This window comes from Balaenoptera musculus, chromosome 16 (assembly GCF_009873245.2).
Source record: "Balaenoptera musculus isolate JJ_BM4_2016_0621 chromosome 16, mBalMus1.pri.v3, whole genome shotgun sequence".
Classification (NCBI taxonomy): Eukaryota; Metazoa; Chordata; class Mammalia; order Artiodactyla; family Balaenopteridae; genus Balaenoptera; species Balaenoptera musculus.
Window position 1 is genome coordinate 31,511,700 of NC_045800.1, and position 114,650 is coordinate 31,626,349.

Sequence of the window (114,650 nt, forward strand, 5' to 3'; positions counted from 1 at the left end):
GGACGCACGAAGCCCCCTGCCTCCTACCTACACTGAGTGAGCGATGGGGGGAGCGGGGGCCGCGCGGGGAGCTGGCCGACGGCCGGTCGGTGGCGGGGCGCGGGGGGTGGACGGTGTTCTCACTTCCCCTCCCCAACGGCCTGGGGTGCAGGTGCCGCGGGCCGAGCCCCGCCGGCGGGGCGGGCCCTGTGGACACGCCCTCGCGGCGAGTCCTCGCTGCCCGGCGAGAGGAAGCGCCAGAGAGGCGGCTGGTGCTGCGCGGAGCCGGGTGCCCCTCCCGTTCCGCGCCAGGGACGCCGCCGGGCCCGCTCCGGCCCCGGGCCCCGCGCGCAGCGAGCCGGGCACGGAGGACTGCGGCCGGCGGCATGGCAGCCTCAGGTGCGTAGGCCGGGCCCGGGTCCCTCTGCTCCGCCTCTCCTCCGCCTCCCCTCCGCGCGCCCTCTCGCCCGCCGCCTCTTGCCGTGCGCTGTACCCTCTCGAATCCGGCTGCTTCCTCGGCGCAGCATCTGTGTTCTTTCTGTTCTTTTCTCTGTTCCTTGTCGCAAACTTCCCACCCCAGCTTTCTCACGTTTCCCTTCCCAGCCTGTTGCGGGATTTTCTTCAGCCCCTGCCGACCTTCCCCTGTCCCCCGTCTTCTAAGTCTCCTTTTCTCCCTCCAGCACTGGCCCGAGCTTCTGAGGGTCGTTCTCCCTGTTGTCGTAACTCTGTGAGCCGAGAGTCAAGTTTAAAGTAGGTGGAGAGCCGACTTGTCTCTCGGCCGGTGAAATGCTTCTCTTCGGGTCCCATCGGGCCAATAGGGGGAGCTCAGACAGTCCGAGGTTGGAGATGGGCCCTTGGGCCACCTTCCTAAGCCCGCTTCCTCTACCCTCCTGGGCTTTGTTTTTGCCTAGAATTTCCATAGGACTCTGGGAACACCATTCCTTTAGCTTTACTTTTCTTATGTCCTTTGCAGAACTTTGGGGACTGGGGAGAGGTGGAGGTGACTGGGTAATCGACCCATGGAAAGGTGCTAAGAGTCTCTTCCGATTAGCCTTGGGTTCCCTTCTGGTTCATGGGCGTGTACACTTGGCAAGTCACTCACTCACTGAGATACAGGACAAACACGGCAATGATGATGAGAATAGAGACAATTAATGAGCACTAACTATACAATTTAATGGACAATGTGCACCTAAATATATCCTCAGTGGTGACCAGGACACCCTAATCTGTGCTCTCAAGGAGTTTATAGTCTGTGAAGGCAAGCAATAAGTAAACAGGGAATTACTAGATGAGAAGATTAGAGTTACCATGTTTGCAAATTGGTTTACTTGTATTTCCCCATCCCATCTTATGATGTTATAGTAGAGATAACATGTGGAAACAGGATGTAAAAGCTTCTTGAAAAATAAAATCTAGTTGGCTGGGAGAAGGTGCTGTTCTTGGAGAAATTATGGGCAGATGCTAGAATGAAGAGCCAGCTCTCCCCAGATCCCCTGAGCCTTCTAATGGTGCTTTGGAAAAAAAGGCCAATGGAGACAGTTGTTAGATTTGGTGATGCAGGCTCATTATTTACGGGAAGTGGGAAGGTAGCTAACCTTAGCCTCCTGGCTCTCTAGCTGGGCTCTCTCCAGGTTTAGAAGAACCTGTACTGTGAATAAGGTAATAGTAGGTTCATAGTCCACACATTCCATTCGGAAGCCCATGCGGAGTTATCTAGAGGGAATCAATTCATTCAGTAAATACAGGGCTTCCCTGGTGGCGCAGTGGTTAAGAATCCGCCTGCCAATGCAGGGGACATGGGTTCAAGCCCTGGTTCGGGAAGATCCCACATGCCACGAAACAACTAAGCCTGAGCGCCACAACTACTGAGCCTGCGCTCTAGAGCCCGCGAGCCACAACTACTGAGCCTGCATGCCACAACTACTGAAGCCCGCATGCCTAGAGCCCGTGCTCCGCAACAAGAGAGGCCACCGCAATGAGAAGCCTGTGCACCACAACGAAGAGTAGCCCCTGCTCGCCGCAACTAGAGAAAAGCCCGTGTGCAGCAACGAAGACCCGACGGAGCCAAAAATAAATAAATTAAAAACCAGAAACAAACCGAATACAGTCACAGTTCTAGGTGTCAGGTGTATATTTAGTAAGTAAAACAGACATAAGCCATGACCCCATGGAGCTTATGGAGCAGTGGGGGAAGGCAGGCAATACAGTTAATAAGGAACGTACATGATAAGATAAGTGCAGTGGAAAAACAGTAGAGAGGTAAAGTGGGTTGGGGTTATACTTTTAAAGGAGGCAGCCAGATTAGGCCTCACAGAGAAAGGGGAATTGAGCAAAGACCTGAAGGAGGGCGGGGGAGGAGTCATGTCGGGGAAGAGTGCTCTAGTCAGGGGAACAATAAATGGGTGCACGTGATGTATTTATGGAACGGGGAGCAGGCCACAGTGGCCACAGTAGGTGGGTGACTGGGGAGAAGTAGGAGATAAGGTCAGTGAAACTCCCACCACGTCCCATTGCTAGGAACAGGCCCTGGGCTGTTAAGTCCAGGAAACAGCACACTTTGGGCAGAGGAGGCAGAGAAAACCACCTTCGTCCAGTGTCCTATGTGCATCGCCCCCCCAGTGGGCGTGGCCAAAGGGGCTAGAAGGGTGTGCTCCTATTCAGAAGGGGACTCACGCCCGGTGGCCAAATCTGGGGCTCTTTATGGGTTCTGTAGTGGCTTTGCAGATGTCTGTAACGGGTTAGAGCTGTCAAACCGTCTTGCCATAAACGTCCTCAGTGGTGAGTCGCCACTCCAGGGGCTGCAAGTGGGAGTTGGGCCTCTGGAGTCCCCGGGACTCCCTGAGGTCTGGAAGTACCAGGACCCACGGTGGCAGGTCACAGTGGTGACAGTGGTGAGAGCGTCTCTTGCCAAAATGCTGTAGGCTCTGGAGTCATCCAGGCCACTCTTCTTTGTGGTTTTCCTCTTCTTCTCCTCTTCCTTTGCTTCTTTTTTCCCTTCCTCCTCCCCCTCCCCCTCTCCCTCCTTCCCCTCCTTCATCTTCTTTTAAATAGTTTTATTGAGATGTATTTCGCATACCATACAATTCATCCATTAAAGTATACAATTCAATGGTTTTTAGTATCCTCACAGATATATGCAACCATCATCACAGTCAATTTTAGAACATTTTCATCACCTCAAAAAGAAACTCCGTACGCTTTAGCCCCTTGTTCCCTCCTTCTCCCTAGCCCTAAGTTCTACTTTCTGTCTCTGTAGATTTCCCTACTCTGGACTTTCATATAAATGGGATCATATAGTATGTGACTAACTTCTTTTGTAGCATAACGTTTTCAGGGTTCATCCAAGTTGTAGCATGTGTCAGTACTTCATTCCTTCTTATGGCTCAATCATGTGGTCTTCTTCAGTTCCCTTCCACTGAAGGGTAAGCGTTAGTCTTTTGTTTTTTGAAAGGCGTATTTGCTTGTGGAAATCAAGGAGAATCTTGGCTCCCTGTCTTTGAAAGAACTTGGGAAGCAAGGTAAAATGAAATGGAATCAGCCTATCCTGGAATAGTCTCTAGGCTCCTGATGACGTCTATTGTACTTACTCTTGAGAGAGAAGAGAGAGAAGCCATAAGTGATTTTCCCAAGTGGCCAAGCCTAGTTGAGTGAAAACCAGAATCCTTTCCTCCATGTGTCAGCCTCCAGGTATTTGAAGAAAGCTCTCATACCTTTTTCTGCCCCCTTTCTCCAAGGCTTCTCTTATCTCCAGATCCTTCTACCATTCCTGGATTTATTAGGATGAAAGGGCTTGAAGGGACCTTTAATTTTTTGTCATCTTAACTTCTATGTGATCCTTGAGGTTCCTCAGTACTCCTGCCAAGTCTCTAAACTTGAAACCTTCGGAGTCTGGAAGCTCCTCACATTAATTGTTTCCAGATCTCTCCCTATCCAAGTCACCTTCCCTATCTCACACCCCTCTTCAGTACAGTGCCCAGATTCAAACACAGGCTCTAAGATGGATGAACGGAGTGCCAGACTAAAAAGTGGTCTGGGCTGGTTAGATTGAGAAGCTCCCAAGCTCTTCTTCTCAGTTCTCTTCTCGGGTGGATTTTGAATATTTTAAAGGAACTTCTCTTTTGGTCACTGTGTTTCTTACCACCACCATCACTCCCTGTTGCCACCAGACAGCTCCTGCTTCTACTGTTATCCATTACTTTCTCCTTCTATAGCCAAACCTGGTCTTTAAGCTCCACAAGGACAAAGACCCTTCCTTATTTCTCTCTAGGATTTATGGACTCCTTGTTGATTCATGTACTTCATTTCTGTAAATAAACAAACAAACAACAGTGGGAGGAATGATTTGGCACATGTGAAGAAGTGACTTATGGTTAAAGGAAGGGAATTCTCCTTGAAGAAAGGGGTGTCCCCACATATGAGAGAGAGTCCCCGACAAAGCATTTAGTCCTGTGTTGTTACCCAAAAGGTTGTGGAGGGACTTCAACTTACACTTTGGACTTTTCTACAACTTCCCCAGCTTTCAGTTTCAGCAGCAGAGCAAAGTTCAGGGAGGTGATAGATTTTGTTGTCCTCATTTACATTGAGGAAAAATTTGTTTAGATATAGTATATTGGTCTGAAGTCACACCATGAGTTGGTGACCAAGTAGGTTGTGATATTAACTAGTCTGAGGTACTAACCACTTCCTTCTCAAGTACTGGCATACCTCGTTTTATTGCACTTGGCTTTATTGCGCTTCGCAGATACCACATTTTTTACAAATTGAAGGTTTGTGGCAACCCTGCATCGAGCAAGTCTATTGGCACCATTTTTCCAACAGCATTTCCTCACTTCCTGTCTCTGTGTCACATTTTGGTAATTCTTGCAATATTTCAGACTTTTTCATTATTATTATATTTGTTATGGTGATTTGTGATCAGTGACTTTTGACTATTGCAGAAGGGTTACGACTTGCTGAAGGCTCAGATGGTGGTTAGCATTTTTTTAGCAATAAAGTGTTTTTTAATTAAGATATGTACAATTGTTTTTTAAGACATAAGGCTCTCACACAGTTAATAGACTACAGTATAGTGTAAACATAACTTTTATATGCACTGGGAAACCGGAAAATTTGGGCGACTTGCTTTTTTGTGATATTCACTTTGCTGGGGTGGTCTGGAACTGAACCTGCAATATCTCTGACGTATGCCTGTACTTTTGCTCAAAGGCGGGTTGAATTTAACACTGGAACCTCAGGAATGAGACATTTTAAATAGGTTTTCCATTTAGAAGAGGTTAAACCCTTAAGCGCTTTTTATTTAAATTGTATTTTTAAACTTTTATTTTAGAAGTTTTAGATTTAAAGAAAAATTGAGAAGGTAATACAGAGAATTCTCATATATTGCACACCGGTTTCCCCTATTATTAACCTTTAAACTTTCCTTGATGACTAGAGGTCTTTAATGAGCAGCAGGTATTGCAGTGTGCTGTTAACAGAAGCCTACTGGAAGCCTATTGCGTTTTATATTAGTACTGAATTAGGGGCTCCAAAAAGAGAGAAACTCCACATTTTTGTTTTATTTACTGTTTTAAAAGATTTGGTACTGTCATCCTGGGGGATATCAGAACTATGTTGAGTTTACATTTTGTATGTCATTATTTTAACTTTGAATATGGTGATGGATGGGGGCAGGAAAGGGGGTTCCTTTCATGATGTTTTCAGAACTGAGAAGCTCAGGTCTTGCCCCACTCCTGCCTCTGACCTTTTGGCCAGGAACCATTCAGCTAAATGTGGCCCAGGGATGGCATGTAATTGTGATAATCCACAACTTAGATGACTCCTGTTTGACAAAATTCCCAGCTTCCTTCTCTAAGTGGGAGGAGGGATCCCTATTGCATTGTAGATGTATGGCTACTTCTCTGTGCTCACCTCTTCCAAATCCCTTAGAATAATTCATTGAATTAGTGGGAGATGAGGACCCACAACAGTGGTAACCGTTATAAGAGCCAAGCATCTTTGAACTTTGATAATGGGAAGATAAGAGTTATTGCTCATAAGATTCTTGACAGAATTCCTGATGGGCGGCAGCAGGTAGATTGGCAAGAGGACTGGATAGGGAACCAGGGGACAACCTGAGTTTCAGTCCTGGCTCTGAACTAATTTGCTGAGTGTGAATTTAAGCAAATTCCTTTATCTTCCCAGATGAAGTATTTCTTTTATCTGTAAATGAGGAGTTTGGGCCAAGTGATCCCCAAAAGACCTTTTTAATTCAGCACTTCTCTGAGGCTTTGGACTCTGTTTCTGGCATTTGTGCTTTATTAGAGGAAGAAGAAAGCCTATGTGACAGACCATATATGGCGAGAAACACCTTATAAATGGTATTGTGTAAGTCCACATGTTAATTCAACCATGGTTACTTTTACATTAACGCATTGTTTATATTAATGTGAGGATAATGACACCAGCTACCAATCATTGAGGGTTTACTACACATCAAGCACTATGCTTAGCACCTTACATGAAATATCTAACTTAATTTTCACAAAACATTGATAAATATTGCCTTTATATTTCCATTTACAGATGAATAAATGAGGTTTAGAAAATCTAAGCAACTTGCCCAAGGTTGCCCAGCTAATACTTCAGAGAGCCAAGATGCTAAGTCTGGCTGCCTGATTCCAGACCTGTGCTTGTAACCACTGTATTTGGGAAAGAACTAGGTTCTGGGATCAAACTGCCTGAGTTCAAATTCTGACTCTGCCACTGGGGCTCTTGAGTAAATTACTTAACTTGCCATACCTCAATTTTCTCATCTTCAAAATCAGGCTAATAGTAGTACCTACCTTAGAAAGTTGCTGTGATGATAGAATGAGTTTGCGAGGCAACAAGGTTGCCAACGAGTGTCTGGAACATAGTAAGCTCTATATAAGTGCTTGCAGTTGCTGTCATCATCTTCATCATCATCATCCTATACTGCATCAGCTCTGTGGAGAAGAGCATGCAGCAGAAGCAATAGCTTATGCAAAGATCTGAAATGGCATGGTATGTTTGGGCAAAAGCAGGGAGTCTGGAACGGTTGGAACACAGACTGCAAGTGAGAAAGAAGTTAGACAGGTAGGCTGGAGGCAGACGGTGAAATATTGTGGGTGCCAGGCTCCTCGTCTGGATGGTATATCTTGCAGGTCATGGGAAGCCCTAGTAGGAGCAGGCGTGTTAACATGCTTCTGTGCCTCCTTCTTGCTCAGGGATGCTTGTAGGATGCGACATCCTCATCGTTTACAGCTCGGATGCTGAGGAATGGTGCCAGTACCTCCAGGACCTTTTCCTGTCCAGTCGGCAGGTCCATAACCAGAAGATGCTGACTTATAGGCTGGGCCCCAAGACCTCCTTCTCAGCCGAGGACCTGAGCTTCTTTCTCCGCACACGCTGCATCGTGGTGCTGCTGTCTGCAGAGCTGGTGCAGTGCTTCTGCCAGCCGGCCCTGCTGCCCCTGCTGCAGAGAGCCTTCCATCCTCCACACCGCGTGGTGCGCCTGCTCTGCGGGGTGCCCGACAGCGAGGAGTTTCTGGACTTCTTTCCAGACTGGGCACACTGGCAGGAGCTCACCTGTGACGATGAACCTGAGACTTACGTGGCAGCTGTGAGGAAGGCCATTTCTGAAGGTAAGGGTCTCTCCTGAAGTACAGATATGCAAGTCCTGGAAAGAAAGACCCATCCAAGTCCTAGACATTTCAGGTGAGACATTGTCGCGTTAACACTAGTCATTCCTATTACAAGCTGAACCTGGACCTCACTATGCTAAGAGCCCCAGTCATACTTACTGGTTTAGAGCAGCCTACTTCTGGGATGGGATAAGGATAGAGTAGGTCTCCTTGACCACAGGAAAGAAAGATGACACTTTCCCATGGGTTCTGTGCTAGGATAAGCAAGCCCTCTTTCTAGAATTTTCTACACCTTGGGAGACATTGGACACAGGTTCCAGCCTAGAGGGCAGTGTGGGTGGGAGGCTGAGACTTAGTCTGGTGGGGTGTGAGGAATACAACTGCCAACCTTCCTGCTTGCAAGCCATTTCCATTTTATCATCAGGTCACCTGAAGATTTTGGTTGAAGAGATGTCGCTTTTGGATAACATTTTTATAGAGAAATACCTCCCTTCTCTATTTCCTGCCAGCCTAGTTTCTGTCTTTTGCCCTGTTTCTCCTTTTAAAGTGGGAAAATTCCGATCCTCTCTGGCGGGGCTAATGACTTCAGTGGCCCCAGGAAGTGTGACATATGCTCTGATTAGCAGTAACGGAAGATGTGCTCTGGGATGGATGCGTGTCATGGCTTTTCTTCCTCTTCTTGTTTTCTATTTTTGCCTCACTGTGGGCTATGAGCAGGCTATGTGTTTATCTTCTATTCTCTTGCCTTTGAGCTCTTATATACCTGATACCAGCAAAGAAGCCTGGAAAATTATGGGGCAATGTAACTATGCTCAGTTATCCCTCGTTTGACTTGGGTATTAATTTGGTTCATCTGCCCCTGTCTCATTTAATGAACTGAATCAAGAATTTACAAATTCTTAGCTCCCTAGATGCTTTTATGCCAGGAATGGCCTGCTCTAAACCAATAAATATGACCAGGTCACCTAACATAGTAGCATCCCAGGTCATTTTGTAATATAAATGACTAGTGTGAGCATGGAAGATGTCTCACCTGAAATACCTGGGACCTGTATTAGTAATTTTTCCAGGGTTTGCTTATCTTTACTTCGGAAGGACACGAGGATAGAAAAAGCACATAATTCATATTTGTATGATTGATTGCCCTTCATTGCCTTGAGGGGTCTGCTGAAACTTACAGAGAAGCGAGATGCAACTAGTTGTTTCTGAGGATGAGCTTCTGTCACTGCTTAGGATGAGCTTATGATCTGGTGGGCAGGCTGCCGTGACCCACCTGCCAGTCATTCAGAGTACCATGGATGTATTGTCACTGTACCGGCATCTCATGCCGTGTGCGCTACCGGATTGTTCTTTAAAATACTACAGTGGTATTATTTTTAAAAATAGATGGTAAAAGGAATTCTTTGAATATCGTTTGGATGAGTCCAATGTTCAGATGCCTAGGTAAGTTGGTCGCTTATAATATTTTACTCTTCACTAATGACTCTGGCTCAGTGTGCTATGAGCCTTTAGCTTCAAGTGTTTCGGAAGGAATGAAGCGTTTCACAGTGGTGTTTCTGTTTTGAGAGCAAATAACCTCTCATCAGAAAGAGATTATTTTCATGGGAGATTAAAATAAGCTGCTTAGTGGAAAATCTCTGTTGTTCAGAATCAATGGATATGTAGGGACAAGTGGAATTATAGGAAAAAGAGTAGGAGGAAGGATGGCTTATGCCTCCAATATCATTTTCTTACCTGGTATTAGACTTGCGAATTTGGGGATTAGAGGTCTCTGTGTGTGCCAGGATGGCTTGGGTTTGCTTTGGCAGTGTCCTGTTGGCCCAGTAATGTGGTGCTATATCTCTGATTTTTGTGCTGAACAAGCTTTCTTAACAAACCCAAGACTCAAAGTCTGGCGTTGTAGCAAAAATGAGTAGCGACACTCTATTGCCTGGCTCTGCTGCTTACTAGGTGCCCAATATTAGGCAATTTATGTAGCCTCTTTGAATTTCAGTTTCCTTCTCTGTAAGAGGTGGGATTAGGCTTGATCTAAGACACTTTCCACGGCTGATAACCTAGTGTCCCCTAGGCCAGAGAGTCTCAAACATTTTTGAAGCACCACCTTCTTGCCCTATTTCATACCTGCTTTGACTCCCAGGAAGTTTAGGGCTAAAACAATGTTTAAGGACAGTATTATCCCTACACTAGGCTTCTGGTATGCTTATGTCCTTGGTTACAGTCTCTACAACTTGCGATTATTCATTTTAATATCCCTCTTGTACACATGAGGTTTTCCTAAGACACTACAAAATAAAAGCAAAAAATAAAATTTTCATACACCCCACTATACAAGCTGCTCCAGTCCTATGAGAAATAAATACATGAAACTTGTTTCTTTGACTTTCTCTGTTAAAAAGAATTCCACTGGGAAATGTAATGGAAAATTGATAATGGGAATGAGCTAATGGTAGGGACAGTAATTGTGGAGTTACTGATTGCGGGGCTATCGAAAGCTACAGGGAGACAAATTTCAGGCATCTTTCTAACAATTAGAGCATGCAAAGATAGGATGGGTAGCCTTTGGAGGTGATGAGTTCCACATCACTGGGAGTGTGCAAGCAGAGACTGCATGTGTGGTGTAAAAGGAATTCAGCTTTGGAACCATGGTTGGACCATGTGACCTTCATAACCTTTTGATCATAAAATTCCCTTACCTGAAGCTTCTCTTTTTTCTGCTAGGAAAACATTTCTATTCTGAATTCAGTCTTCCTCCTTCACCAGATCTCCCTGGGGTTTCTAACTCCCAACTGAAGAAATATTGGTCATGTTTCTACTATGACTCCAGCAGACAATAGCAGGAAAAAAGACTTCAATTCATAATCTATGTAACCCTTGAAAATAGTAAAGTGCCCAGAATATTTATATTTTTTTTTCTTAATTTTAAGATAGTTTGTGAGAAAACATGATGAAATAAAATTTATATTTTAAGGCAGGATAAGAAAAAATTAAACATAAAATTCTCTCTTTGTGTTTGTTTGGACCTCATCCCTGCCTCCCTAATGTGCAGTGTGCATCCGCATTACACATTAACCAGAGCTCCTCAAAGATGGGAGTGCTTGCTCAACCATAAAGATCAATTTTTTTTCTTTCTTCTGACACTAGCAGTGTAACTTCTTAAAAGAATAGTGTTCTTTCCCAGCCCTGTAGGGGGTCATGGTGACTTGCTGCTCGCTTTGTATGTGCCTACCTGGACCATTTATCCTTGGTGAACTTTATGTAAAATATCAGTATGTCATTTTGATGTATGATCCTTTGTTTCAGAAATGTATATGACTGTGCCTTCAACTTCTAACAGGCAGAACAGTTCTCAGAGTTTTCTGAGAATCTGCTTCCTGGGATATAATCCTCAGTATGGCTCAGATAAAATTCCCTTTTTGTCTTCTTAACTTGATAATTAATTGAATTTTTGTCAACAAATATTACTATTTAATAAGATATTCATTGAGACCATTTAAAACTTAGGCTAAATTTTAGACCATTTAAAATTTAAAATAAGGCTTGAAGATCAAAAGCTTTAGAAAGTAGAGCTGGTGATGGAGGTAATTATTCCAGAAACTTGGATTGAATGTGGTTACAGGCAGTTAATTACACTTTCTCTTGCTGCTCTGTTATCTAAATAAGTATCAATACTTATCAAACTTTATTGTGGGCAGGAGGACCTGGGATTCTTGTCAATATGCAGATTCTGCCTCCATAGGTCTGGTTAGGACCCAAGATTCTGCATTTCTAACAAGCAACCAGGTGATACTGATGCTGCTGGTCAGGGGTCCACTGAAAACTGAGCTAAGGTCTAAGCCACCCTTCCTTTGTCACGTCAATTGTCATGTATCTCTGTTATACCTGGACCGTTTTCTCAAATCTCTACTTTTTCTGGAAATGAAGGCACCATCACATAAGGGTGACTCCTGGACCAGTGTTTAGGTATAAAATTAGACCAGCGTTTGATGCTTAGACCAGTAGACTTCAGGGTAGGGATCCTGAGTTTTCTTCCTGGTCCCCATCCCATAGATTCAATGTGTTCACTCTGACAGCTTTAAACCTCTCAGTTTTCCAGATGTAAGTGGTCCTGACATTGGAGTGGGGGTATACTTCCGTCACGATCCTCACTGCTTCTTCATTTAATAGGACCGTTGATCATAATTACTATGCCACTAAAAAATGTTTTGGAGGTTTTATTTTATTTCCCATCCCCTTTCTCCAAATTTGTCAGCCACCTTAAAATTGAGCAGATGTTTTAATTAGAGTCTTCAGTGTGTTGGAGCAGCCAGTTTATTTCCCAGGATCTTCATCTGTAAAATGATGGGGTTGGACCAGATGATTTGGAAGGTTTCTTCCAGCCCCCCAGCACTGTAATATATCATTATAAGTTTTCTAAATAGATGGCAAATTACCCAGAATCTTTTAAGTGGTTCAGTTTAGTTCCAAAATGTCTGCAGGGATATATACCCAGTGCATATAAGACTGTACTATTGTTCTGAATTTTTTGGACTTGTTAGGTGATTATTTTAAAATAAGGAAGTGAGAAAAACCCAGGTACAGCACAGAAATTATTTCCTCTTTTTATTGGTGCTCTATTCTTTGCTGCAAATCTCACTGGAATATAAAAATAGATTCTGTTAGTCTGTGTGGGAGAGGACTTGGTGGGTAACATTGAGTTTTATTTCAAAAGTTCTCATAATTTTGTGTGTCCACGCATGTGTGTGTGTATGTTTGTTGTGTTGAGGGCGAAGGGAAGCAGTGAACCCAATTCTTCTAGTATTTTTCGGGATTACATTGGAGATCTTGTCTGCTTCTTTATACGTGTTTTCTCTTTACGCACCCCCAGTCCTTCCTCATGCCCTTTGTGCTTCAGAAGTGTTGATGGTACCCACAATTATAATGTATTTTGCCTTCTGTTTACATGGGGAAAATTTAGAGGCCTTCCTTTCTTGATATTAATGTTCTAATCTGAATGTTAAACTGGAGTTTAAAAGGAAAACAGTTGGGATACAGGTGCTTTTAGCTGGTCAAATGGATTCCAAAATCTTCATCCAGATTTAAAAAGGAACATTTTTTTCTGAAATAAAGTACTGTTGACCCTTGAACCACGTGTTGGTTAGGGGCGCCGACTCCCCGGCCCCCACCTGTGCAGGCAAAAATCTTCGACTCATCCCTCGGTATTGGCAGGGGATTGGTGCCAGGACCCAAGTAGAACACCAAAATCTATGGATGCTCAAGTCCCACACAGGCCCTCGGTATCCGCGGTTCTGCATTCGCAGATTCAGCCAACTGCGGATCATGTACTTGATCGTTTTTACTGAAAAAAATCTGCGTATAGCTTGTCGGCACAGTTAAACCCATTTTGTTCAAAGGTCAACTGTAATACATGTTTATCATAATGTTAAAAAAAAGAAAATGAAAAAATGCCTGTAGGCTATTTCCAATTAAAAAAAATAATGTTGCAGTAAATCTTCACACAGCTTTGTGCCTAAATCTTTGTGAATCTCTGTTGATTTCCTCCCAGCCAACCTCTGTAGAGCTCCCAGAGACCGTGTTGCATGCCTGCTCTGTGCATCTCCCCACCCTCCCCATGTAACCTGAATTCATGGCCCCTTACTGTGTTTTTTTTGTTTTTGCAGTTTATTTACTTATTTTTCTTTCCCTTTATGCCTAAGTCAGTTATTTACATTTACATTTTCTCTTGCAAAGATACTCATATGGGAAACTGCCCTGCACCCCTCCTTCCCCTAATGGAAAGAGCTAATACTAAGGTGAATGCTCTGACAGTTACCATGGTGTCATGCACTGGGCACTTCATGGATGTTTATTCCCCCCACAACCCTGAGTGGGTAGATGGTTTTACCCCCACTTCACAGATGAGAAAACTGAGGTTCAGAAAGTTTAAATGACTTGCATGAGGACTGGGAATAGCTCACATTGGAACGTAGGGCCTTCAGACTCCTCTGCTTTGCCTTGCTTACATCTAAGCCTCTTTCCCACACCCTCCTCTTCCACGTGGGGACAAGAAGCATGAAGAAAGCCTGTGAAAGAGAAAGGATTAAGGACAATGAAGCTTCCCTGAGTTCTCTAGACCACAGGTTCCCAAGTCAGACTGGGCATTGGCATTGCCCCTGCACTTTGTTTAAAATGCAGGTGCCTCAGCCCCACCCTAGACGTACTGAACCAGAATCTTGGCAGCTGGTTTGGGGAATATGAATTTCAAAAAGCCTCCATTGTGGTTTATGCTCTGCAGCCATGTTCTGGAAGCTCTGCTCCATGCCTGCTGCCCTGTCCCTTGGTTTTCCAGTTAGAGGAGCTGACAACAACTCAGACCTTGTGGGCTGTCACAGGGCAGGTCACGGGGCAGTGTTCCCAGGGGCTCAGGGCTTGGCCATGTCACAGCTCACTTCCACGTCACAGGCAGCAGCTCTTAGAGGGGAAGAGTGACAGACCTTCCCAGCAAAGGGGAAGTCACCGTGCCCTCCTTGCTCTCCTTGGTGTGGCGGCCTCGCCGGTGGTAAGTCATTGATGGCTTCTGGGCTTCTGTGGTGTCTTGCAGAGACTGAGGGGAGAATCTGACCTTGGGCCTCTTGAAATTGACTATTTTTGTTCTGCTGTCATCCTGCCTCGTGGCCTTGGGTTGTCGGGTCTGCTATCTCTCCGCTGTGGGTTAGTCCACACGTAAGGCTCCTCCTTAAATGCCCCTTGCAGAAGAATGCTTTCTTCATACAGTCTTCCTTTTGAAATAATCTTTGATTTGGAGAAGAAGATGCCCAGCTGGGATGGTAAAATCTGTCCCAGTGTCACTAAAAGCTACAGCATGTCCAAGGGTCCTTTGGATATCCCTTGCCAGGTACCCTGACCGCCTTGTAGAACAAGATACTTTCTCCTAGCTGCACCTGAAACACTTAACGAGGACTAATGCCCATGATAGATGTTTGTGCCCACGGAACTTTTCCCCTGAGGCCTCAGAGTCCCCCTAGGATTATGAATCTCCCACAAAGCTGTGAACCCAGGTTGTTCACACAGCTGTGAACCTCGTCAGCCACCCAGAGGCAGCCTTCTGCGTCCAGTTGTTAGACTTTCTGTGGTGCCTCAAGGAAAATATCTGCAAGTCACCTTGTCAGCTGTGGTTGGTGAGATGCGGTGAAAAGGGAGTGATGAATGTTGAAGTTTCCACTAGTGTGAGAATCTCAAGTTTGCACCTGTTTTTGTCTAAACTTTCTAACACAAGCTGGCATGGAAATATCAGATATAGGAATTTTATCAGTTAGTTTCTTACCCTGCTGTTTCTGTAGTTTTTGCATCTCACTTCTGGGACTATGCTAGAGGAGGATACTAGAGCTTAGGAGCGACCTGACATCTGTTTTACCCCTTCAAAGCCCTTTTGTAAACATTATCTCATTTGGTCCATGCTATTTTCCTATAACGCAGACATTATTATTATCATCACCATTTTAAAGATGAGGAAAACAAGGCCTGGCAGGTTCACACAGCTGCTTTTCCATTAGAGCTGGGACTGAGGGAAGGGCCTCTTGCCTTGTTGTTCAAGACCTGCTATTGCCTTATCTAGATATCACAGTGAGCCTTCCATTCTCAAGGCCCTGTGCTGGGTGCTGCAATAGAGCAGGGAGGACAGATTTAGTCACTGCTATAATAGTATCTATGTTCTAGACCAGCACTATCCAAAAAATGTATAATGTGAGCCGCATGTGAAATTTAAAGTTTTCTAGTAGCTGCAGTAAATAAAATAAAATAAAATAAAAAGAAACAGGTGAATTAATAATCTGGTTTACTTAACCCAATATATCTAAAATTTTAACATATAATCAATGTAAAATTATTAATGAAATATTTTATATCCTTTTCCTCATGCTAAGTCTTTGAAATCTGGTGTGTATTTTACACATAGAGCACACATTTTAAATGTTCAATAGCCACGTGTGGCCAGTGGCTACAACATTGGACAGTATAGATCAGGAAGGATGCTTACTTCTCAGAGAATTGGGGCCATATCTGTTAAAAGTTTAATACATTAAATGTCATATGTGTTTTAAAAAAATGCCTGTCCTGGTTTTTTATTCATTTATTCACTCAGTCATTCAGAAAGTATTGAATGAGTATCTGCCAGGTGCTGGTCTGTAGGGAATACCTCTTCATCTTTTTCTTTCCTTTCCTCACTGATCTCCTCTTTCTTGCTTTTATTCCTCATTCCTCCCCTTTCTTTGTCTCTTTCTATATTTTGTCAGCTGTTTAGCTATGTTCCCAGGCTCCAGAAATAGTGTCAGGTAAGACAAAATCAGCTTTGATTAACAACAGGGTTTTAAAAGTATGTATATAGCAGCATTTACATATATTTACTTATATTTATGCTGGTGTATATGTGTATATATATATTTTTTATACTGGTTTATGAATTCTTTTCCTGGAAGGATACACAAGAAATTGTTGATAGTGGTTGCCTTTGGGTGGATGGTGGACATTTTGAACTTTTTGTTTTAGACATTTCTCCAGTGTTTTAATTTTTCTACGATGTTAATTTTTGTTCTCAGGGATTTTAGAAGAGAAAACTGATGGGGTCATGGGGATTTTATGGATCTAGAGGAAGGAGTTGGGCTTACACCAGCTAATCCAAGTAGTTTGAGCTTCGGGTTAAGTTCCTTTGTACAAACTCCTTGGCCTTTTTCTCAGCTTCATTAGATTGATTTTCTGGGTAAGGGGAAGTGACGTTGGTTTGTGTTATTGCTGTAATGTCTGTACCATCACTCACTCCGTGTGGGCTATGCCTGAAAAGAGGGAACAGCTACTTATCATTGAGTCATATTCTTACTCTTGTCAAATGGAATTTGACTCTTGTGGAATTTAGATTGATGTCTTCTTAGGTTACTACAGTCTTTATTACAAGAAGTAAGAGAATGTGGGTGTATTTCACAGACTCTGACACTAACGGGCTGTGCTACCTTGGGCAAGTCACCTGGCCACCCTGGACCTATTCTTATCTTCATTAAAATGCTTGGAGGAGGACAAGTTGACATCTCAGACCTTTGCAGCCATGAAAGTCCATGATTCCAGCCACGTGTGATTTTAAATATCTTACATTTCATTGCTGGTTCTCAATCTGATATTTTTCAAAATCCCATCAAGGTATAGTGTATTATTTCAGCTAAAAAAGTTATCCTTTGCAACAGAATTTTAAACAGAACCTGAAATGACATAATAATAGCTTTCTGTTTATGGACATTAGCCCAAGTTCAGTCTTAGGAGAACATAACAATATGCCATTATCTGTGTGGGAATGAAAGAATGCATGTATTTAACATTTATATATATATATATATTGTTTATTATGGTCTACGTGTAGATATATGAATGTGGGCTCATAGGAAGATAATGGGGGCAAGGGAAATGGGAGCAAATGTGCATGACAGAATGGGTCTGTTAATTTCCCTATTTTTGCAGGATGTTTTGACAGCTTTTCAATTTAGTTTCCACCGCCATTCACATGACTGAGAGTGTGTCTGAGATGGCTGGGGAAATAGGATGATTTATGCTGTAAATGACTCTTTATCTGCTCATTGGAGAAGTTACTGAAACCATGGTAGCCTTGTCATATAGACGGCTGGGCAGAAAACTTCCTAATTTAGCCAGTTTGGTAAAATGTAGATGTAAACAGTGGTAAGTTGGTTTTCCACGACACAGAAAAATGAACAAAATCAATAATTGATAAACTTGCCTTTTCTGTAGGGGAAAAAGCATTTGGAGACTACTTTATTTTCACTGTGTTTATGTTTTTAAAGAAAATACTGGTTTCTACTGACAGTGTTTTGTGCCCAGTAAATGGTGGATGGATGGATGACTGGATGGGTGGGTGCAACCATGGATTGTTGTCCATTTTCCTTACTCTTGAGCCCATTCTGAATGTCCTAGTTGGAGAAAAAGATATCCTTCCCATGAGTATACTTAGGGAGCCTGTGCTGCTGGTGCCTTTTGGATCATCAACTGTTACCATGGAGCAGGTTTGTCTTGTGGTCACATAGTCAGGATGTGTCTAAACAGAAACTGACTGATTCAGAGCAAGACAGGGTCTATTGAGTGCATCTTTTTTGCTCTGTTCATACTTAAAAATGTACCAGATGTGACAACCCATCCCAGAAAAGAGCCAGGTATGCCATTACAGAGGCTAGTTAATAATTTGAATGGTTAACTCCATGGGGTGCATGTGGATCGTTAGTAGCAGAAATTAAATTGGGTGTGTCCTTTTGAAGGAGAGCATTAAAGTGAAGAAATCTGAAATGATCAGAGGAGACCTCTAGAATTGGCTTAGTGGTTTTGGGAATTCCTTGGTAGGTTTTTTTTCTGGGTTTGTATCTTCTGCATATGTGTATCTTCCTTATCACTCTTACAAGGTTAGACCCATACTAGCCTTTAATTTAAAAGAATACTGGTTGAATGTGCATATTTTATCTGCCAAGTCGCCAGTTTCACAACAGATTGTTGGCTCACTGTCTAACATCTGATAACACAGGAAATAGAGGGGAGACTGATGATGAAATGAAAATGCTCTACTTTTAAATTGGACGAAAATAAGTTTTCTTTTACGTATACAGCTCATGTTTGAGGCTGTAGCTATTGTTAAGGCTTGCAGTGGGATAGACATTCATCAAAACTAGCAGATAGGAGAATATTAACGTTAGCTGTTGACTCTCTTTTTTTTTTTTTTTTGAGCGTGTAAAATGTGGGAAAACATTTCTGTTGCAGGATATGGCATTTAGCATCCCAAGTGGAGTTGTAACCTGAAAAGAAAACTGGGTTCACCCCTTGGTGGGTGTTGAGCCAGAAGACACAACCTAGCCAAAGATCGAGAGAAGGATTGATTATTACTTGCAGCAAGTAAGGAGAACTCCGGGCGCTTTCCCGAAGCAGTGTCTTCCTGAACAGCAAAATTGGGGAAGTTTTAAGCTAAGGGTATATGCATATTCATGAAGGGGCTAGAGCAGAGGAGAATTAAGCATAGAATTGGGGCAGAGGTGGACAGAGTCCAAGCTTTAGTTGATTGAAGTCGGGAGAGTCAACTTCATCATTCCATCCTTCACCTGGGCGGGGGCCTTAGTTCCTGTAGAACTCAAAGATATATTATTATGTATATCCCTTGAGGAGGAACTAGGACTCTGCTTTATCATTGCACTATTGTTGGACTGCCTTCTCTCTGTTTCTGCATTGGTTTGTTCCCTTAAGATGTAGATTACTGGGAATTCCCTGGCGGTCCAGTGGTCCCACTTTCACTGCCGTGGCCTCGGGTTCAACCCCTGGTTGGGGAACTAAGATCCTGTAAGCCACGCAGCCGGCCAAAAAAAAAAGATCATCAATTACTGAGACCTGTTCAAGGGCAAGCATTGCGGCCAGCCTTAGATCACAAAATGGCTTAGGCCAAAATGGCTTCTCTTAAATCAAGAAAGTCATTTCTGTTTCTCTTTCCAGGGACCCTCTAACCTATCTGCTTACAGAGTCAACCTGTTACTTGTTCTGAAACAGATCCCCCTTTTCATTTTCTAAAACTTTCTGAATATCATCTCCCAAACCCTTGGTTTCTTGCTAGAGAAGGTCTCCAACTGTGATTATAAAGCATTTTCATGTTAGAAGTTTTTCAGGAAAAATGTAATGCTGAAATAATCATACAGTAATTGGGCAGCCTAAATGTTATTTTTAATAACAATCCCTTCCATGGTCCAGGGTGTTCATTCGATTAAAACTTGCCCATACTCTGGAAACAAGCTAGCTTTAGAGTCTCTAATGGGAAAAGAGATACAGGGAACCATTGAGTCAACAACATGGAAATATAGAATATTAACATTAGAAAAGGAAACTCTGGGATCATCTGGCGCAGTCTCTGTAGTTTAAAATGAACAAAGTAGGACTCAGAGGGGTAGAGGAATTGCCCAATGTTACACAGTTAGTGGCAGAGATGAGTGTTAATTTATGTTTATATTCAACAAATATTTATTGAGCTTATGGAGTGCCTGCCATGGGGGCGGCACTCTGCAAGGCCCGGGGAAGACCTGATGAAAAAGTCATACTCAAGTCCTGCTCTTGCAGAGTTTATGTGTCCTGGAGGTAGACGGCCACTAAACAGCCAGTTGTCCTGTTAATTACTCAATGCCAGGAGTGTCCAGCGTTATGAAGCAGAAGTCAGGGAGCTCCCTATGAATAATAAAGGGGACCTGTGATTTCCTGAGGGCCCCTTTGATAGTTCCTTATTATCATCCATTAAGGAAAGAACGAGTTTCCTGAGCATCCATCTTGGAAAAAAGAAGAAAAGGCATGGCTTGTAGTTATGGCAAGTATTATGCACCTGTTTATCTAATGGTAACGTATTGTCCAAGTTAACCATGGCTTTCAGGCAGGACTGTCATTTTCTCAGAGTAGTGATTAGGACTGTCTAAAATTTTACGTAGTTTTACTTAATTTTAAAATGAACATTTTGATTGTTCCCTTAAGTTTGTATATGGCAGTGATATTGAGGTATATATATTACTATGTTCCCACAATTTGGAAGTTTCACATTCTAGTTCACCTAAATGTGAGTTGGTTGGAAGGACAGGCTAAAGATAAGTTGAAAATTAATAAGAATCAATATAAAATTCTGCTCAGGGTTCAAGAAAATAATTGAGCAGTTGTACAAGAGCAGGATGAAGGGATATATATTTAAGAGTTGCACTTGTAAGATCTGGTGGTTTTAGTTGAAGGCAAGCTAAGCATGGTCAACAGAGCACTGTCACCTCCAAAAAAAGTAAATGCCACTTGAGGATTTATGAACAGAAGTATTGGTGTCCTAGAAGAGGCTCCTCCTCTACCCTTATAGGTCAGTTTACCTGAGAGGTGTTCTCTATGTCAATGGGAAGCACATACAGATATCCATCCATCCATCCATCCATCCATCCATCCATCCATCCATCCATCCATTCATCCATCTATACACTCATCCATCCATTCAATTATTTTGTTTATTGTCCCCTGAATAGAATGTAAGCCTCAGGAAAGTGGAGATTTTGTTCACTGCTGTATTCCCAGTGCCTAGAACAATGCTTCACACGTAGTAGGCCCTCAATAAGTTGTCAAATGACTGATTGTAGTGAATGGGGTAATTTCAAATTCTGTCAGATAAACAGTTGAAGGAAATAAATCTGTTATAAGGAAGTTTCACTGGAACTGTGGAAACTGTCTATGGAGTTTTGAAGGCCTTTCACATGGAAAAGCAGAGGAGCAGGACTTTTCTGTATTTCTGAGGTGGACAGGGCAAGGAGCAATGGATGAAAGTTGGAACAATGGCAAGCATGCAGGTTTAGGAGGCCCTCGTAATCCAAAGACAACTGATCCTAGGAAAAGGTCAGGTTAAAGTGGATACACTTAAGCAGGGACCAAAATTTCACAGTAAATGTTACAAAAATTTTTTTATTGGGACTTTATCTTGAAAAGTAACTCTAAAAGTTAAGAAAATAAATTTATTTGATCATATTAACACAGGTTTTAGTATAATTTCAGCTCTATACTAAGTCTTAAGCCACACAAAGACTGAATCAACTCTTGTTGGCTTTTATGGAAGAGGAATTGAGTACAGTTTTCTGACACAGTTTTATGCCAGCACAAAATAACATTCCTTAGTTTGCATTTGACTTTTCAAAAAAACAGTTGTATTGAAATAAGATTCACAACAAGTTGGAGGGATGGGGAGGCACATGAGCCAGAGCTCTCTCTTTTTGGGGCCTGCTTAGAAAGGTGAGTGTATTACTGTGGACTTTTTTGTTTGTAGGGAGAGAACCCCAGCCTGGGCCAAAGAGAAATTAATTAAACTATGGGAAAGATAGGAATGTAGTTGGTCCTCAGAGATAACATGGAATCAAGAACTTGAACTCCAGGGTTACCTCTCCACCTCTTCTTCTATGTCTGTCCACAAATTGTCATCGTTCTCTGATGAGTCATTTCCAAGAAGGAGTATTACAACCCGTAGGAGCTGCCACTTCTTACTCCTTCCAGTTCCAACTCCAGAGAGGAAGTGATACTTGTTCCCTCTGGTCCAAAATTTTAAAATCCCAGGGTAAGATCTAACTAATTGAACTTGGGTCAGGTGCCTAACTGTAGGCCAAGGGGATTGGAGAACTATGACTGGCCCATGTTGATAGCCTGGGGAGTGGGATTTCCCAAAACTTGGCAGCTTCCACTCAAGCCACTTGGTGAGAGTGGAGGGATGCAGAATTTTCCCGAAGAGGATCTGATAGTCCGTCCTTGTCAAGCAATGCAAAAGACAGTTGCTGCAATGAGGGATCTGGAAACATGCCTGTGCCTGAGGAATAGAGGAACGAACCAAGGGGTGTTTAATCATAGAATTATAGAATTGGGGCTAGAGTGAAACTGAGGCTCAGTATTGTCAAATGACTTGCCCAAGGATACCCAGCTGGGTAGAGACAGAAGCCCAGGCCTCGAATTCTGAACTCAGAGTTTCATCCACTACACTTGATTGTCTTCCTAAAGAAGAAAATATCAAGGAGAGGCAAGAAAATTACCTTCAAACATTTGAAGGACTGGTATGTGGAAATAAGAATGGTGTTATTTGATGATGCTTCAAAGGTCAGGTTAGGATTCATGGGCAGTGGTAACCGAAAAGCAGAATTCTACTAGATTTAAGGAAGAATGTCAACACCTGGAATGGCCAAGCAATGGAGCAGGCTGCCTCAGGAGGTGGTGGCCAGAAGCCCCATCATCAGAAGCCTTCAGACTAAAGACTGCATCCTAGAGCAGTCGTGCTACCTTGCTGATCCCTATTGAGCATGTGGTCACCTCAAACCCCCAGATAAAGATGTTTATCCAAACATCTGCCAACAATGCTGAAGAAGGAATCCCTCAAATTCCTTCCAACCCAGAGACACCGTAGATTAAAAACCTGGGCGATGTTGCTTTTCACTCTTTTCCTCTACAGCTTCCACCAGTTGTACAGCATTTACAGTGCTAACTGCTGTGCTGATCATTTTACAATGATTATCTCACTGAAACTTAACCTATAATATAGATACTATTATTATCTCCATTTCACAGATGAGACACAGAAACATTAAGTTACTTTCCCAATGGCATGTGGGAGCTTCATTTTTGCTCCCAAGGCCCTAGACTTAACCACTACATTCAATGGCTTCTCAAAAACTGTTTGTTTCCAGTTCCATTTTTACAGTGTCTTTCTCAGGTGTTCTCAAAATGTGATCTTCAGAACACCTGTGTGAGAACCATATATTTTTGGTTTTGATGCAGAACCAAATATTTTGAAACTCATATTTTTATAAATATTCATGTTCCCCATATGTTTGAACCCCACATTTTTGGTAAATATTTATGTTCCTGGGCCCTACCTCTTACCTAAGGAACCAGAATGTATGTCTGTGTGGAATGGACTGGGAATACGCATTTTTTTACAAGCACCCAGTATGATTCTGATGGGCATTAAAGTTTGAGAACCACTGGTCTAGAGCTTTCTAGGGAAAGCTGGAGGGGAGACCAGATCCTGAAAACCTCATAATTCTCTGAACAGCTTAAACTTTGCTCTGAAGGCCGTGGGGAGACCTTGAAGGGCTGAAAGTCAAGTCTGACGTGATCAGGATTGCTTTTCAGTAAGTTCGGTCTGGTGGCTGTGTGGGCAGCGCTGGAGGCTGGAGCCTGAGCAGGAGGCTCTCGTATCCTTTAGGGGAGAGGTGATAATGGGCCTGAGCTGAAAAGCAGCAGTAGGGACAGGGCCCTGTTTTTAAGGCAGCCTTTTCTCCAGTGTCAGTTGGGTGTAGAGCTAAACGTATATAGACCCTACTTAAATGAGAAATGGAACCCATGTTACGTACAGATTTTCTGATGAAATATTACAGTCAATTTACATAGGCTCATGTATTTTTTTGAGATAACATCAAGTGCTAAATTCCTCTGACATCTTATTCTTGCCCTTTGATTCTTATCACCAGCTCCCCTTTACTCTCAGTGGTATGTGCTCTGGAGCGCTCAGGTGGTGTGTTTACGCAAGGCCTCATCTCCGGTGTGGGTGGGGAATGATGGTTGCCTGGAAGGAGCAGAGACCCAGTGTTGCCTATTGAATAAACAGGGGAAGTGCCATGGCATGTCGGGGGGTGGGGTGGGGTTATCTGTTCCTAAATCTGCACATAAACAACCGAGGGTGGTCAAGGCATTAAATAGTTCTGGCAAAGCAGCCGCTCCATATGGAGGGTGAATAACCTGAGAGCTATGGGTGCTTTTATGGATATTATGAAATGCCATTATGCTCCTAAGAGGCTGGGGAAAGCCCTAGTTTTTGTCTGATACTATCCTTTACCCCACTGCCCACGTCTGTCTTCTTTAGATTGTGGTATGCATGGTCTCTCCTCTCTCTGGACTCCTTTGGACTCTTTTGCAGGACATCCACAGGTAACACTCATTTATCTAATCGTTTCTTGAATTTCAGTTGGGTTCCCCAGCTAGAGTTTAAATTCCTTAGGAATAGGGCCCATGTATTATTCCATGGGATTCTCCACTGTGCCTAGCACAGTGTGGTCACCCAGAGATCTTAGTAAATGCTGTAAGGTTGGTTGGCTGCTTGGCTGAAGTCTTGGAGCGCAGATATTATAGTTACTTTGCAGCTAAAGCAGCTTCGACAGAGTGATTAAATTACTCTCTCAGTAGGGTCACAGTCATTATCTGTCACAAATGTGCATTGACTGCCTACATCCTGAATTGTTCAGAAAAAAAAATGCTTTCAGAACACTCATGATCTAAATAAGGAATCAAATGCAGTTTCATATTTGCTTCAGGTGATCCTGCTGCCCTCCCATTAATATGTATTTATCAAACACCCACTCAGTGAATTTAGTGAGGACTTGGTACTGTAATAGATGCTGTAGAGTCATTAGAGATTCTGTAGAAAACATAGGCTGTGCTCTCAAGAATCCTCATGAGCTAAGCTGGCATGTGGGCATTCCTCTGTTCAAGGCCAGTTTCAGCATACGGGACTTGCTACCCAACAGGGAGGATGGGAACACATCTCGGCCTTGGCAGTCTCCCCATGTCCCAGCCTGTGTTGTCAGAACTAGCTCCCTTATTCCCTACTGCCTCATGGGATCAGAACTTGAGCACGGAAAAGTCAGTTAAGAGGGCCCTGGATAGGAAGGAAATCAGTTGGCCAAGGCAGTTAAGTCTAAGACGTGGAGTCAGGAGGGCCAGGGTTCTAGTCCTGGCTTTGGTATCCAATTCTGGGTTAAGGGGCAAAATACTCCGTGACTCCATTTCGTTATCTGTAAAATGAGGTGAAAATGCCCACCTCACAGGGCTATCGGCAAATGTAACTGAGAAGATAAATGGAAACACATCGCCCCTCACTTCCCCACAGCCACCTCCTTCCCCTGGGCTCTTATCTGCTCTTTGATCAGCATCTGTCTGCTGGGTTTTCTCCCCGCTTTCTATCCTCATGACTACTGGTTTGGTTTTAAGCCCTGATCATTTCTTGTCACAGAAACTATATCTTTTTACTTTATGGTAATCCTTTTTTTAAGTTTTGGAAATCTCAAAAATTGTAAAGGTAATGCATGTTTGTTATATTAAAAAATTTTAACCATCAGAAATCTGTAGAGGAAAAAATGAAAATATTTGTCTGCTTCCCCAAATCCTCATTCTCTTAGAGGTAACTCCCATAAACAGTTTGGTGTGTCTTTCCACACCATCTTTATGAATTTATAAAATACACACAGACATTTTTTTCTCTATAAATAGAATCATGGTATACATATTATTCTGTAACTTGATTTTTTCAATTAATTGATTTTTTGTGTGTGAATTTATACACATGTGGACTTTTTTTATAAAGTAGATTACTGTATACATTTTATTGCACAGTTTGCTTTTTATCTGAGCTCATAGACAGCTGTCTTTCAGTTGGTCTTCTTGTTTCCATCTCATACCTCTCCAGCCCATCCTCCACCAACCTGCCAGAATGATTTTCCTAAAACCCAAATGGGGAACCATTGATCATAGGATAAAGTCCAGACTTCTTGATATGACAGTTCAAAGCTCTCTACCATCTGTCCCCTGCTGACTTCTGCAACTTTATTGGAGTATTTCTTAGATTTTGTTGTTGTTGTTAGCAGCAGAAACTTTTTGTCCTCTGAACAAAACCTATGTGTACCCCCAATGTATTAAACAGGTAAACATGGAGCTCTTGGGGTTAATGTGTACGTAGGTGGGGCCTCTAGACCCCAGCTGCTCAGGCACCCTTCCCTGTACCCTAAGCCCCATTCTCTATCCTGCTTTATATTCTCTCTTAGGGCGTGTTGGTCCTTCTTGAGATCAGCCTCAAAAGATCAGAGATGTAGACAAACCTTCCCAACTTCTCTTTTTTCATTATAGGCCTGCAACTCAATTCTTAAAAAACAAACTTGGAAGCTTCTTGTTAACCTTCTTACCCGGAGGAAATGAATTTCATGTTTATTAACTTTTTGGTGACATATCCTGAATGATTCCTCTTGGATTCTAAGGTGTCCTCCCTTAGACATGGAGATTTAGAGAGCCAGTTTTGGAGACTCATTCTTGTCGCTTTTCTGTCCTTTTTTACGGTGAACATATTAGGCCTTCTCCTATTGTTGACCTTTTCTCTTTGCTCTGGAGTTACTATTATGTTTAGATCTCTATGATCCAAAGACTGTGAGGTCTTTTATGATTGAAGCAAGAAGACCAATTAGAGGACAGCTGTCCATGAGCCAAGATAGAAAGAAAGCTGCAAAACAAAATGAATCCAGCTGGATGGTCCCAGTACCTAGCTCAGTGCCTGGCACGTAGCAAACGCTCAATAAACTTTTCATCCCCAGAAAGCATGTCGGGTATGACAGTTCCCTCTGCAACAAGGGTGAGGAAGAGATAACAGTTACTCCCATTGCTGGGTGTGTGAGGCCCATAGTTTGCTGTCGATACAGCTTTGGAAGTGGTCCCTGGGGCTGCAGGCAGGTACGGAGGGTCAGCATCCCTTCTTGCCCAACCACAACCTGGCTGCCTCTGCTCCTCCCATCTGCATGGGCCTAAACAGAAAGGGGAGACTTGGGGGTGCTCTCTCTTTGCTTAATTCACACCAGTGATAGGTTTGTGCATCTTGAGTTTGATAACCACTGAATGACCACCCGAAAACCATGCTGGGACCGTTTTAGATTCGACACCAGTCATAAGAAACTCTGAAGAAAAATCAAGACATAAATAACTCACAGGCTGAATTTTGTGGCTTTTGTGGATCTATTTATTTATATTTTTCAAAAGCAGTAGGTCTACAGACTTAAGATACTCAAAATGACATTCTTTGCTTCCTTTGACCACAAAAGCCACACGTCTGCTTCATTACCAGGAGACTGTGTTGGGGGATATTGCAATCTTCCTACTTACCTTTAAAAAAAGCAAAAACAAACAAAAGCCAGGAACTCCTGTGTTGGTTGCAATGCATATGTTGGTTAGGCTCTTCAACTGTTAGAAAAGGATTTGAACTTTATCCTCAGCCTGTCTGGTTAATTGGCAACATGGCATATCTGTCAGAGGGTGTCATCTCAGATGTTCTGGTCTCTGATTCCTGTGATCATATTTAGGTTTTCCATTTTTTAACCTTTCTTGGTACATTTTTTTCTAATATGGAATGTGTTCAGTTGGCTCTTACCTTTTTTTTTTTTTATTTATGGCTGTGCTCGGTCTTCGTTTCTGTGCGAGGGCTTTCTCTAGTTGCGGCAAGCGGGGGCCACTCTTCATCGCAGCGCGCGGGCCTCTCACTATCGCGGCCTCTCTTGTTGCGGAGCACAAGCTCCAGATGCGCAGGCTCAGTAGTTGTGGCTCACGGGCCCAGTTGCTCCGCGGCATGTGGGATCTTCCCAGACCAGGGCTCAAACCCGTGTCCCCTGCATTGGCAGGCGGATTCTCAACCACTGCGCCACCAGGGAAGCCCGGCTCTTACCTTTTCCAGCTATTTGGAAGGTACCCATTGTGTCTTAAATTCTGCCAATTGTGCCTCAACTTTTTTCTTAAGATTGCTGACACAGGTTCATTGGTCTTTGAATGCATTGGGATCTTCTTTTTAATTATTTCCCTACACTTTCCTAGGTAACTCAGTGGCATGCATCTCCTCATTCCTCCTCCAGCACGGCCCGGGTCCCCCTCCCATGGTCTTATACAGTGGGACATATTGTACAGTGCAGCCTGCCTGCTCATAGATCAGACTTAATAGATCAAGCCATCTTTTCTCACTGGTCTGGTATTGGCCTCAGCATTGGTCTCACTCAGGGGTCTAGACATGCATCCCCATCCACTGGAGCTGGCACTTGATGTGAATGAAACCAGCATCCCATTCCTGGTCTTGCACTTTTCCCACATATCTCACTTAATATGTAATATTTCTCACTTTTAGGCATATAAGGTATTTTGACCACTATTTGGAAATAGCCCCACCCCCTGCTCATGTTGCCTAACCAGCTATGCTAATGCTCTTGAATGGAAAAGAACGACTGAGAACCTTCATGAGCTGCCTTGCTTTCCGCAATGCCCGACTGTTAGAAGTGTTTGGGGGAGGCTTCTTTATCATTTAGGGTAGAATTCAGCCACATCTCCTGTGTGGCAGAGCTGCACTGGGAGCAAGTCGCAACATTTTCAGAAATCTCAAAATGAATGTCCTCTGGTGAGGTCTGCTAGGTCTTAGTAGTAAAAGTGAGCCATTGGTCTAGTTTCTGCTGTCCAGACTGTGGTCATGGGCACAGCCATGGGATGGGCATCACCTTCTGTATACAGATACAACCTTTAGTATTCATTCAGAGAAAATACATTAAGATTTCTGTGACATTTTGGTATAAAACATCTGCCATATGATGGAATTAGAAAAGTAAAGCTCTTGAAGTCTTGGATGAAGTCTCACTCATCTTTGTGAGATGTAGCTCTCAGCATATGTTAGCATCTAGTGCTCAATAAATATTTGATGAACGATTGGAGTATCACATTATAGTTTGGCTTTAAATAAACAAGATCAAATTATTTGGCTTATGAAAAATGAGTTAATTTTGTTGTCTCAATTTTCAGTACAACTGAATTGCCAATTTCTGGGGCTGTAAGTAGCAAGGGAATGAGATGGAGTAATGAGATAGGTGCACATTAATTTGTTACTGGGGTTAGTGTCATAAGTAGATCTTTTTTTGGTCTTAGTAAAATTTAGAAAGGTATCTTTTCTTACCTTTTTCTAAATCTGAAATATATTTCCAACAGCTGCAAATACTCAGGGCTCTTGTGGCATTTTACTCTAGAATAAGAAAAAAAGTAGACCTCTTGGGTGGGGATATTTTATCCTTTTATCTCTAGTTTACATTCCATTACCTTTGCATATTTCCACATGGCCTTGAGCCACGTTCACAATTGAATATCTCCTCTTCAGTCAACAGGTGAATCCTGAAAATTTCAGGAGATTTGCCAATTTCACATTGAATAGTCAAACCAAAATGTTGTTTTATTAAAAAAAATTTTTGTTTAAACATGATGCAAATCCATTTTGAAATTAGCAGAATTTTCTGCCCTAGCTCAGGGTCATTATCTTGGGGCACCTTTCAAGGGATGGTTGTCACAATTATGAGCGAAGGCTTGATTTGATTTTAACAATTTCCAGTGCAGAGGCGAATCCTTGAGACTTCAGCAATGTACAGCCACCAACTGAGGGAGAAAGTGTATGGTGCTAAGTGTCTAGAAACCACTTCAAATGCCCGTTTTTAGAACCTCGTTACAATCTGTTTAAATGCAGTTTTTCAAAATAGATTTTTAATGGTTATCTTCTGAATAGCTCAGATTAGCAACTGAAAAGAAAAACAGCTCTTAAAAAAAAGTAGATGATATCAGAGGGGGGAAAAGTTGTATTTAATTCTGTGTGATGGTTGCTATGGTGACGGTTGAATGTAAATTTCAGTTTATGTAAAACCCTGCTAAGGTTTTGATTAGAGACCAGAGGCAAGGCTTGGTGTCAGTTGGTAAAGTGGCTAAAAATCATCTATTAATGGGGCAAAAGAAAAAAAAAGAATGGGGTCACACAACTCTCTCCCCACCCAGATATCATGTCAGCACATACTAACCACATAATGTTGACCAAGGCAGTACAAATTAGAGCAGGGAATGAAAAATGGTGCTTCTCTTCTCCCTTGACAATTTCTTCCTTGAGGAAATTGAAGACAACAGGGCTTCCTTGGGGAGGAGGCAGCTCTTGCAAAGATGAACTCCCATGTGCCAGTTTTATTGGTTTGAAATAGGCATTTGGTTGTGGGAAAGGAGATTCAAGCATCAGATGTCCTTTGCAGACCCTCTAGCCACTCTTCCCCATCTTTTGAGTACTTGCCCAAACCAGCAAGAAGGAAAAACAAACACCTGGCTAGAGGGGTTAATAACATCATGTTACCCTAAAGCTTCAGGCACTAGAATTGTAAATCCACCTGGAGAGTAGGCTTTTGCCTCTTAAATTAAGGAATTTAATCTAAGAAGGAACAGTTAAGGATCAGGTAGTAACTGAGCTAATTACAAACAGGTGTTTGTTTAACTATTGCTACCTACTTAATTCTTTAGTATTTATATGTAGTTGCTCTAATAGCACACCCCTATATACTTATTTATTATTTATATTTGTGTTTATGTTTCTTAAAGAGGGTATGAGTGAGAAAGCATAGCAATTGCTTTCCATTCATCATGTCTATAAAACATGGGTCTTCAAGTCCCTGGGCAAAATGCCAAGTGGTCACTGCCCACCTGGCTAATTGCAGACCAAAGAAGTGAAGACAGGCGTGGCCAATCTATGCTATGGGCACTCAGGGTAATTGTCAGTGTCTCAATTTCAGTTGCCGCTACTCATGTCCTAAGTAAAATTGGGAAGTAACTGAATTTGCCTTTTGATAACCTTCTAGCTCTTTTTCCTCCCATCTCCAGACAGCTCACTGCTCAGCAGCTCCCTGATTCAGCACCTTCGTGTCCAAAGTCACGCACTCTGACTGTGGAAACACCCTAGTAGAGTCCTCCTCTTTTTACTCAACTTAGAAATGCCCCAGTTTCCAGAATGATCTTTCTCTTCAACACTCTCCCACATTTAGTCAAAATCTCCTCTCCAAAGTGACTGATCTCAGCATAATGTGAGAAGGTAATTGGATTATTTATGGTCCTCCTTGAAGGATTATCTAGCGGAGTGCCAGACTCTGGTCTTAGATTTCCTTTCCAGAAACCAGACCTGCTGATATCTTGATCTTGGAGTTAGCCTCCAGAGCTGTGAGAAAATAGATTTCTGTTGTTTAAGCCACCCCGTCTGTGTTATTTTGTTATGGCAGCCCTAGAAAACTAATACAGATTTACAGATGGATAACATTTGTAGGTGGCTGGGTAGTTATTACACTGAGTGGCAGAAGCATTATTCATAATTATCTTGATCTAGTTCAATGGGGTTGATCCTAAGTTCTGCTCTGAGGTCCATAAAAGCAACTCAACTAGTGCAGCAAGTTAGATGTCCAGCGTGGCAATTAACTTGTAAAGATGAACTACCGGTTAAGGTTGACTACTTGATTGATAAGGAGCCAACAGTATGATGTTGCTGCTGAAAGCTGTTACAACATTAAGCTACATTAATAAAAAGATAGCTCCCCAGTCGTGGAATATTATAATTTCACTATATCTACCTAGAATGGTGTTTCATTCTGGGTGACACCTTTTTAGGAGGAAACTGACCAACTAGATTATATCCAGAGAAGGGCAACCAGAGAGTTTGGAAACATGTTGTATGAGCCGTCATGTTGTGGCAAGGGTTGTGGCTGTGTTCTGAGTTGTGGGCGAAGGAAGAACTCTATCTGAGGTGGATGTTCCTGGGAGGCAGGAGTGGTGGACGTTACAGTGGAAGTTCCGACATTCCTTCCACCCTGGATGATTAGTGGAGTCAGTGAGTGCCTGGCATCCCCCTGGTGACAGTTATCGTGCATGTGACATAAGTTGAAACAGTCAGAGTGAAGGGAAGAGTTTATATTCCACGCTCGGGGGGAATATTTTCCTCTTTTTCCTCTGGTCCAAAGTGAACCTGCACCTGCCATAACCATCATGCTACCAACCTGAGAATGAAGCTCCTGCTGAAGATGACAGAATAGAGAAATGGAGAGAACCAGGGCCGTGACGATGTTTCTGAATCCTTATGTCAGCCACCCCCAAACCTCCCAGCTGCTGGACTTGCTATTCTGAGAGATAAATGTCCTTATTGTTGAAGGCATCCTAAGTTGGAATTTCCTTTACTTGTAGCAGAACCATCTTAACAGATTCTACAGGGTTGGGCTGAAGATAAGGATGAGCTTTCACAGATAATTCCAAATACCCATCAGTGGAGTTAGACCCTTTCAAGAAGGGAGCTTTTGTTACTGTAAGTATTCAAATAGAGTTTGACTATGATTTTTTTAAAATCCTTTATTGAGTGGAATTTTGCTCTAAATGATTTTCAAGTGTCATTCAAACCCTGATGATGTAAGATTCAAAAATAATTCTTACTAAGGTGTGAGTGACCATGAAGCTGAACTTTTCCCCAGGGCATTTGCATTACCTCCAGCGTAACTCAAATGAAGCTTTTATTAGTAGGATGTGGAGGTGGGGGGAGGTTTTGTGCATGAGAGCCTTCCAGGTGCTCCTTGCCTACTTCATATGAGTGGGTCACTGTCCTCTTTGCCTATAGGGGTCTGTGTCTGGGGTCCCCACTTTTAGAAGGCTGCTGAACCCTAACCAAAAGGGAAATAAACCATATTGTGACTGCTGGATTGCAAAAGACAACATACAAAGGGCCTACAATATCATGGAGAGGAAAAGTGAGCAAGAGCAAGGTTTTGTGGATTGTGGGCTCTTAGTGGGAGGGGCACAGAGGCTGAGGGGAGGGGCGAGAGGTAGACTAAACCTTGCAAGGATTACAGGGAAGCAATTTTCCACCTGCTTTTTTTTTAAAATAAATTTATTTATTTTATTTATTTATATTTGGCTGTGTTGGGTCTTTGTTGCTGCGCGCGGGCTTTCTCTAGTTGTGGTGAGCGGGGGTTACTCTTCGTTGCGGTGTGCGGGCTTCTCATTGTGGTGGCTTCTCTTGCTGTGGAACATGGGCTCTAGGTGCGCGGGCTTCAGAGGTGGGACGTGCGGGCTCAGTAGTTGTGGCTCGCGGGCTCTAGAGCGCAGGCTCAGTAGTTGTGGCGCACGGTCTTAGTTGCTCCACGGCATGTGGGATCTTCCTGACCAGGGCTCGAACCCGTGTCCCCTGCATTGGCAGACGGATTCTTAACCACTGCGCCACCAGGGAAGTCCCTTTCCACCTGTTTTAACCCATGCTCCCTTTTGAAAAATGTCCCCCTTCCATAGTTCATATCATAAAATTATAGTTAAAAAATGTTAAACATAATAGAACATTGACTGTGCTTTAAAAGCTACACAGTTTGTCCATTCTAATTCATCACTGACAGGACATTTGCAAACACTCCTGCCTCCCCTCTGAGAAATTTTGAGTCACTGGGATAGATTTTTCTTGATACTGGTCCCAATGTTGATTAGGTTTCTAGTGGTTTCTGTAATTAAATATAAAATAGTAGTGAGAACTGTATTTTGCCCTCATGCTCATGACTCTGAACCAGAAAGTATGATCTCACACTCTGTATCTTGTATGATACATAACCAGACTGGGGTGGTTGGGGAGAAATGTTCACAGAAGCTGAGAATGGCGTTGGCGAGGCTGGTGTGGTGTCACTCACAGAGTGTCAGGGCTGGACAGGGGCTCCGAAATACAATTGTATTGTGCACTCTATCTTAACGCCAGGGAGGCCATCTGTGAGCAGGGATGTGGCTCACTGGGGGCCCAATGGTTAATGAATCACTGACCTGAGGGTAGGAGTGTGAGCATGCCCAGATTTTACTTCAGGGGATCATTTTTAAAGAATTTGGATTTGCAAGGAAATCAAATCTGATTGATTTTTCAGTTAGTGAGAGGGATCAATGCAAACAGGAGGCCAAGGTGGTGTGAAGAGGCTAATTACTAAGCTTGTAAATATTTTCATGTGTAATGGGGCCAGAAGACTGTCCAACCAGTGTTTCTCCCTGGTGGTGGGAATTCTCAGTCTCAGGCACTGGGCATTTCTGGTGTCAGGGTGGCCAGCGCTTTCTTAGCTCTGGCTGGGGAACCAGAGGAGAAAAAGAAGCCAAGTTCGGAGATGGGCTCAGTGCTCACGTTGGCCGTATGTGTAAGTGGCCAGCCTGTTCACTGCTCTGAGGCTTTACCTCCACTTCCGAGAGACCTCATCCTCTCTCAGGTGGGAAAGCCTAGTCGGCTTCACTGGGGGGCACTCAACCAGTTGCTTTCCTTCCTGCCCTTGGCTTTCCAACGTCAGGCTAAAACAAGGCAGCTCAAGTGTTGGGTTCCAGCTCCAACACAGAAACTTAAAATTCCCTAGAAAAGTCCCTCTAAAATGGAGAGTATCATTCTGGAAGAAACAGTTTGATCAGCTTTGTTAAGATGTTAATTATTAAATAAAATCAATAATTTTTAGTCTGATTTTGACTCTTTTCAGTTAAAAAAAAACTGAAGGTCATTCCTTCAAAGATTTAAAAAAAAAAAACAAAAAAACAACCAAAACCCAGAAATCCCAGCGTGTTTTCGGTGACCCTCTGGGAAATGGGGGTTAGAGAAAAAGCCTCTGAGGTAGTGGTAGAAGGGGTAAGAGTGTGGTTTCCAGTTTGGGGGCTTCTTTTTTTTTTTTTTTTTTTTTTTTTAAAGATTTATTTATTGATTGATTGATTGCTATGTTGGGTCTTCGTTTCTGTGCTAGGGCTTTCTCTAGTTGCGGCAAGCGGGGGCCACTCTTCATTGCGGTGCGCGGGCCTCTCACTATCGTGGCCTCTCTTGCTGCGGAGCACAGGCTCCAGACGTGCAGGCTCAGTAGTTGTGGCTCACAGGCCCAGCTGCTCCGCGGCATGTGGGATCTTCCCAGACCAGGGCGCGAACCCGTGTCCCCTGCATTAGCAGGCAGATTCTCAACCACTGCGCCACCAGGGAAGCCCCTGGGGGCTTCTTTTTTGTGGGTTCTTAGTTGTTACTGCCACCAAGGCACAAGTGTCAGCAAGGCTGGGAGAGGCCCAAGCCCGCTGAACTGGGGCCATGAAAGCTGTGATTGCCCTAGGTCATAGCCAGCCCAACAAAGGGACACTGGATTCCAGTCAGATGGAGTGGCCAGAAGCCAGCAGCAGCCAGCAGTGACCACTACCAGGAAGTTGGCCAAGGTTTTAAAGAAAGAATTAAGGTCACAGAGACAAAGGCAAGCAAGGAGTCCCAAACAGGTGCTCAGAACACATACAGCATAGCAGGGTCGTGTCTCTCTGAGCCTGTTCTTGGGGGGAAGGTGTGCTGACTGCGCTTTCATTCAAAGGTGGACAGCTGGCAGGGGACAGGCCAAGGACATTGCAGACGAAGTGCAGCAAGTGGAAGGGAACAGAGGGAGCTGTGGCTGTAGATGGATTCTGGCACAATACAACCCACCTTTCCCTTTCAGGAAATAGCCGAACTAGGAAAGTCCCTAAGACCTTTCATTTGTAGACAAACTGGTTTGGTTGTTTGAATTGTGATACTGCCAAGCCATGGTTTTAGACTCATAAAACTCAAATCCAAGTATGTAACAGTGGGGGCTGTTCTCTTGTCCTAATTGTTAATAGAAGTACTTCATTATTAATAATAATAATGGTCAGGGGAATGGCAGCTGCCTTTTTATTGAGCACTTAATATGTGTCAGGCACAGTGCCCAACAATAACAATCCTAAGAGGTTGAAATTATAAGTTTCATTTAACAAATAAGGAAAATGAGGCATGGAGAGGTTGAGTAACTTGCCTAAGGTAACCAGCTATAAGAGCTGGGATTCACCTTAGATTGGTAAGAGCACCAAATCCCACGCTCTTAAGGACTACCATATATGTGGCAGCCATGAGAATGCATCTTGCAGACCTCCAGCTGCCAGGAGTGCAACTGACCAAGGGCCCCAGGCCTGTGCTCTGAATCCATCATGGCATTCTCCCACAGGCTGCTCCCAGCCAATGACAGCATGGCGGGGATGCTATAGCAGCAGGTCAGCTCCCAGAAGACACAGGACTCCTCCCATAGCCAACTTCAGCTTGCGGAACTGTCTTTAGACTACTCAGTGGTCTAGGTTGCTTCCAGCCATCCTTCCTTCATGCTGTTCTTCATTCAGGCTCAGTCCATCTGATGGTTTTCCCAGCTCCCCTCCCCATTTTCTGCTGCAGGCACTTTCCCTAATAAAATTCTTGCATGTTTAATCCCATTTTAGTGTTTGCTTCTCAGAAGACCTGGACTAACACAGTGTACCACACCAAATTTCAGGACAGCTTGGTTCGGCCTGCCAACATAAATTGGGGATTAGTCAGTTTCCTGCTTCTCTTCAGATTCCACACTAAGAGGCTCAAGGCCCAAGGCCTTGCAATGATCCTCCCTGTGTTGTATTTTTCTCCCCAGCTGGCAACTTAGGTGGTTGGTCTTATTCGATTCATCCATTCATGCAAGAAGCATTTATTGATTTCTCACGGTGATTTCCAGACCCCAGGGATCCAAAGATGAATGTCAGGGAATCTGCCCTCAAAGAAATCACAGACTAGTGGAAGAACAATTTGGTCGACAGATAAACGACTGTAATTGCTAATGACCCTTCTGTGCTTACTCTTTGTCAGGTACTCTTTTAAGTGTTTTATATGAATCAGCTCATTCTATACTTACAACTATTGAATGAGGTAGGTGGTATTATCATCTCCATTTGCACACGGGGAAACTGAGGCACAGAGAGGTAAGTGGCAGAGTTGTGATTTGAACACATGCAGAGCCCCCTCACTCACTGCTGTGCTACACTGCCCCTTGCCATGCCACCTCTTCTAAGAGTGTGACTGTGCCTGGGGAATGCAGGCTTCCACTGCGATGGAAACCCTGAGCCCAGAGCAGTTCAGTTCCCACTTTAAAAATCCCTATCATCTGCCATAGTGATCTGCTGGGCAATCTGGTGGGTGCAGATGCCTGCTTGTTGTGGATAATCAAGACTTGTTACTCCTGCCTGCCTGGAGGTAGCAGGATCTCTGCGGGTGTCTGTCTCCATGGCTACCCAGAGCACCCCTGGGTTACCTGACACTCACTTCCTGGGTCACGTTTGACTGGCTAGCCCTGGACTACCGAATGCAGAGGTATGCGCCTGCCCATTCCCACAGGGAGAATCATTTCATAGGAACTCTCATTCGTTACATGAATAATAACAAAAATAACAAATACTTAACTTTGTCTAGTACTTTTCAGTTTTCAAAGGGCTTCTAAGTGTTTATCACTTAATCCCCATAAGCCTGTGCAGCAGGCCAGGCAGGTGTGAATATTCTCATTTTAAAGGAAAAGATACTGAAGCTTTGAAAAGTCGTGATACCCCGTGACTTGGGAGATGGGACTTAAATCCAGGCCTTCTGTGGCTTCCTTGACTGTACTCTTCCAGAGCCCCTTGGTAGCTGCATTTATGTTGCTAGGAAATACTACACCATATCTTTAGAGCCTTGCCCTTAGTAGCCAGGTTTTAATTATTGGGGGCAGTCAGCAGCTCCTGGGTTAAAGGGATTTTTATTTTGACCCACAATTATTGAAGCAGATTTGGATGCCATCTTGTTGTTTTGTATTTTTTTTAAGCAGATCACTGAGGAGAGCATGCTCCCACCCCAACTTGATCGTACATGAAAGCCAGATACAGCATTTCAGGGGGAGGAGTGAGAGAAAGTTACCCATTCCAAAGATGAAAAGTGAAACTGACCAGTCCAGTTTCATAGTTTCAGCTGGTTAGAATGCTAAAGGTCAGCAAAAGTGGGGGCAGATAAACACCCTCTTGGCCTTTCCTGGAAGTGTGATGACTGAGTGGTAGAGAGACAAAAGGAGAGGAGTTTTCTTTACAATTTCTTAAGCTTGGTTCTACTATCAAGAGTTGCCTTCATCCTGTCAGTTCTTGGCTGGGTGAAAATAAACTGCATTTTTGTGGTCTGCTCCAAACAAAGCCCATTTGTCTGTCCTCACACCAGTAAATCCAGATATCATTGTCTACTTAGATTAGAATTGATTCCTGAACCAGGAACCAAGAAGAAGCAGTTTAAAGACTAGTTATTAATGGCCTCATTACAAGTCTGTGTCATGCCATTTGAGCGAAATTTACATACAGAGAGGAAGCACATTTATAAGTGTCGGAAAGAGATGAAGAAAGAGGAAGCTTTCATGGGGGGCTGTAGTAGCCCCTGCTTTGTTAGCAACAATGGGGTTTCCTGAACAATGAAACAGGGACCTGCTGGCCTCCAGCCCTGAGAGTCCTGGTGGAGAACTTTCTCCCCAGTGGTGGCCTTTGGAATGTAGGTATGGACAGTGTGTCTTAAAGCTCTTGATAAACTTGGGCAGTGAAGCTGTGCTTGGTTGGAGCAGCCCCAGAGATGATGGGTCCAGGATAGAAATGGGTTTCTGTGGCACCTGGATCCCATGATGCGGCAGCAGATTTTTCCCCAGCCCTTCCCAGATTTATCGCAGAGACTGGTTGAGGGAACTTCAGCCTGTGGCCAGGAAGCATCTCACACAGGGAAATTATTTCCCCACTGGGGTCATGTTTCCCAAGAGCAGCTGCTCCTTTGGTCTGGGAACTGGATAGGAGATGGGAATCTTGAGTTCTTAATGTGGTTCAACCCTTAAACCAGCAGCTAATGACCTAGGGCCAGTCAGTTCATGTCCCCATGCCTCCAGTTCTCCCATCTGCAAAAGGGAGGTGGTCACATCTGTCACATGTGCCTGGGAACACTGAAAAGAGCAAATGAAAACACATTAAAAAGTTCTGAGGCACTGGGTGGTGCAAGAGCTCCAAATATCCCTCAGCTTCTGGGGTGAGGATAGAGTGACTTGGCTCTGGTACTCAGGAAAGTTTCCTGAAGGTTGAACTTGGGAGGAGGGGGTTGGAGGGCCCCGGCCCCAGCTGGGCGGGTGGGAGAGCTGGAGGCAGATTTTATCATCGGTGGACAAGGGTGAGCCCACACTTTCATCGGTTGTCATGGCAGCCTCAGCTGTGGGGCTATTTTTATTCAAGCTGAAGAGCAAGTAGGGTGAGTTGGGGAGGGGACGGGAAGAACCATCATCCTTTGCTTTAAAACAAAACTCAACTAAACTGACACTTTGAATAGCTCATTTAGAGCAACTAGGTGGGGCCTGGATAAAGGTCTTAGGGGCCTGAGCTCTCCTCTCCTCTTGTCCTACCGCCTTATCCTGAACTTTGAGTACCTTGAGGAGGGCCAGGGGAATTACCTGGTGAATGAAGGAAAAACGATTCCTTGTCTATGTGAGCTGGAAAAGACTGGGGTTGATGTACAGTAGATTCCTGATCCAGAACCCTCTACCAAGTGCTGCAAATCCATCGATGTTTAGTGAAACCGGGCAGCCTCAGGAATCTGCAGCTGACACAGACCATCTGGATGGCAAAGCAGGTCAGATGTGACAGGTGAGTCAGCCTGTGTGGGGAAAGTCAGCAGCATCGACTGCCTCAGGAAGTCAGTGTGGGCTTATGGGAGGAGCGGATCCATTCTTCCTTCTCCTTTCTACTCCGTTCTCCTTATTTCCAGGGAGGCAGAGTGGCCACCATGAGTTTATTTAAAGTCTGAATTGGGGATGTGTCCACAGGGCTCTGCCTTACCTTTTTGGCATCATGAGGATGATGATGATGAATGTGACAAGGACAATGATTGATGTCACTGTAGTGAACTCACACTAACACCACTAAATAATCATCACCTCCTTCCTCCCCTGACTTTAGTGCCAGTAAGACATGTGGCGGGTAAGAGTCTGGCATTCCACTGACCCTCTTAACATCGTTCTGATTGATGATTGTACATGACTTCAGGGGGTAGCTGGTGACTTGCGGATTGGGTATACTTGTCACTGTGTTGGGAGTTTTTTAAGTGAAAGGGGTTAGGTGGATGGGAAATTCAATACCCATTAACCAAGGTGGGTGAAAAAGGGGGGAAGAAAGACCCATGGGTGATGACTAAAATGAAAAAGCAATCTTGATGTTTGCCAGGAAGCTGCAAGAAGGTGGGGTTGTTGAAACTCAAGATCTGAGTCCCACCACTGCCAGCCTCTCACCTCCCCCCGCGAACCCACATGCTTTTGCAGTGGAGCAGAAGCTCCTTCACTGGGATCCACACGTTTGGAATCTGGGGACAAGGCCAGGACTGAGGTCTCCCTTTGTGCTTTCTAAGGACATAACAATAGCTATGACACTGATTTTCTAAGCTTATAGCTAGTGTAAACAAGATACACGGTAGGAGAAATGTTTCGTCTACTTAAGAACCATTTTTCTAAGCATTTTGTGAACCATGCTTGTGGTATGCTTTCAGACATTGGGTTAATTATAGCATCTTATTTGCTCATGAAAGCAGATAGAGCAGGATGTTGGCTTGGTAACACTTTGTTAGCCACTAGTTCATGTTATTTTACAGACTTAAAGACACTGCTTGCTCAGGGTGTGATGGGTGGTCAGCCCCTCTGCTTCTCGATTCTGACGAAGATTTAGAAAAGAGCTGACACATTCTACTTGTGTGTCTGGAATTATTTCAAAAACAAGCAAATTCAAGAAAATTCTTCAACTTTCAGAAAAACAAAACTACGGTTTTGGGAATTCCCTAGTGGTCCAGTTAGCGCTCTGCACTTCCACTGCAGAGGGCACGGGTTTGATCTGGTCGGGGAACTAAAATCCTGCAAGCCGCCGTGGTGTGGCCAAAAACAAACAAACAAACAAACAAATAAACTAGGGTTTTAATCTATATTTTACAGAATTTCCTTTTCTCATGAATACTGTTTGGTGACAGGTCTTCTATGTGTAAACCAAACTCCTAGCATGGCATTTGGGGTGCCCTCCCTGTCCCTCTCCCTTCACCCTCCCTCCCTGCTTCATTTAGAAGGTGCCCCCCTTGCTTCCTGTGGCCCACACACATCATTTGCTCTCTTGCCTTTTTGTCCGTAATCATGCCTTTACCTCTGCCAGGAAAGTCCTTCCAACCCCATGCCCGCATTCTCTGTGCCTTTCAAGGCCCTACTTGTCACGTCTTTGGGGATGTCCTTCCTTCTTTGATCCTCTAGTGGCCATAAACTGTGTTTTATAAATCCCTGCTTATCCATTGTAATGTTTTGTTTTTTGTTTTTTTTTTTTTTAAAGAAATTCACGTTCTTTTATTTTATTTATTTATTTATTTATGACTGTGTTGAGTCTTCGTTTCTGTGTGAGGGCTTTCTCCAGTTGCGGCAAGTGGGGACCACTCTTCATCGCGGTGCGCGGGCCTCTCACCATCGCGGCCTCTCTTGTTGCGGAGCACAGGCTCCAGACGCGCAGGCTCAGTAGTTGTGGCTCACGGGCCCAGTTGCTCCGTGGCATGTGGGATCTTCCCAGACCAGGGCTCGAACCCGTGTCCCCTGCATTGGCAGGCAGATTCTTAACCACTGCGCCACCAGGGAAGCCCATGTTTTGTTTTGAAGTTATTCCTGTTATCATTTGTCTGTGGAAGTTGGAGAGAAGCTGTTTCTCTCCTGTGCAGTCCCTCCACTGTCAGCGGGGACAGAAATATTCTCACCCTGACATTTCTTAGGGGGCCTAGGATAGGCTTTGAATATTTGTTATTCATTGATAGGCATTGGATGTTTGTTGAAGGAATAAAGGAATGAATTACTAATTATTTTATTAATTTAAATGGAAAATATGCTTTTTTCACAAGAATGGTAATCTCAGCACCTAAATGCTATTTGCCTTAGTTAAAGTAAATTAACCTGTCTTCTTCATCCTTCAGGAAGTTTTTCTCAACTTTCTAAACTTCTGTTACATTTTTCATGTGCCGGCACTTTTATAAACACTTAGAAACATAACTCACTTTATTTAGCTCTATTTATGGTCTCATAATGCTTGCTGGTATCACATAGTTCTCTCAATTGTTTCACATGGAACCTCACCTTCCCAGTTCAGTTGTAAGCTCCTTAAGGCCGACACTCTCTAGGCACACTCTTGGGAACCCCCGTGGGATCCTTGTCATGCATATTCAGTAGATACTTGCTCAGTGATTAGGAAGCTCAGGCTTCAGAACATTTTATGTCGGGCTTTGAGAAATAGTTGTTTTATGATTTCATCATCATGGCTTAGATAGGCTGGATGAGCTTTATAATAGCTGAGAAATTTCATCCTGAGTGGAAAAGCCTCCGGAAGTTTCTCCAGACCTCAGGCAACTCTCTATACTCCTGCCCCATCTGTGTGGTGGTTAAATTTGGGTCTCAATCCGGGATGCAAATGCAGGGGGAACATGGCCCCTTTCCTTCGTGGACCACGCTGCCTAGGTTGTTTTGCTATTCATTTCTACTTTCTTCCAAGAAACCTTTGAATCTTCTTCACTCTTTCTTTCATCAGCCACACTGGAAATCCCGGATGCAAATTGATGATATCCTCCTACGTCATATCAGCCCAGAGACACATGTGGGCCCCTGCCTGGCTCCAGTGGCCACTTCTATTTCATTCCATTTTTGGCTAGATTGGTGGAAGGCTCTTAATTCTTAGTCGAAATTTATCTCCTTAATTTCCTTCTCTGTTCACTTTCTTTTTCCTTGTTATCTAAAAGTCAGATAAAATAATTCGACATGTTTATGCGACAGGCCTTCTTCCTGCCTTCCCACCTTTGCTTTACCTTATTTTAAAAAAATCACTAATACATTTAGCTTGAAAAAAGGAAAGCATTATAGGGACTTCCCTGGTGGCGCAGTGGTTGAGAATCTGCCTGCCAGTGCAGGGGACACGGATTTGATCCCTGGTCCAGGAAGATCCCACATGCCGCGGAGCAACTAAGCCCGTGTGCCACAATTACTGAGCCTGTGCTCTAGAGCCTGCGAGCCACAACTACTGAGCCTGTGCGCCACAACTACTGAAGCCCGCCCGCCTAGAGCCTGTGCCCCGCAACAAGAGAAACATATGCACCGCAATGAAGACCCAACGCAGCCAAAAATTTTTTTAAAAATAAATTAATTAATTAAATGAGTGATTAAAAAAAAAAACGAAAGCAGTATAGCATAATTCAGCTTTTCCCAAACTTCAGTCGTTTGAGGATCATCAACATGGGTTTTGGTTTATCTTTTTTAACAGCTTTTTTGAGATATAATTTATATGCCATGCAATTTACCCATATAGAGTGTACAATTCAATGGTTTTGGGGGGTATATTACATTATCCATTTTTAAAAATTGTGAATATATATATACATATACACATATACGTATATACATGTTAACATAATATTTGCCATTTTAACCAATCTTAAGTATACAGTTTGGCATTAAATACATTCACAATGTTGTGCAACTATTAACACTATCTGTTTCCAAACTTTTCCTTGTACTCTTAACAACATTTTCTTCAAGTCAATTCCCGTTTTTTTATTTAAATAAATTTATTTTAAAAGGAAACTTTGCTGCTATAAATGAAAAACCAGTATCTCTTGATAGAAACAAGGTAACTATAAAAATAAAGACAATAAAAACAAAACAGTGGTATTAAATTCTACTAGACACTCATGCCTGCAGAAGCCTGTGGGCTTAGGGCCTTGTTCCCTCCCTGGTTCAGAGAGAGAGGTAAGCATGTTAAGGAGAAGTTAAAGGCATCCTCTTACCAAACTGAGCCTTTCTTCTTGATATGAGTGGGATTGAAAGGGGCTGCTTTCTTACTATGTGGCTCAGTGTCACTGCATGTCTGCTGTACACTTTGGAATCATCTCCTGTGTACCAGTCACCTGCTTCCCAGTGTGGGAAACTATCAGAGTGCACAAGAGCATGGATTTGGGGGTTAACTTTCTATACGGCGTGCACTGTGTGACTTTGACAATTTATTTAAATTTCGGTGCCCTATTTTTTTCACCTGTGAAATGGGCAGAATTATTCCAATCTCTTAGTTGTGATAAAATAGAATCACATATGTCAAGGGTTTTGCATGGTTCCTGGCCTATAGTAAATGCTCAACAATGGCAGTTGTGGTCATTTTAAAGAATGATACCTGTTTATAGTACTTTCCTCAAAGCTTAGCATTACCTTACAGGAGAAGTTAGCTTGTATATTCTGGAAAACAAAACACACAAACAAAAAAACGCTTCAAGATCAGAAAACATCATTCTCTGGCCATCCTTACCCTACCCCTCCCTCAGACTACCAAAAAACAATCTTGACTGAACACCAATGTACAGGAAAGAAGCAGTAAGTGCTGTGGTCTGAAAACTTATTTGGAAAGTGAGACAGTTGTAGCTTTGGGGCAGAGGCCCCTGGAGCACGTGGGACCCTGGCTGGTTCAGTTGGAATTCAGTGTCTTTTGACTTAAACCCCATCCTTGGAATGTGCCTGTTGGCCGTGGTGGCAGGTCATGGCATACCTAACCAAGGCAGTATTGCTCAGAACAAGGCAGGACCACCAGGTGTTGGTGAGCAAAAGCCTATGTCATGTCTCATGAGCTACAGTTACTACCCCAGACCGGGAATAGCAAGTGATGCTGCTTCCTGCCCTGGTCCACATCCTCAAAGGAGGCACAGACCCCTGGGGGCGAATTCCCGTTCTGCCTCTTGCTTGCTTGCTGCACGACCTGGGCTGGGTTACTTCAATCCTTCAGGCACCGCGTTTCCATCTATCAAATAGGAATAGGATATTGATTTCTATCTCACAGGGTTGATGTGAGAACTAAATGAGATTGACTATTAAAGCAGTCACCATGATGTTCAATAAATGGTAACTTTAAAAAAAATTTTTTTTTTATTTTTGGCTGTGTTGGGTCTTCGTTGCTGCGCGCGGGCTTTCTCTAGTTGCAGTGAGCGGGGGCTACTCTTCGTTGCGGTGCGCGGGCTTCTCATTGTCGTGGCTTCTCTTGTTGCGGAGCACGGGCTCTAGGTGCGCAGGCTTCAGTAGTTGTGGCACGTGGGCTCAGTAGTTGTGGCTCGCGGGCTCTAGAGTGTAGGCTCAGTAGTTGTGGCGCACGGGCTTAGTTGCTCCGCGGCATGTGGGATCTTCCCGGGCCAGGGCTTGAACCCGTGTTCCTTGCATTGGCAGGCGGATTCTTAACCACTGTGCCACCAGGGAAGTCCCCAATAAATGGTAACTTTTATTGTTGTCAATATTAGTAGTAATCAGGAGTCTGTCACCAGCCCTCTTAACCTAGTATGAGCTTGTCCATGTGGCTTGTTGTGTGTCCAAGTGCATACACACACTCAATTCATTTAAAATTCATAGTTTCTTTAGACCCAAATAATGTTAAATAACTTTTTAGACTCCCTTGTAAAGGAAAAAAAATTATGAGCCTTTAGTGTTGGTAGAATATTTTGATGCTGTTGAAATATGTATAAACATATTCAACTTCTTATGCTTAGTGTTCTTTCCCAACTCCAAAAGCAAAACAAATGAACCCGATACAAATACATGCATAAAATAAATACAGGGCAAACTGACTACATTTGTTTTGTCATAGATGATGGTCATTTACTGAAGCAGCATCATGAATGTGGCACAAAGCTCTGGTGCTCGCTGATTCTGTCACAGGGGCTTGCTACAGCTCCCCAGTGTTATTGTGGGACTTGGATCTCCCACCACATTTCTCTATGTGAAGTAGTGTATGGGGAAACCTTCTTGTGCTCACTTGGCCCAAATGCCTCATTTACATATCATCCTGCCCCCTGTCTTCTTTCCTCATTAGCCCCTGACAGCTTAGTATGACCTAGTTGCAAAATGATACACACACACAGGCACCACAGTCCTGTGGCTGGACCCAGTTATAATGTGGTCATCCAGATAATCTGGAATGTCTTTTCATCCCATTTTAAAGACACTGTCATCTAAATGAAAAGCCCAAGCACTGATTCTCATAAGACTACATCTGAGGACTTTTGGCAGATACCAGTTTTGAGAAAGATTGATTCACATCCTGCCTAGATCCCCAAAGTTTTGAAGCAGCCTCCAAAATCAAACACAATATAAAAAAGAGAAATAGGAAACACCAAGACCTGGATGAAAGTGTTAACAGTGGTTAAGAACCGAAATTGAAAAAGTGAGCTACCTGGCAGCAAGGGCAGAAGGTGAAACACACCATGTTAGCTTGTTCTTATTGTCTAATGAGAGAAAGCAGCCAAGTTCTCTGGGGTGACAAACTTCCTGCCACTGAATTCAAGGAGTGTTTTCCACAAGGGTCCTTTATAGATGAGCTGGATGCACAAAGAAAGTCTTCTTCTGTAATTTCTCCAGAGTTTCTCCAGGCCTTATAAAAGCTGAGAGGATATTGTTAAATTTTAAAGCAGTGAGGATACTATTGGTGTCTTAATAAGACTTTAACTGGTGAGGATCCTTGGGGTTTTCAGTGTGCCTTCACTCAAACTTTTATTTATTTGAGTCGCAGGATAAAGCTGGTGTTTATCTTCAAGGTGGGGAGGGGGCGAGAGGAATCTACACGTTTAAGTGGGAAACTTTGGGGCCATCTCACTCTTTCAGGTGGGTTTCAGTGGTACTTTTGTCTGGGTTGCTATGTCCTTCAAAGGAAACTCTGCATCTGCTCAATGGTTGGACCCTGGCTCTGTCTGTAGTGCACTGTGGAAGAGGCCGATGTGGCTGAAGAAACTTAAGTGATGGTGCTGTCAATCAGAGCCACCAGAATCTCCCTGCAGAGTGAATGACATCCTGCCTGACTTCTTGAAATGAATTAGCTGCCAGTAGCTAATTCATTTCAGGTGACTAAATGAATAGACCTACTGGAAGGGATTGTTTATAGGACCCATCTGAATGCTGGGGAAATCTGCCAAGTGCTGTACTATTAGGACCAATCTCATAAATGATACCAAGCTGATGAAGTGATTAGCCAAAAGATTCAGCTGTTACTTCTCTCTTCACGCATCCCCGTTATCAAAGTGCTTTCTCATTGTGGAGAATATGAAAATACATGAACAGTTAGAAGGTAGGAAAGAAGGAAGAAAAGAGGGAGGGAGGGAAGGATCAGGCAGTTTATCCATACATTTTCTTCTGACCTTCTAAAATGCATTTTCCGGGCTTCCCTGGTGGCGCAGTGGTTTAGAGTCTGCCTGCCAATGCAGGGGACACGGGTTCGAGCCCTGGTCTGGGAAGATCCCACATACCGTGGAGCAACTAGGCCCACGAGCCACAACTACTGAGCCTGCGCGTCTGGAGCTTGTGCTCCGCAACAAGAGAGGCCGCGACAGTGAGAGGCCCGCGCACGCGATGAAGAGTGGCCCCCACTTACCGCAACTAGAGAAAGCCCTCGCACAGAAACGAAGACCCAACACAGCCAAAAATAGATAAATAAATAAATTTAAAATGCATTTTCCTTTATATAATTGATATACTACATTATAAGATATATGATTTTATATTCTGCTTTTTTGCTTAACATGTCAAGCTTTTACTTAAAGCTCTTTGAAAATAATATTTTTAATATTCTTTTATCAGATTGTTTTTAGTTTCTCAGCAATGCAAAAAGAATGATTTAGCAGACCTCTTGGTTCACTATCTTTGTCTACATTTTGAACAGTTATTTTTCTCCTTAAGAGAGATTTCTAGAAGTAGAATTATGTGGCCAGATAGGAACATTTTAAAGACTTGCTCTTTCTCTGTATATGGTCACATGGCTTTCCAGAAAGGGTGTACCAGTTTATACTTTCTTCAGCAACAAATGAGAGTATCTGTCCTACCTCACCTTCAAATATTTCCTAATTGGAAAAGGTGAAATAGTAATATATTATTTTTATTTGCATTTCCATGATGATTAGAGATAATGAATGATTTTTAATTTTTTTGAATGGGGAGGTAAGTTTTATTTCTTCCTTTGTGAATTATCTACTTATTGGGCTTTGGGTATTTTTAAAGAGATTTCTATGACCTCCTCATATATTAAGGAGATCAGCCCCTTGGCATATTTATGTCAAATTTTTTAACCAATTTGTGGTTTGCCATTGAATTTTTTGGTAACAGTTTTATTGAGATATAATTCACATAACAAACAATTTACCCATTTAAAGTATACAATTCAATGATGTTTTTGTATATTCACAGACTTGTGCAACTATCACTACAATCAATTCTAGAATATTTTCATCACCTCAAAAGGAAACCTCACACCCTTTAGCTATCATCTCCCAACCTCCCCCAGCTTCCCAAGAACCCCAGCCCTAGGCAATAACTAATCTACTTTCTGTTTCTATAGATGTGCCTATTCCAGACATATCGTATATTTGGAATCATATAATATGTGGTCTTTTGTGGCTGGTTTCTTTCACTCAGCATAATGTTTTCAACGTTCATCTATGTTGTAGCATATATTGGTATTTTATTCCTTTTTATGGCTGAATAATTTGTCAATCCATTCATCAAAGAATGGACAATTGGGTTGTTTCCACCTGTGGCTATTATGACTAATGCTGCCAAAGCATTACAATTTAGTTTTTAGGTTTTTATAAACTTGTTTACTAAAATTTTAAATTCATGTCACAACTCTATTGCTTTTTAGATTGTATTTCTTCAGTTGTTTTTAAGGTAAACAAATCTTTTCCCAAAACAATGATAAAATTTTCAACCATATTTTTATCTTAATTTTTAAAATTTGTTTTCATTGTTCATTTCAATCTATAATCCATCTAAATTTTATTTTGGAGTGTATAAGAATTAGGAAGATTCTAAACAGTCTCTCTGTCCCTCCATGCCTACCCCAAATAGCTAAATTTTTTCAGTACCATCTGCTGAGTCATCCTCACCAACCATTTTCTTTATTCTGTACTGATTTTTAGTGCTTTCTTTACCACATATTAAGTATTTATGAGAATGAAACTTGATTTGGGGGTTGTCTATTGTATTTAATTGCTCGGTTTAATTTTTTTTATAAATTTAATATAAAATAAGACTATCCTTTATTGTTTTTTAAACTTTAGTAGGAGACACAAAACCTATATAAATGGAATTTTCCTAGATAGGAAAATTAAATGTTGTAAAGAAAAACATCATGGCAACTACAATTTAAAATTCAATGCAGCAGTGGGTGTGTGACCTGTACTTTACATTTTATTTGAAAAGTGAGAAAAATTTTCTGTGTGATTATTGTTTTAGTCAGATTTTCTACTTATTTTGAGACAATTTTGGTAATTTATATTTTTCTATAAAAATTGTATTGAAATTTAAAAAAAAACTCTTAGCAATGAGTTTTCACATCAGTATGTTTCTAAAATTCTTCTCCATATCTGTTGTTATCGTCTCTTTCTTATTTGGCTTATTTCTATTTCTCTGTTCTTTTCTTGATTATATTTACTAGAGGTTTGACTCTTTGGCCAGCCAACTAATTGGGTCAGTAATTTGGGAGAAATGAAGAGATTTTCTTTTTTTAAATTAATTAATTAATTCATTTATGGCTGCATTGCGTTGCTGCGCACGGGCTTTCTTTAGTTGTGGCGAGCGGGGGCTACTGTTCATTGTGGTGCACGGGCTTCTCATTGTGGTGGCTTCTCTTGTTGCGAAGCATGGGCTCTAGGCGCACGGGCTTCAGTAGTTGTGGTATGCGGGCTCAGTAGTTGTGGCTTGTGGGCTCTAGAGCGCAGGCTCAGTAGTTGTGGTGCACGGGCTTTGTTGTCCTGTGGCATGTGGGATCTTCCTGGACCAGGACTTGAACCCGTGTCCCCTGCATTGGTAGGCAGATTCTTAACCACTGCGCCACCAGGGAAGTCCTTGAAGAAATTTCTTTTTTGGAACAACAGACTGTACTGTGGGTCTATCCCAATGATACCTGTACAGTAAATTATAATAGGTTGGTACCCACCACGCTAGCCACACAGGATAGTGTCTAAACAATTCTAGAACGATAAGTAGTTCCAGGGAGCTTCTTGCAGCTTTAAGAAACTGACTGAATGTTTTAAGTCAATGGGGTTATTTTCTCATCCAGGAAGAACCTCAGAAATGAAAAAATGGCATGTTCAGGCATCAAATAATACAAAATTAAAGCTTGATGTGGTGTTATATAATTATTAAGAAGAAGAATATCAATTATCCCTGATTTTTTGGCTCTTTCTTTCACAGATTCCCGTGGTGGGTGGGAGTTGCTTGGATGGCATGTACAGCTCTGTCCATGGAGATGGTCCCTGGCCATTTTAGTAGTAACCAGTCAAGGAGAAAAGGAGGTGGGGAAGGGCAGATCCAATGGAGAAAATGGCAGCCTTCGGTTAATTTGGCTTGGACAGCAGAGAGGTGGGAAGACTACTGCACTTAGCCTTTGCAGGGGGATAATTAGCACTGAGTAAGTGGGGAGTCAGTAGGACTGAAAGGAAAGGAAAGATAGAGGAGATTGATGGTTCTGATGCCTAGTAATAAACAGTTCCTCCTTGAAACTCCCAGGGTTCTTTGCCCGCTCTCTTAGCACTAAGATCTGCCTGGATTCCTGCTGTGTGAACAAGGTCAGAGACCAAGCTGCACTCAGCCCGGCCTTCTGGAATAGTGCGTCTTGGCAGAAATCACAGAGAGGGGACAAGCAGCAGGAGTATGTGCCTCACTGCCCATCACACTTTGGGGCCTTGTGTAGACATCTGTCAGCACACATGTCAGGCTCTAGGACAAGACCCCTGTCCAAGGCTGTGGGGCTTTTAAATTGCGTATCCGGGAAGCCTCAGCCCCTCCCCCCGCCTGAGAAGGTCCCCGGAGGCCCTTGCCTCACAGTTATAGCCCTAGGACACGGTGGTGCTTGGTTCCCCATCCCTGCTCTGCCACCTCAGCCTTCATGGCTGTGGGAGCACAGCCCTCCCCTGGCATGACCTGGGATCTAGAGTGCAAGCTTGTGTTACAGCTTTCTGTGGGGACCTATCAGTGGCCTGGTCTGCCACCCCAGCTTTCTCCCAGGAAGGATTGCACTCCTTCCGTGGGAGGCCAGCCTGCAGGAATCAGCCAAGTTAACCCCTACCTCTCACCAGCCCTTTTAGATTGCGGGCTCTCTGAAGGTAGGATGGATGTCTGGTTCACCTTCATGTCCTCGCAGTACCTAGTATGTTTGTCTGGCTCTGTCAGTGGTTTAGGAATGGAGAAGAGCAAGCCCAACGAAGGGACTAGATGAACCTTCCCTCTCCTTGTAGCCATTCTTAACCATTTTGTTCCTCTTTGAGGAACACACACACACACGCACACACACATGCACACACACACACAATCTTGCACACAGGTACCCTATCAATCAATGAGCCCTGGTTAAGAGCCCCCGCCCTAGAACTCTGGTAGGTTCCACTTACCCCATCTCAGCATTATCTCATTCGGTGCCACACCCTATCTGCACACCCCTGCTCGCCTTCACTGAATCTGTGCACGCTCTAATCTTCCCACAGCAGAGGTGTTGGCTGTGATACTGATTTGGAACCCAGTTATACTCTAAGATTTGTTGAAACTGATTGCTTTTTACCCTTGCTCCAGAGGGAGAACGTTAGCTAGCCATGACCCTGAGGAATAATCGCTTCCTGGAAAGCGCAGGTTTTACTTGATGTTCAAAAGATGACCTTTAAGTGGACAGTCCGTTCTTGATCCCCCCTGAGGAGAAGGGGCCTCTTTCCTCACAATCACTGAAGCCAGCCCTGCAAGAAGTCCAGAGGTAAAGCTTCCAGAAGTCTGTTGTTTGCGACTAGACCTGTCAGCCTCAGACAGCAGCCCGCCTCAGATTTTTTGGCTTTTCTCCACACCATCGTCCTCTTGCTTTCACCCTACCCTCATGGCCTCCGTGGTGGCTGACTTTTCCCCATGAGGTCCTCTTTCATGATTTCCTGAGTCACTACCTTCAGCCTGTATTTGTTTGACGGTCGGAGCCATTTCCTATTTGGTAACTTTTGGGGTTTTAATGGGGGTGGAACATGCCCAGCACTGCTTCCTTCTCTTTCCATTCAGCCGTGTTCTCTGTGCCATAGATTCTGGCTGCGACTCAGTCACTGACACCGAGACCGAGGACGAGAAGATCCTTCCCTACTCGGAGCAGCAGAGCCTGCCACCGAAGACTTCACCTGGGAACCTGATGGTGGTGCAGCCGGACCGCATCCGCTGTGGGGTAGGAACTGCTGGGGCTGGTGGGTGGATGTTGGAGCATGGGCTTTGGGGCTTTTCAGTGGAAGTTTGTTGTAGTAAAGGGAGCGGGGTTCTCCTGTTGCACCTTACTGTAATCCCAGCCTTCCCGTGGGGTTTCCCTGTGCACTAGCTACCCTGAGACCCCCCAGTACCTGGGCCCTGGGCACACCTCACTCCTTTAAGTCAAAGGGAGACGAGCCCAGGGATGTATGTGTCATCAATCTAAGACATTAAGTTTATGATCAAAAACTTAGAACATGTTGAAGACCAGCAGACATGAACATTACAGAACACTTAAATGCCAACCCTGGAGTTAGAGGCCTGGGTCTGTTCCTTCCAGCCTAGCGCTGGGCATTTTGAGAGCTTGTTTCTCCATCAACTGGCCCCCTTTACGGCCCAAATGAGTGCCTTGAAGCTCGATGGCTGAAACTTGCTGCCCAGCATTGCTTGCAAAAGGGAGAAAATTAATGCCTGAGCATGTGACTAACGTTTTCAGGGGTAGGACCTATGTTAAGAGGTGACCTGAATGTGGTGGCCAACTGATGGGCCACTGTCATTTGAATCCTACCATAGTATTGATAGTTTTTCATTATCTTTCTTTTCCTGGTGAGAAATGTGTGATATTGGTTCAGAGCAGTGAAACACTTTTTTGTGGGTAGGAGCCCTGTGCTAAGTTTGCCACTGTGGGCTCCTGTAGGCAAGAGGGCATGATGGCCATGGAAATGGGAAGTCCTAGCTTCCCTGCACTTGTGAGTGGTTTTCTGCGCAGCCTGAGGCCACGAAGCATTGGGCAAGGACTCCCTCCATGAGGGCTGCAAACTGCTGCCTCGGGCTGGATTGAACTCATAGACATGTTTGGTTCCAGCTGCACAGTGTTTTAAAGAGTTAGGCATGAAAACCTGTTTCTAGCCTCCTTTGAATCAGAATCTGGTAATACCAGGCCTGAGATGAGCAGCTGGGCCAAGTGACCCTTTAGATGGGGCTGTGCATCCCCAGGTCACTGGTTCTCATCACTCCCCTTTCTTTGTACCCACTTCACTCCTTTTCCTTACTGTCCAGGCCTTTGTAGTGGGCATTTCAGTTTCTAGTCCTCTCGTACTCCTTCCTGCCTGCCCCACGCCCCTTTCATCCTGAGACCACGCTGGTGGGTGCCTGTGGGGAGGGGGTTTAGAACTAAAGGATGATGCCCCTCCCATGCCGCCTGGTTTTCCAGGCTTTGGCTCCTTCTTCTGTGCTGGTTGCCGCTGACCCAGGATTCTCACTGTTGCCTGCTCCAGGTCCCTGGCTCCTGGGGCGGCTGGGCTGGGGTTGCGTCATGACTGTCAACAGGAGAGACACACTCGTCTTCTCTGGCTCCCCATGCTCCCTGGGAGAAGGGGCAGGTGGGAGAGGGCCGGACCTGCAGTGGGAGTCAGGTCAACCACAAACACACGCACATTCACCCTAAGCAGTCTCCGTGAGCCGGGACCACATCCCCCTCCCACCTGTTCTGGAATCATGGCCCTTGTCACGATGGCCTACTATAAGGGCTTGAGAGCAGAATCTTACAATGAACATTTGGGGGTTAGCTATGGCCAGAAATTTCTCCTTTTCCCCTGCTTTTTGGAGGGCCTGTTCTTTCCAGTTCAATGTCTTAAGAGCTTAACTGCGTAGCCAGCCCAGTAAAACAGATAATTCCATTTAGCAGGTTTGGCAGGAGGTCTCAAAGCAATGTAAAGTAGCTACTTAGGTTGCTCAGTGCCTTGGGAAAATTAATCCTCCAGTAAGTTATTTTTGTCCATCTAAGAACAGCATAAATTGCAGAACCCAAGAGGGCTTCTCTAAATCAGTACCTCTCACTCTGTAAGGTGCATGAGTCACCCAGGGGTCTTGGTAAAATGCAGACTCTGGTGTGGTCGGTCCAGGCAGGCTTGAGATTCTGCATTTCTAACAACCTTTCAGGGACGCCAATGCTGCTGGTCCCTTGGCCTCGCTTTGAGTAGCAAGGCTGATCTAGAATAGTGCTTCTCAAACTATCTGTGGTGAAGAACTTTAAAAAATTTTTGTTGTTTTAAATTTCCAATTCTGCCATGGGCCAATACTTTTATAATATACAACAAAAAAGAAATGCTATAAAAATTAAATACAAGCCCCAGGTTTTAAAATTATTATTAGGTTTGACAGACATAAAATTACTCTATCAAATTGCTATTTAGGTTTATAAATGTTCACTCTTGGTTTTTGTAACTTGTCTTGTTGGGACCCATGGCAAGCAGTCACTGACCGCCACTGGACTGCAGACCCCACCCTGCTCTGGAACAGCCTCACTAGGTAGAGCTGCGGCTGCAGAAGCTGGGGAGGCCCTCTGGCTCAGCACCCTAACAGGAGGGAGAAGGGACAATTACTGGTTTCCTGTTCCAGGCAGAAACCACTGTCTACGTCATTGTGAGATGTAAGCTGGATGAGAGGGTGACAACAGAAGCCGAATTTTCTCCTGAGGATTCTCCCTCGATAAGGGTGGAAGCCAAGCTGGAGAATGAGTACACCGTTTCCATGAAAGCTCCCAGTAAGTAGCCCCCATTTACCTCCAGAAATTAGGCATCATGTGACGAGACCCCCTCTTACTTTCTTTTACTTGCCGACAGCTGTCTTCATCAGCCACTGAGAAAAGTGACAGCCAAGATTTGGATTTGGTTGCCATGTTCTATTTAAAGGAAAAGGAAGTTATATAAACATGCACATGTGATTGGGGCGGGGGGAGATGGATATACTAAAATATATAAAATATAAAAATGTTTATAAAGTTCATATATTAACATTTTTTGAAATTAGAGAAAAATAGGAAAAGTAGGGAAAAAAGTCATCTGACACCCTACCACTCAGTCTTTTTTGCCTTTTTTCATAATTTTTATAAACATAGTTGTTCTAATAGTATCTATTACCTTATATTCCGTTTTTCTTTATGTAATCTTAATTTATTCTCTCTTCATCCCTTTACCCCTGTACTATTATAGGGAGTTTGTAACTTTCCATTTTATAACATATTTTTTCTATTACAAAAGTAATGTGTGCTCAATACAGCAAACTTGGAGAATACAGTAACCATAAAAGAAAGTAGATAGAAAATTACCCATATGTCCACCCTGCCAAGGAAATCACTGGTTTCTGTATTTTCCCACATCTGTGTACATAGCTTTATGTCTTGTAGCCAACTTTTGTTACCTGGAAATACACTATGAATATTTTCCCATGTTAATAAATGGTCTTTTACAAAATGATGCTTAATGGTTGCAAGGTAATCCATTGTATAGATGTACCATAATTTATAAAACCAGTCCCTTGTGTTGGATCTATATCTTAAAACCATAATGTTTAAAGCTGTATAATACTCAGTTGAATAGAAGTATCATCTTTTAATTTTTCATTTCCTCATTGTTGCATATTTATGTAATTTCTGATTTCTTATTGTCATTTATTTATTTAGTTAGTTTTTTTTTTAACATCTTTATTGGAGTATAATTGCTTTACAATGGTGTGTTAGTTTCTGCTGTATAGCAAAGTGAATCAGCTATATGTATACATATATCCCCATATCCCCTCCCTCTTACGTCTCCCACCCACCCTCCCTATCCCACCCCTCTAGGTGGTCACAAAGCACTGAGCTGATCTCCCTGTGCTATGCGGCTGCTTCCCACTAGCTATCTATTTTACATTTGGTAGTGTATATATGTCAGTGCCACTCTCTCACTTCGTCCCAGCTTACCCTTCCCCTGCCCCGTGTCCTCAAGTCCATTCTCTATGTCTGGTTTTATTGTCTTATTGTTTTAAATGATGATATATTGAGTGTCTTTATGCAGGCAGGGTTTTTTTCTTTTGTGTTTAGGATTATGTCCTTGAGATGGAATCCCTGAAACAATGGGCATTTTTAAGGGTCCTGGAAGATAGTGCTTAATTGCTTTATGAAATATTACTTTTCTCGTTTATTTGCTATACTGTCACCAATGCTAGGCATTATCACTTTGAATATTTTTGCTAATTTGATATGTTTCTAAAAAGTAGTCCATTGTTTTAATTTGCATTCCTTTGATTTCTAGTGAGGTTAAATATTTTTTCCATGTTCTCTACTTGTCGCATTTCCTCTTTTGTGAATCGAATCTTTGTGGTTGGCGTATTTTTAATTTTTTCTTTCCCCCTCAAAACCCCTTCCTGTGGTGTAGAAGAGAGAGAGCACCCAAGGAGAGCACATAGTAATGACAGCAGCAGAGCAAGTGAATCAATTCTACTTGCCCAATGGGGCGGAAGCTCGGAGTCCCACCGCCAGGTCCCACCTCTGGCGACCACTGGCCTTTGTATAAAGTGCTTTAAATACAACTCTTCTTCCTGTCTGTTGTGGCACTGGGCCTACAGTAATGAGCAAAACAGGTGAAAATCTTCCGAAAGTTAAATTGCAGACCCAGTGAGGATAATTCCTCTGATTCAGAGCCCTCCCGTGTGTTAGTGTGCCCACCGCTACTTCTCCTGTTTCCCTCACTTCCCAATCCTGCAGCTCACCTCCAAGGTCTTTCTTCCAGTCCCCAATTAATTTCTTCACCATTTAAGTAATCCATGAACGCTTTTCCCTGTACTCTTGTACTACAAAAAAAAGAGCAGTTTTATAGTATCTTTTCTTCTGTTCAGACCTTTCATCTGGGAATGTTTCTCTGAAGATATATTCTGGGGATTTAGTGGTGTGCGAAACCATTATCAGCTATTATACTGACATGGAGGAAATTGGGAATTTATTGTCCAATGCTGCAAATCCCGTGGAGTTCATGTGTCAGGTAAGGATGGTGAAAGGACACTGGAGTTTTCTGAACCTGTAGTTTCTGCTCATGGTTCACCAGTCTCCAATCTGCTGGATGGGAGATAGCTGGATTTAAAATCTGACCATCTTCACTTTTGTATTTAGGCCTTTAAAATTGTGCCCTACAACACAGAGACCCTTGATAAACTGCTAACAGAGTCCCTAAAGAACAACATCCCTGCAAGTGGGCTGCACCTCTTTGGAATCAACCAGCTGGAAGAGGAAGATATGATGACAAGTAAGTCAACAGTCAAACCTCAGGAAACCAGCAGTGGGTTGATTCCAGTTTGTCGGTTTCAGTGTGCAGTCAGCCCGTGCTCGTGTTTTCTGCTGGCTCCTGCTCTACAGCTCATCCTCTGAGAAGCAGTCATTCTTCTCTGGCTAGCCCGGGATTCCTCCAAATTGTAAATCTGAATATGTCATCCCCTTACTAAAAACCCTTTGTGTTTCCCACTTGTCTTCTAGATAAAGTCCAAACTCCTCAACCTTTATACAAGGCCTTCCTAAGGGGCTCCTGCTGCATTTCTGCTCTCACCTCTCTCTACTCTCTCCCTTGGCTTCTGTGCTCTGCTCTGTGGAAGGTATGAACTTCTTTTACCTAATGAAAATCCCGCCCTGCCTCTTGCCACCTCGACCCATGGGAACACAGTTTCTTCCTCCCCTCCTCCTGCAGCACTTCCTCAGGTAGGTTCCATCTATGTGCTGCAGCTCCCCTAGCATGTTGGGTTCTTGTACTCTTCAGCTGTGTCTGTCTTTTTTGCTAGTCTGTCAGCTGGATGACGACAGGGACAGTGCCTGGTGGCTCACTGTAGGCTCAAAACAAATATTTGTTTGATGAGGGAGGAGCAGTCTCATGGGCATATATGACATGCCGGGAGCTGGGAGAAACACTTGCATGGGGATGGTGCCTGGCGCGCTGGACAGGATGCCTGGTATGGTTCTTTTGTAGTCACCACTCTTCCTTCACATCTCAGCTGCACTACACAAATGGGACCCAAGCCCCTGGTTACCCAGTGCCTGCGTTCCATCCTTCCACAGCCTCCGAGAACCATAAGGATGAGGTTATATTACCTTCATGTCCTTCTCCTGGGCGCATTCTCTTGTTGCCTCTCTCCATTTTCCTACTGTGGAATGTTCTTACGTCACTTCCAACAGGTGTTAATATTCTCTATTCTTGAACTTGAGGCTCAGGAGAGAGTATTTCATAGTTTGACAATCATGGGGGATCCTGGGGACATTTTCAGACCTTCATTCCAAGGATCATATCCTGGTGAATAGGAAGCTGGGTTTGTCTTATTAAAAAAAATACATATGTATGTGTGTGTATATATATATATATATATATATATATATATATATATATATATGCACATAAAAAATTTATGTATATATACATCTATCTATCACTCTTGGGTTTAGAAATCAACTTTTATGAAAATTTTAAAAAAAGGTTTGTACCCCAACTCCACAACACAAACACGTCTATTTCCTTGGTTGAGTTTAACTTGCTGTATCCAGATATTAGTAGGTGGAGGGTGTCATGGGGATCCAATGACTCTCAGGAGTACTTTGTTTCCCACAAATCAGAGGGTTAATGGGCATCCTGGGGTTCCCACGCATTAATACCATCATTCAAAACCTGTCCTAAACAAAGAGCTCATTGAAAACAATCTTGTTAATCCTTCCAGGTCCCTTTGAGATAGTCTGGAAATATTTTCTAGTTCAAAACTAAGGGCCACAGAAAGGCTAAGTAACCGCCCCAGGATTACTTGGCATACTTTATGAAATTGGGTGTAAGAGCTAAGAAGATGGATTTTTTTTTTTTTTTTTTGGCTGCACCACATGGCTTGCGGGATCTTAGTTCCCCGACCAGGGATAAAACCCGTGCCCCCGCCAGAGAAAACGCTGAGTTCTAACCACTGGACCGCCAGGGAAGTCCCAGGATTTCTTTCTTTTAATCAGCATAAAGCAATTGTTTTAAAGTGCTCTGAAATTTTAAGAGAAGGTCAAAACATGATCCCTGTTGTACTTTGTGGCTGCCGTTTAAGCCCTTAGAACATCGGCACATTTTGAACTAGTATTATTTCTCAGGATTCCCCAATCCTTTTAAAGAAAGAAGGTAGGATATTAATGATTAGATTTGCTAATTAATTGACATATCATTTCTTCTGTCATCTTCAGTGGTGCCACAGAGGAAGCTGTTAGATGTTAGGTCAATCAACCAAGAAGTAATGATTGAGCACCTGCTGGATACCATACTAGGCTTCTAGCTTCATCTCCATGAGCAAGGTGCCCCGTGCCTTGCTTTTTTTTTTTTTTAAATCTTTTGGCCGTGCCATGCGGCAAGTGGGATCTTAGTTCCCTGACCAGGGATCGAACCTGCGACCCCTGCAGTGGAAGTGCAGAGTCTTAACCACTGGACCTCCAGGGAAGTCCCCCCACCACCCCATGCCTTCCTTTTTATCTGACCATTAAGTTTTCCTTGACAATTTTTCAGATCAGAGGGATGAAGAGCTGCCCACTTTGTTGCACTTTGCTGCCAAGTATGGACTGAAGAATCTCACTGCCTTGTTGCTCACCTGCCCAGGAGCCCTACAGGCCTACAGTGTGGCCAACAAGCACGGCCACTACCCCAACACCATTGCCGAGAAGCACGGCTTCCGGGACCTGCGGCAGTTCATCGACGAGTATGTGGTAAGGTCAAGGCAGGAGAGGCTCTAGGATTGGAAATGCACCATGTGGTCCCAGGGCTGCCTTTTCACTGAAGACCGGGGTGGATTTCATCTCTAGCAGGTCCTCACGTGCCTCTTCTGGCAGGGCCAGTATACGTGGGCTTAAGAGATGAGTTCTGGAGTCACATGGACCTGGATCCAAATTCCTCACCAATACTTGTCAGCCATGTGCCTTTGGGCAAATCATGTATCTGTCCTCTGTCTCCCTCAGTTTCGTGATATGCGGGAGAAAGTTTATAATAATTCTACCCTTAGGGTTGTTTTGAGAATAAGAAGAAATAATATGTATAAAGCACTGAGATCCACCCTCGAAGAATTTACAGAGCATTGATAGAGTGAATCTGCTGAAGGTAGATGCTGAGCCCTCTTTCTCAGTCACCTCCCCACCCACCTCCAAGGTACTTGGCAGGATGCTCCCAGCTCCCTCGCCCACCGTCAGGCCCAGGTGAACTGTTAGGCTTGGTTCCTTCCTTAGCAGAGACCACAGTAAAGCTCTGCACCTGAGGCTTCAGGGAGGCCAACCGTGAGGCCCCACCTTCTGCTGACAGCCTCTCTCTCTTTCTGAGCCCCTGCCCGTCTTAAGGTTTATCTGCTCCCCTGGTTTGGGACCCACAGATCCTCCTTGATCACTGACTTCTGAGTCTTTCTTTAAGTGTAAGCTCATCCCATGCCTAGGCCTTGTTCCATGCCCCAACATTGCTTCCATTGCTTTGGAGGCAGCTGCCCTTCCTGTCTCGACCCTTTTCTGGTTTTCCTCCATTTTCACAATTCACAGCAGTGACGTGGGAATAGCTTATCCTCTCACATGGGGCTGTGACCTCAAAAGGAACAATAAACGCTACCTCCAGACAGGAGTGAGCCTGACACCTCCCCAGAAACTTAGCTTTCTGCTCTGTGCTTGACAATCTACAAGGCAACGACTCACTGAGACATACAGAGGAGGCCTCCCAAAATCTGGGGGGTGATTAAATGTATTGAATAAACAGAATAGCATGAGTGCCTGTTTGGGGCATTATTGACATAAATGAGGCTAAAAGGTACTTACAGTCCAGGAGTATTTACTTCACTTTACTCTGGAGTCACAAATGTATAAAATGCAGTGTTTCATTTCCCTGCCAATAGTTTTTATTAAGAACATACTGTATTCATATTAATCACTACTGTCTATTGAATTTAGTTGATTGGCAAATGCATTGTCTCCTTTAATCCTCACCCCAGTCCTTTGAGGTTGACAGTATTGTTCTCTCTCTTCAACAAAGGAGGAAAAGGGCCTAGAAAGGCCGAGTCATTGTGCCAAGGGTCCCACACTAGTCAGGGTGGAGGTAGGATTGGAACGTAGCTGATGCTAAAGCTGGGGAGCATTACCCTACTTTCTGGCACAGGGACGTGGAAAGATGCACTTCCAGTTTGCACTGAAGTTAATCTGGTTCACATTTGTCACATCATCTTTGTTTTCTAACTACAATCACTTCAACTGATGCATCTCCAGCGTTGCCCCCAAAAGGTTGCTCCTCCGTGTTGTCCATGACCTCTAAGAACCGTCCCATTTCCTCTTTCCACCATATCAGAACCAAATGCCAGACCTTGAGTCTCCAACACTCCACAGCTGTCACCTGGTCCACTCCTTGGGGCTCATCAGGAAACCAACACAGAGTGTCAGATAGCAGATTAGCTCTCTCGGGGTAGTGATGATGAAAATGAGGATTTTTGTGGGTTGATGCTGAAATAAGGATTGTGAAACACCAAAGTTTCTTACGAGGAAAAGTTGTGCAGGGGTTTCAGAGAAGCCACCTCTCTGGCTTCACAACCACCTGGAGGCAGAATGACAAAGGGGGCCTCTCTGACTTCAGGGCATTTCACCCAAGACCGTCTCTCCTCTTGGGCACAGGATGTAAAACTGAGGCGGGCACTTTGGAGCAGTGTGCTGTCAGGCACTTTGAAGCAGCCTAATGGAAGGAACAGGTGGAAGGAACAGGAAGGAACTAGTGGACCAAGTCCCCAAGGGACTTCTGACTACACACAAGCGCAAGAGCACCTTGGCTGCAGCCCTGTTTAGCCCATTTGAATTTCCATTTGGCTAATCAGCAAGGGTTATACCATTTGTTCCCATTTGAGGAACCACTAGGGTATAGTAGAAAGGTCAGAAGCCAGGATTGCAGACCCGTGAATAAGGCACTAGATTTTTCTGAGCTTTGGTTTTCTCATCTTTTGACCAGGGAACAGGAGACACTCTCAAGCAGTGGTGGAAAGGATGCCATGAGATAATGTATAGGCACATCCATAGCACCGTCCCTGACACGTAATAGGTACCCACGAGAAAGTTTTAAATTTGTATCCTCTGGGCACTGGACATTTAACAGGTGTCTCCTCTGTTCTTAGTGTTGGAGGAAGATACAAAGATTAAAACAAAGAACATAAAACAAAGAAAAAGACTAGGAGCCTGGCCTCAAGGGGCTTTCAGTGTGGTGGGAAATACAGACGTGCACACATAGTTGCAACCCTGATGCGTGTGAGGCTTTACTTTGCTGTCACAAGCCCACTCAAGGGCCTGACTCTACCCAGAGAGCCCGGCTGTGTCAGTGCGCCTGTGGGGTCCCACCTTCTCTTTCAGGAAACTGTGGACATGCTGAAGAGTCACATTAAAGAGGAACTGATGCAAGGGGAGGAGGCTGACGCTGTGTATGAGTCCATGGCCCACCTTTCCACAGACCTGCTCATGAAGTGCTCCCTCAACCCCGGCTGTGACGAGGACCTGTATGAGTCCATGGTGGCCTTTGTCCCAGCTGCCACCGAGGACCTCTGTAAGTAGCACAGCGCAGTTCTGCTTCCATCTTTCTGCTGAGAAATGCATTTCTTCCTTCTTCTGGGTGTGGGGAAATTCCCTTGCTTACCCCTGCCCCACTCCGGAGTGATGAAGATCCCATTTTACACAAAGTTAGACAGGTCATCATGTGCTGTGACAAGCAGAATCATTCTCCAAACTTCCTCTGCTATGACTGCTTTGTGACTGGAAAGTTTAAGCAAGGGCCTGGAAGTCAGAGTCGATGAAGGCGTTGCCTTGTGATCCAGAAGCGAAATCAGTGGCTTTTGACTCCGTCAGTTCCAACGGGCCTTTTTATAGCAAACATCTTGTAATGCCCCCGCTACTACCCTGACATGAGATACATATAATATAACCTACCTACATATGAAATTTTTAGAAATCAGATATATGTCCCAATTGAAATATAGAAGAGAACTCATAGGAGAGGAAATGCTCAGATGTGCCTCCATACAAGGACATAGTGCATTAGTCAGTTGCAGTCACCTACATTCAGAATCACTGCCAATGTCACAGCCTCAAGTGCTGACCGACATGTTTCTTGTATCAGTGACTTGGATACCGCCAGCAGCGCTGGCACCAATGCCTGGATTTTCCTAAATGGTGAATGATTCCTCACATTCTCTTCTCCATTTTCATAGTAATTGAATTCCTGGAAAATTTGGTGTATATCAAAACCATGCAGAAATACAAGTTGTATTTTATAAATGAAGCAGTTTAGCTTCTAGGCTCAGAAAATTATAAGCAGGGTTTTCTTGATAACCTGATTTTACTGGATGAATATATAATAAACTTATTTCCAAAATATCATATCTCCAGGATATGATTTTTTTGTAAATTGCTTAACAAATTTTGCCCAATTTTTTTAATCTTAATTCTTTTTAATAGCAAAAATAATACATTCTTCCAAAAATTGGAAACAAAAAAGAAATGTATAACTGAGTTATTAAAAGTTCATGACTCCACTCAACCAACCAATATAGCACTTGTAATAGTTTGGTGGGGATTTTTGCCCATATTTTTCCTTATACCTGCTGATATTAAATTTAAAAATATACACATACACATATATATATAAACAGATATGTACAAATATACACATATGTATAAATATGTATCATAAGCAGTTATTTTTTTAACCCATATGTGTATCTAGTGAAATATTTAGAAGTCATGAGGGACACAAAACAAGGCTGTCCCCCACACTGAAGTTTGTCTAGCATCTTTCTCCCTTCTGCTAAAGCCAATAGTGTCCCTGCATCATGGTGACAGCCCAAAATACCCTCATAGATTTTCCAAACACCCTCTAGAGGGCAGTGCCACTCCCCTTGAGAACTTGTCTAAATAAACATTGGCTTTCGATGCACATATCAGGGTTGAAGCAGGAGGACCACACAACCGGCCCTCGAAGGGCCTTCTTTATATGTTACCACCATTTGCTACGAGATGCTAAGAGCTCTGAAACACTGCCTACAACTTCTCCCTCCTTCCCTCTGGTCTAATTAATAGATTCAAGAAAGACAAGACAAATACCTATCAACGCATCCATCAGCTTTATTGATAGAGGAATTTCTGGAATGGGCTAGATTGAGTATTGCCAATTTTCAGCCTGAGGAGAAGACCGCGGGGACCTGGGCCCACAAGGAGTTGGGCCTGATTTTCCCATCCATGAACGGAAAAGCAGGCATTAAGAGGGTGCTTTGGAGCAGGAAATGTGGGCGGGTAAGGGGGCCAGAGGTGAACCCTGACACCAGCAGAGCCTTTGACACTGCAACCCTAACACCTGGAAGATGTGGTCCAGTGGTTGTTAGGTGCTTGCTAGTCAGATTGGCTGCTCCTCTGGGGGAGGAGAAGAAAGAGGGAAAGAGCGGTAGAAGCTCTCTCCCAGCACCTAACTGGAAGGACTTGAAGTACTTGTGGAAGCTCTTCCCGAATGAGCCGTGACCCAGCAGGAAGGTGAGGGGGGAAGGCGTCATCCTCACCATCCACACCCTCTACCTCACTGAATCCTCAAAGCAGCCATACAGGGGTGCTTTTATTAACCCGCGCTTTACAAATGAGGAAACTGAGGCACAGAGAGGTTAAGCAACTCCGCCAAAGTCTCACAGCTAATAAGTGATAGAATCCAGGTTTGAACCCAGGTCTCGCTGTCTTTAGGACCATATTCCTTATTCTGTGGCAGAAGTTTCCATCTAACACCACAAATTGTAGTCGTGGTTTCTTTTAGAAAAACCATCTAGCGGCTCCAGCCACGCTTCCTCTTTTTGCGGCCCAGGTGTTAGCTCACAAAACAGCCTCTGGCGCCCCCTACCCTTGCACATCCATCCGTCTCTCCATGTACCCAACAGGCATTCTGGAGCATCTGTGTTTCTGCTACTTGCCGCTCCTGCTCCTGGTTTTTGGTGAGACAACGGGGTGGAGGGAAGACACAGTCCTTTTCAGTCTGGAACAGAGACTCATTCACAAAAGAACATTTGGAGAAAAGCTGGTACCCCTCTGGGAAGCCAGAGACCATGCAGCATCATTTCTGCCCTGTGTCCCTACGGTGGGGCAGTTGAACAGTTGAAGGATCCCGCACTTTACTGGCAGTTGGTTTAGTGTTGACAGAGAGCCTTAACACCTGTTATCCCTCTGGGTGCTCCAACACAGGAAACCCCCCACCACAGCAGTGCAAAGCGGTAGGGAATGCTAACAGCAGCCATCCCACTACTCCTGTCTGCTGGGCCTCTCGCAGCAGGAGCACTGAGCCTCTCCAGCACTTCCCAAGGCGGTGGAGTGCTATGGAGCTTGCCTGGTTTGCGGCCAGTTGGCATCTTGTAAAGTTCCAGGGGGTGGGGATGGGGGGAATTCTGGTTGCCGTGGAGCTAGAAGGAGGCCACCAACAGGCAGGCTGTAGAATTCCGCTGTTTGGGGAATGGGCAGAGGAAACCCACCACAGTTTTCACTTGCCAGATCATATAAACTCTGAATTTTCTGAATCTAGATATGATTTATGTTTCTGTCTCTGTGGTTTAATCTTGAGAATGACCACTTACCTACTGGCCCAGAAGCAGCAGCAACTTGTACCTGGGGAGGAACCATTCATCTTACTACCAGTGACTCTCTAGGGGAGAAGGCAGTTTAGGTCATAAATAAGTAGGACAGACTGATAAATCTAAGATGCATATTTGTAACACCAGCCCGCACAATCATCTTCTGGCCCTTTCAAGTCAACACACTGCTTTCATCTCTGTGATCTCATCTGAGCGTCCTGGGGCTTGGTGGATAAAGTTATCTTCATTTTATAGAGGAGACCGCTAAGGCTCCAAGATTTAGTAACTTACTTAAGTCTAATCGAGGGAGAACTAGGTCAGGAATCTGGGTCTGCATATTCCCAGGGGTCAAGTCTGTCAGCTGCCCACTGAGCTAGAGGACCCTCCTGGCCTGCCCTTCTTCTAGGGCCAGAACTTGCCAGCCCTGGGACGGATACTTACAGGGGAGCTATTTCCTAAATCTAAATAACGGAGGTTATCAGTGCCCCACCTTTGTTACCATTCAACCTTAGAGGCTGAAAATAGGAAGGAAACTAGGCCATGTTTATTCACTAGCTGACTCACTCGCTCACTCATTCATTCATTCACTCACAGGACAAACATTATGGAGTGCAGGCTCTATGCCATCTCTTTACCACTGCTTTGGAGGTCATCTGATTGTGTTGGGACAAATCTGCCTCTTTCTGACTTGAGTTTTGGAAAGGGGATAGTAGTAATGAGGTCCCCAAAGGGAATCCAAACAACCACTAAGTAGGAAGATTGTCAGGGAAACTCCCAGTGTTGAATGAAGGGGCTGGGCAGCGATGTTGGGTTCTGATCCTGAGATTTTATGATCCTTCCCCTGAACTTGCGTGCGTGGGTGCGTGTGCACACGCGCGCATGCACACACACACACAGGCACACACACACTCCTCATACTGTCTTTAGTTTAGATATGCTGCCACCAGGTGGTAACTACGTCTTTGTTATCAGGCTTTCAACGTTGCTCCCAATTCTCTTGAGAATTTTGTGTTCAAACGCCCACAGATTTAAACCATCATTTTCCACACCGCACTATATAAGAAATAAATGTTCTTAGGGTAAGCTTCTGCAAACACTAACTAAAAATCACAGCACACCTCTCTTTAGGTGTCTTCACTATCTCCTGATTTTTTTCTCATTTACTTTGTTTGTTTCTATCCCTGCCTTCAGAGAATGATATGGTGGTCCTGGTGGTCCTTTGACTTAGGTAATACGTTTTGTGTGGAAAGCCTCACCCAGTGACTGGGCACTTTGATGAGGCTCTGGGTACTAAGGCCTCGGGAGCCATTTCTGGGAGGCCCTTGTCCAGCTGTTTCAAAGGTAATCCGCTTGTGGATTTAGTGCTGAGGTAATCCGCTTGTGGATTTAGTGCTGCTTGACAATCTCAGAGGTCTGTCTTTCTGCATCAGGAGAGAGGAGTAAAAGGAGAAAGATGCGATGTCTCGCTACTAGAAACTAAACACACACGTGTCACTCTAATCCATCCCAGAGGGCTGTTCTTCTTCTTGTGACTCTTGCGTTGAACGTTTCTTTTGCGCCCCTGCTCCCTCCACCTGGGTCTGTGGCTCAAGTTTGTGTGCAGTGGAGAGCCGACTAAGCCCCAGCTAACTTGCTGACTTCCCTTAGCAACCTCCTTGGTAACTGCCGTCTTTGTAACAGATCAGCTCCAGCAGTGTTTTCTTTACTGGAGCTCTCTGGTTACAGTCTCTGTGAGCGGGGTCCCCTCTGATCTGGGGGCATAACTGGGCCCAGTGAACAGCCTCATAGCCCAGCCATGTAAGGTCTGAGCCCACCTGAAGGACCATTTGTAAGTAAAATTAAGTTACTGGAACATGCTGCCTTCCCCATCTGCACACTTTTCTCTCAAGAGTCTTCCTTCCTGCAGCCGCGGAGTCTCTGCCATCCTCCTGCTATTCATCTTGGGAAGACCCTCGCTAGTAGAGCCAAGAAGTGCCTTAGAGGCAGTGGGGCTGGGTGCAAGGCATGAGGTCTTACCAGCAAGGAACTCCCTCTGAGGCAGGGTTGGCTGTTCCTGTCTTGTCTGGGGCTGAAACTGACCTGGTGAAGCAGAGGGATCCTCAAGGCACTTCCTGACTTCTGTAGCTTTTCCCTCCTCTAGATGTACAAGAATTGTGTTGTGGAGATAGGCACTTAGTGAAAGCATGCTGGATTGAATGTTTTTAAATTAATAAGATAAAATCCTCACCATCAGCAGCGACCTTGCTCCCCTCTGCACCTGCACAGCTGTGGGTCACACCTTCCTCGGGGCACGTCATACAGATCAGTTTGCACTCTGGTTATGTACATGCTTCTCTGCTTACCTGCTCCTACTTCAGTTAGGAAGCGTGTATCATCCACAGGCTGTACACAACAGATGCTCAATTATTTCTTGAATTTGAGAGTTACCAGAAAATAAGAAGTCATCCTAGATGTTGTGGTGTGGAATTGTTTGTTGACGTTCCAATGCAAGGACTTCACTTCCCCGATAGGTGGTAGTGAGATATCTGTTAGATGTCCCCGAAGGTGGGACATCTTTGGCCACTCCCAGCTGCCTTTTCTTTCTTGTCTCCATACATTTGCTTGTGCTGTTCCTGCTGCCTGAATTGCCCTTCTCTTTTCTCAGCTTGGGAAATGCCCAGATTCCTTAACAAAGCCCAAAGATCTCCATATCCATGTATTCATTTGCTTATTACTCATTAGTTTGTCCATTCTCACATTCATTCATTCAACAACATTTATCGACCCCCTTGAGTGTTTAAGTCACTGTGCCAGGTGATAAGGAGTCAGTAAATAAGCTGGCATGATCCCTGCCTTCCAGAGCTTCCCTTCTAGCGGGAGAGTTGGATATTAAACAAAGGTACTGCATAACTGAACATATAACTACAAACTGTGACAGTACGATTGAGGAAAAAGACACGGTGCCCTCGAGAGGGCAGCTAGTAGAGAATGGATCGGGGGAGGGGTGCCTGTGACTTAGCAAGTCATAGTACTCACTGCACCCCATCAGGAACTCGTCCCGTGGACTCATTCCTGCAGGACAGAGGGCCTGTGTGCTTACCAGGAGCACCGCACTAAGGTACTTGCTGTCTGCTAAGAAATCCACAAAACTTAGCATGCTGCTTCTCCTAACCCTTTCCTGCTTAGCTTCTTTTTCAATGTCATTCACTCCTTAGCACCTCTAATTTCAGACTGCCATTTCTCCTCTCTCTGTCTCTGTTTCTCTTTCTCTGTTTCTGTCTCTGTCTCTCCCCTCCCCCAACTCCCTCTTTCTTTGCGTCTCATTGTCTCGTTGTCTCTCTCCCTTTCTCTCCCTCTCCTTCCTCGCCCCCCCCACCTCTGCATGTGTGTGACTATCTCTTTCTCTCTGTCCCTGTCTCTTCCTCTCTGTCTCTGTCTATCTCTCTCCTTCCCCTCACTTCTCCATGAGGGTATGGGAAGGTTGGACTTTCTTATTGACATGGTCAATCACAGCAGTCCATTCCACCTGCGTGCAAATGGCACCAATCGGGTTTCAGGTTTTCTTCAAATGTTTTACCATGCTGATCCTTGTTCTAAGCCTTTTTTCTGGCCACAAAAGCACTTGCTGAAAAAAAATTCTTTTGGCCTGCTTTCAGGGTTTGAGAGCCTTTCCAGAAGAATAGTCTCTCAGTATCTGACATTTTACTGTATTACATACTCAGATTAGGTTTTCTGTTAAATTAACAACACATAATCTGGATGGAGTTTCCGCTGCAGCCGAGTGATCTAGATTTATGTCCCATGAGGAGTATCACACGAGCTTCTTTGAAAATTCGTTATTGCTCTTGACTCATTCCTTAATTGCTTGCCTGCCTGCCTTCTCTTCATCTGTTCAAGCTTCTTTCTTCCCAGGAATGGTTTCTTTGGGATTGACTCCCTTGAAAAAGTACAGTGTAACACTGCAGCTGGCTTTTCCCAGAAGGAGAGTGTGGCCCCAGAGTTTCCTTGTTATTGTTTTGGGGTTTTTTCCCAATGAAATGAAAGAACTTTGCACTTTTTCCTTAGACCAGCAGGTTTCAGCACATTTCAGTTTATTCTTACCTAAGTGGTGAAGGTTAAATGCTTAGAATCTGAAGTACAAACCCTGAGCATCCAGGGACACAGGGATCTGTTGCTGTGCTTTCCTTTTCAAAATGTCCTTTGTCTGGAAACGGACTCCCTTCACCTTCAGAATTTTCTATTTCAGTCGCTCATGTGTTACTGTGTGCCTGGGTTGTATGTACACATGGGTCGTCAAATTTACAGTTTGAGGGTTTTATCTCTCATTAACTCCAAACCACCAGGTACTTTTTCTTTTCTCTTCTTTATTATTACAAAAGTAGTATCTGCTACTACTGGGACTTACTGCCTACTATAGCTATGGCAAATAGTGTTTTAAAAGTAATTTCATGTGCCAGTGTCAGTTAGCTGGTGTTGAGTGCCTGGGGAGCTGTGTTCAGAAGGATTCTGAGGCCACAAAGAATGCTATGATTGAATAGGGATGTTTGCCTTGAGTACACAATAGGGACATGGAGGCCAATGTGTGTATCCACCGTTCCTGATCTAATTCAAAGATACTTATGTTGAACTCAGTATAAAAATAATCATTTTATTTAAAATATAAATGGAAAGAAAAGTATTTTTCTTCATTTAAGGCAGTGCACCTCCAGAGACTCAATAGAGGCCTGTGCCCACCTCAGGCCAGGGCTACTGAGTCCATATGTGGACATGACATGATGGACTTGCTTGAGTGCACCCTGGTCCCTGTGCCCACTCCCGTCGCGAGTCCCACATGGGAAGGAAATTCATGACAGGTTGACTGTGCTCACGTTTGGTCTTACCTGTGGTAGGCAGAATAATGCCCCTGAACCTATGAATATGCTAGATTACATAGCAAAGGGGAATGAAAGTTGCAGATGGAATTAAGGTTGCTAATCAGCTGGCCTTAAAATAATGGGAATATCCTGGATTATCAGGTTGGGCACAGTATAATCACAAGGGTCCTTAAAAGTAGAAGAAAGATGGGAATTTCCTGGCGATCCACTGGTTAGGACTCAGCACTTTCACTGCAGTGGTCTGGGTTCAATCCCTGGCCCTGGTTGTAAAGAAGGAATCAGGTTAGACCAGAGATGGCACCATGAGAAGGACTCAATTCAGCTGAGCTTTCTGCCCAACATTACTGGCTTTGAAGATGGAAGAAGAGGGCCTTGTGCTGAGGAGTGCAGGGCCTCCAGAAGCTGGAAAGGGCAAGAAGACCGAACCTTCCCTAGATCTCCCAGAAAGGAATGCAGTCCTGCTGAAACCTTGATTTAGCCCAGTGAGACCCATTTCAGACCTCTGAACTACAGAACTAGATGTTGTTTTAAGTCTCTAAGTTTGTGGTAATTTGTTACAGCAACAATAGAAAGCTAATAAACTGTATAGGTTGCCTCAATATAATGATAACCATTAATATTTAGTGCCTAGTACTGTTGCTAAACATTTTATAAGCATCGTCTCAATTGGTTCATACAGTCTTCCTATGAGGTAGGTACTGTTCTCCATACCCACTTTATAGATGGAGATATGAAAGCTTAGTGATATCAAGTAACTTGTCCAAGGACACAGAGCTACTAAGAATCAGAGCCAGGGCTTGAACCCAGGTCTGAAGGATATCAAAGTCCACGCTGGTAATCACCACCTCTGATTGTGATCTTGACCTGCTTTAATAATAAACATAATGGTAATAATAGTAATAATAGCAGCTAACATTCATTTAGCACTTCCTATGTGCTAGGCACAGTGCTTCTCATTTAATACTCATGACAAACCTATGAGATACGTACTATTATCATCACCATTTTACAGACATTATCGGCCAGTGTCCTGGACCTCTATTGCTTGCCTGGCCTTGACTGCTGCCTTTCTCTGACTTATGTTTGTCGCCTGAATGCAGACCATTCACTTGGCTCCAGCCCTTGTCAGGGCCTTTACGGCTGACTTCCAGGCCTTCTCATGTGTCTGCAGACCATCCTCCTCCTCCCTGTGTCCCTGCCTCCATCATGCTCTTCCAGCCAAGCCTCAGATCCTCTGGCTTTAGGCTCTGACCTTAATTAAGATCAGCCTCTACCTGTGATCCCGGCAGTATGAGGTGGGGCCAGAAGGGATTGAAGAGCTGCTAGAATTTCCCCTTGGTGCTCATTGCTGAGCCCTCTAATAAAAAATGTGATAGGGGGCTTCCCTGGTGGCGCAGTGGTTGAGAATCCGCCTGCCAATGCAGGGGACACGGGTTCGAGCCCTGGTCTGGGAAGATCCCACATGCCGCGGAGCAACTAAGCCCGTGAGCCACAACTACTGAGCCTGCGCGTCTGGAGCCTGTGCTCCGCAACGAGAGAGGCCGCGATAGTGAGAGGCCCGCGCACCGCGATGAAGAGTGGGCCCCGCTTGCCGCAACTAGAGAAAGCCCTCGCACAGAACCGAAGACCCAACACAGCCAAAAATAAATAAATAAATAATTAAAAAAAAAAAATGTGATAAGCCTCAGGAAAGCACAAGGTAACGGGCATGGGGCCTCCAAGTCAGGTCTGGACTGCAGCGGCAGAGCCTTGGCCAAGGAGGAAAGAAGCCTCCAGCTCTGTCCAGCCTGGACTTGGTGTTCAGGAGCCATCATTAAGACAATGCCTGGCAAGCCTTGTTTGTGAGTCAGGTGCCCACACATAATTCCATGGTGAAGATTTATCATTTGTTTTCTTACAATGCCCCCATGCTTTAAGTGTATTCAACATAAAAATATTGATTGGGTGTAATTCGTTACTAGGAAAGGTAATTTGAAAATATGTGTGGGTATTCAGATGTTAGAATTAACCCATAAGCATTTATTACTCTGAAGGAGGAGACTTGACTTCAAAGTTACTATTAAAAAGTATAAATTGAGTCCTCTTTTTAAAATTGTTCTCTACTTAGGACATTAGCGTGGGTGTAGAATTTAATAATAAAGATAACAGTGATAATAGCAGCTAACGTTCATTTAGCACTTCCTATGTGCTAAGCACTGTGCTTCTCATTTAATACTCATGACAAACCTATGATATAGGTACTATTATTATCACCATTTTACAGACAGGAAAACAGAACCTGAGAGGATGTAAACAACTTGGCCCAAGATAGTTGTGGGCAAAGAGTTAATGTAACAGCTCTCATTTCCCTTTCTGCAGGAGAATTTGACCTTTGTTGACTTCCACTCTGTTACCCTGGTAACCTGATAAGAGCCATATGTCAATTATGTCTCTAGGGAACATTGCCTATGATAAAAATGACCCCTAATTGGGGGTAAATTGCATCTGGAACTGGGAGGAGTTGTATGTAAACTATAAATACCTGAAAGGACACCATACTTCGGGCTTCCCTGAGGGCAATGTCTCTGGATGCCTCTTATGGGGACCCTGGAAGCTAATGCCTCAGGAGTTGCTAGTAAACTCGGGAGTTGAGAAATGCTGCTCCTTTGAGACACCATGGCAGCTTCTCCACCTGCCTGATATGGATCTTGTCTCCTTGCGTGAGAGTTGCTGGACTGGTGTAAAGACTGCCCTAGATGAGGAAGGCCACTTGGCACTGTCCTGCTGGTCTGTATCCTCCATCCTTCTGAGTAGACTGGCACCAGCATGGCCCACGGTCATCTTGTGAGTCCAAATGATCAGCTGGATCCAAAAAGTTGGATCTAAAAGTCAGTTGGACGGGTGGGTGTTGTAGTCCTACAGTCAGAAGTGGAAGAGTCAAAATTGGAAACTATGCATTCTGACCATAGTGCCCAAACCTCTCACCATCCTTCTAGGGTGCCTCAAGGAGGAGAAATAATTCTACTAATGTCTCAGGACTGATTTTTAGCAGATCCTAGTTTTTCTCCTTCCAAAATCATGCTCTTAACCACCAGTGAAGGCATGACCGTAGAGTAAAAAGATCTGTTTGTCACAGGTGGCTCATTTAGCCCTGCCTCGTTCATCGTACCCAGAGGTGCGTGGCTCACAGGAGTCCCTGGAAGGTGACTTGTGTAGTGTAGGTGGACAGGAAAGGGTCAGCATAGGTCATTCCCGGGGCTTATGCTTCTTTAGTTTTGCTGTTGCATTTCTTCCTCTCCTTTTCTCATCTCTTTCCCTCCTACCTGTTCTTCTTCTTTAAAAAAAAAAAAACTTTTTATTTTGAAATACTTTTAGATTTAGAGAAAAGTTGCAAAAATGCTACCCTTCCTGTATACCTTTCACCCAGATTTCCCTAGTATTAACATCTCAACATAACCAGAGTACAGTTACTAAAGCAGAGAAATTAACATTGGTGCAATTCCACTAACTAACCTCCAGACCTTGTTCAAAATTTCACTGGTTTTCCCCCTAATGTTCTTTTTCTGTTCGTAGGTAGGACTAGATGCTGATCCTAGGTAGGATCCTGCAGTGCATGCTGTTATTCTCCTTAGTCTCCTCCAATGTGTAACAGTTCCTCAGTCTTTCCTCATCTTGACACTTTGGAAGAACACCAATCAGTTATTTTGTAGCATGCCCTTTAGTTTGGGTTTGTCAGATGCTTTCTGTGATTGGACTGAGGTTATAAATTTGGGGCAAGAATGCCATAGCAATGATGTTGCATCCTCCTCAGTGCATTGTAGCAAAGGATCGTGATATTGACATGTCATTACTGGTGCTCATTCTTTTTTCTCTCTTTTCTTTTTAAAATTCTTTCTTTAACCCACATAAAATTCAGCACATTATGATAGGGTCATAGTACCAGGGAAAGAAGCCCGCATCCTTATTATAGAAGCGTGCCAGGTCCAGCCAGGGCTGCTCTTGCTGTTTCCATTTTTCTTCTACAATTTGTTTTTCCAACACTCTTTGTAGCTCCTTCAATTTTGCAGCTACATCTCAGATGTGGAAATCAGTTGTCTCAAACTGAACTTTGTTAGTGAAATAGCTAGGCCGTGCATGTCTCTTTTACCACTGTCAGTGGGGGTGGCCGATTGTGTGTGTGAGGTTTGCGCTCTGGTGTTGCCAGCCTGGGAGATCTGTTTATTGGTGATTGAAAACTGAAACTGTCCTGACGCTGCTCTGCCCTCACCAGGTTCTTAGAGATGCTGGAGCCTGAGGGGGCTGTGGTTTCCTGGAGGATGCAGCACTGGGCATGACAGAGCCCAACGATAGGCCCACAAAACTTCTCCCTCCCCTCATCTCTAGGGGTGTCTGATGCAAGCAAGTCTTTCCTTCGAGGTCTTTTCCTCTGTGTTTTATTGTTGTGTGAATGAAGAGTCTCAAAAGTTGGCTGGGTCAGGGTCAGGCAGCTAAGGGGTGAGGGATTGTAGGGGTAGGAGTCAGGAGGGTAGAGGAGGGTCCTGCTCCCAGCAAGGCACACCTGTAGGATATGTCTTTCTTCCCAATTTTCTAACTCCATGAGAAACATGTTCCATAAAACCACAATTAAGCAATTTAAATAGAAATCTCAAATAAGTGACATTTTTCTGGTCTTGAATTTTTAAGGAATGAATTGTGAGTTCTTAGAAATTTTTTTTAAATATTTATTTATTTATTTATTTTGGCTGTGCCGGGTCTTAGTTGCGGCATGTGGGATCTTTAGTTGCAGCATGTGGACTTCTTAGTTGCGGCATGCATGTGGGATCTAGTTCCCTGACCAGGGATCGAACCTGGGCCCTCTGCATCGGGAGCTCAGAGTCTTACCACTGAACCACCAGGGGAGTCCCAGAAATTTATTTTTAAAATTAAAACACTTCTAGGTATGTTTCAGGATCAGTACAGTCACCCTAATCTCTCTACACTTTACTTTATAGAATTCAGTGTTGACAAGAGAAGTTCACTGAATTAACAGTTTACTCATTTGGAATCACAGGGCTTTGGACCAGAGGGTATCAAGGTACATTATATTAAATGTAATGTCTCCACTGCACATATTTCAAGAAACATTAAACTGAAAAGGTAGAAAAAGGGAATTGGTTTATCGTCCCTTTTTTTGGATAATATTTAAGGTAACAAAAACATGATCAGAGCTCTGCATTTCTTTCCTTTATTTTTTCAATAGGATAAAAAAACTAGAATATAAAAAGATGAACAGTGAAAAAAACCTTTTTCCAGTCCTTGTCTGTCATCTTTCTAGTTCCCAGGAAACCATTGATCTTAATTTCTTATATCTCCTTCCAGAGTTTCTTTTTTTGAATATACAAGAAAATACAAAAATAGAATCTTATTTTCCCCTTTTGGGGGCAAAAGGTAGCATATTAATTTTCAAAAATGTTGTATTTCTTGAAGATTCTGATTCATCAAGAATATGTATTTTTTTTTCTTTTGTCTCAGATCTTTTTTTAAAAAATTACGTATTATAGCCCCCTATGAACCCCCTCTGGAACCTGATTGTCCTCCCTCCCTCCCAGAGGTAACCACTACCATGAACTCAACATTTATCCTTTCCAGCATTTCAGCATGTTTTCATATGTTTACTAGATATTTATGAATTCATAAACTACATGTAGTATCATTTTATAGGCCTTAAAACTTTATATAAACTACTGAAAACTACTTTATATAAAATACTTTATATACTGCAAACACCAGTCTGCAACTTTTTCACTCAACATTATGTTTTGTTTTGTTTTATGGTCACAAAATTTATATTTAGATTATCAAAAGATTGTCAAAGTTTGAAACAAGGTCGGGTAAGAGCTATGCTATGTAATAATGTAATATCTGGTCACTGGAAAGTTTCAAAATCAGTATGGACTTCCCTGGTGGCACAGTGGTTAAGAATCCAGCTGCCAGGGCTTCCCTGGTGGCGCAGTGGTTGAGAATCTGCCTGCCAATGCAGGGGACACGGGTTCGAGCCCTGGTCTGGGAAGATCCCACATGCCGCGGAGCAACTGGGCCCGTGAGCCACAACTACTGAGCCTGCGCGTCTGGAGCCTGTGCTTTGCAAGAAGAGAGGCCGCGATAGTGAGAGGCCTGCGCACCGCGATGAAGAGTGGCCCCCGCTTGCCGCAACTGGAGAAAGCCCTCGCACAGAAACGAAGACCCAACACAGCCAAAAAATAATAATAATAAAAATAAATAAATAAATAAATAAAGGAGTTCCTTTAAAAAAAAAAAAAAACGAATCCACCTGCCAATGCAGGGGACACAGGTTTGAGCCCTGGTCCAGGAAGATCCCACATGCTGCGGAACAGCTAAGCCTGTGCGCCACAACTACTGACCCTGCACTTTAGAGCCCACGAGCCACAACTACTGAAGCCCACGTGCCACAACTACTGAAGCCCGTGCGCCTAGAGCCCGTGCTCCGCAACAAGAGAAGCCACCGCAATGAGAAGCCTGCGCACCGCAACGAAGAGTAGCCCCCGCTCGCCGCAACTTAGAGAAAGCCCGCGCGCAGCAAGGAAGACCCAATGCAGCCAAAAATAAATAAATTAAAAAAAAAATCAGTATGTTTTATAATTAAAAAATCAGTAATCTGGTAATTGACAGGTGAGCCATAATTTTTTTTAATAACCTGAAATTATTTTTGCTTTGGGAATTTAATTGTACATACTTGCTCATAATTACCTAGGCCTTTTAAAAAAGTGCTGATAGGGTTTTTCTCATATATGAATGCAACAGAAGCCACTATGGATAATTTGGAAGACAATGAAAAGTGTAAAATAGAAAATAAAATATCCATGGTCTGAAATGTCCATGACCTATCCATACTACTTCAGAAATAGCCACTATATACATTTTGATGTATTTCTTTCCAGGCTTTTTTTCTATGTACATACAGATATTTTGTTTCAAAACTAGGATTATGTCACGTGAAGTTCATTATCCTTAACATAACTTTATGACCATGACCTCTTTTCAATTAATATTCTTGGAAAATGTGATATAAATATAAATATTTCATACAAATTCACCAGACTGTATTTAACTGGTCCCCAAAGATCAAAGTAGTAGGAACAGTATATCTGTGTGTACTGATTAAATTCAAATGATTTTTTTTCTCAAAGTATACTATTCAACTTCAAACTACATATTTTGCCTAAGCAAACAAGTCCCCAGTAACTGTGTGATATGCCTTACTGAACGCAACCTCTTGATATTATCAAAGTTCTACTTTTAACACAAGGCTGAAATTTTGCTCCCAAAATGCATACTTCAGAGTCATATAGTAACGTAAAGTAATGTTGGTTACTAAGGTTTTAGTAGAATCTGCTGTGTCAATTGAATAGTTTTCACATACAGTTTTGGTCCCCATGGGTTTATGCTTAATAGTGAAAAACCAAAGGTCTATGTGCTTCTTCCTTATAAATGACCTATTGCATGAATGACCTAAAAATAGAGTTCTGGTTGTTACGTTTTTGAGATGGTACTATGTTGATAGAGTGGCTCCCATACATTCTTTTTAACTGTTGAAAATGGTTCATTGTTTAAATAAATTACGATTTATCTATTCTTTGTTGTTTCTGCCTCCAATTATTTGTTGTTGTCATTTTTTTTTTTTGCTGTTATAAAGACTACAGTTATATATTTAAAAATTAAGCTAATTCTTTCAAATACAAATGAGCATATCTATACCTTTTGAGTCCTGTGGTCTAGGAAAGGGCCTGAAGGTTGTACATGTTGCTCTCCTTTATACCCCATATTTACTGAGTGTCCTTATTGAGTAGGTAGATAATTGGATGTATGGATGCATGCATGGACCTATGGATGCATGGGTGATTAGATGGATGGATGGGTAGATGGATGGTTTAATGAATTCTTGAATCTCTTGATTTGTCAAACCTTGTATATCCACTTATAAAATGTCCTTGCCTGTGTGGAAGAACAACATATAAACTCTTAGTCTCCTTTCCCTTCTAGATGTTGAAATGCTTCAGGCCAGTACATCTAATCCAATCCCTGGAGATGGTTTCTCTCGGACCACTAAGGATTCTATGATCCGCAAGTTTTTAGAAGGTAAATTGCAGCAGTGAGCAGGGAAGCAAAAAGAGGGAAAGAGAAATAAATGTAAGATATTGCCTGGCTCGCTATGAGGGTTGCTCCACTCAAGGAATGGGCTGCCATGTACATGGCACATGGTGTGCTTGAAGGCACCCTATTCCCATGAGCTCCCCCATCAGCCTATTACAAGTAAGCCAGAAGTTCCCACCACTGGAGCCACTGCTTTGGGTAAACAAGTTGCCTTTAGCAAAATCTCTTTTTAAATACACTTGTTTATTTTTACTTTACCAAAATTTAATGAGTACCTACTATGAGCAAAGCACTATTTTAGTTGTTGGGCTAGGGGACACAAAGGAAAATAAGATATAATCAATACCCTCAAGAGACTTTACTTTCTGGTGAAGGAGGAGAACATAGGGGAACATGCACAGGTATTATTAAGTCAAGGCTGTATTGGAGAGTGATTATATATATGTTGTCCAGTTTTCCCACTATTTATGAAGAGATTGTCTTTGCCCCCCATGTATTCTTGGCTCCTTTGTCATAAATTAATTGATCATATAAGCATGAGTTTATTTCTGGGCTTTCTATTTGTTTCATTGATCTACAGTAGTCCATTTTTATGCCAATACTATACTGTTTTGATTACTATAGCTTTATAATACAGTTTGAAATCAGGGAGTATGATACTTTCAGCTTTGTTCTTCTTTCTCAAGATTGCTTTGGCTATTTGGGGTCTTTTGTGTTTCCATACACATTTTAGAATTATTTGTCCTAGTTCTGTGAAAAATGCCATTGGTATTTTGATAGAGATTGCATTGAATCCATAGTTTGCCTTGGGTAGTATGGTCATTTTAACAACATTAATTCTTCCAATGCATGAATGTGGTATATCTTTCCATTTATTTGTGTTGTCTTCAGTTTCTTTCATAAATGTCTTATAATGTTCAGAGTACAGATCTTTTACCTCTTTGGTTAGATTTATTCCTAGGTATTTTATTCTTTTTGATGCAATTGTAATTGGGATTGTTTTCTTAATTTCTGTTTCTTATAGTTTATTATTAGTGAACACAACAGATTTCTGTATATTAATTTTGTATTCTGCAACTTAACTGAATTCATTTACTAGTTCTAACAGTTTTTTTTTTTTGGCTGTGTTGGGTCTTCGTTGCTGTGTGCAGGCTTTCTCTAGTAGCGGCGAGCGGGGGCTACTCTTCGTTGCATTGCGTGGGCTTCTCATTGCGGTGGCTTCTCTTGTTGTGGAGCACGGGCTCTAGGCACGTGGGCTTCAGTAGTTGCGGCACGTGGGCTCAGTAGTTGTGGCTCACGGGCTCTAGAGCACAGGCTCAGTAGTTGTGGTGCACGGGCTTAGTTGCTCCGCGGCATGTGGGATATTCCCGGACCAGGGATCGAACCCGTGTCCCCTGCGTTGGCAGGCAGATTCTCAACCACCGCGCCACCAGGGAAGCGCCAATAGTTCTAGTAGTTTTTTGATGACATCTTTAGGATTTCCTATATACAGTATCATGTTATCTGCAAACAGTGACCGTTTTCTCTTTCCTTTCTGATTTGGATTCCTTTTATTTCTTTTTTAAAATAATTTATTTATGTTTTATTTTATTTATTTTTGGCTGTGTTGGGTTTTCGTTGCCGCGTGCGGGCTTTCTCTAGTAGTGGTGAGTGGGGGCTACTCTTCATTGCGGTGAACAGGCTTCTCATTGCGGTGGCTTGTCTTGCTGCGGAACAGGGGCTCTAGGCACATGGGCTTCAGTAGTTGTGGCATGTGGGCTCAGTAGTTGTGGCTCGTGGGCTTAGTTGCTCTGTGGTATGTGGGATCTTCCCAGACCAGGGCTCGAACCCGTGTCCCCTGCACTGGCAGCCGGATTCTTTTTTTTTTTTTTAATTTATTTTATTTATTTATCTTTGGCTGCATTGGGTCTTCGTTGCTGTGCGCGGGCTTTCTCTAGTTGCGGTAAGCAGGGGCTACTCTTCGTTGTGATGCACGGTCTTCTCATTGCGGTGGCCTCTATTGTTGCAGAGCATGGGCTCTAGGTGTGCAGGCTTCAGTAGTTGTGGCTTGCAGGCTCAGTAATTGTGGCACACGGGCTTAGTTGCTCCGCGGCATGTGGGATCCTCCCGGACCAGGGCTCGAACCCTTATCCCTGCACTGGCAGGCAGATTCTTAACCACTGCGCCACCAGGGAAGTCTCACAACCCTGAATTTTTACCTGCCTCCATGTTTAATGTCTTTGATTTCATATTTCACATCTTTCTGTTTTGTGTATCCCTCAGCTACTTATTGTGGATATAGATGATTTTAATACTTTTGTCTTTTAACCTTCCTACTAGCTTTATAAGTGGTTGATCTGTATATTTACTGTATATTTGCCTTTATCAATGAGATTTTTCTTTTTTTAATTTTCATATTTCTAGTTGTGGTATTTTCTTTTCTCCTTAGAGAAGTCCCTTTAACGCTTTCTGTAAAGCCAGCTTAATGGTGCTGAATTCTTCTAGCTTTTGCTTGTCTGTAAAACTCTTTATCTCTCCTTCAAATCAAATGATATCCTTTCTGGGTAGAGTATTCTTGGTTGTAAGCTTATTTTTATCACATTAAATATGATATCACTCCCTTTTGGCCTGCAAAATTTCTGCTCAAAAGCAGCTGGTATTCTTATGGGAGTTCCCTTATATGTAAGTAGTTGCCTTTCCCTTGCTGCTTTTTTTTTTTTTTTTTAATTTATTTTATTTATTTTTCTTTGGCTGAATTGGGTCTTTGTTGCTGCAGGCGGGCTTTCTCTAGTTGTGGTGAGTGGGGGCTACTCTTCGTTGAGGTGCGCGGGCTTCTCATTGCGGTGGCTTCTCTTGTTGTGGAGCACGGGCTATAGGCGTGCGGGCTTCAGTAGTTGTGGCTCGCAGGCTCAGTAGTTGTGGCTCACGGGCTTAGTTGCTCCATGGCATGTGGGATCTTCCCAGACCAGGGCTCGAACCCGTGTCCCCTGCATTGGCAGGCGGATTCTTAACCACTGCACCACCAGGGAAGCCCTCCCTTGCTGCTTTTAATATTCTCCCTTTATCTTTAATTTTTGCCATTTTAATTACAATGTGTCTTGGTGTGGACCTTTTTGGGTTGATCTTGTTTGGGACTCTCTATGCTTCCTGGACCTGAATGTCTGTTTCCTTTCCCAGGTTAGGGAAGTTTTCATCTATTATTTCTTCAAGTACATTCTCTGCTCCTTTTGCTCTCTTTTCTCCTTCAGAGACCCAATAATGGGAAAGTTAGTATGCTTGATGTTGTCTCAGAGATCTCCTAAACTATCCTCATTTTTTTAAATTCATTTTTCTTTTTTTCTGTTCAGCTTGAGTGATTTCCACTATTCTGTCATCCAGTTCAATGATCTGTTCCTCTGTATTATCTCATCTACTATTAATTCCTTCTAGTGTATTTTAAAATTTCAGTTATTGTATCCTTCAGATCTGTTTGGTTCCTTAAATTTTCGAGCTCTTTCTTAAACTTCTCACTGTGTTCATCCAGTCCTCTCCCAAGTTCATTGAACATCTTTATGATCATTATCTTGAACTCTTTATCAAGTAGATTGCTTATCTCCACTTTGCTTAGTTCTTCTTCTGGGGTTTTTCTTGTTCCTTCATTTAGAATATATTTCTCTGTCCCTCATTTTGCCTAATTCTCTCTTTTAATTTTTGTGTATTAGGTAGCTTGGTGATGTTTCCCAATCTTAGAGTGGTGGCCTTAGGTAGCAGATGTCTGTGGGGCCCAGTAGCACACTCCCCTCTGGTCACCAGAGCTATATGCTCTAGTGGTGCCCCCTACATGGGCTACATGGGCCTTTCTGTTGTGGCAGGGCCAACTACTGTGGGTGTGCAGGTAGGTGGGGCTGGCCCCCGGCCTGGTTGGCTGCCAGACCCTACCTAATGTGGAGGCAGCCAGCTTGCTGATGTGCAGGGCTGGGTCCCAGGGCAGCTGGCTGCATGACTTGGGGGTCCCAGGGTTTGACAATTGCTTTCAGTCACCTTTCTCTCTGTTTCTAGGCAACAGCGTGAGAATGTCCAGTTTGGAGAGGGAGGTACACCATCTTGGTCAGGAAGAAGATGTTTATCACACAGTGGATGATGATGAGGCCTTTTCCTTGGACTTGGCCAACAGGCCCCCTGTCCCAGTGCCCAGGCCAGAGGCCAGTGCTTCTGGCACTCACCAGCTGTCTGACAATGAACCATACATTTCTAAAGGCAAGTGTGGCAGGGAATGATGCACAGTGGGGTCTTCAGAGCCTCTCAGCAGGAATTCCCTGGATCCTCTACCTCCTGAACCATTGCTCAAGACCATTCCCTTCTGAATGGTCTCCAACCAGCCCCAGGAGACAGAGTCAGAGCTTGGGGCAGATTCTGGAACTAGACTAGGGGCAGTGGGCAGATTCAGTTCTGGCCTTCCTGGAGGAATTTATGCATAGTGTGAAGACAGAGATAAACAAGATGTCCCTCTACTCCAAATGGCAAGATCCCTGGTAAATTTTTATCTCCTGAAACTCTCATTATTATTATTATTAATTTTTAATAGTTAACATTTATTGAAATCTACCAAGAGTGCTCTATTTGGAATATGTCATAATAATCTATTAGGTAAGGGCCATTATCATCCCCATTTTACAGATGAGGAAAATGTAAGCCCTCATTTTTGAGGCTTCCAGAGGTCACTTGATTACCAAGTAGCAGAGCCAGGATTTGAACTCAAGGAGCCAGGATTTGAACTCAAGGAGTCTAACTCCACAAACTTGGCTTTCAGCCACAATGCTATGCTGTGTACCTATGTACATTGATAAAAGTTGGTGATAATTGGGTTTTGACCCATAATGATCCCTGGGACATTAGTTAGATGCTGATAGCATTGTCAGTTTCACTATCTTTCAGGACTTGATTTTATTAATATGATTACAAGTACTGTAAGAGTATAGGAATTGCCAGATCTGTGCACCTGACCTCCATTCCATTTTTTTTTTTATAAATTTATTTACTTATTTATTTATTTATATTTGGCTGCGTTGGGTCTTTGTTGCTGTGCGCGGGCTTTCTCTAGTTGCGGCGAGTGGGAGCTACTCATTGCGGTGCGCGGGCTTCTCATTGCAGTGGCTTCTCTCGTTGCGGAGCACGGGCTCTAGGCACGTGGGCTTCAGTAGTTGTGCCGCACGGGCTTAGTTGCTCCGCGGCATAGTGGGATCTTCCCGGACCAGGGCTCAAATCTGTGTCCCCTGCATTGGCAGGAGGATTCTTAACCACTGCGCCACCAGGGAAGTCCCTCCATTCCATTTTTAATAGTATAAGCAGGTTGTGGAAGGTATGGCAAAGATTATAAACTGGGGAAGATAGCCCTCAAGCAGAGCCCCAGGTAGTTGGGCTGGGCTCGTCAAATAAAGTACAGCATGCCTCGTTAAGTATGAATTTAAGACAAACAGCAAATAATTTTTTAGTGTAAGTGTGTCCCAAATATTGCACTCTTTTTTTCAGTTTTGGTTTTGGTTTGTTAAATCTGGCAACCTTAAATTGGGTAGAAATACGGTGGGGGGATATTATATATTGCCTAGTGCCATCAGTGCTCATGGTTTGCCATGCCTTGGATGGCATCTCCCTTGGCGTGTGTAGCAGACACTCAGTGGCCTGCTCACATCCCCCCAGCTCTTTATGCTTTGTGCTCACCGGATGGACCCTGCCTGTTAGGACCTGTGTCTTTTAGCCTGATGGCTTTCTCTGGCAGGACAGGCTGGAAGAGTTGGGGGATTATCACCCCTGGATGCAGCCCTCAACCACTGACTGAGTAGAGTTGATGGCCGAGTACCCTAGCTTACTTGCCCCTCTACTGGGAGCACTCTGGGGTTCATGCTCTACATTGCTTTCCAGAGCTCCCCAGCTTGCCCATCATGGTGACTTACTGGATAACCCACCATTTACTGCTTTATCCACTTCCCTGTCTTACCTCCATCACCTCTCACATAGTCTACATGTACTTGGATCATTGTCCCCAGGTCTGCTTCTTTTTTTTTTTTTAAGAGACATTTTTTCCAGAGTTCTTTTTTTTTTTTAATTAATTAATTTACTTATTTAATTTTCGCTGCGTTGGGTCTTCGTTGCAGTGCGCGGGCTTCTCATTGCGGAGCATGGGCTCTAGGCGCGCGGGCTTCAGTAATTGTGGCACATGGGCTCAGTAGTTGTGGCTCGCGGGTTCTAGTGCACAGGCTCAGTAGCTGTGGCGCACAGGCTTAGTTGCTCAGCGGCATGTGGGATCTTCCCGGACCAGGGATCAAACCCATGTCCCCTGCGCTGGCAGGCGGATTCTTAACCACTGCACCACCAGGGAAGTCCCCCAGGTCTGCTTCTAAGGGAACCCAAATGAAGAAGCTTGCAAGTATATATTGATAATGCCTAAATGGCAGGGGGTGGGGAGAGGGTGTTGATGGTCTGGCTCATTGTGGGAAGTTCAGTTGGGAGAGGCATAGGTGGTTCCTAAAGAGCCTTGATGGACTTGCTAGGAAACTGTGAGGAGGAAAGGAAAGGAGAGGGGCAGGAGATGACAAAAAGGGCAATGGTTTGGAGTCTAGGACACCTGGATTCAAGTCTCAGCTCTTGCATTTTTCAGCTGTACAGTATGGAACATTGGGTAAGTCATTTCACCCTCTTTAGCCTTAGTTTCCTCATCTATAAAATGGGTATCATAATAATATATGTATACAATGATGCATAATAATACTCTGCCAGAGCCTTATTGTGAGGGTCAGATGAAATAATACATGGGGAACTATTTTATAAACTGTAAAGCACTGAGTAGACGTCCCTTGTGTTAACTAGCAAGCCAAGGTATTGCTGTCTTATTGGCATCAATCTCAAGGTTTAGATGTGAATAATAAAAGTTAACATGGAGTGCTTACATGTGCCAGGCACTATTCTCAGCACTTTCCATGTATTAACTCGTGTAATCCCCACAAAGAGGAGGGTACAATTATTATCCTCATTCTACATATCAGAAAACTGAGGCAAGAAGAGGTCAAGCCTCTTGTCTTAGGTTGTATGGCTCATAAATGGCAGAGCCAGGATTTGAACCCAGGGAGTTGTGTGCAGAGCCCAGGGAGACTTAATCACTGTGCAGTCCTACCACTGAGTGAACGCTTGTCATTTCCCAGTTTTCCCTACAAGTCTTTATGTGTCCCTTGTGCATGACTGACTTCATCTAAGTCCCTTTGGAGCCTTGCACATATTTTACCTGTTCCACTGCTCTGAGTTCTGTCTTATGGCACTTGTTGACATGTAAAGTGGCACTTCCTTTTATTCTCAAACTTCAAGGTGTTCCACGGCTCACTTCAGTATTCAAGGATCCAGAAAAGGGTAATCTTGTTCACCTTACCCTTTTCTTTAATGATCTCATAAATGCTGATCATGTCCTCTGACTGGCTTTGTCTTTCTGATTTGAGACCTTGTAGGTTTGGTCTGTCTTCGTTTCATAATCCCTATATATAGCTTCTGCTCATTGGTTGCCTCCTAAAGTTTTGGTTTATAGAACTGCATACAGTGGTCCAAGTTGTGATCCATTATTATTATTTTTTTGTACAAGATTGTGGTAATTTTTTTGGTAAATGTATAAAATATTATAAAGCCTTTTAGAAAGAGATCTTATTTGGCTTTACTTAGAATACTCTTTATCTCATAGTTTTTGCAGAAAAAAGTCAAGAGCGGCCTGAGAATTTCTACGTTACCTCAGAGAGCATCAGGAAAGGTCAGCAGATGTCCTCAGCTTCCTTTTGTATGACCTGAACTTCTGGGTGGTGGAAGTGTTCATGTTTCAGTGACTTCCAGGTGTAACAGCTCCTTATCCTTGAAAAACAGAGAGGTCCAAGAGATACCGGAAGTGGAGCTGTACTGATGGTAAAGGGAGAGGAGAAGAGATTGGGGTGCCTTAGAACACTGTACAAATTGATTATACCAACGACATTAATACCCTAGAAAGTGTCTGTAACGGCACACTAAAGTACAATTTAAACATTGAGACTGATACCAACAGGATGAAAGTGGGCAGCCCAGCACCCAATCTTTACCTAGTGATGCAGCCCTACCGTGCTATTTACCTACCCTATCTGTATTAGCTAAACTATACTTTAATTCAACTTTTATTTGAGGCATTTTGCTTGCCACTGGGTGACATTTTTCTTTTTTTTCCAAAGACCTTTTAAGGAAGCTTGAGGAGATAAGTATTCTTTTGTTCTTGATTAGTTTCCTTGTGCTAAACAGAGGCATTCAGTATTATCCCATTGATGATTCTTCTGAAAAGGAACTATGACACCATCTAAACGTCTGAAAGCTTCCCTAAGGACTTTGGTGGTAGGAGATTGGAACTGATTGGCTTTTGCATTTTTTTTTTTGTCCCCACACTCCATCTCCCAACACAATTAAAGACAGCCTGGAAGAGGGCAAACCTGGGAGAAAGGTATGTCAGTGTGTGTAGACAGATGAGTAAATGGTTGGTAAGAATGATACATTAGCTTCTTTGAAGCTTTTTCAATACCCACTGGTGAAGTCATCTCTCTTTTTCCTTCATACCGTATCCCTGAATCACAATGCTCACATGGGGTCCTGCTGGAGAAATTTAGAATCAAAGATAGCCCTACAGGAAATGAGCAGTGAAATGTCAAGTCGTTTTCATATGCTCCAGTGGCCCCATCACCTCTTCAAGTAGCTCTTTCCCCACAGAACTTAGTGGAGTCACAGAGCCTGGAGAGAGAGGAGTTGGCTTCATACTTCCCTAGAATACATTTTTAATACGGAGGAGAGGTTGGCACACAAACAACCCAAGGAGAGTCAGCTGGGACCCAGAACCTAATTTTTACCTGGTGATATTGGACTGGGTCATGATTCTATTAGCACTCCAGTCTCCTCAGGCAGTTCATACCCATAGGTCCACAATCACTGTGCCCCATGCTGCTTGGAGGCAGGGAGGATGGGGAGGGCTGGGAGTGGTGCTGGGAGAAGCAGCCTGGTTAGACTTTCCTGTATATTCTCTTCTGGAGTGGATTTTAGTCTAAATCAGTGGTTCTCAACTGGGGGTGATTTCTCCTCCACTCCCCACCCCCCAACCTGCCAGAGGACATTTGGCAACGTCTGGGACATTTTTTGTTGTCACAACTGAGGAAGGGGATGCTATTACCATCGAGTGGGCAGAAGGCAGGGATGAGGCTAAACATCCTACAGCGTACGGGACAGCTACACAACACCAACGAAGAATGGTCTAGTTTAAAATGTCGATAGTGCCAAGGTTGAGAAATGCTGGTCTAAAGGCTTCTCAGTAGTTCATGTTGACTCACTCCGTGGGTGCCTTACTTCCTAAAATGGTGTGGCCTTGTCTACTTCAGTGTCACAGGATTTGAAATTATTAGCTGCTTCCCTCTCTCTGATTCCATGTCATATCTCCCTTTTCTCGGTTCCACACGTAACTGTTCTTTTGAGACACATCCTCTTGAGCCCATGACCAGCCTCATTAACCCCGCTCATCCGGTCGGCTCTCCCCAGCGGCGGCGCTGTCAAGCTGAGTTTCTCCATCCTTTCCAGAGCCACCTGTCAGACCCTGGAGGGACAGGCCTCAGTCAAGCGTGTATGACCCATTTGCTGGGATGAAAACTCCAGGCCAGCGGCAGCTTATTACCCTCCAGGAGCAGGTGAAGCTGGGCATCGTCAACGTGGATGAGGCCGTGCTCCACTTCAAAGAGTGGCAGCTCAACCAGAAGAAGCGGTCTGAGTCCTTTCGTTTCCAGCAGGTAACTGGCTCCAGATGGACTTTGTTTTATGTCTGTTTCTCTGCTAGACAGTGGAGGAGGGCTGGGTCCGTGGCTGTCTTGTGTATTGCTGTAACTGCACACCTGTGACTGGGCCTGAGAACATGTTTGGGTGTCACGGTGTGTCAGTGCGTATGTGTATTTGTCACCTGTTGTCTGTAAACACATGGCTCCCTGGCTGAGAGCTGGATGGCTTTTCTTGTTGTCGTGAGGCTAGAGATCAGGAACCAAGACTCAACTGCAAGGCCCAGTTCTGCGCCTGCCTCTTCCCTCTGTGTGTGGCCCTATACTTTTGCTTTCCACCTTTTTTCTCAGAGGCCTTCTCTCTACTCCTACTGCCAACACTCCCACAGAACTATCATACTTCAGAACTCAAAGAGAACTTGGACAGCTCCCAAGAATTATGATTAAGTGAACAAAACAAGTCTCAGACATAAAACCACTCAAGTTAAAACACACTCACATGCATACACATCCCCCCCCACACACACAAACATACACACACACACAGACATACACACACAAACTGTAGGCATGTATGCAAATGCAAAGGCAAAAATCTGGGAACGGCTAGCCCACGCCCATCCGAATGGCTACCACTCAAGAGGAGACTGGGATTGGAGGGCTGGGCTGTCGGGAGACTCTTGCTATTAGCATGAGGATATGTAACTCCACACAGTGAGAAGTGGGGACGTGAGTCCTAAAGCTGCATTTGTCCATCTCTGACAACAATCTGAGGCACTGTGCTAAGCGTTGAGTGGACCTAATCTCTTCTACCCCTCACAGCCTCTGTTGAAATAAGTGTCATTGCTCCCATTTTACAGAAAAGTGAGGCCAGAGAGGTGAGGAGGCAGAGTCAGGATTCAAACGAGCCCTTTCTCACTCCAGAGCCTGTGCTCCCTGCACTACACCTTCTGCCTTCTGAGCGCTCCCTTAAACAGGGTCACCTGCTCTCCCAGCCTGCCCCCCTCCCTTTGGGGGTCTGGATGCAGGAACCCAGGGCCCTCATCACCCAGGAGACCCAGGGAGGCTGCAGGGCTGCGGGGAACAGGCTGGTCCTGGCCAAACACCGATTTTCTTTCTCCTTGCCAAGTTGGTGCTGCGTGGCACAGTAGTTAGGAGAAGCCAGGACTCCGAAGCCAGGCAGCCTGAGTTCAGCCTTATTCTGCCTCTTCGGGCTGGATGACCTTGGCCTCTCTGTACCTCCACTGTCCCATCTCTGAAATGTGAAGGGAGAGGACTAGACGATGTAAACCTCGTAAAGCCCTCAGCACACCTGACACACAGTAAATGCTGAGTACTCCATGCTCTGACAGCCTCCTGGTGCTTCCAGAGCACCCCCCATGCAAGGACTGGAGGGTGTGAAGACTATTCCCGGGGCTGCCCCACCGTGCTTTCCCTCCACGCCTCTGTCCACCCCTCTGTCTCCTTCACTTCCCCTCCCGTGAGCAGGCACCGCCCAGGTTCCCTTCAGCTCCTTCTCCGTGCAGGTGACTCTTGAGTCTGTGTCTCTGGTAACACCTTTCCAGCCACCAGCTGAGCGTGTCCCCTGAAGCGCCCTAGACCTGCAGCACATCCAACAGCAAACCGTCCCTCGAGGCTGCTGCCCTTTCCCGACGCCCTGTGTCTGTTCACTGCACTGTTATCTTCCAGACGCTGACGTTCAGGCATCAGCCTCTCTTGGGCTCGTCTTCCACACCCCCCGCATCCAGCCAGCTGTGTGTCTCGCTTGGTCTTTCTCCGTCACGTTCTTCCTGTTGCCTCTGCTCCTTTCTTTGCATTCCCTCTGCCACATCCCCGTGCTGGCCTGTATCGCCTGCCTCTGCCCTATGACATTGTCTCCTGGTGGGTCTCCTTGCCTCCAACTCCTTCCCCCTTCCTCTCTGCCAGACCTTAAAGCTATGGCCAGCCCACAACTTCCCATGTTTCCCTGCTGCTTCCTGGACCAAGCTCAGTCTCTCAGCTGCAGTCACAACCCAACCCACCTTTCAGTCCTGCCTCCGTGGCTCCCTCACGGGAACCTTCTGCTCCAACCAGATGGTCTGGATGTTGGTCCCTGGGGCATTTCCCTAGAATGCTCAGACACTTAACTTCAAGCTGATTGTTGTTTATTGACTAAAATAGCAGCAAATCTTGACCCTCACATGTCTGTTCAACATTTATTGAATGACTGCGATAGACCAGACCACAGGATTACAGAAAGGTCCGAGACCTGGTCTCTTGTCCTTCGAGAGCTCACAGTACCTCTGAAGAGACCACGCGTGCGCACACGTGCGCGCGCACACACACACACACAGGGTAAGGCAGTGTAGCCCAGTGGCAGATGGCATGGGCAGCAGTAAGGACTGGAGCAATATGGGAGGGGGCACTTAGAAGGTGGGCCTTGACCCAGGCTTGGAACAAAGTCATGGAATCCATGTCCCTCAGGGTCAGGGGAATGTGTGAGAACACAGTATCAGAGGTAGGAATGTAGGTGGAGAGCTTGTAAGCAAGTAGGAGACTGGCTTGTCTAAGGGGCGTGCAAAGTGGGTGGTGGGTTATAAGGCTGGGAAGGAGCTGAGAACCAGAGAGGAGGGGAAATACTTTGCTGTGGACAAGATATCTTCTCTTCAGGCACAACTTCTAAGAGGGCTTGGATTTCTCTGGGAACCGATTGCAAATGCACTCCAGCCTCATCTGCACGTTGGAAATGTTATTGCAATGTGATATATCTTGCAAATGTCATAAAATCAGAAAGAAACTCTAATGCCCAGAGGGTATAATTCTGGTGTATATTTTTAAAATAAGCTAAATTTTTTTCCAGGAAAATCTTAAACGGCTAAGAGATAGCATCACCCGAAGACAGAGAGAGAAGCAAAAATCAGGAAAGCAGACAGGTATATGGCTTCCTGGGGGTGCTGCATGCTGGGGGACTTTGCTGTGGTCTGTTGTCCTTGACTCTCCTTTCTGCTGGGGCCTGAGTGGGCAGAATGCTTGCCCAGCACCTATCACCTGTCTATAGATCTGGGTCCCCCACTAGGCTGTGAGGTCTTTTGGGGCAACGGCTTTGTCTTGTTAATTCTATAAATCTAGTACCTGGCACATAAGGCATGTCAGCAAATGAATGAAAGGAAGGCTTGAACTCTGCATCCGTCCTCCCATGAAAGAGGATGATAATGCTTTCTCCCCAGGCACCTGACTCTCCCCTTGGCATTTAGGAAGACACTTTTTTTTTGAGCAGAGAAAAGAGAAAATCCCATTCACATAGTGTCTGTTTCTGATTCAAGCAGGGCACTGCGTCATCGGTGTCCACACCAAATGCTGCTTTGGAAGCCCCGGTCTCAGGTGCAGCAGGGCTCCTGCCATGTGTGGTGGGGACCCAATAGCAGGGCCATGGATTCCAGTTGTGCTCACCGAGGATGAGGCCCCTCTGTTCCCCTTGACCCTCCCTCCCCCAGGTGCTACCCATGTGGCACCACCACCCCTGAGCAAAGAGTGGGCATTTGCCCGCACTGCATATCCTCGCTGAGGGCCTCTGGCATGGTGTGTCTCTGTTATTTACACTGGCCAGCCTTATACCAAGAAGAGCTGGCAAGAAAAGACTTTCAGAGGCATTCAGATCTTGAATGGCGCTCCATTGCGTAAAGAACTACACTGGTGCGTAACTTCTGTAGTTTGTCTCCAGCTGCCATCAACGGCCCGACTTCCCATGAACCTGGTCAGTCTGGTAATACCCTGGTCTTCAAACAGGACCTCTTCCTGCCACAGGCCCCTTGCTCATGCCTCTCCCTCCTCACCTGTATGAAACTACCGGCGCTGAGAGACCCAGCCCTGACAGCCCCTTCTCAGTGAAGCCTTCCTGGATCACTCCTGGCCATTGCACTCCTTCATTTGAGCATCTATAGAACCTAGTATCCCTTCCATCCACCTGGCACTTCTTTTCTGTTGCCTCTGGTTGTTATTACTTCATTCCTTCAAACCATCAGCAATTCCCAGAAGTTCTGCCTCCAAAGTACATGTTATCATTTCTGACGACCTTCCATGCCACAGCTGCATCCAAGCCACCATCACCTCTTCCTGGATTAATGCAGAAGTCTCTTCAGTTGTCTCCCTGTGTCCATTCTTATTCCTCTACAGTTAATCCTACAAACTGTAGTCAACAACCTTTCAAAAATAAAAATCAGATGATGTCACTCTCTTGCTCAAAACCCTTGGGGGCTCTTGTCCCAAGAGTAAAATCACACTCTTCATTGTGACCTACAAGGCCCTGCATGATGTGATGCCTGAGCTCATCCTCCACTTGCCCCCACACCCTGTGTTCCAGTTGCAATGGACTGCTTTTTGTTGCTCTGTCATGCCAAGGGCATTCTGCCCAGGGCCTTTGCACTTGCTGTCCCCCCTCCACTTCTTTTCCCACATCCTTACCCACTGGCTCTTTTTGATCCTTCAGAGTTAGGCCTTTCTCTCTGCCATTATCTCCAGAGTAGCCCTCTACGACTCACTTCCTGTGCCATTGCTCACCCTCTTCTCACAAATCACAGACTGGAATTATGTTTCTATCCTCATGGTTATTTTCCACACCCCTTCTCCCCCCAACCCTGCCACTACCACCTGCATAAGCTCTGTGAGGACAAGAACTTGTCTGTTTTGTGCGCTGCTGAATCCCCAGCATGTAGCACAGTACATTGGTGGAACTCAAGAAATCTCTGTTGGAATGGTTGGTTTGAGTGAAACGTTTGGTGACACCATTCATTCATTCCACAGATACTTATTGAGCACCAGGCACCCAGCCAGATACAGAGACCTGTAAGATGCGATCTTCACCATCTGGTAGCTCATGAGTTAGTCTTTTATTTGGGTAGGTCTGGTTTTCCCAGCTACAGCCTGTCCCACAATGCCTAGCACAGTGTTTTGCAAGCAATACAGCCTAGTGAATATTATTGATTTTGACTTTTTGGAAGAAGAGGTGTAAAGAGGATACAACCGTGGCAGAAGGTCAGAGGGGTCATCCTCAGACTCCTGCCTGGGTGACTAAGTTTTAAATGTATGCTGCCACTAGCCACCCTCATACTCGTCTGCCTCCTATTTGAGAGGAGGAAGAAGGAGAGAAGGGAGAAAATCTGTTTCAAGAGCTGCCGTCATCCTAGGGTCAGACAATAGGGTTCTAGGTGGTAGAGGGCTGAGGTGCTTTTTAAAACTAGAGCACATGAACCCAGAGGTCAATAGAAGCCTTGATTGAATGAAACATTTCAAGCTTTTAAATATAGGTAGTGTCAAGAAAATTGCGATTTGGTGGGGCACGTGGTGTTTGCAGGCCGGCGAGTCGTAGGGTTGGAGTCATGTGTGCTCAGCAGCCTGGGCTCCAGAACCGAGCTACTGGTGTCATCACACGTGCACCGCCCACCCAGGCTCCACCTGGGCCCACTGGAGAGATGGAAGCAAGACAGACATGCACGCCGAGGAGCAGAGGGTTGCAGGCATGGGCCCTGGGGCCAGCAGGGTTGAGGTCAAGTTCCTGCTCACTGTTCACCCCTAACTAGCTGGGAACCGTGGGCAAGATACTTCACCTGCCTGAGCCTCAGTCCTCATCTGCAAAATGGCACAAATACAAGTGCCCATCCAGTAGAGTCGCTCTGAGGATTCAATGAGTTAGGGCATGACTGGGGTCAGGCACGGTGCCCGGCACATGGAGGCACTCTAAAAACCACCCGCACACCAGCTGGCATCCTCTTAGCCAGGGCTTCCCAGGGCGAGTGCGCTGAGCTGGGACTCACCATCCAGAGGCCAGGCTTGGAATCGTGGCTTTTGACACATTATACAAAGTTCACTCAAGGCTAGTCAGGCTCCGAATAAGTGATACCCACCAGTGGCTCTAGTCTAGATTAGAATGGTCAATGTCTAAAGTTTTCCAAAGGAACATGGTTTAGATGCCCTCCCTTCCCTGCTACCCTACTCTTCAAGAAGCAGACCCCTGACCAGGATTTGGGGGTGGTGGTGGTGAAGGGTTAAGTATTTTTACTTTTTACATCAAGGGTTTTAATTAATGTCATAACTATTAAACGATTAAACTATGTATGATTTGACACTGAGCCAGAACAGCTGGGGACCACAAGTAGCCCACGTGGGGAGAATGTTCTATCCATCAGCACCAAGAGTCTCCCTATATTTTTGTTTTTTATTTTGGTAAAATGTACATAAGACAAAATTTCCTATTTGCACGTAAACGTACAATTTGCTGGCATTGAGTACACTCAAAATAACGTACAGCCATGAACACTATCCATTTCTAGAACTTTTTCTTCCCTGACAAGGATTTGAGCTGATATGGGAGGTGATCCTAGAGAACACAGGAGCGGGTGGGAAGTGAGAGAGGAAGGAAAGGCGGCCAGCAGCGTGCAGTTAGCACCATGGAGACTGCAGTTTCATCTCCCCGGAGACGCTGGGAGTCAATGGAGAACACTCTGGAAGAGTTATCCCTCCCGCGGGGCATTTAGACACCAGCTCCCGTGTCTTTGGGTGAGGCCTGCTGGGAGACGGGCGCTTGTAATCTGGCTCCCAGAGAAAGCTCAGGCAGTTGGAAGTTGGACCCTGTACTGCCTGGTGAGGCCCAAGGTCATCAGAGCATCTGCCAAAGAGAAGGCATCATTTATGGTTGAGTAAATATGATATACTAGATCTCTGCGTAAAACTCGATTGTGTATTTAGTACATTCTAACTTGAAATTGCCTATTCTGGGGATTTTCACACTCAGGTGCTCCAATGCTGCTGCATCCATGCTTGTAGGGGTAGCAGGTAGGAACTGGGGGGGCAGTTGGGGATGGGGTAGGGGAGTAGATTAGGATGGGAACAGGGTTTGGGGCCACTTACTCTGCTTCAACCATTGCAGCTCCTTTTTAAAAAATCTGTTTTCTATACTGAGCTTCTGTTTTCACTAGAGGAAAGAATCCTGCTTCACCAAAAACAAAAAAACATTTGAAAACCATCGACACAGGATAACATTGACCTATAGGAAAATTAGGGCCGATGAATGGCATTTCTCCTTGAAGGACCTTTTCCAGGAATGGAGGCCACTCCACTCAAGGACTGACTCTATTCATTTGGAAACCTCATTTGCCTTAGAAAAGAAAAACAATGGTGATTTTTCTTTAATTTGGGTTAAAAGACCAAGGATGATTAAAAAGTAACAGTCTGTTCATAATAACTTGCCAGTCTTTCTTCAGCCCTGGGGAGTTGTTTTCTTCTTGCTGAGATAGTGCAGAGCGCTGATGGTGTAGGAAATCAGAGAAGGGCTGGCTGACTCCTGACTTGCTGAATGCCCTGGCCCCCTGGAGGAGAATATCAATATTTGTGTTCTGGGCGTGTCTGTGGCCAGTAAACGGGGGAACCTGGAGGAGCAGGCTGGGTCCCAGGAGGCCTGGGTTCTGATCCCTGTTTTGTCACTGAATCACTTCATGATCCAGGACTTTTCCTTTAACCACTGTGTGCCTCAGTTTCCTCATCTGTGGTTACACCAGCTTATCTACTTCACCGAGTAGTGAAGTTCAAAGGAGGAATAGTAACACATGTGAATGCACTTTGGCAAAAGTACTACGCAGTATAGTGATGATAATTATTTTTCCTGGCAGTGTCCCTTTATTCAAAGAATATCAGGATTTTTTTTTTTTTTTTGAATATCAGGATTTTGTAGACATTTAGACTGGCTCTACTTGATTTTTTGAACTGTTGACTCCCAACTTTTTTCCTGTGTATTTTACTTTCCTTCCTCCTCGAACTGTTCAGAGTCGAAAAATGCTTCATTGAAGTGAATTAAGCAGACAGGAACCTCCCTTTAAGAGACTGTTGTTAAACAGCTTGGTCAAAGCTGAGGGGGGAAAAAAAGTGTCACCTGTTTGGGCTCTGAGCCACCATGGGCTCACACCCACGTGTGGGTACACCGGCTAGTCTCCACCCAAGTGCTTCCAAGCTTGGGTGGGTGCTTCCACTGCTCAGTTGTAACCAAGAGAGCCCAAGGACATGAAAAAGATCTGTGTTCCACCGAGACCTGGAAAGCTGGGTTAGTACTAGGACCAGACACTACGCTTGGAACCAGAGTCTCTAGGATGAGGAAAGCTCGAGCTCACGCAAACTAGCAGTCCACTGTTTTAACATTCTCCATGCAGAATGTTGAGCACACTTGGTCTAACCTGTCCTCGCACCTGCGCTTGTTTACCCATTTACCCTTCTTGGCAGACCTCTGGCTTTGGCAAGCAGAGCCACCCCTGCCGCTGTGCTCCCTGAACTTCCTGCCACACCCATCCCCTAGTAGAGGAGAGCCGAGGAGGAAGTGGGTCCTCAAAAATGAGACCACGTGTCCCCAAAAGTCCCCCTGCGCTTACACCTCATCGCAGAGGCCCCGCCCCATGGCTTGGGAAGGTCCAGGGCCTCAAGGGGAGCCCTGTGACAGGAGATCACCTGTGGCGCTCACACTTCCCTGGAGAGGAAGCTGGTTTGGGCCCGCACAGATGTTTTGTTCCACTTGTCAGCTTGAGTTGTTCCCTGCTCATAGCACCCAGGGGTGGAAATCTAGGGAGGAAGAAAGACCAACCACTGAGCAGGGCTAAGCCAGTAAAGAGGTTAGGTTAATGCTTTGCAGGGCAAAGGGATAATCTATCCTCCTGAATCTGTGGGGTCTCAAACCACTGATGAGCTTTGCAAGTCACAAAATCTTTCATGGGCCTGATGGACCTCCTTTCGTGAACTCTCTGGATCATTGCTGTCATTGTGGACCACCCACCCTTCATCCATCACTTATTAAGGGATTGAGAGGCAGTCTGAGTAGTGATTAAGGGCCTGGACTTTGGAGCCTGGGTTCAAATCCCAGCTGTCCCCCTTACCGACTGTGTGACAGTGACATGGGACACGCTACTTCACTTTTCTGTACCTTAGTTTCTATTGAGAATGTTGACAATAGTATTTATTTCATGGGTGTTGGGAGGATTCAAGGAGCTAAAAATACGGAAGCTCTTAGAACTCTGCGTGATGCACAGGATAACCTATTATTACAATCAATGGCATTCGCAACCCCTCCTCAGAAAGGGAAGTAATTCAGAGGGGTCGACTGACGTAACTCAAGCTCCACAGCTGGTGAGTGGCAGAGCCGGGGCCCCGGATCTTTCCCTAATCACATGTTCTTTCTGCTACCTGATGCAAAAGCATTTCTCTGCCCTCTCCAACATTCCTCCACCCCAACTTTCTGTCAGCAGTTGCCACACAGTAGTCTGTGGAGTTTTAGTGCTGAATTGGGCAGGACCCCCACCCTCTTCCCCCTCCCTTTCTCCTCCTCCTTCCCCCTCCCCTCCCCTCCAGGCCCCCTCCAGGTTCAGGTGGAGGAGGTGGGTGGGGAGAGAGCAGCCCAGCAGTTTTGTAAATGGCATCCTGGTGCCTTAAAGCTTATCGCTTTTCCCTCTAATTGCAGACTTGGAGATCACCGTCCCAATTCGGCACTCACAGCACCTGCCAGGGAAAGTGGAGTTTGGAGTCTATGAGAGTGGCCCCAGGAAAAGCGTCTTTCCCCCAAGGACAGAGCTAAGACGAGGAGACTGGAAAACAGACAGTACCTCCAGCACAGCAAGTAAGCAGGTGGCCCGCAGGTGCCTTTGGGCCATGGAAACGTGCTCTGTTATGAGCCCAGAACATCTTACTTGGAGCCTGATCTGGGCTTGGGAGGTGTAAGAAATGGGGGACATTTAGCCTGTGAGGTTTGCCTTTTTCAGGGTGCCAAAGATCCTTTATACAAATATCCCGTGAAGCCAGATTGCATGATAATTATTACTCTATTGCTTTTATAAATGAAAAATCCTAATCATAATACTTGTTAATATTTATTGAGCATTTACTATATGCTAAGCCTCTTCCACAGATTCTCTGATTTAATTCTCATAATCACTCTACAGCATAGGTATTATCACCTCTATTTACCGAGGAGGAAACTGGAAACTTAGTGCCTTCCTCTAGGTTAAATAGCTAACAAGTGGTAACGCTGGGATTTGAACTCAGGTGGACTGGATCCAGGGCCAAGACTCTTGCCTACTGTTCTTTTTGCTTCATCTGTGGGAAGGGGAAGGAAAGGGCACAAAGTCAGAAACATTAGAAAACAGTGAACTCGGATTTGAGAATTCCAACTTTATAGGAAAGTTGAGGATCTAATTTGGAAATGTCTTCCTTTTGGCTTGACAGCTTGAATAGGAGTCTGATTGCAACAAGGCAATACACGCTGATGTGCAGGCAGGAGCTGGGGCTTTGTTTCCAGATCCAGGGCGGTATTAGCTGACTTCAGACACACCAGCTTCACAAGCCAAATAGATCGAGTTTCCCTGCTTTCACACATTTCAGTGTTATCAAAACAGCTAGGAGAGAAGTGAAAGAGCAAGAGACAAGCTGAATTTCAGGACTTACGTCTCCTTAAATGTCAGGTGGTGGACCCCCACATGGATGTAGGAACTGGAAGGTCACCTAACCCAGGGGTTCTTAATCTTTTCTGTATCACATACCCCTTTGAGAGTCTGATATATGCTCTGGATGTGCTTCCTATAAAAATGCACATGCATGTGTTTACACACACACACACACACACACACACACACACACACACAGTTTTGCCCATCCATGGACTTAGGTCAAGAGCCTCTGAACTGTTCCCCCTCCTTACTTTATTAATAGAGTATTTGTAACCCAGAAAGGGAAAGAGTTTAGCCCAAGGTCCCACAGCCAGTCAATGGCAAAATGAGAGTAGAACCCAGCTCTTCTCTCTGCCACTGTTAACTGTTGAAACAGACCCAAAGCATATCATACCACCACATGAGAAGCCTAGACTTAACAGAGAGGAAAAACCTCCCCTTACATTATGGGGGTGATAATGTGTACCACCCCCCCCTTTAAGCAATTTAGAGAATTCTGATAAGTTCAGAAATGGGAGTGATCACAGGTGGCAGAGGAAGCAAGGGACAGGCAGGCAGCCGACTCAGACGTGTCACAGAGGAGAGGAGAAGTGGTATAGACACTCTTGGGGTGAGTGCAGGGCTTTCTGGGGTGGGGGAAGGGGAAATTTAACAAGATAAATGCAGAGTACTCACTTCAGGTTCAGATTACTTTAAACCATTTTATGCGTGTGTTTTACTTTGAGTTAGCTTGGAGTGAGAATAGACTGGAAAGCATAAACTGTGCTTCTTACCTTGTATGGTGGTTTACCGCCCAGAGATGGCTATCTTATTGGGGTAGAAAATGTTATTAAATGACAGACCAGAGGATTTTATTTTACTCTGTGGCTGTAGACTGCATCCAGGCCCTGTTGCACAGTTATCTATTGCTATGTAACAAACTATCCCAAAATGCAGTGGCCTGAAACATAATCATTTATTTATGTCTGATTCTAAACTCAGCCAGGAGTCAAGTGGGAATTGTTCACCTCCACCCCCTGTGGTCAGTTGGGGTCACTCATGTGACAGTATTCAGTTGTAAGCTTGGCATGGGCTGGAGCATCCACGATGGCCTCTCACTCTTCAGGGACTCTCTACATATGGCCTCTAATTCAATAGCCTGAACTTCTTGTATGATAACAAGATCCATAAAGGGAGCATTCCAGAAGGACAAGCCCCAGTGTGCAAGTACTTATCGAGCTTTGGCTTGCATCACACTTGCTAACGTCATATTGGCCAAAGTAAGTCACATGGCTAAGCCGAGAGGGAGGTGAGGAGGAGGCTATACAAAGGTATGGACACTGGAGGTGAGGGCCCTTGGGTCACTAGTGGATAATCTGCCATTTTGAGACTGGTGATGATGATGATGATGATAGCTGCCATAATTAATCAAATGCTTGCTCTTACAGGCTCTGTGCCAAGCCTGTTACCGTGCGGTCTCACTCTATACAGCAGTGCTGTGAGACCAGGGAACAGAGGCTTAGGTTAGGCATCTTACCCTGGGTCACTTGGAAATTAAGCAAGGCATCTGGGATTCACATCCAGATCTCTCTGTGTGCTCCACCATGGGGACGTACTGCCTTCCAAAGAGAAACAGTTCCCAGTGCAAGGAGGGAGAGTGAGGATGGCCCAGCTCTGATCCACCAACTGCCCCTCAACCCCCAGAGTCATACCCTAAGAACAGCACTGTTTTATTATGGTGCAGCCGTCATCTCTTGGGAACTACAGGGAAACAGTTGCAGGTTAAATCTGGTTGTGACTAAAATTTTAAGCACAAAATATTAGTGTTATGTTTAAGAGAACAAAAGTTTCGTTACAGAAAGACGATTGACCTTCTGCTAAGTTGTCTGGTTCAAGTTTCTTAAGGATCATATATATATGGTCATTTTTTTTCTCTCATTCATTCCTCCACCAGATATTGAGGACGGCTCTGTGCATATGGAGCTAGACTGTAAACTGGAGACATAAAGCTGAAAAAGAAATAGGGTCTGTCCTCAGGGGACTTATAATGGAGTAGAGAAGGTATAAAAATAGTACCAGTTAGATGCTTGTCTGATCCTTCTTCCCTGGTGACAGAAGCCTGGCAAGGGGTGGGCACTGCCCCCTTCCCCCAGCAAGAGTGAAGATGATGGGGACTGGGGCCAGAGCCTCCTACCAGTGGTGCAGTCCAGACAGGTTGTGGCCAAGCAGGTCATCAGCCTTGGAGAGAGGAGAGGGCCAGCCAGAGCTGATAAACCAGGAGCGAAGGCTCAAAGCCAAACGGTGGGAGTTAAAAATTCAGGAACACCAAGGGAAGGGACAAGGGGAGCTGTCTGGTGCCAATTTCCAGGATCCTGGAGCCAGTGCCTGGACAGCTTTTTGCTCCCTCCTAGTGGATAAACTTTGGAAGGAGTCTGGTTCGTTGTAAGGGAAGGGGATGAACAATGATGAATGACGTGGGAGGCTTGGCTCCACAGGGATGGGAGCCCGTGGATGGGAGGGTTTACTTTCATTTGGGGGAATCTGGAAAGGTTTCGATAGCATTTGTCCTGAGCGTTGGGGACTGAGGAGGTTTTCGATTTGTGGATAGGGGTGGGCTGGGGGGAGCAGGGAGAAAAGGACATTCTGGCTGAGCGAACAGTGTTATGTGTGGGTAGCTGGAGAGAAAGAGACAGGGTCGGGCTTCCCTGGTGGCGCAGTGGTTGAGAATCTGCCTGCCAATGCAGGGGACATGGGTTCGAGCCCTGGTCTGGGAAGATCCCACATGCCGCAGAGCAACTAGGCCCGTGAGCCACAATTACTGAGCCTGCGCGTCTGGAGCCTGTGCTCCGCAACAAGAGAGGCCGCGATAGCGAGAGGCCCGCGCACCGCGATGAAGAGTGGCCCCCACTTGCCGCAACTAGAGAAAGTCCACGCACAGAAACGAAGACCCAACACAGCCATAAATAAAAAAAAAAACAAAAACAAAAACAAAAACAAAAACAAAAAAAACCTTAAAAAAAAAAAAAAAAAAAAAAAAAAAGAAAGAGACAGGGTCACGTGCTCCTTAATAGACTAACTCTGAATCCCCTGGTTTCTAGAAATATTTTCGACACATTATTTTAAATTTAAAAATCTGCCTCCAAGAAACAATCCAAAATTATAATCTTAACTTACTCTCATCAAGCTAACATCTAAATTAATTAGGTCAAAGTTGGTACCATAATGAAGTCAAAACTAAGGCAATTTACCTATAAACTAATATGATGAGGAGCTATTTTGAGTGGAAATTCAGCAGACCTAAGATCTGGCAATACTGTTAAAGGCAATATTGGTAAATTAAAGTCAGAGTTTTAGTTGATTAACTGTTATTCTTCCTTCTTCACTGCTAGACCAATCACGTTCTTGAGCTTGTTGTAATGCTGTGCTGTCTGATACCATAATCCCTAGCTACATGTGGCTATTTAAATTTAAGTTCATTAAAACTAAATAAAATTTAGTTCCTCAGTTGCACTAGCCATGTGTCTTACTAGCTACCAAATTGGATAGCACACAACAGAACATTTCCAGAAAGTTCTACTGGAAAATGCTGTTTCAACGAGGTAGGTGATAAATCCCCAACTTACATCCTTGAGCACCTAAACTCACACAGTCATGGTTCCTACCCTGCGTGTAAATTATACTTTTGAATCTGTGCTTTGTGTTTTGTGTCACACTGGCCCCTTTTTAGAAGGTATGTATACATGTGTGATACTCGCACATGCTGTAATTCCTAAATAGGTACAAAAACTTCAGCAACAAAAGTTGTTTGCAGATTTTAGACATACCACTGAACATGTGAGAACTAGAGCGTCTCTGCTTTCTTGTCTGTCAGATCGGAGCTCTAATATCAGGTAGGGTTTTCATAGGGATTAAATGCAGTCATGCTTTTAAAGCACGTAACGTGGGGTAAGCCCTCAGTAAATGGTAGCTATAAAGCAAAAAGTGGTAATACAAAGATGAACCATTTCATTTCATGCTGAAAGAAAAACTGAACTCTAATAACATGGTAATGTTATTAGACGGCAGCATTTTGAAGAATCCCGTATGCACAGCTTGTGTACTGTTTCTGTCAGGAAGTGAGAGCCAGAGTTCTGCAATTTACTTTACCGTGAGAGAATCCACAGTCCAGCTGATTTTGTTTGCACCCTTTAGGCAGCGCGAGTAACCGATCCAGCACCCGGAGCCTCCTCAGTGTGAGCAGCGGGATGGAGGCGGACAACGAGGTGAGAGCCGGGGCCCGCACCCCCGTACGTCTTGTCCCGGGGGTCGTTTCCCTGCAGGAAATAGAAATCCAGGTGAAGGAAGCCCGACACAAAAGGTCACCTGTTGTAGGATTCCGTGTATATGAAATGTCCAGAAAAGGTAGATCCATAGAGACAGAATGCAGATCGGTGGTTACCAGGCCTGGGGGATAAACTGCTTAAGGGGTGCAGTGTTTCCTTTGGGGGGGGTCATGAAAATGTTTGGGGACTAGATAGAGATGGTGGTTGCACAATATTGTGAATGTACTAAATGCCACTGATTGTCCACTTTAAAATGGTTCATTTTATGTTATGTGAATTTCACCTCAATAAAAAGAGGGGAAGAAAGGAAGAGAGGGAAGGAGGAAGGGTTAAGCCAAAAGGGGCATCGGTGAGAGGGAACTGGATGAGTATCAGGGATTCCAGGGGCAGTGGTCACCTTTCGGGGCTTGGGTCAGGAGCGGGGCATGCCACAGCCGGAGCCACTGGTCAGTGTACCCCCCGAGGCCACACGCTCTTTTGTCTCCTCTTGCCTGTGGGTATCTCCTTTTTCTCTCACTGCGCACTGGCCTTTTCTGCTTCTCCACATGTATAGTGGCAGACAGTCCCCTGAGAGCCGCAAGGTCTCTGAGCAGAGTGTAAGTTGCTGCCTTAGGCTGAGGCCCAACATGGGTCAGGGTGTGATCCAGTGACCAGCGGCTGGGATGTGCGGGTGAGGTCACATGGGTCACTGCCAACCCAGGAGGCTCCCTGAGGCAGGGTCCTAGGGTTGGGCCGCCCACCAGTGCACGGCTTGTATTACCCTGTGACTGAGGACCAGTCACCGTTCTGTTGTCCCAAAATGGGACTTCTGTTTAAAAATAAAATTTCTCCAGCCCTATCTGGTTACATAGAGCAATGCTCCTCAAACTTTAACATGCATAAGAAATACCTAGGATCTTGTGAAAATGTGGGTTCTGATGGAGCAGGTGTGAAGAGGATCCTGAGACCCTGTGGTTCTCACAAGCCCCCAGGCGATGGTGATGTTGGTGGCCCACATGTCACACTGAGTAGCAAGGAACAAGAGCTCGAATCGCTAAAGATAATTTGGGTCTGATGGTCTCCTCAGTGACTCTGGGAGTCAAAGTCAGTGGAAAACTGCCCTGGTATTGCTGGGTTGATTATCAGTCAGTGAGTAACCTTCAGCCAAAGCCTGGGGAGGGCTGAGGAGCTTGTGGGATGGCAGTGTCCAGCTATGGTGTTGCTTAATGTGATTTTCACCCTTCTTTCTCATCTTTTTTGCTGTAGGATAATGAAGCCCCCGAGGTTACCAGAAGTCGTAGTCCAGGCCCCCCACAAGTGGACAGCACACCCATCGTGCCCCTTGAGAGGCCCCCCAGGGTGCCGCCCCGAGCTGCCTCACAGAGGTAACATCGAAGCTGACGGGACATTTCTTCCTCACTCTCTGAGTTTCAGGGGAGTGTAGGATCTGGGGACATCTTAAATGACCTAAGAATAAGCGCAGAGTGGTTGAGAATCTGCCTGCCAATGCAGGGGACACAGGTTCGAGCCCTGGTCTGGGAAGCACATGCCGCGGAGCAACTAGGCCCGTGAGCCACAACTACTGAGCCTGCGCGTCTGGAGCTTGTGCTCCGCCATAAGAGAGGCTGCGATAGTGAGAGGCCCGCGCACTGCAATGAAGAGTGGCCCCCGCTTGCCACAACTAGAGAAAGCCCTCGCACAGAAACGAAGACCCAACACAGCCATAAATAAATAAATAAATTAAAAAAAAAAATTCCCCATTAATGGATATTTGCAAAAAAAAAAAAAGACCCAGCTCTTTAACCAGGGCACTTGCTCAAAATGTGTTTCCTATGTCAGTGATTGTCTTCGACCTGAGTTGTCTGATCTGGTAGCCACTAGCCACATGTGGCTATTTGAATTAAAATTATTAAAAAAAAAAAAAAAAAGAATAAGTGCAGAGCTAGACTCACTGAATAGCATACTTTGGACACATTTCAATGTGGACTCTTCATTAACTTAAGGGATGCTTTATTCAGTTGCACATACTCTAAATAACAAATGCAATATTTTGTCAGTGAACTACATTGGTAAAGGTCAATGTTTTGCATAATTTTTTTCTGGTTAGAATTCAGCTCATGAATAACTAATTCCCTTGGCCGCATAGTGGGGACAGTGCCTTTTGGGGACCAGGAGATAAGAAGGAATTGGGAATGGAAATAAAGGTGAGAGGCAGCAAGGTGTGGTGGTGGGGAAACACTGCCAGGGGAAGTCTCTGGCAGCCACTTGTGAACTTGGATGAATTATTTAACTGTCATGTGCCTTAATTTCCTTGTCCATAAAATGGAGATAGTAGGAACTTCCCTGGCGGTCCAGTGGTTAAGACTCTGAGCTTCCACTGCAGGGGGCTCGGGTTTGATCCCTGGTCCGGGAACTAAGATCCTTCATGCTGTGTGTGGTGCAGCCAAAAAACAAAAAAACAAAAAACGGAGATAGTCAATGAACTTCCTCACAGAGTCGTAAGGATTGTGTTTCTGGCCCTTAGTAAGAGCACAACAGTCTGAGTGTTTTTTATGCAGAAGGATGAGCCCATGGAGATTTGCAGCTGGGCATTAGACAAAAGAGTGTGACTGACTTATGGGGCTCTGATGTATGTCTTTGTTTGTGTTCAGGCTTCTGGCAGGAACCTTTTTAAGGTCTTCTGGAGTCACAGAAGAGGTGGTCAAAGCTAGCTTGTCTGCCAAGGCAGAAAGGAGCCTTTGGGAATAAAAGCCTAGGCTTGCCTTGGGAGTTTAATTCTTTGATGTCTGAAATACAATGTGAAGCGGGGTTGGGGGGGCGATTGGGGGTACGGGGAGGGGCGCGCGGCGGGGGGGAGATTAAAAGGATGAAGTTTTTTTAAAACTAGGATTTCTTTTTTTTTTTTTTGCATTTTGAAACTTGTAACTCAAATGAACCTCATCAGTGAAATTTGTTGAGAAAGTACCACAAGGAAGCTTTTCTTCTGCTTTTCTGGAAAGAGCCGCTGACTCTGCGCTGAGGATCTTTCCATTTCTCCCCTTGCTATTACCGCTTTTCCGTGTGCTCCCAGCAACATTCACGTACTGACACTTGCTACACAAGCCTCCCTCAGTCCCAAGCTGCTTCACACTCACGGAGCATGTTTCCCTGGTGTAGAATAGAGTTCACATATTAGAACATTAGCCCTAGAAGGAACCTTAGCGATAACCTAGTCCAATCACCTGAATTTGCATAATGTTCTGTTGCTTGAAAATTATATATACTTGGGGATTGGGGAGGGGTGTTTGTGGAGAGCAACTGTGGTAATAAATGCTAATATTTATTGAGGGCTTACTATGTGCCAGGTGTTCTGTTAAACACACTAAATGCATTAGCTCATTTAAAATTCTCTTCACAACTCTAGGTGGTAGATATTTAGTGTTATCCCATTTTGCAGATGTAGAAACTGGGGCTTAAGACTGGATGGAGACTTTATGTCTGTGGCAGACCTAGGTGTGCCTGACTCCAGGGTCCAGTCTTTTAGTCATTTTGTTACACCTGTCCAAGGAAGTCCAGGTGTCATGGGAGAAGATACAAGATCTAAGACCTTTTATTCCTGAAGGTAAAGACTTTGGAGGCAGTTATCTAATTGTGCCAAGATTAAAAAGAATGTCAATCTCCAATATATAGCTACAAAGACTCTGTGGGATTTTGTCTACAGGAGAGAGAACAACCAGTGAAATGGGTTCCAGAAATTAAAGGCTGGAAACTGGGATGCATTTAATGTGTAAAGAGAGATGGCAGATGAATTGTTTTGGGGGAGTCTGGAAACATGTTGTGAAAAAGATGGGGAGAGAAAAGGAGGAAAACATATGTTACTAAAGAAATGGTGTTTGCAAAGAAATCTCTGATAGAAACGGGGTTTGGGTGCATTTTTGCTGTGAAGATTGGAAAAGATGCAATTGTTCTGAAAGTGTGTATGTAATTTTCATAATAAAATGAGGAGATGTTTGAGCAAAGAATAAAATGGGCCTCTCTCCTGAATGCTTGACCCACTGACGGACAGGAGGGGAGGCTGACCTTGGTGGTCTCCATTCCACTTCCAGATCTGGGAATTGGCAGCTCTTCCCCACTCACGTTCTCCTGAACCCCCCTTTCTCTCAAATAGCACATCTGCTCATCACTCTCTCCAGTCCTGGTCCCTTCCTCTTCTCACTCTGCATGCTGACCCCAGAGCTTGAATTGTCAGCAATGACTCCAAGTCTCCATCTCCATCTGTACCTTGGCCTTCTGTTTCCTACTGTTCATTGGGAACTTCACCAGGTGTCCAACCAAGATCTCAAACGCAGCCCATTCAAAACTGAACTCATCATCCAACCTGCCATCCTCTGCCCCAAACTGCCTTCTTCTCACCACTTCCCAGCCTGAGACGTGGCACTATTCTCTCTCTTCCCCAAGCGCCTGTCCCGGACTCAGCCTCCATCCCTGCCTCCCACGCAGCTCCCCAGGCTCTGTTCATTTTGCTGCCCTCGCAGCTTTCAGATCTACCCCTCCTCTCCATCTGCCAGTGCCTCAGTTCGTCCCTGTAGGCCCACACTCACCTCCCTGCCTCCAGTCAGTCCCTCCTCCACTGCACCAGAGAGTGCCCTTTCTAGAGCAGAGATAGCTGGTGATGTCACTTCCTGGCATGAAAGCCTTAAATTTAATTCTGTATTTTTTAGCATGCCGTGGCCCTGAGTCCCACCCCTCTCTTGTAGTCACTGATGTTTCCCCCTTAAGAATTCCTAGTGAGCTGTGTCATTTTGTACTGTCTTTGCTCAATCTGTTCCTTTTGCCTGGAATGCTGTCTTCCTACTCCCTTCCGATCTCTGCTTAGAAAATTCCTACACATCCTTTAGGACTCTGTCCAAACATTACCTCTTCTGTGAAGCCTTCCCTGATGTTCCTATGCAGAGTGAACCTTCTTGTGGTTCCCCAAATACCTCCATTATAATTCATCCCAGGTTGTGGCCCTTGTTTACATACCTGTCTCCTCAAGTAGATGGTAAACCTCAAAAGAATAGAGATTGTTTTTGTTTGTTTGTTTGTTTGTTTTTAAAATTTTATTTATTTATTTATTTTTGGCTGCTTTGGGTCTTTGCTGCTGCGCGCGGGCTTTCTCCAGTTGTGGCGAGCGGGGTCTACTCTTTCGCTGTGGTGCACGGGCTTCTCATTGCGGTGGCTTCTCTTGTTGGGGAGCACAGGCTGTAGGCGCGGGGACTTCAGTAGTTGTGGCACACGGGCTTGGTTGCTCCATGGCATGTGGGATCTTCCCGGACCAGGGATCAAACCCATGTCCCCTGTATTGGCAGGCAGATTCTTAACTACTGCGCCACCAGGGAAGTCCCTAGAGATTTTTGATTAGAAAAAATTTTTTTTCCACTCTCCCCAGCACAGAATGGAGTTAAATCGGTAATTGGCGCCTGCTAGGAATTTAGCAAATATTTATCATGCAAGTGAATGGGTGGACGGATAGATTGCTGCTGCTTGGGTTGACAGCTAACCATCAAGTCGTGTACCACAGTGCAGGTGGGTTACAGATTAGTGGAAAGAAGCGTCACATTCCCACCCGCTGTAAGTTCCCAATATATTTATACTTGAAAGTTAGGAAAGGCAGATGGTGACAAGAACAGGAGCAGATGCATTATATCTTTGCATGGCATTTCCCTTGCAGGGCATTAGTCCCTATAGAGTGGGCAGCTGACAGTGTCACACTCTGCATAGGTAAAGTCCTGCCAGTAGAGAAAAAAAAAAAGCCAACATCTTGCTGAGCCATTGCCCCCTTGTTTTTTTTTTTTTTTTTTTTTTTTAAAGCACTTTTCTTTTTTATATCTACTTTATTTATTTATTTTATTTTATTTTTGGCTGTGTTGGGTCTTCGGTTCGTGCGAGGGCTTTCTCTAGTTGAGGCAAGTGGGGGCCACTCTTCATCGCGGTGCGGGGACCGCTCTTCATCGCGGTGCGCGGGCCTTTCACTATCGCGGCCCCTCCCGTTGCGGGGCACAGGCTCCAGACGCGCAGGCTCAGTAGTTGTGGCTCACGCACGGGCCCAGCCGCTCCGTGGCATGTGGGATCTTCCCAGACCAGGGCTCGAACCCGTGTCCCCTGCATTAGCAGGCAGATTCTCAACCACTGCGCCACCAGGGAAGCCCTGCCCCCTTGTTTTTTAATATGTTTTGCCATTTACTAGTGATTTGCCAATCACTAACAATCTATGCGTTCCCCTTTAAGGCGTTGCCTAGGTACTGCCAAATCAGAACATACTTCTGAAGGCCTCCTGGAGTACCAAGAGTTAATCCTTTAGCTGCTGACTTGTAAAGAGATCTGTGAAGTCCCTGGGGGGTGGGGGGTAGTGGTCAGAGAGTAAGGGGACTTGGGCCGGAGGCTATTTACTAATAGGGAAGCTTAAAGATATTTTTAACAATGTTGTGATCGTACAAAAGCATACCATCTAAATAATAGGCCTGCTTTAAAAGAATGTAACCAACATTAGGATTGCTGGGTTCTTGAACCAAGCTTATCATCAGCACAGACCTCACCCTCAACACAGAGGAAAAAGCAGCCAGTGCCCAGGTCTCTGGACTGGACAATCCTGTCTCCAGCTCCAGCTTCCCAGCGTCCTGGAGAGGCCGTCTCCCCCACAGACCACCACTTGATTCTGATTTAGTAACCTTTACTTCCATGGTTCTGATATGTCTGTAATCACAAACCCATTTTCCTGAGATGGGGCTTCCAATCCTTAGCTGGGTTGTTCATCAGAATGAAATATGGAGATGGTTTGCTTGTAGACTCACCCCAACTGCAGAGTCGGGCAGCAGAGGAAGAGGGACCAGTAGGGAATCGTGACTCTCTTTGTGATGGAAGGTAAAATGTAAGGCTTATGGGGCATACGTGGGGAAAAGGTCTAAGAATACATCTTTAATCATAATAATAAAATTATTAGCTTTACCTCTTGAGTGCCTACTCTAAGCCAGGAAGTGCTATCCACTTTCCAACTGTCATCTCACACAGTATAGGTATCTGTAATTCCAATATAGATACCTATATCTGCAATATAGGTATCTTTACCTCTGTCTGGCAGATGAGAAAGAGGTTCAGAGAAGTTGAACTTATTCTTCAGATGTGTGCATAAATGCCTCTGCCATATGTTCTCATAGGTTCTGAATGTGCCCTATCAAAACATTCAGTGCAGTGTACTGATTTTCCCTATTGTCTGTCTCATCCATATATTCTCAGCACCTTGAGGGAAAGATCCATGCCCATTTTACTTGCTGTTATATCCCACACCCAGGAGTAGATGCACAGTAGATAAATGTTTGTTGAGAGGAAGGAAGGAAGCAAGGAAGCCAGCCTAAGCTTACTCAAGTGATAAGTGGTATCACCTGACTGTCCTTCAGCTTTCTCCTTTAAGCCCATGGTTCACAGGGCAGGTCAGGCGATGGAAGGAGACTGTCCATTTGTTTTCTCTGGATAAAGAGACAATCACACAAAACCATCTACTCCCAGGTGCCACTGCAGGACCTCCTGAGGATGTCTGTTGTTATTCTTTTCTACTTCTGCCTCCCTCTCTGGCTCCTGAAATGGCCTGTCTTTTCCCAACTCTTTTGTCGTTTCCTTGACCTACGCAAACTTGCATTCAAGAGACATTTAGTAAATATTTACTCATTGATTCATTCAGTCCTTAAGTACGCAGTTCCAGGGTAGCACAGTTCAATTACAGCACCTGACAAAGCTCTCTTTCTTGACTTATTGACTTGCTTCCAAGAGAATTAAATATTGGTTTTACAGCACACTTGTGGAAATACCATCTGCAGTTGTTGAACCCTCTGTAAATACATTCACCCAGGTCTGTCTGGAGTATCATTTAGTACTGTTCAAAAACCATGTAGCCTAATGTGGAGGGAGGCTTCTAGGAAAGCAGACATGGAGTTGGGACAGCACACTTAGCGATCCCAGGTGGAAGTAGTTGTGAGAAGCTGACTTCAGAAATTCTCAAGTCCTCTCTCAAGGGATCTCCCCACTGCAGTATGTCTCCTGTCTGGCTGCATATTTGAATCACTGGAGTTTTAAAATAAAGGTTTTATTATTATTTAGGTATGGCAAGGTCAGCAGATCAGGAGACGACTGCCTTTGAATAGGTAGTTCGTTATACTCCTAGATCCCAAGAGGAGGGGGGCACATTATGCTGGGGTAGGGCACACAGGAAAGCCCCAGGTTTAGGCAGGAGAAATGGCAGGGAGGGGAGAAACATGGGCAAGAGCCTTTATTTTGGGTTCTGCAGGAAGGAACAAATGAGGCAGGCTAGGCAGATTAAGGATTGGCTAGTTTGAATAATTTCAACAGGCTCCGGGGCAAAGGGGCTGTCTCTAGTTGTCTGGCACCTGGCCCTGGGGTGATTAGGGCAGTGGATAGTGGTCCCGAATGTGGGAGTCCCATTAAAGGACGTGGTTGGGGTGTGGACTCTGGACTGGTTAGTTTGCATGTGAAAGGTGTGCTCACTGCAGGTTGTTTGCTATCCCTAGGAATTAGCTTACCCTAGGAGGGGCAGGCCCTCCAGGATCAGCCAGGGCCCAGATGTCAAAGCCTCAGAAAATAAACAACATGGTTAATATAACTGGTTGAAGGAGGGACACTATTTGAGAGTTGTGATGCTTATACCCTATCCTCCAGAGATTATGATGGAACAGGTCTGGGATTGAGCCTGGCAACTGTTATTTTTCAAAGCTCCACTGGTGATTCTAATGTGCAGCTAGGATTGCAAGCCACAGCTTAGCATGTATGCCACTGAAAGGTCCGTATGTTTCTCCACTTTTATTAATTGAAGAACATGTCCTTTGCATAGTATACCAAGTTTGCAACAAATCATGGATGCCTAAGAACTAGTTAATTAAATTCATTTGATAATAATTGCGTTATCTTTCATTTCAGGCCTCCAACCAGGGAGACCTTCCATCCTCCTCCACCTGTTCCACCCAGAGGTCGCTGATTCTACCTCCTAAAGCCTGCCTACTTCAGGACCTTGAGACTTGTGGTTTTCAGCCTGTTAATGATGTCTTCATGTTGAGTTTTATGGCCTGACTGCTGACCTTAAGACCCAATCTCATTGCTGATATTGTTGCGGCCCTGCTGGTCTGGGCTTTCCTTGAAGAAGATATTATTAAGGCACAAAGAGATGAAACTAAGGACTTCATTCACCATCATCAAGTATATTGATCCCTATTCTTGTTTGCCAAGAGGATGACGACTTAATTGGAATACTTACCTCTAATTTGGCATGTCAGGAGCCTGAAAAGATTGTTCAGAAATGTACATTACAAGTGATTTTACTGAAATGCACTTATATTAGGTCTTACTTATTTGCTAGTCCAATCTAATTTCTAGAAGTGATTATGATTTGACTTACAGTATCCAAGTAAGAAGATATGTACTAATTTTTAAATGATTCTTCAGCTTTTCTGTAGCTTCAGGAGGGTGTTTAAATGCCAGGGCTGGTCACATACAACAAACTCAAAAGGACTTTAGAGAGGGATTAGTCCTAACTCCTTTTATATAGAAGGCAAATCTGAGGTTTCACAGAAGCCTGGAACCAAGAATACTCAGTTGGTTAGAGGAAGAGGTGGGTCTAGAATCAGGACCTGCTGATTCCAGGTCACCATACTTTCCATCTCCAAATAGCCAAGCTCTCTCCCTCAAGAAATGCCCAGATGTAGAAATTTGGTCAGTGACTGACTATTGGCCTTCCAGAAGTTTCCTCCTTCCATATCTCCCAGGTATGGGACTATCAAGTATTTGGAGCATTTATAATTCAGTATGCTTGCAAAACAGTGATGCTACCAAAGAACATCTAAAAAATGGTTGGGAACCAGAAGCTTGGGATGCCAGGGACCCCACTTATTGCTCTGCACCCTTAGATGCAGAGCAGTAGATCTTAGTTCTGGCCATAGGAGAGAGGAGGACCTTCGACTTTTACTCTGCTGAGGGGTCAGAAGAAGAAGGAGGAACTTAAAATAGAAATAGTTATCTATTTCATTATATACACGTTATTACCACCAGGCTTGGGAAATTTGTGCAGAGAATGTAGAGCCTTAAACATATCATTAATTTTGAGTCCCTAGCACATAAATCTACCTTCAAAGCACAGGCCCTTAATTGATGCTTAAACATACAGTAAAATTAGTATCAGACCTATTTCTTTAAAAATTGTCAGAAATCTGGTGCTTCTCGATGAAATTATTCTCCATCCCACACAAAGATATAAAAGACATACTATTAAAGATCCATTTAAGTACAGTTTTATTGGGTCCTTTTGTAATGATTAATGGTTCTTTTTCAGTCAAATTCCTCAGTCCAGCAAACAAGGACTTATTGAAGTTAATAGCTTCTGAGATCTTGGGTTTTTGTTTTTCTGTTTTTTTTGTTTTGTTTTGTTTTTTCCTGACATAAAATACACTATTGGCGCTGGCCATTAAGAGAGTATTTGTGGAAATTTTACCTACCACAATGCCTGGCACATAGTAGCCATTTTGCAATAGTCCCTTTGCTCTCCTTGTCACTTATCTGGGAGAAATAGGGTAATATGAGATAAAAGGAGAACAAGAAATACAAGGTTGGTATGGTTATCCTTCCCCTTATTGATAGTCTCTGTTTTAAGTACATTTGATCTTGATAAAAGCTATACTTTTAAAGATATTTAGTACCTCTAAGCTCCCTTTTGGATGCGAAATTTAGATTTTTTTTTTTTTACATTCTTTGATTAACAAGCATTTAGATCAGTAACATGGCAAAACCTACTGCCAGCCAATGGTGTTACCATCTTTGTATGCACATCACTGTGCAATATTGGAATATTTTATTGCATTTTTATTCTTATATGAAAATAAGTGGAAAACATAAAATTGAAAGTGCTTATGAGATACCTGGGTTTCATAAATGTGACACACACTTGAGACACAGAAGGAAATGATCAGGAGTGCCAAGTCAAAATGACAAGTCTTAAATCCTCATTGAATGTTCACTGAACATCCAAAATGATTGGTTGTGTGTAAAAGTAAAAGAGGAAAATGAAAAATTTGGATGAAACACTGGGACCACGTTATCAAAGAATGTCTCTAATGCCCGGGTGAAATTTTTCATTCTCTAGAAACAGAACCATCCATTATAATGTAAATTTATTCAGCTTCCACACACTCAACTTTTGTATACATTTTTAGGAATACATTATGTAACAAAACCATGAATTTAAATACAATGAGAATCAGAAACTAAATTGTAGCTAGGTGTCAAAAGAGACAGTTAAAAAGTTCTCTATATGATGCCTTGGGAGACAGCTGTGCGGCCACCATCCTGCCCCAAGATTTTACAAACTGGCTCAATAGACAGTGAAGCTATTGGTCATATTCACTGCCATTGCCTTTGCCTCTAACTGTGCAAGGTACATTGTCCTCCAGTTCCCAGGCCAGCACTGTTCCTTCATCTTATATTAAAACCTGTGAGCAGACAACCCAACTATATGAGCAACACAGTATGAATACTGAGAGACTCTGAACAGGAGGTTTGTGTTGCAATCAAATAATTTAACTTGACGTATTTAATGATGTGAATAATCCCTAATGCTTTGCCATAATTAGGCAAAGTAATAGTATGTAAATGACTTCAATAAATATTTTTACAAGTCAAGCTAAGTTACCTACCCTCTCCCCCTCTTTTGTCTTACTTTGTTATTAAAAAAGAGAGATCCTACTCTGTCCTACATCACCTCAATAGCTTGGATTTTTAGATCCCTCTCCCATTTGCCCCTGGAAGTAAGTTGGTTTTCTGTGCTGTCTTTCAAAGCATAGTGTGTGGTTTTGCAGCTGGTTGGCTGAGGAAGCATTAGTAACAGATTT

The 114,650-nt window shown here is 44.3% G+C and overlaps 1 protein-coding gene across 6 annotated transcripts; it reads left to right on the forward strand.

Annotated features, from left to right (window-relative positions):
• Positions 1-254: 254 nt before the first annotated feature.
• PIK3AP1 (phosphoinositide-3-kinase adaptor protein 1) lies at positions 255-114,145 on the forward strand. Of its 6 annotated transcripts, none has more exons than XM_036829559.1 (17): positions 255-378; positions 7,206-7,622; positions 51,715-51,851; positions 54,269-54,413; positions 56,525-56,667; positions 56,796-56,928; positions 59,188-59,384; positions 62,034-62,223; positions 78,148-78,243; positions 82,276-82,473; positions 85,937-86,002; positions 87,829-88,034; positions 90,856-90,928; positions 97,486-97,641; positions 102,638-102,708; positions 104,014-104,132; positions 111,694-114,145. In XM_036829559.1, exons 1-17 carry the CDS (start codon positions 366-368, stop codon positions 111,749-111,751), a joined length of 2,418 nt encoding a protein of 805 aa, XP_036685454.1. In that variant the 5' UTR covers positions 255-365; the 3' UTR covers positions 111,752-114,145. The 6 variants fall into 6 exon arrangements, with proteins under 6 accessions (XP_036685454.1, XP_036685457.1, XP_036685456.1 ...); XM_036829560.1 differs by lacking the exon at positions 255-378 and adding an exon at positions 4,811-4,835; XM_036829562.1 differs by lacking the exon at positions 97,486-97,641.
• Positions 114,146-114,650: the final 505 nt, after the last annotated feature.

Coding starts and splice junctions, on each gene's coding strand:
- PIK3AP1 (XM_036829559.1), top strand. Junction 7,623..51,714: donor GAGGAAGGCCATTTCTGAAG/GTAAGGGTCTCT, acceptor TCTGTGCCATAG/ATTCTGGCTGCGACTCAGTC. Junction 86,003..87,828: donor CTCAGAGAGCATCAGGAAAG/GTCAGCAGATGT, acceptor CATCCTTTCCAG/AGCCACCTGTCAGACCCTGG.